Genomic DNA, 144,179 nt, shown 5'->3' on the forward strand with positions numbered 1-144,179 from the left:
TTCGAGCTGATAATTACAGTTTTAGAAATGTGTAGAATTTGTATGAATTCCGCGCAACGCTACACCAGGGCTATGCCCCAGCCGTCCTTAATTTAGTAGTGACAGACAAAACTTAGTCGAAAGAAGGTTGATAGTTGAAACCAACCATTACTAACGAATACTTTGATTAACCGTCACATTAAATTACTATCGGCTGGAAAGGCAAGCATGTTTTAGCATGACAGGGATTCGAACCTAGAATATACAGACTGCGAACCATGAAACCATAACCAGCAGGTCACAGGTGTAGGAAGTGAGTATTGTGGTGTATTAGATACATGTATTAGGTAAATATTGTCATATTAAACATTCATGATGGTGCATGTTATTATGTACAGTAACCGAGATTATTCCTAGTTAGTTATTTTTGTGATATACTAGATAGGTATGGGCTGAGTATTGTGATACATTAGACACATGCAGATGATGGACATATGATGTATTATACACGTATACAGGGTGGATAAAGTGATATTAAACTTTTAGAGATGAATAATACCAGATAGAGTATCTGTTAGATATGAATATGTTGTTGGGTACGTATGTGGTATTGAGTTTGTTATGATTATAATGTAAAAAAGCCAAAACTGGTTGAGGTTTAAGATAAATCCCATTTTACCTTCTAACCTTTTTTGAAATATTAAGTGTCTAAGCACAATATTCCAATAAGCATTTGCATGATTAGCAATAAAACATATGAAAGGACATTTTTTGTTTCAATTGAAAACGTTGTCAACATCTCTGGCGTATTTCTATTGTTAAACGTGGAGGAAATACTCTCTTCATGATTCTACAATAACTAATATCTTCTATTCTCATGGTGTTTAACATAAAATGTTATCTGAGATATTTTCTTTTTTGATGGGCTTGACATAGTTTGGTAGAAAGGAGAGAACGGCTTGCAATCTGCGAGTCAACGGGAACGAAACCTCTCATCAAATGTAGTTGCTTTTCAACTGTGGCTTCGTTATATGGTGACGGATAATCATACTATTCGTTGGTGAAGAGCTGTCAAAGCCTTGCCAGTGGGTGGTGTTCAGTAGCTGTCTTCCCTTTGGTCTATTACTTCAAAATTAGGGACACATAACACAGATACTCTCTGAATTGCTACGACAGAAAGAAAATCAGCGGAGCACCTCATCGTGATATGTATCAGTTACTTAAGATTCTCTCTTTACAGCTAAATATAAATGTAGTTGATATATGTGTAAGGGGTAAGGAATACTCTTCTTATAATCATTTATTTGATAATAAAAGTAATTTTCTATCGAGGTAAATAAGGATGTCCTATAAACTGAAAATATTACGAATAAAAGGCCGGAAAGCCATCATAAGAGAACACGTTATTAAAGAAGAAGTTTCTCAGTAGGTTACTTATTAAAGTTTTGTATCGAAGATATGAATATTTATTAGGTTTTATGTCCTGGAAAATATAATTATCTAATTTTTAAATTTATTTCTACGATTTTTATACTCAATAAAATGAAATATATTTTGGTTTTATAGTTTTATTTCTACAATCTAATTTAACATTACACGTATAAATATAAAACGTATACACTTCTTATTGTTTTGTACCTAATGTATACACTTGTCATAACAAATGCGTGTAATTTGTATAAGTAGGTATACCTAATTTTGGGGTTTCTTTCTACAACTAATTTTATTTTGCTTTATCAAGAAATTTTAACACTATCTTGTAGGCTTGGTATGGTCAGGTAGTAAGGACAGTTTACTGTCATACCAAGTATGCTTACCCTTTCACCAGTGTGGGAGTTATATAGTGACGATCAATTCCATCTATTTGTTCGTAAGAAAGATGGCGGTCGGTGGTAATGACTAGCTGTCTTCCCTCTAGTCTTACCCAGTTAAATTATGGATGGCTAGCACATATAACCCTTGTGTAGCTGTGCGCGAAATTAAAAAAAAAATAACAACAAAGAAACATTATCTCATGTCCTTCTTTTGAAGAAGAAAACCGTTTAATTTAAAACTCTGGCTTGAAGATTTATGGTAAAAATAACTGTACTATAATTCAAGTTTGATAATTATATTGTTTTATTCTGTGATTAACAAACATTTTGGAACTTGTTAAAATAAAACATTAATTTTAATGTTTTATACACACATCCACATACACACATAAAATTTCTAAGACATTTAATTTAAATTAAACTATCACTGATGGGAATCTTATTAGATTATTGAAGTGAATAGCATCGTTCTAATTCCAGAAAACAAAAAGATCCCGTTTTCCTATTACTATTAAATTCGTTTTGTTTTAAATGAGGAAAATAAAACAAGAAAACATGTTTTTATTTACTATTTTAATATCATAAAACCGAGGTTTGTTTTTTTTCTCGTATTTTTTCATCCCTTAATTGACAACAAATAATTTCAGAATATTAAATGTTGTGGGTTTCTATGTACCATGTTTAACTGAAAGGGCAGATAACTGATATTTGTGGTATTCATCCACTGCTTTATGTTGCATCCATAATACCCCTTGATGATTGTGTTTTTACGTTTCATTGTCTAAAATCTATGAAATCAAATTGGTATTTTTGAGACAGTTTCAAAGAAACCTCTTCTTGGGTTCTTCTTTAATATAAAACTTTGTTTACAATCAGATGGAATGTAATATACGTAAGTTAAATGTTATTCAAGTACAATGATATATATCAGCAGCCTTAATAGTACAAGTCAATTATTCCTGAAAACGAAAGTATTTAGATTATGTAAACTGTAAGAGCCAAATATATTTCTTCCAAAGGAAAACTAAATGGGTGAACTTTGTGACTGGATATTAACTAATAATTACCTGAATAACAATACTTCTTGCTTTTAATTTTAATATTAAAGTGTTTTCTAAACATAATGTTATATCTATACACATAATTTTATATTTGGTATCTGTATAAAGATAGAATCTCAGTAAAGAATGCGCCACAGGATTCTCAACTCGCCTACACAAATATTTGCTTATTAGCATATTTTTGTTACTTAAGAACCTTGAGGTGCATTTAAATTAAACACGTTTGGTTGATATATTGATTTGAAACAAGGTATTCAAATTATTACTTTGTAATATACAAATATATATATCTCATGTGAACTTATTCAATACATTTTAAATACTTTTCATTGTTTACGATGATGAACAATTTATTCTAAACTAACTGTCGTGGCTTTACGTGAAATAATCACTATATTCTCTAAATGTTTCTTAGGCACTGATATGATGATAAAATAAAATACATAAAATGTACGTCAAGTTGAGATAATGACTGGAAATTTTAAGAAAAAAGATTTTGTGAGCAATCGCAAATAAATAAAAAAGAAAACCTTTTCTTAAAATATTTCGAAAATTAACACGAAAAGATTCTTGTGAGTAAAATTTATTTTATTTTAAGTTTTGAAATATGTCTGGATAGCCTATATTATAATTATTCACCATCATGCTTTCACCAGCTTTATGGTATAGTTCCACTGTTACTGTTAAATTAAATTACACCCAGTAATATCTGTATAAATTATATAAATAGTTAAAACAATATCTGTAAAAGTAATTTACAGTGTCTTAATGTATTTCCAAGTATCGTATAATTTGTTGTCTTCTAACTTACCAGAGCTCACCGAATCTCTTGCTATATTTATATGTTAACATTATACTCAGCATTCTCTCTCTCTAGGTCTTTGGGTATATATATTTTTTATTCCCTGGAGGGTCAGGTACACTAGACCTCTTCTTCCTTCCATTACTTTGTGGGAATGGCCTGGTTAATACATTTAGAATGAATACGAAGTGGCTGAAGTAATAGCATAATTTTAAATCTGGTCCTCTTAAGAGCAATGTCCATTTATACTCTTCTTTCATTTTTTATTTATTTATTTTTCTTAAATAAGTCTAGAACGTAGGTGGCTTGTTTTATTTTAGCTCTATTCTATTATTATTATTTTAAATTTGATTTTATCTTAAAGATCTGATGTACAAGTTTAACGGGAGAAGTGTTTAGGTCTTTTTTGATCATATATGAAATATGTCTAGTACGCATAACAACTCATTTTTGGCCAATTTTATCAAAATATTTTATTGTACTATGGAGAAGTCTGTCTGGTATTGTTTGTGTATTTGAGTAATTGTGCATGAAATTTGAGGAAGTGGTTTTAGGTATTCCGTATGCTGATGTAATTAGTGTATTCGGTAATGTTTGAATTTGGTTTGTATTTGTTTTCACTTACATTTATCCATGCAGGAGCTGCATAGTCTATTACTGGTCTAGTATATTTTAATGATGTTTTCTGGTGTTGTTCCGTAGTTTTTATCAGTTAGACTCTAGCATGGCCTGGCATGGCCAAGTGCGTAAGTCGTGCGACTCGTAAACTATCTGCGCTAGCCGTTCTGAATTTAGCAGTGTAAGACTAGAGGGAAGGCAGCTAGTCATCACCGCCCACCCCAACTCTTGGGCTGCTATTTTACCAACGAATAGTGGGATTGACCGTCACATTATAACGCTCCCACTGCTTTATGGGCGATCGTCAACCCACCTGGCCAAGCCAGGCCTCAAGTTCATTTAGTTTGATTTTTTTTGGTGAGTAGTTGAGTATTGCAGTCTGTGTATTATTAGTGTTGGTGTTTATAATGTTGATGGCCCGGCTGGCCAAGCGTGTTAGGCGTGCGACTCGTAATCTGAAGGTCGCGGTTCGCATCCCCATCGCGCCAAACATGCACGCCTTCTCAGCCGTGGGCGTTATAATATGACGGTCAATCCCATATTCGTTGGTAAAAGAATGTAGTCCAAGAGTTTTGCAGTGGTTGTGATGACAAATTGCCTTCCCTCTAATCTTACTCTAAATAGAGGGACGCAACTTTAGCCTCGAGTAGCTTTCTGCGAAATTCAAAAAACAAACAAACTTTTTTAATGTTGACTGGGAAATGTGGTTTATATAATTCTCTATGTTTGTTACGTGGTTGTTTATTTTATTGTGGTAATAGTTGTTCATGTCCGAGTCATTGTGTGTTTTAAGTGTGTTTTGTAATTGATGTTTGAAGGCTTCTGCTTTTTCTTTTTTGGTTTGTGCTAAGGTCTTGTTATATTCCAGTGTTAGATATTTTCTTGTCGTGGGTTCATTTGTAAATCTTTTTGAAGTGTAGTCAGAACTTACTAGGGTCGGTTTGTTCACGCTTAGTTGGGAGCAGAAGTAGTCCCATTTTCTTGTTTTAGCTGTTTAATTTCTGCTCTAATTTTATATCTAATGTTGTTAATTTGTGTTTTATTTCTTGTTGCCATGAATAGTGTTCTTAATTGTGCCCGTTGTTTTAACATTGTTAATATTTGTTTGGTTGGTTTCCGTGCATTGTTTGTGGTTGTACATTGTTTTTTTTTACTGTGTCCGTAGCTGCTTTCAGAAGGCATTTAGCATTCCGTTTGTTTGTTTATTTTTTTGAATTTCGAGAAACTACGGGGAATATTGAATAATCTTCAATGAACACACCTTTTTTTTCTACATTTCTACACATTTTGTATTTGTCATTTCTCTCCTGGAGCCACACTACTGTTGGAAACAGTAAGGTTATCCGTAGACACAGCTTCATGTGGCGATTGAAGCCATTCACATTGATAAAGAATCAGCATGGGACTGATGCGAATTTACATTTTTCTAGGTGCTTCAAATATGTTAAGGAAAGATAGATAAGACACATAACATGAAGACTTTTACCTAATAGGATTCTTTAGACTTTTAAAAGAGTCCACGACATACAATTTACTCTGAGTCTATCAGCCCTGGTCACAAGCGGTAGTACGAAGCTAAAACTTAAATATCTTAAATACCAGATTGTTTTCAAACAACAGCAGAAATTTATTACCATCTATATTTCCAGACGTTCTAGATGTAGCTAATAACTAGTAAGTTTCTAAAAATTCGAACACAATGATAAGATAATGAAAATATGTTGCATTGCACTCGTTTCTTTAAAGAAGGAAATGTCTTATTCAATTCTTGGTGAATTTAATACACTGACATAACAGGCAGAACACTTAATTTACAGTCCGTGTTTCGAATTGAAGAGAAGAGATAGTTTAATCCAAACACATATTATTCCGGTAGTTACACAATCTCACTAATTGTCCTTAACGTTTAATACATTAGATGTCAACATCAGTAGTATCTTATCAATGAAAGTAGATAAGAACGTATAATAATATGTCAATATCTGTGATATTCAAAGATGAAGACGATTTGAACAATATAAAAGAATTCCTGGCGCCGAATTAGATGCAACAGTCACATTAATGGTTAGTCCTCTTTAGGACAGTGCCAAGTTTACAGACATCCAAACTAAAATTCTGTGTTCGATTCCTGCAGTGGAGATAGCAAATAGCCCAATATGGCTTTGCTCTAAGAGAAGTAAACATATTTTTTTTGTATGGTGTTAAGATAAAGACATTATTAGACCCATTATCAGGCAAATGCCACTAACGACACTATGAGGTAACTTACATTGTTTGAAGCAAATGCATTCAATTATTAATATCGTGTAAAGTTATGTAATGTTTAGAATTTTCCTTTCTTTGTTTGTTTCTTAAATTTCTGCAAAGATACAAGAGGGCTATCTGCGCTAGCCTTTCCTAATTTAGCAGTGTAAGACTAGAGAAAAGGCAGCTAGTCATCACCACCCACCGCCAGCTTTTGTGTTACTGTTTTACCAACAAATAGTGGGAGGGACCGTTACATTATACCGCACCCATGGCTGAAAGGGCTATCATATTTGGTGCGAAGGGGGATTGGAACCTGCTACCTTTAGATTACGAGGCGAACGCCTTAACCAACCTGCCTATGCGGGCTCCAAGTACAAAGGTACACAGTGGACAACCTATTCTTTGCCCAAAACGAGTATAGAAACCTGGATTTTAGCAGTGTGAGTCTGCATACATGCTAAATTTGACATTTTGTACGAACTTTTTCTGAATTAGTATAAACTAGTTTACTAAGACCTCTTTTACACTGGTCAAAGTATTTTGTTTCATGACATTAACCAGAAATGATATTTTCTTAAACTCACAACACTCAGGAAAATTAACTGAATTAATTAAAATTATTGGACCAGTACCTGAAGGTGTTTGTTGTGCGAATAATGTTTTATTGTTTAAAATCAGGTAAATATGGCACTGATACTGGGCTTAAAGAAATGCCCGTTAAAATACATCAGCATGTTAAATTTAAGTTAGTATTATAAATAATAAAAAAGATTTCCAACAATGGTGGTTTATGAAACGAATATAAAGTAGTGGCAATTGATATACTTCTTAAAAATGAAAAAATCTGTGATGACGAGAAACCCTCTTGAAATAAAAATGTTTCCTGAAGGCGAGTGGTATAGGTATTAAAATAAGGTGTAGTAGGTCATTCTCAGATTAACAAAAAACTACATAAGCGTTATCCGCCAAATATTTAGCAATGCAAGAACTAGAGGAAAGGCAGATAGTCTCCACCACCCACTAGTGACTCTGGGCTACTCTTCTATCAATAAAGAGTGGGATTGACATTTATAGTATAACGGTCCACGGTGTAAAGGTCGAGCATGTTTGGTGTGATGGGGATTCAAACCCATCATCCCTCAGATTACACGTCGAATTCCCTAACTAACTAGTTATGCCGGAGGGCAAAATAGATGGAAAAAGTGTTTTGTACGAAGAAAAGTATATATATATATATATGTAAGTTTCCTTTAAAATATAATTTTCTACTGTAATGAAATAATTTGGGTATATGCATTCGCTTTCTATTCATGTAATTTATATTTATTTTAACATAACAATTAAATAGCAGAGCCAAACTACGAACTGGCATACCACTTTCTTGGAGAAGCACTTCCCACTTCTAGGAGAAACCTCTCATGCCCTAAAAGAAGCCAGTCCCTTCCAAGGAGAAGCCTCTCAATAGGTCGAAAAGGCCCTTTGCTATGTACCACTAGTCCCATATCATATACATTACATTCTAGACTTTATTGTTCAATGACACATAGTTTGGATTTAAAATAACTGTTTTGAAATGCTATAGAATGGTTAGAGCACCTATTTAACAGGAAATGCCTAAATCTAAAGGGATCCTGTTCCTATCAAAGGTATTTTGTAGTATAAAAATTGTTCATTTCAAATAAAAGTCCTTATTACGGGAATTGAGTGTCACTGGTATTTTACAGATTCAGAATCTGAGTTCGATTGGCGTTAGTGACGTGAACGATGGAGCCCTAAAATGTTGAGACAGCTTATGATTTGTAGTCTCATGAGTAATTTTTACTCTGATGACAAAACTGGAAAGAGACGTTTCGATACACTTGGTTTTCCAAGTGCAGCTATCCTAATAATTGTTACTAAGTTATAGCTTCCGTCGTTTGTAGTATGCTAACTGTAGCAAACCAACAATATAAAATTGTCACTCTAGGTTGCGTTGGTTACCATTTATAAGCTTAGTGAGAGATGTTCTAGAAATTTCAGTTAAGTAAAAAATACCTGAAGATAGGAACGCTAGAAAATAAGGAAAATGGGTAGGAATTTCGCAATATTTATTTAACAATGTACGTTACATACATTTCTAAATATATATTTAACTAAAAAAAATCTATGTTAAAACAAGTAGATATTAGTCATCCCGTAACAACAACTAGAAAAGGATTTCTTAAAATGGGTTATTCTGTGAACTTATCAATGGCCTGAAAACTGTATAACATATTATAAATCGAATGATAGTTTGGGATTCACATAAATGTGTTAGTATTTTAAGCGAAATGTCTTGCTAAATAGTTTACATGAACAAATCAGTTATACCAGTTTTCATTCTTCTGAAATTCCTTCATAAACAAATACTTACTATGTGAATAAAAGCCTTTCAAATAACTCTACATATAAAATACTCTCCCGCTCTATTTAGCATAGTTTTTCATTTTTAGGAACTCTCATTAATAAAGGACACAATTCCCTGAAATCTGTACAAATAAGTAACAGTAATGAATTTATTATATATTGGATTAACAGTTAATACTTTAAACAACGAGATTTGTAAATACAACAACAATATTAAGTTAGTAGCTTTTGTTCTAAATGATTCTGAAATTACTATTTTAAAAGAGACAACTGTGTGAGTAAATAACATTTGAAAACATACATATACTATTGTATCGAGTTTTAGTGTCTAAATCAATCAATTAAGATTAACTCTTAAATATTAAATAAACATTCCTCTAAATATATCGCATACAACTGATTTGTTAGATGTAATATTTTATATAACACTAGGTTCAACTATTTGTCTAAAGAATAGAAAAATCTTCACATAAATATTTTCAGCCACATAATTCTCGAATTATATTTTATTTTCGATGATATCGTAGAACAGAAGTCAAACGATAAGAATCATAAAAGAAATAAAAAAACAAGTTTAAATATCAGCAAGTTTATAATGCATTGTATATTTTGACTTAGAGTTCATCAAGTTCTGACAAACCAGGACAAACCAATACATTCATAGCAATGTTTGTATATGAAATATAATGATAATACATGTAGATAGTTAGTAAATAGAAACAGTTAGTATCCAAAGAAAATTATTTTACTTTTCAATGTTTAATGTTAGGGTCTCATTAAATCTTAAACACCTCATTAAAGACAAGTCCTGATTAGTCAAAAAAATACATCTATATTCCAGTTTACATTATTCTACTATGTTACTATAGACGTCAGAGCATATGTCAATTATTCAATGAGACACTAACATATAGCATTTTACTTCATCAAATTGTTTTCATAAGACAGCTGATGAATATCTCTGTGTCACTATACTTTTAAATGGGTTAAAGAAATCTTTATCAAAGCAGTTGCAGATGAACAAACATTACGATACTTAAATATATATATAATGTATTGATTAAAACGTAAGTGAAGGCTGTGCTGATGCAATAGTTTTAAAACATCTGCAATTAACAAGTATTAAGAAAGTCACTTCTGATGTTCAAAACATCCGTAACTATTTCCCGTGCTGTTCCCGTCAAAATTTCTTGATATAAATGGTTGTGTAAGTTGTGTTTCAGTGAAAAATATAGTCACAAGTATCCCTATGAAAAGATAAAAACAATCAAACAGGCGTATGGGAATAAAATTAAAAATTATTTGTAATTACGCAATCGCGTAATATATGTTCATTAATTTATAAAATATTTCACTGTCATTTATATTACATGATAAATGTATGTTAATATCATGGTGAATATGTGGTGATAGCTCTAATCCATCAATTAAGTAACTGAAATTAATTTTCATTATTGCATTGTTCACGAGAAAACATTGCTGCTCTTAATGTAATTTTTACCAATACCTTTTGCTTTTTTAAGCTTTATCTGAAAGGACGAGTGCATTTTACTTAATAGCTGAACTTATTGGACCAGTTAGGAAACAAATATTATAAAGACTTCCTTGCTCTTGAATGTCTCAGATTGCGACTGTTTTAAGTATCATAAAAACACGGTAGGTTATTTGCATTGTGAATCAGACATTTATTTACTTTTTTTTTCTAAGAAAACAAATGATAAAAAAAAAAACCAACGCTGATGTTTAAAACACAGTAAAATAGAACACTGTTTGTTTCTAAACTAAAACAAAATCATTCTTACCTGTAAAAGAAACAGTCGCTGTGACACAAAATGTAGCAAACCATCCCATCGAAGAAATAATACGATAGATAAATAACGATCAGAAAATAAGGAAGCCGTCTGAAATACAAAGTCATGAATTATTAGTTTAAACTCGTTATGTTTACTTAATGTGTTGTAGAAATATATCAACTTTATTTCTGATAATTTCAAATCTAGAAGACAACGTGGTTTTTAGGGTAATTACACTTTCACAAAGAGATTTGGTCTTTAAAGAAAGTATGTATAGCTGAATAATTTCTTTATAGAAACATTTATTAAGTTTTGTTTTAGCAATAAAAAATTGATACAATGTTGTGTACTTACTGATGTAAAAATTACCATTCCGAAAATTTCAGAAGTGTATTTAAAACCAAAACTTCAGCAACAGAAGCCGGAATACAAACAAAAACCAAGGAAAATGTAAAAGAGAGCCCACAAATCCAGATCATGTACATAACTTTTTCTTCAAGAGATGTCGCCACCATAATGAACAGTAATACTGTCTTTATTCCCAGCAAGAGAAGACTCGTCAAGTAAAATATAATATATTATAACTTAAAGGGACTAAAGTTAAAAAAAACGAATTTAAAATACAAGAAACATAAAACAACACCTATAAAAAAAATAAAAATCATTATATTTAATCCAGAGACATGTCCTTGTTTTAAGTACACATTATTCGGTCGAGAGTTTGGATTAAGTGAATGTTTCTTACACTTTCATTTCCGTGAGAAAAACTGATCAAATCGACTGTTTAGGAAAGTAATCATAAAGTGTTCGTATAATTATTTTATTTGCGTTAAGCTAAACTATTTTAAACACTTTTACAAAATAATGTTTTTTTACAACAATATTTTCACTATTTTAGTATCTCTGAGTATTATTACACTGAAACATTTTCGCTTTATGTACAAAGCAAAGAATGGACTATGTTGTTATATGGCAGAACTCGGACAAAATTTTTATTTTTACAAACTCTCTATCTTACTGCTTAACCATAAAGATTTTATACATTTAACACAACAAATATTATTTTAATAATTTTAATAACAACATAAGTTCAATCACTTCTTTACACGATTTTACCTTGTAAAATATTTTGTCCTGAATTAAGCCCACAGTCACCCGGCTGAGAGCATGAACAGCTCCAGCTACAGAACCAACGACAGATAGAAATGTATCGTCTTCTATAAACTTCTGTCCATATGTCTGAAAAAGAATAAGAAAGTAATTTTGAAATGAAAAGCAAATTTATTTCATGACTCAGGTTAGTTTGTTTTAACACAGTCCTAGAGTTGTTATTTAGTTTTTAAATATTTAGTTTTAGAGCGTTAAGAGGATATATCTCCAGAGGTTCTATATATGTGGTTGAAACTAAATTATTTTTATAATTTGGTTGAAATTTAACATACGTCCACACAAATTTTACTATTCAGAATTAAAAGATTCCCAGCTCGCTTAACGAAAACTACCACAAGTAAATAAGTCTAACTTTTTCATATCATGTGATGAAGATTCACTTTGCAGTCTTAAGTTTCTTTAATAAACTGTTTAATTTAGACTCATCTAACCTGTTTAATTTGTTGTGGTAATTCTTTATATATGAGCAATCCAATCAGCAGAATGTCACCGGTAAAACTTGCCATTATCAGATACAGAGCAGGAACACTTTCTATAATTTCATCGTTATAAAAGTATCTGAAAGAATGTTGAACGTTTACCTGTTAATAAAAAACTAAAGTGACGTAAGGATTAATTTAATACTACAGTGATGAGATTGAACAACATCACTTCATTTAACGCGGACATATTTATGAGGTTAGAAACCAAGTTTCGACAATAGAGATAGTCCAAGGTGTAGCTTTATGTTTAACTATAAACAATAAAACCAACACACAAAACTAATAAATAAAACTCATGGTTAAATTATAGCTTCAATTCTTGATGTGATACAATATTTGTGTCTTTCGAACTCTTTGTTCCAGCCTGGTATCTAAAACGTCATTCACATTGTTTAAACAACTAGCATTTAATATTTCTAAGTTTCATGAATTTAATGAAAGAACAATCTATGACATATAACCCTTTGAAAATATTGCAAATATTTTAGAATAAAATTAATTAATAATGATTTCAAACAAAAATGTGAAGAATCTGGTATTTACGACTAGCTGGGGTACTCGTACACTGGACGGCATTTATGTATATTCATGATTAATGAAAGGTTGTCTTAGAACATGAAAACTTGTTTCCTTTATATATAATTTCAAGAAAACGCCCGTAAAACAAAAAAAAAGAAACCATAACTTTGCATATATCTCCTCATGGACCCAACAAACCTTCATGCCAAATATAATAAAGGTCCTACAAAGGAGCAAAGTAGTGGTTACAAAACCGAGCAAAACATTCATATGTCAACAACCTGCTAAGTATTTACGTGGACATGCAACAGACAAAACTATCATATTTATGATGGTGCCAGCGCTTTACATCCGTGTGAGATGTATTCATGACGTCATATTTGTACCCTGAGAATAAAAAAAAGTTCTACGTGATTAGAAACGGAGACGAAACGGGAAAAGTGTGACGTCTAAACTAAATCTACATGTACACAGAGTAAAATTTCGTAAAGTTGAGTATTGCACATCGCGCGGTAACTTTTTTTCAGTGTCATATAAGTAAGAGTTCCATTACAGCATGATTTTACAATATTTATAATTTTCTTTCAAAATGTTCTAAATATTTGGGACTTGTACAGTTGAAAAAATAACTATTAGAATAAAAGGATAAAGCATTTACATGATTTTGAGTAAAAAGGAAAATAGGGTAGTGGAAAACTGAAACTAGTTGACAGTGTTTTATCTGTAGAAGCGTCACGAAAGATTACAGAAATTTGTAACTCACCCATCAGAAGCAGGTTGGATATTATTAAGGTTTACAAAGAGCGTCAGCACACTATTCATAAAAAGAGGAGTTACAGATAACCCTGAAGCAACTATCCCTGTCACGAAGCTTTTCTTGTTGGGAAACAACTGTGGAAAACAATGTTAATTTATTTTCTGTCGTGTCTTTTGAAATAATCAAGTTAAATGTTATGTCACTTTGTAAGTTTAGAAACGTATTATATGAACTATATATTATCTGGTTATTAGTGGCAACGATATGTATTTGCATCAACAGACACATCCATTTTGTTATAAATTTACAGGATTATTCATAAGTGTATAAGAAAAGAAAGCGAAACCACGTCTACACAATAGTGATGGTACGAGCATACCATACGTCAAAATATGTTGGGGCACTAACCACTATCGCCACCTTGTTCTATATTTTAACCTCAATTGTCATATCTAACTTCAAAAATGATTTTTTTGCGAAATCAAGTTTCACCAACGTAGTGGCAGAGAACAAGCACTGAAGGCAGTCAAACGTCAGTAAATTCCATTGTGAATCAACCAAAATAAAGGTCATTCATGAAATGTATTCGTGATGTATTCACATAGTAATAATTATTAGAAATCAACTGGTTGTTTTAGTTGTTTTGAATTAAGCACAGGTGTATAAAATTGCCAAATTTATACAGCTACCAAAAGGTATCATAACCTGTTTTTTAGCTTTTAAGTCCTCAGACATAGTGTTCTGCCAGTGAGAGATAAACATCAATTAGATTAACAAGTAATATGTAGAAAAAGCAAGTTGGTAACACCACGATCCAAACGTATTTTAAAACATATTGCTTAGCAACAAAATTATAACTTTATACTGTTGTTAGTTTATGTACTTAAAGTAGAAAATAAAATGTATACAAAAAATTAAAAAAAAATCTTGATTTATTAATTTATAAGATTTCACTTATACATTTATAAACTTTCAAGGTATCCCCATCATGGCCCCCTTTCAACCCCTTCCTGACGTGGAGTGACACATTCCCAGCGGAATAATTACCGCTTCCCTTCTCATAAGTGTTTATAGAAGTATGTTGAATTCAAGAATTAATACAATTCGAAGACTTTACTTATCGTGTATTACTATTGTATGTTAGCTATGGACGTTGACATAGATATATAAATGTATATATTTACATGTATGTTGCTTTATAGCTATTGAAATAAAATAGTTAAATGATATTTTTTAAACAAATGAAATATGAAATTATTTGTTTTTAATATTTGTAATTGAGATATTTTCGAAACAACTGTGCTCACCTCAACAGCAGTTATCACTGGGTGGCCAAAACAACAGACAAGTCCCAAAGTATCAATCACTCCATAAGTGATCATGGTTGTTACGAGGCTGTGTTGTATACTCCAGTACGTTACTGCTATCCCAAAACCAACAGATGAAAATGTTTTTATTTAACTTGAATAAATACGACAGCACGAGAACTACGAGAATTACACACACATAACATTCACATTAACAAAAAGTATATATTACATATAGAGCTGTTTTTAAGATATAAACAAAGATTACCATCTCTCGCATTCCATTTTATTTGATATCTGCTCTACCAACACAGTATCATTATTTTGGATTTCTTTTTGTTCCTTTATATATTCAGTATATCTTACTTGTACACTTTTTGCGCCACCATTTCTAATCTTCCTACTTAATACCAACATATTTCATAATCATATATCGCAACGTCATCTTCGGAAATATCTCTTAAGACATTTAGTAGAATTACCTTAAACAAATAAAAACTCTTTTTTTTCCCGGATTTATTGATGTACTTTAGTTGACAGTTACGTGCTATTTCTGGTGCTCCTCTTGTGGTAAAATTGTTATGACTACAAATTAACTGGTATTTTCTGTTCAGATACTTAAAAAGTCCTCACAATACTTTTTCCTATATTGTTAATTTCCATTCTCCCAATATATTTTCATCTTCAATGTTTCATCTTCAGAGTTGAAAAAATATTACATTATCTTCAATCTACAACAGTAAAGTGTGTTGTTATATGTCGGTTTATTAGTATTATTTGACAGATAATTGTAATTTCAGTTCAGGTTATGATAAGAAGTTAATATGTTTCTTAAATAAATGTTTACTATACCTACGCTTACTTTCAAGCCTATTTTCAAATACTTTAATGTGTGTGTGTGTGTTTTTTTCATATAGCAAAGCCACAAATGTCTATCAACTTATCCCACTGAGGGAAATCGAACCTCTGATTCTAGCGTTTACACTTTAATTATCAACGTAAGCTCTGAAATGAAAGTATGATTAACTTATGAACATACTTAATGATCGAGTATATGAATAGCAAGACAACAACATCAATAATTCTCACTTCTTTCAGTAAATAACTTTTCTATCTATTGTTTCTATTCTTTATTATTATTATTACATATAAATATAAACATGCATCTTACCAAAAAATACAAGAACTAATAATAATGCTCCAGCGACGTTCAATGAGACAACCTGGTTTGCCTCTAAAGTAAAACAATGAACATGTAGAGATAAATGCATAGAAAATCCATCTAGTTTCTTCATATCTTGTGTTCTTCTTGACTCTGTTTTAGGTAAGAAGTTATGTAAGGAGTAATGTTTTTAAACGTTAGTACTGTACCGAGTGCCAGATAAATCAGGAAACATCCAGCAACTGTCACCAAGAGTCGAACTTCCATTCTGTTAATTTTCTGTACGAATGAAACCAGTACTCTATAGTTTTAACGAAATTAAGAAAATAGTTATCAATAGTTATTCACATCTATGTTATAGAGCATTTTACTAATCACACCATACAACTACAACTGTAAAACGTGTACTGATTATTTGGTCTTAAGTTGTGCACGGTTTACCTTATTTGCTTCAAATATTTTTTATTAGATCTACAGTTGAGATCGAAGATTGCGTAATCCTAATATAATATCGAATAATAAGGAACGTGCAATACACGATACATCTGGCTTATTTTAATAAGTGTAACTGTTTGGTGAATCAAAGCTTCAGAATAAATATAAAACCTGCATGTATAAAACTGGAATTAAAAAAATGGTATCTAACAAAAGGAAATCTGGAATATATCAAAGTCATTGTAAACCGTAGAAATTTTTAACTTCATGTGATTAGTAAAGTAAAAGTCTCTATGAAACGAGAGTAAAGAGTAAAATTTGTAATGTTTACACTGTAACTGTTCTGAATTATTTTCCGCTACTGCTTTGTTTGTTTTGGAATTTCGCACAAAGCTACTCGAGGGCTGTCTGTGCTAGCCGTCCCTAATTTAGCAGTGTAAGACTAGAGGAAAGGCAGCTAGTCATCACCACCCACCGCCAACTCTTGGGCTACTCTTTAATTAACGAATAGTGGGATTAAGCGTCACATTATAACGCCCCCACAGCTGTGAGGGCGAGCATATTTAGCGCGACGCGGGCGCGAACCCGCCACTCTCGGATTAAGAGTCGCACGCCTTACGCGCTTGGCCATGCCAGGCCTCCGCTACTTCTATAAATATAACAAGAATAGCTACTTACAGAGTCCAATTTTGTTTCTTCCATTTTTAAAAAAAAATATTTTGGACAAAAAGTAATAGTTATTTTAACCGTAACTGAAAATAGGATACACGAAGTCTAAGAAACGCTGTGACTTCACAGATGGGGAAATAACTTTTATCAAATTATTTTTATTCTTGTATGACAACTGTTCTATTTGGTGCTTGTGCACAACTCAATAAATATAGATGAACAGGTATAACAAGGTAAAACCTTGTGTTTTAGAACAGATGGCTTCAATCATTGATGTGAGTGTAATCTTTTTTTATTATTTTACAGTTATGGACATAAACAAGATAGAAATTATGTAAAAATTTGTATATGTATTGAGCTCGTTGGAAAATTACTCTTCTATCATAAAGGAAAGAATAATTTACATTCCGAGATGACGAAAAATCCCATTTGTAGAGAAAAATATATGTGTAAAAACGACAATTATGCATAGAGAAAACTCTATGAAGAGGAGCGAACAACGTTTCAACCTTCTTCGGTCATCGTCAGATTCACAAAGAAAAAAGGAGGAAACTGATCTGTATCTGACCACATGTTTGAAGGGGATTGTGTAATTCAGTGTAGAAATGTAGAGGATGTTCTTTGATGTGATTTTATTTATTAATATAGGTATAAAGGTGTTTCTTTGAGCTTTCTTCTTCCATGGAACAACTGAGCTTCAGGTTATACAGGGAGTCAAACAGCAGCTAGCAACATCTTCATGTTAGAGAGAGCATCCTTATTGACTGAAAGCCTTCGCTTGTGGAGATATGACTGGATCTTTTTGCAGGACAACTCTGCAATCCACAATACCCGCAGGACAAAAGGACTTTTTTATGGCGAATAATGTGATTTTTTTAGACCATCCAGCGTGTTCGCCCGAACTGAACCCCATTGAAAATGTTTGGGGGTGGAAGTCTATAGGAATGGATCTCAATTCCAAACGGTGCATGATCTTCGTGAAGCCGTCTTCACCACTTGGAAGAATATTCCAGCCAGATTTCTGCAAACTCTCATATCGACCATGCCAAAGCGAATGTTTGCGGTTATTCGCAATGAAGGCCGTAAAACTCACTACTAAGACCTCTTGTTGGACATTTCATACCCTGTTTAGGACTTCTTTTTGGTATGGTCTTAATCTTTTGACCAGCTAGTATTTAGGCTAATTTCATAGTGTTCACATTTTCCCTATTATTCATTTTTTTATTTTCCCTTTTCTTATTTTCATCTTTCGAAGCTCTACTCAAATAAATGGTTGAATACAACGCAAAATGCGTAATTTTTCTTTATGTTCATGGGGCTTTAAGATATTGGCCAGCAGTGCACATGACGTAAGAAAACAATACACATATACTGACGTAACAATTTTGAACACTAAATTATTTCTCTAAAATTACCTTTAAATATTTAATCTTTTTCTATTAAATAAAAATTCTGTTGTCTACACTAAACTTACCATCAATAATATTCCCAACTGTTGTTTTGTATGAATACTTGAAAGTACTATCTATTCAAAGTTAATAATGCTAGCATGAGAAGGAAAAGTGTGTTTCACATTCTTAATAGTTTGTGACAAGCGTTCTACTTCCCTGTTTTATAAAAGATTCACTTAACCATTGTTTTAGTTTGTTCTCTCCTTGTGGTTAGAGAAATTTGCTCATGTTCTTTTAAAATATTTCATTTGCAGCCAGTGGTTAATAAGAATCAGTGTTTTCTGATGAAAAGTACAACATATTTTGTGTAAAGAAAATTCTTGATTTGTTTTGATTTAGAATATTTCTGGTTCTTGTGGTTTCAATACTGCTGTACTTCGTTTGTTTATAAAATATCAACTTGAGCCCAATTTACTACTTATTGTGAATACACAATTACAGAATTAAGAAAACAGAAAGAAATGTAATATTTGATATAGTGATTCACGATTTTTAAATAATATTATTTGTTCACCAATACATCCATTACTATCTCAAGAAATTCATTAAAATGAAGCATAAACATTTTACTATTTCAACTTTAGTTTGGTTTGAATTTCGCACAAAGCTACTCGAGGGCTATCTGTGCTAGTCGTCCGTAATTTAGCAGTGTAAGACTAGAGGGAAGGCAGCTAGTCATCACCAGCTATCGCCAACTCTTTGCTTACTCTTTTACCAACGAATAGTGACCGTTACATTATAACGCCCCCACGACTGAAAGAGCAAGCATGTTTGGTGTGACAGGGATTCGAATCCGTGACCCTTAGATGACGAGTTTAGTGCCTTAACCACCTGGCCATACCGGGCCATGTCATCCATTAAACTTGTAGAATTATAAATTTAAAATCAAGTGTTCCATCCTTGTTCTGGTACAACAATAATCTGGTACAGCAGAACTTTTTACTTTAGCTGCATAATAAATAGACGAGCCATTGCTACACCTTTTTGAAGATTTTGTCAATTTTTTAAACATATTTAAACCTTCAAGTTGTATATTTTTTGATCACATTTGAACTTTTTCAAATAAGTTTCATTCACTCGCAAAGATATGATTCCGTTAACCAGCAAATGGTCTAAAATACCTAAAATAATGCTCATCTGTTTATAAAGGGTAATGTTCGTGCTGTTTATATAACTGTATATTGTCCCATTACTAAGTCATCACTACATTATTATTCCAGTTTACTAAATGTTAAATTTTGGAATATAGTTCCATACTGTTCTATTTCATTAATGTTGTATAACTAAGTCTGTTACTGCTCTGTTCATCGTATATGAAGAAAGGGCTGTGTTACTACATTGTCATTATGTAGCTCGAGAGCTGCGAAACGGACAATGACCCACTTTATATCGGATCCAGCTCGAGAAACAGGGATGGCTTCGTTTTCATGAAGAAAACGGCCTCTATTCTAAGAACATTTGAGCGACTTTGAAGCTTGAAAACGTCGCGACACATTTACCAGCTCCCAGATACCGGAGACATATAAGTGAACTGTTACGTGATTCCGATTTCACTCGGTAACGAAATCGGTGACAGGACAAAACGGACAGACCGTGGCCTGTTTTGCAGTTCATTATCGTCGGATATAGTACTGCAGTCACACTGTAAATGTCCAAGAAGTTACAGAAAAGATAAAATCACAAAAACGCGACTAAATACCAAACACTTCAAAAAGTACGACACCACTTTATCAACAAGTCAAGCGAAAATTATACTCACAAATAGAAAAAAAAAGCCCGAAGAAATTCGCAATCGACACGAACAGCCGTCAACCTCAATACCTCTAAAATTCTCAAGCAAAGAAACATCTGAATACAAGTTTTGGTACAAGAAAAACAAAATCAGGTAAAGCAAATTAAGACACCAATTTCTATTTCAGAAGACTAGCATTTATCTAACATTTAGGCTGTTTGATAAAATTAATTTTATTTTAAATATTTCTTTCTTTTTGTTTCTTTAACTCTACTTGTAGATATTTTATTTATGTATTTAAAATATACTTTAACATATAACTCACATAGTGAGTGCCCTGCCATCTAATTTACGAAATGTTAACTGCATTCAGTAAACAATATTATTAATTTTTCAAGTTTGCACTGTTAACTTAGAGAGTGGATGTTTGTTATAAATTTTTATTTTCAAAATAACTTTGAAAGCAGTATAAAAAAGTAATGTTTTTATATTTTAAATCATCATGTAAGTTCGTTTTTTCTTTCATAAAATTATTCTTTCTGAATTATTTAGGATAATAAATAACAGTTATTATTATGCACAATCTGCTTTACAAAACTGATTTGTAAAATAATAGTGATTTATGTATAAAGTAGAAATTTATTTAAAATGTAATACTGCAGAAACTTTAAGTTGTGTTTTATTGTCACTAACATTTGTTTTTAAAAATGTCACATTTTTGTTGGTTTGTTTGACATTTAACTACGTGTTGTTTATATAACTGTAGTGTCTCAATATCTAGTCTTTTCCTGCATGATTATTCTGGGATACTAAATGTTCACTTTTCGAGTATAGTACCATACTGTTATATTTTATTAACGTCGTGTAGCTAATTTCATTATTCATTCACAAAATTTCTTAGGTTTTTCTACTGGTGTGGTATTTTTTATATGTATCACATGTCATTTACATTTTATTTAAAGTATTTTGAAATTTATACATAATGTTTCAAATCTTTGATGTGTCTTTTCAGTAAATGAAAACAAAAAATAGTTCTAATTTATTTGTTTCGAAATATACAGACATAATTGTACTTGTATCGTGAATTATGTTTTTTAAGTTTCGTTTATTAATCACCAACCATATTTAAAATACCTCTAACCTTGTTACATGAACGAGAAATGGAAATAAGGGTTAGCAGTGCTTCACTTCTAACTCTTTCACAACAACTTTTAAAACACAAGTTTAAGTATAGTTATAGTTATATTATGGTTCCTAATATAACTGCTAAAGGATGAAACTCTTAAAATTGAAACAAATGATATAAAACTTGATTTGTTTTTTAATTTCGAGCAAAGATACACAAGGGCTATCTCTGCTAGCCGTCTCTAATTTAGCAGTGTAAGACTAGAGGGAAGGCAGCTAGTCAACACCACTCACTGCCAACTCTTGTGCTACTCTTTTACCAACGAATAGTGGGATTGACCGTCACCTTATAACGCCCCCACGACTGAAAATTCGAATATGTTTGGTGCGACGGGGATTCAAACCCGCAACCCTCAGATTACGAGTCGAAAGCCGGGCCGGTATAAAATACGCTAATAGCACTGAAAAACAATTTTTTTGAAAAGTTTTGCTTCCTGAAAAGTTTTTGGTGATTGTGACAGGTACCTGGTGGGTATGCACAAATATAGTTTTGGTTTTGCTTCATCACGAAGGAACTCTGAGAAATAGACAGTTAACTGTTTACCGACAATAACGTATTTAATTAAGTTTATGTTTCTAATACGCTATTAAGTTTAACATAATTATAAGTGTTTTGGTCCTGATTTTCTTTTGTATTCAATGTCTAGTGCATCACGTTGCAGTGTCCAACAGTAGTCAGCAAGCATTGATGGATTCCAGTTGCCCTGATATCGTTTTTCCATTGTAGCAATGTGCTGGTGAAACTGAAGATTTAGATGAAACGGCACGCGATGGGCAAATTTGAATGTGATTTTCGTGATCAGCAGCCAAAAATCTATAAGGAACACCCAACAGTGTTCAAGAAGCAAAATCTTTGTCGTGCAGTGCAATTGGATGAATAAAAAAAAACCTTTGAAAATGCTGAGGGTTTACTTAATAATCACTTCCTTCATAATTTACCTGTGTATAGTAATTAATAAACTGAAATAAACTAAAAATGAATATCTTTGAAATGAGCTTCATGTAAAATAACTTACTATTAGAGGAACCTAAAAAAACTGTTTCCTAAAGTTATTTACTCGATTTTGTTATCTTCAACACATATAAAAAATTGTCTTTGTCTAAAATAAGTCGGAATGTGGTAATTTTTTAAATATAAATCATGTTAATTAGATTTTATTTACGATATCCTTATCATGTTATTATTTGTATTTACGATATCCTTATCATGTTATTATTTGTAGTTACGATATCCTTATCATGTTATTATTAGCTAAAGAATTTTTACATATATAATATATATATATACATACATAAAGAGAGATAGAGACGAAATCATTATATAAAAAACAACAACAGTATTAATAGAAGATTTACTTCATTAAATCCAAAATGTGTTTGGAAAACTTCTGTTTCATGTAATTTTATTACTCACTGATCTACTCCTTATTGCTGTAACTAATTATCGTAAGCCCCTTTTTTAATTTATATTGTAGACATAATTACAGAATCATTTGGTGTTTGGTGCAGGAGCGAAACTCGTTAAAACAAACGACTCATATACGCTTAAACAGTTTATGAGGAAATATCTTTGTGTTTTTAAACTTTTGTCAGAATTAACTGTTTGTAGGTGAAGTCGATTTAGAGATATAACAAGTAGCGAACCAAAAGATATACTGGGTATATCATTTTATATAATTGTAAGAGATGCTTATAACATGTTCTCCTATTTGATTATGGAGATGATGTAACATTGATACAAGTACTATACCTCAGTAAAAATGTAGTCCGACATTTGGCGACACTTTGATGAACAAACACTGAAATGAGCTTTATACATCTATCTTTGATTTGTGCGAATGATAGAACTTATATTTCTATGTCAAAAGGATTACATCAATAGGTGTAGCCATCTGTACAATTTCCAATATCTATACTCTGGAAGAGTTCACTGCCGTTACAGAATAAATTTTTACGATATTTTACCTCCAGTATTGAAAATACTTCAATTCTTCAAAAAACTAACGTGTAAACCGTTTATCTTTTTATCGCGCTAAACCATTTTATAACCAACACAAAATGAAATAGCACAGATAACACAATTTAAAAATAATTTCAGACATTTAAACAAAATCGGACACCGAGAAAACATTTAAAGAAGAGGGTTATGACAGTATGTCCATCTTTAATATAGATAAAAAAATATATATATACATCTTTTATACTCTCTGAGATTAATAACGAGGGTCTTCTACGCATATCCTGAAATTTTCAGTATACATATAGAGATAATGTAAGATTAAAAGACGTTTAAACAAACCATTTATATAATACACCTTAAAACTCTATATGAGGACTTCTCTTGGCAATCCACCTCTCTATACCTGCAGACCAATCATATCTTTGCCAGCCCTGGAACACTGAATTTAATGTCAGTTGTTCCGCCGCTAAAAGTCCTATTAACCGTTTCTCTGTGCTAGGAGGCGTCGATCCAACCATATGACCCAAAGAAATAAAACATACCATCGAGTGCCAAATCCAGTCCAGTATATATAAACCATACATCGCATTTTCTCTAAACACACCAATCGAAGTATAGCGCTGACTCCATTTTACGAAACGGTTATTATTACCATATATATACCTCATCGTCGCTCCACCAAGCCCTAGATATTCCAAACCTCCAGACAGCCACGAAATAAGAAATCGATTGACGACTTTCCACAGCCAGCTAACCAACAAACTGCAAGCAAAATCATTCAAACCGAGGCGTATAACAAGATATCACAGGACACTCAAAACCACACTTCTGTAGATCACTTCGAGCGACGCCTCAACCACCACTTGTACTGAACTAACATCTCAAGCAACCCAAACCAGCATCTATCGGCGAAGGAAGTCCGTCCAGTCGAGCGACCAACGGGACGACGAACATCCACCACCCACAGTCCCGAGGAACAAGGCGGCGGACTTACCACCTTGCACTAACTCATGATATCGGGCAGTCGAATCATCTCCAACTAATACTATGTTCTCGACTACTACTTCACGGTATTTATTACCAACATGTCCACGGCCTTGTTTCTCGTTTACCAAAACCCCGAGACGTGACAAGGGAAAAACTCTCCTCATCTACAAAGATCTGCATGCAAGCCGTTTCTTCTTCTTTGTGCTGACTTAACAGGCACTAGCTGGCTTCATTGGCGTCGTTATAGATCCCAGCCACCCTGACAGACACTCAGTCCGATATTGGTCGTTGATTTTGTGATCTGGTATAAGTTATTCACAATCATGATGGATTGCCTGTCATCGACTCTTTTTCTCTGTTGTTTTTTTTTTCGGGTTGTATCATCAAAATACCAATTCAGGAGCGGGTTGAAGAGAAAGCTACTTTCTGGGCATCTCCGGTTAACTCTGTCGCCAAGCAACAGAGACAGAGGGATTCAAAGAGAAACAACTCTCAGTATTTTGGATTTTTAAACACTGGTCAAAATTTACTGATTGTAGGTTACGTACCTTAAGAGATACAGTAAGATAATAAATAGAAAATCGAAATATATTGGATATAACTCCTTATAAAATTATAAAGGTTGCTTGTAACATGATGAGCTTTTTGAGAATTGGAAGTAGGTAACCTTAATCGCACTACTTCTTAGTATAAACTAGACCGAGGTTTAGCGAAGATTTAATGCTGAAGAACTGACATGAACTTTTCGTTTCGACCTATTGTTATAGTGAACTATAGAAATTATTTTTGTTTTATATCAAAATTAGTATCAACAAGAAGTGTGACCGTCTTCACAATTCCAAACATCTTGACGTATACAGATTTTACTGTCTATACATAATAAATTTTCACGATTCTTTACCTCCAATATTGCAAATCCTTCAATTCTTCTGACCTGTTATTGTGTTTGAGCTTGAAAGTTCACTCGTAATCCAGCATGTACATGTGATTTTTGAAAATAAATGACTGGCTATTCTAGAAATTCTACACTCCTAAAATATTATTTTGCAGTGATTTACCTGTATCTCTTATTTACTTATAAGTATATGGTGTGAGTTTTGGTTTTCAGTGATTAATTATGAACAGTAGTAAGGTTTGTTGTTCAAGGTATTGTAATTAACATGACATTAAGAGTTTCTTCCCTTGATATAGTCATAAATATATGTTAAAAACGGAAGTCTGTATTATGGTACTGTTTCTCTACACATTTGTTGATCTGACAAGGAGAGTGTTGTTTGTTTTTCATACATAGTATCACCGTACGATGTTTCAGAATAGTTTACATTACCTTGGAATATTTTGTTTATGTTATGCTTGGTTAAATTTATAGCTACAGTGATCTTCAAACGTTCCGCAATGGACAGTAATCTAAAGTACTTTCTAACACATACTATCAACGTACAATAAGTATATGAAAAAAAGAAATTAAATACCATTTTGAACTGTGAAGGCCAAGCCATCAAGAAATAAAGTCTTTTCAGTAAATTGACAGCATACATTTGAAGAATAACGAATACTGTTTCCTGGTTGCAGTTCATATTTCGTAAACTAGATGACAGGGCATTCAAGATATGAAGCTGCTCAAATAATGTATTCTGAATGAATAAATAAAATATCTACGAGTAGACTTTAAGAAACAAAAAGTAAATAAAAAGAAATGTTTAATGTAGGATTCATTTTATCAAACAGCCTGAATTTTTAAACAAGTGCTGGCTGTTTGAAGTAGAAATTGGTGTCTGGATTTACTTTACTCCGTTTTTGTTTTTTCTTTTTGTACCAAACTTTATATTGAGATGTTCCTTTACTTCAGAATTTCAGTGTTGCCGATCCTGACAGCTGTGGGAAGCGATCACCTACAACAGCCGTCAGAAGATTATCTGCAACAAAGATCAGTAGGTCATCTACAACAGCCATCAAAAGATCATCTACAACAACCATCAGAAGATTATCTACAAGACTCCTTTCTTGTGCGCGCGGAATTTCGTAAGTTTTTCATTAACTTTTCGCTCATTCTGTATTATATTGCGGTTTTCTTTATTAGTACTAGTTCAGTAAACTTAAGAGTTGTAGGCGTGACATTCGCCACACGTTTCTATGCAACTTGTGGTGACCTCAGGCTCTTTACAATCGTCGATCATCGACTTAGGGTGTGAGTACCACTGTACTGAAGTGCCTCCAACGTTTCAGTAATGGACGATATTGGCAACTTTATTGTTATCAGCCACAGCGCATCAACGGTTGGGTAGTGGTCACTCCTGCACAATCAGTACAGCATTCACCTTTGTTCCATTCTCCCCAGCTGCCGATTGCTGTACCTCATCTGCGTTCTGAAGCACGCAAAGTGGTGTAGTGGTTATCTTAATCAGATACTTGTGGACTCAAGCAGTGTGAAATGTGTATTTAACCTTTCATTACACGATGTAGCTGTAAAGCAACACTCTCCTTTTTGGTGTACTCATGCAAAGCAATGGTACGCAGTTTCCAACTGCTTTCAGATTGATGTCATCGTTTTAAAGGCGAACAATTTTGACTCCAGGAGGGATCATTTTGGCTTTCCTATTCGTGCTTTCTGGTCTTTCAGTTCTTCCAATGCACGTGTGGTGGGGATTCTTTTCAACTTAAACTTCTCAGGAAGTATCGTTTTAACACATAGGAGGAATTGTTTCTGTTAAAACCCATTCATCAGCCCATATCTCTGTTAAACGTAGATTCAAAAATTGTGTCTAAAGTGATGTGTACGCGCTTGAGTACAGTTATGCACAATTTTGGTCTTAGAACTCACACATGTAAAGAACGGTGTCGAAGTATCCAACAAAATCTAATATTTACACTTGACCTCCTCCATTATATCACTGACTATAATATACTGGCAAGTTTTGTTTCACTTGATCAAAGTAAGGTCTGTGATTGATTCCACCATAACTTCTTGTGGTGCATTTTGGGGAGATATGGTTTTCCTCCAGTTTTCGTACATTATTTATGAACCTTCTATATCTCATCCTCCAGCAGCCTTCTAGTGAATGGCTACTTTATGACTCCTTTTAGCATAACTGAAGGGTGAAGTGAAAAGTTTATGTCAGTACTTGGACGTTACACCTTCGCTAAATCTCTGACTAGTTTTGTATTAAGGAATAATGCGGTTAATGTTATATGCTCCTCATTCTCGAAAAAAATAATGTTACAAGCAACAATTACATTAATATAAGGTGTTATACCGAAAAAATATTTTAATTTTCTACTTATTACCCAACATCATCTTTCAAGATTTTTAACCTAAAATCAGTAAATGTACACAAAAGTTAAAATCGTCAATTGAAGACCTCATATAATAATGTAGTGTATGTTATATATCAATGGTTTCTTTAAAAGTCTTTAAATCTTACACCAACCCATTATTTCTATTGAACATTTAATAATTTACCCATTATTCGTTACTAATTAATTGTTGTGTATTATTTCGAGAGATAATCTGTCCAATCTTAAGGAAACCATATAGACCTGTCTGTCATCCATTTTATTATTTTTTTACGAAGTTTTGCATTTGTCGATGTTTTTAGGATTTCGTTATTGATATCGGAGAATATGCAAGATTTATTTATATCTTTACCTGTATTAATCTATACGTAACGTGTCATATTAAACTATGCATATGTTTGTCCCCAGTCCGAGATTAGGAACACATATAAGAGAAGATGCTCAAAAAATTTATTTTTCTTCAGACCTCACGTGAAAGTTTTTAAGCTTGCCAGCCGAGAAAAAAAAGTACATACGTACACACACATAAAGCCAAAATACTGACAGGTTTATCGGTTTCAATATCTCTGTTTCAATTGGTTCAAATTGGAGATAACAGGCGGCGCTCAGAAAGGCTTTTTGTTTTCACCCCACACTGGATTTAAGAATGACATGGAGCGACCAGAGAGAAAAAAAAAACACGAAAAAATATATCTATCTATATATATATACATACATATGTACATACATATATATGAAATAAAACGAAATCATCCTGAGAATAATGATATTAGAGTCGAGATAGTGAGCAGGCAAAAAAGACGAAAAACAACATCGAGCAGCCGCCCTGAAAGACCCTAGGATCTATAAATCCGACGCCACAATTTTGGGGAAACGGGAGAACCCCACTTTCATTGAGTGTATAGTTGACTTGAGGAAGAAGGAAGGTCTGAGTCATACCTCCAACTGAAGTATGGGGCTATTTCACTGTAACATCTTGCAAATTTATTCAGAAAGAAGGGGTTAGTGGGAGGTGATGAATCCGCCTTCCTGTTCGGCTGGACTACAGGTAATGGAGGCTCGTTGATCTGATGGTCACACGTGCGTGAAGAATGAAGGTCTGGTTAATGGCGTAACTTTTATTTGAAACACGAGAGAGGAGAGAATCCTGGAAAAGATTCAGAAGTCTGATGCCATGGGTTAGTAGGAGGTGGAGAACACGCCTGGACTTCGGGTAGTGGAATACGAGCACTAGCGCATGAAGAGCATAGAAGTGATGCATAGGTTGTGCTCCCTGGGCGTTTTGTTCTTCTTCGGTTGTCTGGACTAATTTTGTCTTCTTGCAGTCTTAATTTGTACCTTCTGAGTGTTTGTAATGTTGAGGACAGTTTTATCTGATGCGTTTGTAGTCTTAGTTCGCAAGGTTTGTGTCTGGCATGAGGTTGTAGTGCCTGAAATCACAGCTGTGGTCTGGCAGAATTTGTCGTGTGTTTTCTTGGGATCGGTAAACCCAGATATGTTGATGGTAATGGAGGTTGAGGACGTCATTGTAAAGCTGGAAGAGGATGTTTGTCCTGATTGACTGCTGAATGTCGCCCATAGGATGCCTGTTTCTTCCGGAAGTGTTGTATGACTGCTGGTGGATGAAGCGGCGACGTGGTCGTTCGGCGCTGAAATTAAAAATATGGTAGAAACACCCGTTGCGCAAGATGCAGTCAGCATTGTGCTTTGAAGTTGTTATTATCTTGATGAAGTAGGTGAGCCTGTTGGTATGTTTAGAAAATATACGATGAACTGCATGCAGCTTGGTTTAATTCTGACTTTCAATAGCCTATTTAATTTCGTCGGGTTCGATGCTTGGGTGGAAGCCTCTAAGGAACACTGAGAAGAGGCTAACAGAACTTTTGGTGTGGGAACAACTGATGTTGAATATAATATTCCATGGTTGAAATAAGTATACGTAATCCACCGGTGTAGAGGGCTAGATAAAAATACCGCTTCGGCAGAGGATTCGAGTCCTAGGCTTGGGCGATGAACATGGCTATTTGAAGCGGACTGAGATTAGGCAGTAGGCCGTCGACGATTACCGGTTGGGTCCTGGCGTGTCATGTCTTGGCATCATAAACAGCAGTGATAACAGAGAGAACAGCACGTGTTACTTACTCGGCGACATACGCAGGAAATCAAAAATCAAAATAAAACGAATCACACACAGATAACAACAACAACAAAACTGACAGAAATTTCGGTTTGAAGTTCTATATCTCCAGAGGGGATAGAGATAATCGGGGGTGTTGAGAAAGATGAACTTTCTCTTTGCCCCGCTCATGAATATGGTATATTGGTGAAGCTACCCAAAAAAGAATTCTGTAAAAAAATTAAAATTATTGTAAAAAAAATAAACCACCTGGGATAGGAGGTACTGAACTCGCAAGAAAAAGGCAAGTTGACATAAGCAAAAAAAAAAAAAAACCGACCACGAGCACCCGGTTCAAGCGGATACCACAAAATCAACGGAATTTAATGACAAAGGGTCATTCATGGCGGCGTGGATCAATAAATGCGATGCCTGGTTTAATTAGGTGTGGGGGAAACAGGAGTACTCCGAGAAAACTCACTTTCACTAGCCATGCCAATTTAATTGAGAAGTGCCTGAGCTGACCGCAGAATCAAAGAACCGGATGATGAGAACTGTAAAAGAAAATAGGGTTAATACATATACCAGAATATAGGTGTGAGAGACATAATAAGGAGACTTATGGATGCGCCAAGTACTTGGTGTGACAGCTAATATTGGGAACTGTTTTGTGAGAGAATTTCTTACGTGGGCAGACCTGTAGTATTTAACAGCAAGTTCGCGAATCCTAATATTTATCTTGGGTAGTGCCTGCAGGGCATCAAGGTATGATGAGGGAGTGTATTTAGGTAATCGGGAGGCTAACCTGATCACCTTGTATTGTACGGATTCTAATTTGTTAGAGATATTATGTGACATGTTGCATGTGACAATAAAACGGTATTCAATAAGTGACCTGATGTATGCTTTATAAATCATAAGGATGGATTCCGGTGAACACGTAATATGAGTGCCTCCAATCCGCGTTAAGTACGCGATGCGTTGGTGGACTGCTTTACATATATTATTAAAGTGATCGGTGCAGACTAAAGACCTGTTGAAGGTAATACCAAGAAAGTTTACCGTTTTCGAGAATGTGAAGTTAGTGTTCAGTAATTTTAAGGCGAGTCTGTTTAGTTTGTTTACTTTTTTTCTTACGGCGACGAAAGAAAAATATGGCTTGAGTTTTATTAGGGTTCAATGCAACACGCCACAGATTGCACCATGTTGATAGGTTGTTAAGTGAGCATTGAACTCGGTCATCTGCGGCTGCCGGGTTGCTAGACGTGCTCCAGATTGACACGTCATCAGCATAATGGGACGCGTGTGTGTAATTATGTTAAGGGATGGGAATGTAGATAACATATAAAGTAATGGACTGATGGCAGAACCTTGCGGTACGCCGGCTTTTAGTGGAAAATAATGAGAGAGTGCATGATTCACCCGAACGCTGGCCTGTCTCTTGGATAGGAAACTTGAGGTTTACCTTATGATTGTGTGTGGGATTTTATGAGTCGAAGCATAAAGATTTCCACAACGTTGTCGGTGATGAACAAACAGCTCGAATTGAATCTCTGCGACGGTCGCTGAATCACCAGCAGAACGTTTTCTCAAAGCAGTCAGCAGATTTAGATGCAGCATGTGAGGTCAGTTACGATATTTCGTTGATGATAGCAAAATTTGGCCGACCGTTCACTGATGATGATTTTGTCAAGCAATGTGTGATTACTGCATCGGAAAAGTTGTGTAAGGAAGCAGTTCGCAAGCTACAGACGGTGGCCTAGAAATGTATGACAGTTTAACGAAGAATTTCACACCTCTCAGCAGACGTGACAAGACAGCTTACAAATAAAGCAGCCAACTTTGTTTAATTTTCTTTGGCAGCAGACGAATGGACTGACATCAGTTTAACAGCACAGCTACTAGTTTTTGTTCGTGGTGTGTCGTCATCGTTTGATATCACTGAGGAACTAATCGGCATGGGAACCATGAAGGGTCAGACAACTGGGTCTGTCGAGGAGGCAGTACGACTGTGTAGTAGTGTTTCATTGGATTTCACAAAACTGGTAAATGTGACAACTGATGGAGCACCAGCAATGACCGGAGAAAGTAGCGGGCTGGTAGCACTGTTGATGAAGCAGAACAGACAGTTGGTGAAGTTGTACTGTATTATTCACCAAAAGAACATGTGCAGTAAAGAACATAGTTTTCAGGCACTGATGGCATTAGTGACGAAAACCATTAATTTCATAAAATCACGAGGGCTTAATCAATGTCAGTTTTTAAGTCTTCTTGAAGAAATTGATTCAGACTATGGTGACCTTGTGTATCACTGTGAAGTACGCTGGCTGAGTCGAAGGAAGATGCTCAGAAGATTCTGGGAATTGATTGATGAGGTGACAGAATTTATCAGAAGCAAGAACAAAGACACAGAAGTGAGTTCCATGACTTTTCCAGCATGGCAAGCTCATTTTACCTTTCTGGTCGACATGATACAACACTTGAATGATCTGAATTTGAAGTTGCAAGGCAAATATCAGCTTGCCTCTCATCTTTCAGGACAAAGTTGCAGTTGCTCCGGCAGCAAGCAGGATCAGGCAACTTCGTTCACTTTCCCATTTTTCTGTCATAGCTACAGAGGAATCAGGACATTGACACACAAGTTTATGTTGGGAAGCTAGATAGATTGACTCAATCCTTCAACTCACGGTTTCATGACTTTGACCAATTCAGATTGTTAATGAAACATTTTGCTGATCCGTTCAGTGTGTTAGTGGATGACTTGTCAGCAGAATATCAGCTCAAACTTACTGTTCTCCAGACATCTGATGAACTGTGTGCTATTCACATATTACTTATCTTAAAAATGAATTAGATTAGCTACCCTATGCCCGCCATCAATACCCGATTAATGCATTGGCCACCCAAGTAACGAAATTGCAATTCGTGAATCTTGAATAGAAACAAAAGTTAGTTATTTGTATCATTATTCTAAAATATTACCAGAACTCCACTTTAATCCAGCACTGCAACCACGAGTATCAAAATCTGGTTTTTATCGTCTTAAGTCCACAGACTAACCGTTGATTTATGGAGAGTATACGTATTTTATAATTTATCATTCTTTATGACTATAAGATTTCAGAAAATAATCGCAGATATGGCGAAAACAAGGCTACCGTTGTAAACGTGGGAGTGTGAGCTTACAATTATTTGAAACCATAGATGAATGATTAGTAATCTTTCGCCGTGTTTAAATATTCATACCCGTGGTGGGCCGACAATAGATCGCCCATTGTGTCGGTTTCAGCTTAATAACACTAAAAACCAGGTATGACAATGCATTGTTGCGATCTGCAGATATTTTAAGAAAGTACAGAATAACAACTTTTTTTCTAAGATAAAACAGCAGAGCGAAATATCTGAAAATAGTTTAATTGCTTATTTGCTAAAAGAAGAAATTAATACACATAGAGTACTTGATAACACAAAACACGGGAATACATCAGGATATACCCTGACTGGGTTCTATCTATCTCTTTCGTTTTTGTTTCGTTTTCATAGTTGGTTTGATTTACACAAAGTTTCGTATTTTATACTTTGTTTTTTCTTTTCACTAGATTTTTATTATTAACATAGTCTTGTTTATTTATTTTCTTATTTTGATGATACACATGAAAAAATTAATTTCACAGACTGCTTTTTACATCAGAAACCTTTAAACGTATTAATTATTACCAGTGTTGACAAAAGGCCTCCTCAGCACCTGAGATGGCAGTTGTTATGTGATTAACATATAATATATTCTACTTTCCTTGAAACTATGAGTTTTATAATTTACATAACCCGAAAAGTATCTAAATGTTAATGACATTGAAATAATCAGTGTCGGTATACGGAAGCTCTTTCAACTGATTTCCTCGTTTTGTTAAACCGAAATCAAATTTCATTATTTGCACTTGCAATTTTAATTTTTCACTTAATCTTTTCTTCAGCTGTTATTATCTTTACTGCTATACAAACATTTATGTCTCAGAGATAAAGGTTGCCCAACGGCATGTTAACAAGTTTTGAACGTGTCTGTACAGGTGGATCAAATTCAAGCCTTTTCCATAAATCTCAAGTTTAAAATAATTTAATAAATTCTATATAATTTTTGAATTCACTCTTTTTACCTTTGTTAAGTTAAGTGTGTAAGAAATTGTTAATGAAGACACCAATAGACTTCAACGAGAGAACTTCTACATTTCGAAACTAAAAACATTACATCCTTATGAATTGAACCAATATTTTAATAAATCTACTGATTTGAATTTCAATAATGATTATTGTATTGTTAATTTTTCTTTACAATTATTTTTTCATAAAAATAAGAAAACTAGAGATAAAGGAAACAATAAATAAAAATGGGTTGATTTTTCAGAATTTTGTAGTAATTTGGATAATATTTTCATACCAGTACTATTGTACATTATTTAATTTTTAAAAAGATTTATCAAATTAATCTTTCCAAAATAAGAACATTAATGACTGTAATAAGTTTTTTTTTTGAAGATGATAGATATTATAAAATATCTCTTTAAAAGTGAATTGTTTATCAAGTTTCGAAAAAAAAATTTCCAATCAAACCTTTATATTTGGTAATTTATTTTAGACATAAAGTATTCAGTGATTTGCAGAATTCTAAAAATTATTGATCATTCTATAAAAAAGTAATATTTATTCTTGTAAAAACTTAAAGCCTACACTCAGTTATAAATGCGAAGTTCCAACTGGTCCACCACTATATAATGTAGAGTGATAGCTAATGTATCTCCACCGCAGTGTTGTTCTTACTTCCGCATTTATCTCTCAAACCTCGAATACCTTTTATATCCCACATTACAGCTGGTACCTTGAGATCCTTTCAATTTGTACAGTGTTTTTATTTTATTTTTGTATCGGCTTGTTTTTGGTTAAAAAAATTATTATTAAAGTTTTTAAACTAATTTAAATGTGGGTGAAGTTTAGTGAACTTACCTTGTGAGTGTGAACAGACTTAATTTATTTATACTTTACACAAACATATTATTGCTTGTATTTTGAAAATTTAAAAGATAAAATATTACATGAAATACAAAAAATTATGTTAATACTTAATACTTAGCAAATACAAATATAAAAGGGCCTGGTATGGCCAAGCGTGTTAAGGCGTGCGACTCGTACTCTGAGCGTCGCGCGTTCGCAACCCCCTCGCGCTAAATATGCTTACCCTTTCAGCCGTGGGGGCGTTATAATGTGACGGTCAATCCCACTATTTTTTAGTAAAAGGTTATCTGTAGTCGCCGTCCCTTATTTAGCAGTGTAAGACTAGAGGGAAGGGAGCTAGTCATCACCACCCACCGCTAAACAAGGGACGGCGACTACAGATTAACCCTCGTGTAGCTTTGTGCGAAATTTAAAAAAAATGTAAGAAAGAGATCATTGTTAACAAACCTCCCTGTGGTGTTGATGACGAAATTGTAATTAAAATGTGAATATTCAATATTGACATTCATAAAGTAATAATCACTATGTAATTATTAATTTGCAGCTATTTAATTAACTAACCTTCAAGTAATAATAAATTAACTATTAATTATTAAGTTGCGTACCATTTGCTTTCAGCTAATAAATGGTTAATTATACAATAATTATTAATTAGCATGTCATTTGTATATGCACATTTACATATGCGTTCCCACGGTGGACTCAGCAGATAGTCCAATGTGTGGGTTGCTGTAATAAAACATACATATGCTGTCTCACTTCCGCCTCTATAACACCGTGTCTCTCTGTGGCAGCGATAAGTCTATAGATTTACAACGATAAAATTAGGGTTCGATTTTCCTCAGTGGACACAGCAAACAGCTCGATGAGGCTTTGCTGTAAGAAACACACATACACCCTGTAATACAATGCTAACATAACTTAATGAGTCTGGCATAGCCAGGTGTTTAAGGTACACGACTCGTAATCTGAGGGTTGCGTGTTAGATTCCCGTCACACCAAACATGCTCGCACTTTCACCCATGGGAGCGTTATAGTGTAACGGTCAATCTTATTATTCGTTGGTAGAAGAGTAGCTCCACAGGAGACGATGGATGGTGATGACTAGCTGATTTCCCTCTGGTCTTACATTGCTAAATAAGAGAAGGCGAGTGCAGATAGCCCTTGTGTAGCTTTGCGCGAAATTCTAAACAAACAAACAAATGTAACATAATGTTTACGGTCAAATAGGGACTGATTGGTACACCTGAGCTGTTCCATCCTCTCAGCCAAACTAAAACTATTAAATAATGATAATAGGCAGTTTCAAACCAGCCCTTATCATTCATATCTCTACCAAGTTTTATTTTCATTTGGCTCAAATTAACTTTCTCCATAACATCCGAAGGTAACCCATTCCAAAGGCCAACCATCCTATTTGAAAACTAAAACTGTCATAGTTGAAGACGGTTTCTACCTTGCCTAAATCTATATTTGTGTCACTTAGTCTATAATTCTTACTGTAAAGTATTATGAATGTTGATGCATTAACATTATCAATTACTTTTACAATATTTAGCACTTCAGTTAGATCCCACTTAACGATTCTTTTGTCAAAAAAAAAAATTCTTAGCATCTTAATCTCTCCTCATATGACAACCTCTCCATTCCAATGTACCAGTTTAGTAACCCTACACTAAACTCTTTAGAACAATTCAATATTCTTCCAATGTATGTTAAGGTGAGCAAGGCGAAACACAGTGCTGCAAATGTGGTGTAACTAGTTACCTATACAATGAAAATAAAATCTCTTTGGACTGTATTCAATATTTTTCTCGATACAATCTAAAATGTTATTTTTCCGTACCTTTAGCAACAGCACACTCTTTTGATATTTTTAGAGACTGATCAACTATAACACCAATATCCTATTTTCATGACGCTGTTAATGGTATTCACTTATCTTGCATTTATTGTATTTGTAATTTATTTGCCCAACTGACTAAATAATCTAAATTCTTTTTTAAAGCAGACGCATCCTCTTCACAACCAGCAGCACTCAATATCTTAATATCATCAGCAACATTAAGTAATTTATTGTACATTCCTTTATGTATGTTATTAATGTAAATCAAAAGAGCAATGGTCGGTACGAAACTTGCAACTTCAATCCACTTTCACTGATCTCTATTTATAATAACTCTTCTGTTTTCTTCCATCAGGCCACTTTTCTATCGAATAAGTTAGCTGAAACACCATGCGTATAAAGATAAGTTTTCTATAAACCTTTTACGTGGCACTTTATAAAATGCTTTATAAAATTTCAGATAAATCAAATCTGTATTCTTAACGACATCTGCATATGCAGTACCTATGTCCATGTATTTAAAAGAAATTTCTGTCCTCAAAATGATTTTCATTTAACTATGTTTCAGTTATTTTTATTATACAAATGTTTTCTATTTCTCCTGTACTCTAGTAGTCTTCTATTTCATTTCTTATACTTATAGTGTTATCATAGTAACAGTTAAACTTATTATTATAACTATTTTTATTCTGATTCTCTATGCTAAACGTTCCTTCTCAACTCAGTTTTGTATCGTTCAGTTTGTCTTTGCCATCACCATTATCTTGTCCTAGTTTAAATCTTCCCTTACAGCTAAGTTACTTGCCGTTTAAAACATACCGGACCTTTTCCTATTTAAGTGTAAATCATCCATTTTAAAATCTTCCCTCCCACCACTGAACTGATCCCATAAGTCTAACTAGCTAACTTCCTTATCCTTAGATATTAATTTTGGCCGAGCGTTTATCCATGATGACGAACTCCATATTTTATCTTCAGAATTAAAACTTGTCAGTATGATTTTGTTAACTTCTTTAACTTATTAATTAGCTACTCTGATTTACCCTTCCCAATATGGTTAACTCATATGTACACAACAAAATTACATATTTGTCAGTTCCCTTCATTATATCTTTTCCTTATCAGTTACGTCTTCCACTTGTGCCCTAGGGTACTCTTTTCTCCCTATTTACTCCAAAGTCCATTCTATCCATGTGCTGTGTCAAGGGATCGCCTACAACTATAACATCTTTAAGTTCATAATCCATATCCCTGTGTATATCATCTGTTTTCCCTCTTCTAATATTTCGTCGTCTACATAAGAAAATTGCTGATATACGTTGCTCATTAGAATATAATCTTTAGAACTAAGTTTGCTATTTTATCTTTTTGTCAGTGTGACTAGTGTGAGACTATTATGCATGTCAGTGTGAATTCTGTAAGATCAATATGGATGTAAGCGTGACTGAAGAAACACTTATTGGTATCAGTGGGTAGAAAGAATATTATTAAAACGCCCATTTGAATGGAATCATATTGAAATTAAAATAACTCCGTCACAAAATAATCCATAAAAATAATATGTTACTAATGAACTTTATTGAAATATTGTAAAAGAAGACATATTAATAAAATATTGTAACGAAATGACATAGCCAACCTGTAAAATAACAAATAGCCATGATATAACTGAAGTAATAGCTATGATTGAAAACAATAATTGTAAATGATAAACTATTGGTATTAAGTAAGATAATACTCAGTGTCGTATTTGACATAGAAACATCTTTAATAACGTTATACTTTATTTATTATAATATTTTTCAAAAGATACATTTCACTAAACAACAGACCTTTGTTCTACACTAAAACACATTATCAATAGGTATAAAATATGTTTTTGTTAGTTCTCGCTTTCAATTTTGTTATTTATACATAGACACGAACCAACACCACTGAAAAAATACGGAACACACAACAACACGGACACAAGAAACTACAGCTGTAACAAATAAAATATAACGTATCTTAATTATTGTTTGTACTTGTGTTATAATATTTTTTTCATAATGTCCACAGTATTAGAAATTTGTCATTACGGTGAAATTTCCTTTTCTTTCTTCCACCATAGCTACATGAAAAAACGACAGTCGTTAATATGAACATAAAACTGACAGAACGAATGACAAAGTTCTCTCCGTTCCTTTTATATTTCTGATCTGTTGTCTTTGTTACATTGAATCAATAAGATTTTTTTTAGTTGACGTATGTTCCACAGTTTGCATTTTGGTAAGTACAAATAAGCTGTCTGTTGTTCTATTGATGGTTTATGCTTGGTGTATAACTTATAACAAATGTTGATAAGATAGATTTGTAAACATAGTTGGAATAAATATTCATCATATTTACAGAAAATGTATGGTATACATAATTCACGTAAAAATATTTGACTAGTTATTAAATGTATATTGACGCTTGCTATTTGACATTTTCATAGTCTAAAGTTCTTGTTATTACAATGCACGGTATACAGTCGTTATTGTTAATATCCACAATGTCCTCCCGTGACATAGCGGTATGTCTGTGGACTTAAAACTCTTGAAATTAAGTTTCCTCGTGGTAGGCAGAGCACAGATATTCCATTGTATAGTTGTGTGGTTTATTACAAAAACACAAGAAATATCTACAATGTCTTCACAGTGTACAAATCTAAGTGGAATGTAGTTCATACTGAGTCAGCTTAGCGTAAACAGATATCTTCAACGGAGAGACAACATTGAAATTATATCTGAAGTGCATGTCCATTTGAGTCGTCATCCAATACACACATGGCAATGCATACAGTCATGTGAAAACGTTAGGACACCCAATGAAAGCCTGTATATTTTTGTAACATTTTGGGATATATAAATATTTAATCTCAATTTTAACAATACTGAGAGATTATAGAAATATAACTAAACAATTAAAACTGAAGAAAATTCTTTTCAAGATCTTCTGTAAATGTAATTCTACACAAATGCATATTCTAATTGAAGAAAAGTTAGGACACCCTACCCCTAAACGCTAGTGTTACCACCTCTGGCTGAAATAACTGCAGTGAGACGCTTCTTGCAGCCATTTACCAGTCTCTGACATCGGTCTGAAGAAAGATTTCCCCACTCCTCAATGCAGAATTCTTTCAGCTGTGAGATGTTTGAGGGGTTTCTTGCAAGTCACTCCACAGCATGTCAATGGAATTAGGATCTGAGCTTTGACACGGCCATTCCAAGAATCTCCATTTACTGGTTTTCAGCCAGTCCGTGGTGGATTTACTGGTATGTTTCGGGTCACTATCGTGTTGCAGGGTCCAGTTCCGCTTCAGCTTTAATTTTCGTACAAATGGTCTCAAGTGATCCTCAAGCACCCTCTGATACACAGTAGAATTCATGGTGGATTCTATGATTGTGAGCTGTCCAGGTCCTGCTGCAGCAAAGCAGCCCCAAACCACGACACTTCCATCTCTTTGCTTCACATTTGGTATGAGGTTCTTTTCCTGGAATGCTGTATTTGGTTTACGCCAAACATGTCATCTGTTCTGGTGTCCAAATAATTCAATTTTATCCCAATACTCTTGGTCTTTGTCTACATTCTGTCTTGCAAACTTCAGTCTGGCCTTGATGTTTCTTAAGAGCGCAAAGGTTTCCATATTGCACAACTCCTATGCAAGTTAAACTTGTGCAGTCTCTTTCTGATTGTAGAGGCATGCACTTTCACATCAACAGTGGCCAGAGCCTACTGTAGGTCCCGTGATGACATGTTAGGGTGTTTGGAGACATCTTTTAGTATCTTGTGATCCGAAAATTTCAGCAGTGTATTTCGACCAAAAAACTTCAGCAAAAGCATCCGGAATACAGACAAAAACAAGAGGAAATGTAAAATGGAGCCCACAAATCCAGATCATGTACATAACTTTTCCTTCAAGAGTTGTCGCTGCCATAGTGAACAGTAATACTGTCTGTATTCCCAACAACAGAAGACTCGTTAACTAAAGATGAAATATATCATAACTTAAAGTGACTAAAGATAAAACAGGAATTTAAAATACAAGAAACATAAAACAACAGCTATAAAGAAGGATAAAAATCTTAATTTTTAATCCAGAGACATGTTCTTATTATAAGTACACATTATTCGGTCCAGAGTTTGAATTAAGTGCATGTTTCTTATCCTTATAATTTTGTGAGGAAAACGTATGTGAGAGTACTTATCAAATCGACTGTTTAGGTGAGTAATCTGAAAGTATTCGTATAATTATTTTCTTTGTGTAAATATAAACTGTTTTAAACATTTTTCAAAAAAGATTTTTTTCAACGTTATTTTCAATATTTTTTTATCTCTGAGTATTATTACACATATATTTTCGATTTATGTAGAAAGCAAAGAATGGACTATGTTGTTATGCGGCAGAGCACAGACACAAGTTTCATTATACTAAATTCTCTATCTTACTGGTTAACCATAAAGATTTTATACATTTAACACAACAAATATTATTTTAATAATTTTTAATCGCAACATAATTTCAATCACTTCCCTTTACACGTTTTTACCTTGTAAGATATTTAGTCCTCAATTAAGCCCACAGTCACCCGGCTGAGAGCATGAACACCTCCAGCTGCAGAACCAACGACAGATAGAAATGTATCGTCTTCTATAAACGTCTGTCCATATGTCTGAAAAACAGTAAGAAAGTAATTTACAAAAAAAAAAATCTTTCTCTCATCACTCCGGTTAGATTGTTTTAACACAGTCCTGGAGTTGTTACTAAGTTTGTAAATATAATTTCTGCTTATTTTATATAAGGCTAGAAAACTGCACTGAGTGGTTGCATGCTGAGTTTGTTTCATGTCGTACATCAAGACGGTTTATAATGAAAATATAATTAATATTTGTAAAGGTTAATTTTATTTACGGTAGTAAAAATTACAGATACTACTTACCTTGTAAAAAACATTCACAAACATATATGGATAATATGAGCACATACAAACTATTGACAAAAGATAAAATTCTTTCATTTTAAGAGCTTCTGTTGGAAACACTTGAAGTTCAGCTTCATTATTTCTGTACGGTTGTTGGTCGTCAGCGTTCGCATTGGCTGGAGTTTCTTTCAATGACGTAGATAGTTTATCATTATTTATTGTTTTTCTATAATCCAGAGTTTTTGTACTTGATTCTTTTATGTACGAATGCCTTGACGTTTTGCACATATATGTTAGTTTACTGGATACTGTTTCTTCCTGGATTAGAAATATGAAAATAGTTGCTCTGTATGTATAGAAACTGACAATACAATATAATGGAAAACAGAAGTTCCAAATTTTCTATTTTTTTTAAATTAACTGATTAAGCCTTCATTTTACTAAAAGTTGTTTTTCAAAACAACACTACATTTAGTTGGTATTAAACCTCTTTAGATGAAAATTTAATTCCACCAACGTTCTCTATATAACTATATACATCTGACCAAACAGCTTCGGTTCACGTAGGCAAAAATTTCTTCAGAAATACGTAGTAACACTATTGTTAACAGAAGATTCTTAAATACTGAAGAAGGAAGTAAAAATAGGTACTATTAAATTAAACAAACATACCTGGAATACGTAGAGTAATGGTACTTATTAATAATCTATAAAACTCTTACCCTCATTTCCAAAAAGTTCTTTTACTGCCATGTTTGGGTTTAATGAGGAGTTACTTATCTTACAAACAACTCACGTTTATAAATCATCTAGATTTGTATTAATTATGTGATCAACATGAAACACGAGCAGAAGTTTAACGGAGTATTTTAGAGCTTTAAGAAGATATATCTTCAGAGGTTTAATAAATCCGGTTGAAACTGAATTATTTTTTATAATTTGGTTGCAATTATCATACGTCCACAGAAACCTTACTATTCAGAATTAAAAGATTCCCAGCTCGCTTAACGAAAACATCCACTAGTAAATAAGTCGGACTTTTTCATATCATATAATGAAGATTTGCTTTTAAACCTAAAGTTCCTTTAATAAACTGTTTAATTAATACGCCTCTAACCTGTTTTAATTATTGTGGTAATTCTTTATACATGAGTAAACCAATCAGTAGAATGCCACCAGTGAAACTTGTCGTTATGAGAAACAAAGCAGGAACACTTTCTATAGTTTCATCGTTGTAAAAGTATCTGAAAGAATGTTGAACGTTTACTTGTTAATAAAAAATAAACTGACGTAAGAATTAATTTAATACTACAGTGATGAGATTGAACAGCATCACTCCACTTAACGCGGACTTATTTGTAAGATTAGAAACTAGGTTTCGACAATACAGATAGTCCAAGGTGTAGCTTTATGTTTAACTACAAACAATGAAATAAACACACAACTCTAATAAATAAAACTCATGGGTAAATTATAGCTTCAATCCTGATGTAATACAATATCTTTGTTTTTCGAATACCTTGCTTGGGCCTGGTATCTAAAATGTCATTCACATTGTTTAAACAACTAGCATTTAATATTTCTAAATTTCATGAACTTAATGAAAGAACAATCTATGACATATAACACTTTGAATATGTTAAAAATGTATTAGAAAAAATAATTAATAATGATTTCAAATAATAATGTGTAGGATCTGGTGGATTGTATACGGCTAGCTTGGGTACCCTTATCCTATACGACAGTAATGTAAATTCATGATTAATGAAAGGTTGTCTTCCAGCGTGAATAGTTGATTCCTTTATGTATATAATGTAAAAGACAAACATCTGAGAATGAAGAAAAATAAAGTTCTAGGTAATGAGAAACGGAGTCAAACGGGGATAATTGTGTTTGCTATTGCAAATCTATATGAACACATAGTAAATATTGTGCGAAGATGGGGTTTTGACATCGAGCAGTAATTATTTTTTCAGTGTCATATAAGTAAGAGTTCTATTATAGCATGATTTTCTTTCAAAATATTTTGAATATTTGTGACTTGTACAGTGAAAAAAATAACACTTAAAATAAAAAGGATGTAAGGATATTGATGATTTTGAGTAAAAAGTAAACTAGTAGTCTCTGTTTTATATATAGAAGCTTCACGAAAGTTTACAGAAATTTGTATCTTACCCATCAGAAGCAGGTTGGAGATTATTGGGGTTCACAAAGAATGTCTGCACATTATTAATAAAAATAGGAGTTACAGCTAACCCTGAAGAAACTATCCCTGTCACGAAGCCTTTATTGTTGGGAAACAACTGTGAAGAAAAAAATGTTAATTTATTTTGTGGCGTGTCTTTTGAAATAGTCAAGTTAAATGTTATATCACTTTGTAAGTTTAGAAACGTATTGTATGAACTATATATTATCTGGTTATTTATGGAAAGATATGTATTTGCATCACCAGAAAATTCATTTTATTATAGATTTACGTGATTATTCAAAAGTGCAAAAGAAAAGAAAGTGAAACCACGTCTACACAACAGTGATAGTTCCACGTAGAAGAGCATACCGCAGGTCAAAATATGTTGGGGCACTAACCAATATTACCACCCCGTTGTATATCCTTTTCTAAATTGTCATATCTAGCTTCAAAAATAATTTTTTTGCGAAATGAAGTTTCACCAACATAGAGGCAGAGAACAAGCACTGAAAGCAGTCAAACGTCAGTAAATTCCATTGTGAATAAAGCAAAATAAAGGTCATTCATAAAATATATTCGTGATGTATTTACACAATAGTAATTATTAGAAATCAGCTAGTTGTTGTTGTTGTTTGAATTAAGCACTAATCTACACAATTGGTTATTTGTGCTCCGCCACCAAATGGTATCAAAACCAGTTTGTTAGCTTGCAAGTCCGCAGACATACTGTTTTGCCAGTGAGAGATAAACATGAAATAGATTGAACAACTAATATGTAGAAAAAGCAAGTTGATAGTACCACGATCCAAAATGTCTCTCAAAATATGATGCTTAGCATCAGAATAATAACCTTCTACTGTTGTTAGTCTATGTACTTGAAGTAGAAAATGAAATATAGACATAAAAAATGGGGAAAAGATAACAGTTATACAGTTATAATGTTTCATGACGTCCCCATCATTGCCCCCTTTCAACCACGTCACTAAAATCGCAACGGACAGACAATATTATAACTATTGTATCTAGATAAATGCATTTTGGCTTTTTTGACATCTCCTAATATCAGAAATGAATCATGACGTGAAGAGATACATAGATAGCTTAGATTCCCAGCGGAATAATTTTCGATACCCTTCTATTAAAGAGTTTATACAAGTATGGTGAATTCAAGAATTAAAACAATTCAAAGACCTAACTTTTCTTGTATTACTGTTGTAGGTTAGCTGTGGACGTTAACATATATGGTACTTTATAGCTATTGAAATAAAAAGAGTTAAATGCTATTTTTAAACGAATGAAATATGAAATTATCTGTTTTTTAAATATTTCTAATTGAGATATTTTCGAAACAATTGTGCTCACCTCGACAGCAGTGACCACGGGGTGGTCAAAACAACAGACAAGGCCCAAAGTATCAATCACTCCATAAGTGATTATGGTTGTTACGAGGCTGTGTTGTATACTCCAGTACGTTATTGCTATCCCAAAACTAACAGACAAAAATGTTTTTATTTAACTTGAATTAGTACGCCATTACGGAAATTACGAGAGTCACACACATTACGTTCATATTAACAAAATATATATATCACATGTAGAGCTGTCTTTGAGATCTAAAACAAAAGATTACCATCTTTCCTTCTCTACTTTATCACATGAATATTTGCTCCTTTAATACAGTATCATTATTTTGGATTTCCTTTTGTTCCTTTATACATACAGTTTTTCTTTGTTGTCCACTGTTAGCGACACAATTTCTAATCTTCCTACTTATTACCAACATATTTCATAATAATATATCGCAAGGTCATCTTTATTTTCCTGCTCAGACTGTGAACTGTTGTCAACACAGTTAATAATGGAAATTTATTTATGGACATTTATTAGCATTACCTGAAAAAAACAAAATATTCTTTTTGCAGGATTGTGGTATCACTACAAATTAACTGGTATTTTATTTGTGTTTGCTGTTCAGAAAGTTACAAGTCCTCACAGAACTTCTTCCTATGTTGTTAATTTCCATACTCCCAATAAACTTTCTGTCTTGCATCGTGTTTTCAACTTCAGAGTTGAAGAAATATTAAATTATTAGCAATCCACTAAAGTAACGTGTTTTGTTACTAAGTCGGTTTATCAGTATTATTTGATAGATAATGATAATTTCAATTTACCTAATGATAACAAGTTAATATGTTTCTTAAATAAACGTTTACTTTAACCACGTTCACTTTCAAACCTATTTTCAAATACTTTAAATTTTCAGCATAAACTGAAACGAATGTAAAATCAACTTATGAACGTACTAATTGATCGAGTAAATGAATAGCAAAAAAAACCAAAAACAATAATTCTCACTTCTATCAGTAAAAAATTTTCTAGCTCTGCTTTAAGTAAACTCAATATTCACTGAATTTCTTAAATTTTGAGAAAACAAAAAATTGGAGAGAAAACTGTCATGGAATTGGGATACAAAATTTACAAATAATCCAAATTTCAGTTTAAAATAATGCCTGACTATGACTTGGTACTAGCAATGCAAAATAATATCAGTGCTGTTAATATTGTAATTCACTGTGCACTAAATAAAATATGAGTTAATATTTCAGTACGACTAAACTACAGATTTGAGCTGAATCATAAAAGGAACTTCAAGCGAACAGTAAACAAAATTATAGCAAAAAAAAGTAGAATTTGCCATCTCACAAAGTACATAAAATAAAAAGAAAGGAACGTAGAGCTTATATTCATTTACCAAAACACTAAAATAGATGAAAAGTGACGATTAATTTTCACTTCAAAAAACCCAAACAGCTTTTAGTAAACCCTATATTTCAGTAAAATGGTATCGTTTACTTTCAATCAAAATTCTAATGACGTTTGTATATTAATACAATATTTATTGAGGTTTGTTAATTACAGGTGTGTCGTGATTGTATATTATAACTATTTAGATACATGAATTAAACAAACCTGTTGCCATTGTTTCTATTCGTCATTATTATTATTACATATAAATATGAACATACATCTTACCAAAAAATACAAGAACCAATAATCATGCTCCAGCGACGTCCAATGAGACAACCTAGTTTGCCTCCAAAGTACAACAATGAACATGTAGAGATAAATGCATAGAAAATCCAGTTAGTTTCTTCATATGTTGTGTTCTTCTTGACTCTTTGTTTCAGGTAAGAAGTTATGTAAGGAGTAACGTTTTCAAACGTTAGTATTGTACCGAGTGCCAGATAAATCAGGAAACATCCAGCAACTGACACCAAGGATCGAACTTCCATTCTGCTAATTTTCTATACGAATAAAAAAATAGTTATCCATAGATATGCACATCTATGTTATAGAGCATTTTCCGAATCATACCATACAACTGCAACTGTAAAACGTGTACTCATTATTTGGTCTTAATTGTCTTCCCTTTACTTAAAGTAATTCTTCAGTATTATAACCCCACCAGTGGCACAGCGGTATGACTGAAGACTCACAGTGCTGAAAACCGGGTTTCGATACCCGTGGTGGGCAGAGCACAGATAGCTCAGTGTGTAGCTTTGTGCTTAATTCCAAATAACAATGTGTAACATAAATTTTATTCGTGTAGAGTATGTGTTATTGCTTATGTTCTAAAAATACAGAAAATGGCTGTTATTCTCTTCAAACTTTGGTTTTGAGATCTGAATAATGAAATTTAGAAATTTTCTATTTTCTATGTAAAAACGGGCAAACTTGCACATTTTCATTTGCATAAGGTCTGAATAAAACAACATATGAATCAAGATTTACATGTATTTAAACTAAAGGTATACAAAAACGAACAAGAATGTTTAAAAGTGTGTAGTTTTTTAGATTTTTTGAGATGTAAATCACTTTTAAATATCAGCCTCCAAATACAGTTTCCCATCATATTTTCGTTATACGCTCCAAGGTCACAAAAGCAAAGTTTGAAGAGAAAGATAGGTATTTACCATTTACTTAGGCATAAGCAATTGGGAAATAACACTTTCTGCTCAGGAACAAGGAAAAGTAAAAATTTTGATACAGAATGTAATCAGTCAATCAGTGTTATAGAGTTACACACATGAAAGGATTAATAAAAATGACGTCAAAAACATACTCTGTTAACGCAAAAAACACATAATATAAAAAGGAAGAAATACTTTAAAACTTCGTAAAAGCTATTGTATTTCCAACATCACTTAGTTTCAATGATATAAAAAACTTCTACCTTATCGAGTTTAGGTCTTGGTACATTGTTCAGAAGGCTAAGTATTCTATAATAAAATTTTCTTTATTCTTTTGTTGAAGAATAATTGTACTAACTATATTTCGTGGTTATTAAAGGCTGTAGAATTACAGGACATTATTTCGAATACTATAGCTTTCAATGTTCCCTATGGAAGTGGTAAATATTATATAGCGGCGTATTTAGGAGCTCATCTGATCCAGAAACAACATAAAACGCTAATTCATATATAATCAGAGGATCTAAGGACACTTTTGTTCGATAAGTTGTGTAAGGTTTACCTCATTTGCTTCACATAATTTTGTTAAAACTACTGTTGAGATCGAAGACTGCGTGATCGTGACATAATATGAAATAATAAGGAACGACTTATTTTAGTATGTGTAACTATTTAGTGAATCAAATGTTTAGAATAAATAGAAAACCAACATATATAAAACTGAAATTAGGAAAGTGGTATCTTACAAAAGTAAATCTGGAATATATTAAGTCATTGTAAAAAGTAGATATTTTTTACCTTGGTGTAATTAGTAAAGTAAAAGTCACTATGAAACGAGATTAAAGAGTAAAATTTGTAATGTTTATACTATAACTGTTCTGAATTACTTTCTACTACCACTATAAATATAACAAAAATAGTTACTTACAGAGTCCAATTTTGTTTCTTTCATTTAAAAAAATATATTTTGGACAAAAAGTAATAGTTATTTTAACCGTCACAGAAAATATGACACATGAAACCTTATAACGCTATGATTTTACAGAGAAGAACATAACTTTTAATCAAATTATTTTTGTTCTTGTATGATAACTGTTCTATTTGTGTGCATGCGCACAACTCAATAAATTTAGATGCATAGGTGTAACAAGGTAAAACCTTGTGTTTCAGAACAGATGGCTTCAAGCATTAGTGTAAGTGTAATCTTTTTTTATTGTTTTAAAGTTATGGACAAAAACAAGTCAGGAATGATGCAAGCATTTGTATATGTATTGATCTTGTTGGAAAATTACTTTTCTACCATATAGAAAACAATAATTCACATTCCGTCATGACGAGAAAACCCACTTGCAGTGAATAATATATATGTATAAACTCCTGGATCACAAATAAAGAAATTGGTAACTGATCGATAGCTGACCACATGTTTAAAGGGGTTGTGTAATTGAGTGTAGGAATGTAGAGGGTGTGCTTAGATTTTGGATTATATTTATTAATATAGGTATAAAGGTGTTTCTTTGTATTGGTTTATTTTGGGCTTCAGTTGTTGTATAAGTAAGGGTTTTTTAATTCTGCCGTTGCTTATGTTTGTTTTTTGAATTAGTAATTCGGTGTTTTTTACGGTTATGTTGTGTTTTTTTGATTTGCAGTGTAGGAAAACGCGTAAAGGTGACTTTTTCTATTCTTTGAATCTTCTACTTGTTCCTCCATATAGAAATCGTGGTAATTATCACACTGTATTTTATAAATAATGTTGGTGTGGTGTTTGTCAATGTAGGTTTTACAAAATATAGACCTTAGATTTGTGCCTGGTTTTTTGAATAAATTTGGTATCAACTGGAATGTCATATTTTGTTACTACTTTCTGCCAAATGTTGGTGATTTTCCTGCTGATGTCGGGAATATATGGTATGCACCAGTATATGTTTTGTTTTGTTTTTTACTCTTGGGATATATTTACGTTTTTAGTTAATTTTGCTTCTTATCTATATGTGTGCGTGTAATGTTTTGTGCGGTTTGTACTGATGTTGATGAAGTGTTGATATTTGTGGCAATTATTTCGATTTATCACTTTGCATCTCAAGAAGAGATACAAAGCAATCGATTGCGCTGGGAAGAGACCTCTCTGCTCTACTCGTGATGTATAATTTAACTGGGCTAGTGATTGATTATTAATAGCTAAATCGACAAGATTTAAAGTTGAAGAGTTTGTAATGCAATCTGGTGGCAAAGGTCCAATGGTGGTCCGCAAGAGGTAAAATATTGACTCTACAAAAAAAAAAAAACCAAAAGAGGATAGGGATCTGTATATCGAAAAATATCAGAATTTGCTGGGGAAGTGTACCCCGAGAAAACCCTTTTTTAAAAACACTTTCCTGGTTAAGGAACATAACTGACAATGCAACGTGATCGTATGTTTATAGGTGAGAATACTATATTTAGTTTTGGCCGGAATGATTTTTTTTTCGACCATAATATTGGTAATTTTATCAGATCTGAAGTTAACATTATACAACCAACAGTCATTTGTAAAACTTGGAAATATTTTAGACTAAAATAGGTTAGAAAATTATATATTTTCGTTCTCCTCTTCCCTCTCGAACAAACTCATGTTAATTGCTTTCGAACAATTCGAACTGAAATTCATCTGTTATTGAATACAAATACGAATAATTCATATTTTTATTAATATGGAAACGAACACCCATCGATGTATTCCTGATTATGAACATCAGTCTCTCAAATGTCTAGTTAGTGAGTCGGTAGCAGTTAGGTCTGACGGCTTTGTCTCCGATGCTAAATAAACTCAACAGAAACTGAATATGCTGGGACGCTAAGTTAGCGTTTGGCTAGTATAGATAAGATAGAAAAGTTTTTCTCATGAATCTTCCAATAATCTAGAGATAGTTGTTTTTGTCAGGAATGTAAGTACTGTAGAGGTAGGTGTTCATCTCTATCTTCTAAAGATGAGGCCGTTTGTGTCTTGGTGTAAACAAATAAACTAGATAGCTTTCCTTCTTTTCAAGAGGAAAACAGTCCTGTTTTGGTTCTATGGTTCCAGAACGAGATGTTAGAAAAAATTTAACGACGTCTTGCTGCGGAATATTTCCATTGAATTAATAGATCATAGTTCCAGTGAAAGACCAGTTGTGTTTAGACCTTGGATCCATAGTTCCAGCCAAGTGGAATGTCATTCATACTAAGTCTTCCAAACATAAACAGATATCTTCAACGTAGAGACAACATTGAAATTATATCTGGAGTGTATCTTGTCAATACGAGTCGTCACCCTATAAACACATGGCACTACATAATTGGAGGTAATAATGTTCTGACCCTGGCTGAAAATTAAAAGCTCTTCAAAAAGTGTTAGTGTTGTCACGAAATCTGCAAAAACAGTTAGATCACAAAAAGTACGTTTCGATGTACTCTTGCAGTATGTGTTCATGATATCATTCAGTGAATATAAATACTATGTAACTGTATTTGAATTACAAATACGATTACATTAATTTTCCCTACCAGAGTATATAAATATTATTACCGAATACCCCATCTCTGCTCAAAAGAGAAAATGTCTACAGGTTTTTCTCTTGCCAGTACTTATGATTCAATGGTTGTTTTGTCCTTTCAATGTAGTAATATCTTCCTGTTCACCAAGATTGGTTACTTCGTAGTAACATGTACCTAACTGTCTTAAGGGAACAATTAAACCTTTCTGTACATCAAAGTCGCTGCCAAGATATCTACTCTGCTATTGATTTTCCACAAAGAACATAGCCTAAGAAACTTACAATTTCTTTGATACCTCCACAACTTCTAATGTCAATAGTGTCAGTTTTAATTACCTGATCAGTGTCTGCAATACGACCCCATTGAAATATAAAATAATGTACCAACGAGTCATATTGAATAATCTTTAATGAAAACACCTTTTTTCTACACATTTCGTGTTTGTCATTTCTCTTCTTGGAGCCACTCCACTGTTGGAAACAGTAATGTTATCCTTAGACAAAGCTTCATGTGGCAATTGAAGCCATTCACATTAGTAAACGATCAATATGAGACTGACACAAATATATCACCTTTCAGGTGCTTCAAACATTTTAAGCAAAGATAGATAAGACAACATAATATTAAGGTCTTTACGTAATAAGATTTTTTTGACTAATAAAAGTCTCCACGACGTACATGTTATTCTGAGTCTATGAACGCTGGTAACAAGCGGTAGTTGGAAGCTAAATGTATTAAATACAAAACAATTTTCAAACACCAGCACAATTGTTTTACTATCTATCTTTCCAGACGTTGTAGATATAGCTAATAACTAGTAAATTTCTAAAAATTCGAATACAATAATAAGATAATGGATATATTTTGCTTTGCACTCGTTTCTCTAAAGATGGGAATGTCTTATTCAATTTTCGGTGAATTTAAATCACTGACATAACAGGCAGAACACTTAATTTACAGTCCCTGTTTCGAACTGAAGAAAAGAGATAGTTTAATCCAAACACATATTATTCAAATAGGTTCACAATCTCACTAATTGTCCTTTACGTTTAATACAACAATGTCAACATCAATAGTAACTCAACAATGAAAGTAGATAAGAACGTATAATAATATGTCAGCGACACAATAGCTGTGATATTCGGAGATGAAGACGTTTTGAACACTATCACAGAATTCCTGGCGCTGAATTAGATGCAACAGTCACATAAATGGTTGGTCTTCTTTAGGACAGCACAATGTTTACAGACTTCCAATACTAAAATCATGATTATGATTTCCTGCAGTGTAGAGAGCAAAGAGCCCAATATGGTTTTGCTCTAAGACAAGCGAACATTTTTTTGTATGGGGGTTAATATATAGACATTTTTAGACCCATTATCAGGTACAAGCCACTCAACTCAAAACCCGCAGGAATATTAACTGAATAATTATTGGACCAGTACCTGTAGTTGTTTGTTGTGCAAATAATGTTTTATTATTTATAATCTGGTAAATATGGCACTGATACTGACCATAAAAAAATGACGATTAAATACATCACTATGTTAAACTTCAGTTAGTATTATGAATATAAAGAAAGATTTGCAACATTATTGTTTATGAGATTAAGGAATCCATTTGAAAGGAATATAAGATAGTGACAGTTGATATAGTTGTTAAAAATGTAGTAATTCGTGATGACGAGAAACCTTCTTCTCAAGACGGTTGGTATAGATATTAAAATAATGTTCAGAATGGCATTTTGAACTTTTTAGATCATCATTAGGTTAACAAAAAACTAAATAAGCGTTAATCGTCAATAATTTAGCAATGTAAGAACTAGAGAGAAGGCAGCTAGTCACCACCACATACCGCCAAGAGTGTTTTGTAAGAAAAAAAGTAAATATATGTAAGTTTGCTTTAAAAACATAATTTTCTAATTGTAATTAAATAATGTTGGTATCTGCATTCGCTTTCTATTTAGGTAATTTATATTTATTTTTAACTTAACAGTTAAATAGCAGAGCCAAACTACGAACTAGCATGCCATTTCCATGGAAAAGCACGTCCCACTCCTAGGAGAAGCCTTTTATGCACTAGAAGAAGCCAGTCACTACCAAGGAGAAGCCTCTCAACCGCTAAAACAAACCCTTTGCCATGTACCCGAAGCTCCATATCATTAAAAATAACTATTTTAGAAATGCCATACAATGGTTTGTGCACCTGTTTAATCGGAAATGCCTAAATCTAAATTCATCCTGTTCCTGTCAAAGGTACTTTGTAGTATAGAAAATTGTTCATTTCAAATAAATAATCCTTTTTTATGGGAATTTAATGACACATATATTTCACATATTTGGAATTTGAGTTCGATTGGCGGCAGTGACGTGAACGATGCAATTCTAAAAAGGTTGAGACAGCTTATGATTTACAGTCTCATGAGTAAATTTTACCCTGAAGAGAAAACTGGTAACAGACGTTTCGATACACTTGGTTTTCCAAGTGCTGCTATTCTAATACGTTTTACTAAGTCATTGCTTCCGAAGTTTATAGTATGCTAACTGTAGCAACACAACAATATACAATTGTCACTCTGTTTTGCGTTGGTGATCTTTTATAAGCTTAATGGGAGCTGTTCTTGAAACTTTAGTTAAGTCAAAAACACCTGAAGATTCAAACGCTATTGCTTTCGTAAAACATACATTGTTGTCTCTTGTATTCGATAATCGTGTAAACATTTTGGGAAATATGTAGGAATTTCGCAAGATGTATTTAACAGTATACCTTACATGCATTTGTAAATATATATTTAACTAAAATAAATATCTATGTTAAAACAAGTAGATATTACTAAACCGTAGAAACAACTAGTGAAACATTTTTTAAAATGGGTTATTCTGTGAACTTACCAATGGCTTCAGACCAGTATAACACGATAAATCGAATGATATTTTGGGATGCATACTTAAGTGTTAGTATATTAAGCAGAATGTCTTGCTAACTAATTTATATGAATAAACTAGTTATATCAGTTTTTCATTCTTCTGAAATTCCTTCGTAAACAAACATTCAATATGTGAATAAATTCCTTTTAAAGAACCCTACGTATAATATACTCTCCCGTTCTAAGTAGCCTAGTTTTTCTGTTTTAGTAACAGAATACAATTTTCTGGAATCTGTATAAATAAGTAACGGCAGTGAATTTATTATATATTCGATAAACAGTTAATAAATTAAACAACGTGATTTGTAAATACAAGAACAAAGTAAGTTAGCAGCTTTTGTTCTGAATGATTCTGAAATTACAATATTAATATAGAAATCTGTGTGAGTAAATAACATTTGAAAATATATATATACTATTGTAACGAGCTTTAGTGTCTAAATCACTTAATTAAAATTAATTCTCAAATGTTGACTAAACATTCCTGAAAATATATTGTATATACAGTCATGTTAAAAAGTTAAGACACCCTATGAAAGCCTGTGTTTTTTTGTAACATTTTTGGATATATAGATATTTAATCTCAATTTTAACACTACTGAGAGATTATAGGAACATAACTAAACAATTAAACCTGAAGAAAACACTTTTCAAGATCTTGTGAAAATGTAATTCTACAAAAATGCATATTCTAACTGAGGAAATCGTTAGGTCACTTAAAATGGCTTAACTCACACACAGGTGTATCACACCAGGTGCACATGATTAGAAGATCGCTACTCAGCATTTTGAATGAGGCTTGCCCTATTTTAACCTCAGGCATTTAGTTTGGTGTGCTCCTGACTGTTGAAGTGAGAGTGAGCACCATGGTGAGAGCGAAAGAGCTGTATGAGGCCTTCAGAAAGAAAATTGTAGCAGCTTATGAGTCTGGTAAGGGATTTAAAAAGATCCCAAAAGATTTTGTAATCAGCCATTCCACTGTCCGGAAAATAGTCAACAAGTAGAGGGTTTTCGAAACAACTGCCAACATGCCCAGGTCTGGTCGTCGAAGCAAGTTCATCGCAAGATGCTAAAAGAGGTCTCCAAACACACTAACATATTGTAGAGGCATGCACTTTTACAATCAGAAAAAGACTGCACAAGTTTAACTTGCATGAGAGGTGTGCAAGGAGGAATCTTTTGTCTCTAAAAGAAACATCAAGGCCGGACAGAAATTTCCCAGAGTGAATGTAGACAAAGACCAGGACTTCTGGGATAATGTTCTTTGGGCAGAAGAGTCCAAAATTGAATTATTTGGACACCAGAACAGAGGACATGTTTGGCGTAAACCAAATTCAGCATTCCAGGAAAAGAGCCTCATACCAACTGTGAAGCATGGAGATGGAAGTGTCATGGTTTGGGGCTGCTTTGCTGCAGCAGGGCCTGGACAGCTCACCTGTGTGAGTTGAGCCATTTTAAGTGTGAATAATGTGGGGGATGACCTATCTTTTTCCTCAGTTAGAATATGCATTTTTGTAGAATCACATTAACAGAAATTCTTTAAAAGTCTTTTCTTCAGTTTTAATTGTTTAGTTATATTCCTATAATCACTCAGTATTGTTGAAATTGAAGTTAAATATCTATATATCCAAAAATGTTGCACAAATACACAGGCTTTCACAGGGTGTACTGACTTTATCACATGACTGTAACTGATATGTTAAATATACTTATTTATATAACACTATGTCCAACTATTTGTCTAAAGAATAGAAAATCTTTACACAAATATTTTTTTACCCAAAGAATTCTCGGATTGTATTTTGTTTTCGATGATATCGTAAGACAACAGTTGTTTTCTTTTAGATAATAATCACAAAAGAAATAAAAAAAACAAGTTTAATAATCAGCAAGTTTATAATGAATGGTATCTTTCGACTTATAGTTTACCAAGTTCTGACAAACCAGGATTTTATACAATTTTCTCTCAAAGACATGTTATAAATGCAGTGAAATAAATCCTTTTGAAACATTAGCTTTTAATACATTCATAGCAAAGTTTGTGTATGATATATAATGATAATGCATATAGATAGTTAGTAAATAGAAACAGCTGGTATCCAGAGAAAATAATTTTATTTTTCAATGTTTTATCTTATGATCTCATAAAATCTTAAACAATTTATAAAACACAAGCACTGATTAACCAAACAAATTAATCTATACTCCAGTTTACATTTTCCTACTATGTTACTGAAGACGTCACAGCATAGGTCAATTATTCAATGAGCCACATAGCATTTTACTTTATCAATTTATCATGAGACAGCTAATGAACATTTCTGTGTCACTATACTTTTAGATGGGTTGAAGAAATCTTTATCAGAGCAGCTACAGATGAACTAACATTACGATACTTTATAATATATTGATTAAAAACGTAGTGAAGGCTGTGTTGATGTTATAGTTTTAAAAACATTTGGAGATTAACAAGTATTAAGAGTATCACTTCTAATGTTTTAAAAATTCGTAACAAGTTTTCTCGCTGCTCCCGTCAAACTTTCTTAATATTAATCATTGTGTATGTTGTGTTTCAGGGAAAAATATAGTCACAAGTATCCCTATGAAAAGAGAAAAACAATCAAACAGGCGTATGGGAATAAAATTATAAAATATTTATCATTACGCAATCACATGATATATGTTCATTAATTTATAAAACATTTCACTGTAATTTATATTGTATTATATCAATCTCATAGCCAAAATGTGGTGATAGCTCTAATCCCTTAATTAAGTAACTGAAATTAATTTTCATTATTGCATTGTTCACAAGAAATCACTGCTGCGCTTAATCTAATTTTTACCAATACCTGTTTGCTCCTTTAAACTTCATCCGAAAGAACGAGTGTATTTTGCTTAATAGCGGAACTTATTAGACCTGTTTGAATACAAATAATATAAAGGCTTCCTTGCTGTTGAGTGTCTCAGGTTACGACTGTTTTAAATATCATAAAAACATGGTAGTTAATTTGCGTTGTGAATTAGACATTTATTTACTTTTATTTTTTTCCAAGGAAACGAATGATAAAAAATAAACACTTATCTTTAAAACACAGTAAAATAGAACACTTCTTCTTTCTAAATGAAAACAAAATCATTCTGATCTGTGAAAGGAACAGTCGCTGACACACAAAGTGCAGCAAACAATCCTAACGTAGAAATAATACGAAGGATAAACAAGAACCAGAAAAAGAAGGAAGCCGTCTGAAATAAAAAGTCATGAATTATTATTTAAAACTCGTTATGTTTACTTAATGTATTATAGAAATATGTAAACTTTATTTCTGATAATTTCAAATCCAAAAGATAACGTAGTTTTAAGGTAATTACACTTACACAAAGAGGATTGGTCTTTAAAAAAACTTGACTGTGTATAGTTTGATAATTTATTTATCGAAACATTTATTTAGTTATGTTTTAGGAATAAAAAAGTTGATATAATGTTGAATACTTACTGATGTAAACATTACCATTCCGAAAATTTCAGCAGTGTATTTCGATCCTAAAACTTCAATTACAGCAGCCGGAATACAGACAAAAGTAAGAGAAAATGTAAAATAAAGCCCAGAAATCCAGATCATGTACATAACTTTTCTTTCAAGAGATGTCACTATAATAGTGAACAGTAATACTGACTGTATTCGCAGTTAGAGAAGACTCGTTAACTAAAAATATAATATATTATTACATAAAGTGACTAAAGTTAAAAAACGAATTTAAAATACAAGAAACATAAAACAACAGCTGTAAAGAAGGATAACAGTCATTATGTTTGATCCAGAGATGTGTTCTTGTTGTAAGTACATATTATTCGGTCCAGAGTTTGGATTAAGTGCATGTTTCTTACCCTTTTAATTTTGTGAGAAAAACTGAGTACGTATGAAATCGACTGTTTAGGTGAATAAGCTGAAATTATTCGTATAATTACTTTCTTTGGGTTAAACTAAACTGTTTTAAATACTTTTATAAAACAGTGTATTTTTTTCGACATTATTTTCATTATTTCAGTAAGACTAGGGAAGGCACCTAAAAATCACCTCTCTTGGGCCACTATCTTACTAACGAATGGTGGGATTGACCCTCACTTTATAACGTCCACACGTTTAAAGGGCGAGCATGTTTGGTGCGACAAGGATTCAAACCCGCGATATTAAGGAATGCCTTAACATGCTTGGCCATGATTATTACACTGATATATTTTCGCTTTATGTGCAAAGCAAAGAATGGACTATGCTGTTATACGGCAGAGGTTAGACACAATTTTTATTATTATCCTCTGTTTTATTATATTCTCTGTCTTACTGCTTAACCATAAATATATTATACATTTGACACAACAAATATTATTTTAATCATATTTAATAACAACACAAGTTCAATCACTTTTTTTACACGTTTTTACCTTGTAAGATATTTTATACTGAATTACGCCCACAGTCACTCGGCTGAGAGCATGAACAACTCCAGCTACAGAACCAACAATAGATAAAAATATATCATCTTCTATAAGCGTCTGTCCATATCTCTGAAAAACAGTAAGAAAGTAATTTTGAAATGAAAAAAAAAATTATTTCATGACTCAGGCTAGATTATTTTAACACAGTCCTGGAGTTGTTACTTAGTTTCTAAATATAACTTTCGCTGATTTTATATAAGGTTAGAAAACTGCATTTAATGGTTGCATGCAGAGATTGTTCAATGTCGCATATCAAGACGGTTTATAATGCCAATAATATTAATATTTTTTAAAGGTTTAATCTCAGTTACGGTAGTTAAAAGGTACAAATACTACTTACCTTATAAAAAACATTCACAAACATATATGGGTAATATTAGCTAATACAAACTATTGACAAAAGATAAAATTCTTTCATTTTCAGAGCTCCTGTTGGTGACAAATAAAGATCAGCTTCATTATTTCTGTACGGTTGTTGGTTACTGTTGTTCTGTATGTATAGAAACTGCAAATACAATATAATGGAAAATAGAAGTACCAATTTTTTTAATTTCTTAAATTAGCTGATTCAGCCATACTGTTATTAAACGCTGTTTTCTTAAAAAAGACTTCATTTCGATAATATTAAACCAACCTTTCTATATATTAGCATAAACACCAGTCCTCACAGCTTCGGTTCATGTATACCAAATGTTTTTCAGAAATATGCAGAAACACTAAATTTTTTTAAACAACAGAATCTTAAATACTGAAGAAAGAAGAAGAAAACAGGCGCTACTCAATTAATGAAACATATCTGGAACACGTAGAGTAATGGTTGTTATTAATAATCTATAAAACCCTTACGCTCATTTTCAAAAATTATTGCAAGGAATAACGAAGCGTTTAAAAACGTGATGGAAATAAGCGAAGTTGTTTTACTGTCAAGTTTGCGTTTAATGAGAGTTACTTATGGTAAAAACAACTTATGTTTCAAAATCATCTAGATTTATATTAATTATGTGACTAACATGAAACACGAGCGGAAGTTGAACGGAGCATTTTAGAACGTTAAGAGAGTATATCTCCAGAGGTTTAATATATGTGGTTGAAACTGATTTTTTTTTTATAATTTGGTTGGATTTTAACATACGTCCATACAAACTTTACTATTCGGAATTAAAAGATTCTCATCTCGCTTTAAACAGCCATCTCACTAAACAGCCATTAGTAAATAAGTCGAACTTTTTCATATTATATGCTGAAGATTTGTTTTTAAACCTAAAGTACCTTAAACAAACTGTGTAATTCAAATTCCTTTAACCTGTTTTAATTTTTGTGGTAATTCTTTATGCATGAGTAACAATCAGTAGAATGTCACCAGTAAAACTTGCTGTTATCAGAAACAAAGTAGGAACACTTTTCATAATTTCATCGTTGTAAAAATATATTGAAAGAATGTTGAACGTTTACTTGTTAATAAAAAACTAGACTGACGTAAGAATTAACTTAATACTACAGTGCTGAGATTGAACAGCATCACTCCACTTAACGCGGACTTATTTATAAGAATAGAAACTAGGTTTTGACAATACAGGTAATCCAAGGTGTAGCTTTATGTTTCACTACAAACAATGAAAGCAACACACAAATCTAATAAATAAAACTCATGGGTAAATTATAGCTTTAATTCCTGATGTAATACAATATTTTTGTTTTTCGAATACCTTGCTCCGGCCTGGTATCTAAAATGTCATTCACATTGTTTAAACAACTAGCATTTAATATTTCTAAATTTCATGAATTTAATGAAAGAACAATCTATGACATATAACCCTCTGAAACTGTTGTAAATATATAAGAAAAAATAATTAATAATGATTTCAAACAATAATGTGCAGGTTCTGGTATATTGTATGCGACAATCTGGGGTACCCGTACACTAGACAACAGTTATGTAAATTCATGATTGATGAAAGGTTGTCTTAGAACATGAAAAAGGTGTTTCCTTTATACATAATTTTAAGAAAACGCCCGTAAAAACAGCAAAACACAAAATGTGAAACCGAAACTTTGCATATACTTTCTCATCACCCAATAAACATTAATGCCAAATTTGGTGAAAGTCCATAAAGAGGGGCAAAGTAGTGGTTACAAAACGAAGCAAAACTTTAATATGTCCACAACCTGCTAAGTATTTACGTGGTCATACAACAGACAGGACTATCATATTTATGCAGATGGTTCCAGCGCTTTACACCTCGTAAGTGTATTCATCACGTCATATTTGTACCTTGAGAATGAAGAAATATAAAGTAATACGTAAAGAGAAACGGAGACGAAACGGGAAAATTGTGACTTCTAAAGCAAATCTACATGTACACAAAATAACATTTCGCAATGTTTGGGTTTGCACATCGTGCGGTAGTTTTTTTTCAGTGTCATATAAGTAAGAGTTCTATTACAGCATGATTTTACAATCTTTATAATTTTCTTCCAAAATGTTCTAAATATTTGGGACTTGTACAGTGATAAAGATAACTTAAAATAAAAAGATGTAACGATTTTGGTGATTTTGAGTAAAAACAAAAAAAAAAGATAGCAGAAAACTGAAACAAGTAGACAATGTTTTATCTGTAGAAGCGTCATGAAAGTTTACAGAAACTTGTAACTTACCCATCAGAAGCAGGTTGTAGATTATTAGGGTTTACAAAGAATGTCAGCACACTATTCGTAAAAAGAGGAATTACAGATAACCCTTAAGCAACAATCCCTGTCACGAAGCTTTTCTTGTTGAGAAACAACTGTGAAAAAAAATGTTAATTTATTTTATGGCGTGTCTTCTGAAATAATCAAGTTAAACGTTATATCAATTTGTAAGTTTAGAAACGTATTATAAGAACTATATATTATCTGGTTATTAATGGCAACGATATGTATTTGCATCAACAGACACATCCATTTTGTTATAGCTTTACTGTATTATTCATAAGTGTATAAGAAAAGAAAGCGAAACCATGTCTACACATTAGTGATAGTTCCATGTAGGCGAGCACATCGCACGTCAAAATATGTTGGGAAACTACCCACTATCGCCACCCCGTTGTATATCTTAACCTCAATTGTCATATCTAGATTCAGAAATAATTTTTTGTCAAATCAAGTTTCATTAAGGTAGAGGCAGAAGACAAGCGCTGAAGGCAGTCTACCGTCAGTAAATTCCAATGTGAATCAACCAAAATAAAGGTCATTCATGAAATGTAACGTATTCACATAATGATAATTATTAGAAATCAACTAGTTGTTGTTGTTCTTTTGAATTGAGCACTAACCTACACAACTGGCTACTTGTGCTCAGCCAACAAAAGGTATCAAAACCTGTTTTTTAGCTTGAAAGTCCGCAGACATACTGTTCTGCCAGTGAAAGATAAACATGAAATAGATTGAACAACTAATATGTAGAAAAAGCAAGTTGGTACCACCACGATCCAAAATGTCTTTTAAAACATGTTGCTTAGCAACAGAATTATAACCTTATATTGTTGTTAGTCTATGTACTTGAAGTACAAAATGAAATATAGACATAAAAAAGGGAAAAATATTTTTTTTTTATTTATTAATTTATAAGATTACACTTATACAGTTATAAAGTTTCACGGCATCCCCATTATGCCCCTTTCAACCCCGTCATTAAAATCGCTTGGACAGACAATATTATAACTATTGTATCTGAGTTTAGATTCTCATAAGAGTTTAAACAAGTATGGTGAATTCAAGAATTAATACAATTCGAAGAATTAACTTATCGTGTATACTAATGTATGTTAGCTATGAACGTTAATACTGATATACAAATGTATATAATTACATGTATGGTGCTTTATAGCTATTGAAATAAAATAGTTAAATGATATTTTTTAAACAAATGGAATATGAAATTATCTTTTTTTTAAATATTTCTAATTGAGATATTTTCGAAACAACTGTGCTCATCTCGACAGCAGTGACCATGGGGTGGCCAAAACAACAGATAAATCCCAAAGTATTAATCACTCCATAAGTGATTATGGTTGTTACGAGGCTGTGTTGTACACTCCAGTACGTTCCTGCTATCTCAAAACTAACAGACAAAAATGTTTTTATTTAACTTGAATAAATACGACAGTACGACAACAACGAGAGTTACACACACATGACTTTCACATTAACAAAAAGTATATATTATATGTATAGCTGTCTTTGAGATCTAAAAAAAAAGACTACCATCTCTCCGATTCCATTTTATTGCTTTGATATTTGCTCTACTAACACAGTATCATTATTTTGGATTTCTTTTTGTTCCTTTATATATACAGTATATCTTGTTGTACACTTATAGCGCAACCATTTTTAATCTTTCTACTTAATACCAACATATTTCATAATCATATATCGCAACGTTTTTGTGCTCAAACTCTTAATTGTTCTCAATACATTTAATAATGCAAATATCTCTTAAGACATTTAGTAGCATTACCTGAAACAATAAATTATTTCTTTCTGCAGGATGTTTCATGTACTTTAGTAGACAGTAACGTGTTATTCCTGGTGCTCTTCTTGTGGTAAAACTGTTATCACTACAAATTAACTGGTATTTTATTTGTGTTTTCTGTTCAGAGAGTTACAAAGTTCTCACACTACTTCTTCCTATGTTGTTAATTTCCATACTCCCAATAAATTTCCTGTCTTGCATCGTGTTTTCATCTTCAGAGTTGAATAAATATTATATTATTAGCAATCCAATATTGTAACGTGTATTGTTACCAAGTCGGTTTATTAGTATTATTTGAGAGGTAATGCTAATTTCAATTTGTGTAATGATAACAAGTTAATATGTTTCTTGTATAAACGTTTACTATAACTACGTTCTCTTTGAACCCTATTTTAAAATATTTTAAATTTTTAATATAAGCTCTGAAACGAATGAGGATTAACCTATGAACGTACTAACTGATCGAGTTACGTAATAGAAAAACAGCAACAATAATTCTCACTTCTATCAGTAAATAACTTTTCTAACTCTGCATTAAGTAAACTCAATATTCACTGAATTTGTTAAATTTTAAAAAAATTAGAAATCGGAGAGAAAATTGTAATGGAATTGGGATACAAAATTTATAAATAATCCAAATTTCAGTTCATAAATAATGCATGTCCTGTTACCAGCAATATAACATAATATCAGTGCTATTAATTATTTTAATGAATTAAGAAATAGTGTTAATATAAGAATACGTGCATATTGAAAATGAAAATTCTAATGACATCTCTTTTTTAATACAAACTTTACTGAGTTTTGTTAATTACAAGTGCATTGTGATTGTATATTATAACTATTGACATCCATGAATTAAACAGAACAGTTGCCATTGTTTCTATTCGTTATTATTATTATTACATATAAATACAAACATACATCTTACCAAAAATCACAAGAACCAAAAATAATGCTCCATCGACGCCCCATGAGACAATCTAGTTTGCCTCAAATGTAAAACAATGAACATGTAGAGATAAATGCATAGAAAATCCAGCTAGTTTCTTCATATGTTGTGTTCTTCTTGACTCCTGTTTCAGGTAAGAAGTTATGTAAGGACTAATGTTTCCAAAACTACTTTTTGGATAAAAAAAATAACCAACCCATTTTAAATTACTTACAAAATTGTGAACAAATACATAATATTCAAACATTTCATTTTACTACATTCTACCCTACGATTCCATTAAAAGATTTAATCTTTGTTTTAAATTCATCAATAGAAAAGTTCTGTTATCTTGTTATTAAACAGCAGGAAAAAAGATTTAGCTCCAAAAACATAAAAGATATGTTAACTTTCTGTATCTACGATAATGATGTATTTTTAATAACAAGTTTTTAAAGAAGTAATAGACCCAATGGGAGCTAATTTTTCTACTTCTATAGCAAATCTATATCTTTAGTATTATGACAATAGATTTATTTAAAACTACACAAGTTCAAACATTTTGATTTTAACGTACAGATATATAGATGATTTAGTTAGTATAAATAATCCTGAAATAAATGTTATTAACAATATTTATCCAGTAGAATTAGAAACTGAAAATTCTTCAACATCTAACACCAAAGCACATTATTTAAATTTAGCAATTAAAATAATTGCTAAGGATATCAATGTATATATTTTTTATAAAAGAAAATATTTTGCTTGTATAATTTATGGTCTACCATGTTTTAATAGTAAGTTACAGCACTCTTCTGTTTTTAGCATTATAACTTTGCAATTACTCAGATATTGTAAAATTAGGAATAAATTACAATAATATATCAGTAATGTTGAAATACTGATACAAAAGTAAATAGTTACTTCATCTCGTAAAGAAACTTTAAATAAAATTATTAAACTGTTCTGTAAAAAATATAAGTATGTATTGAATAAATACGAAGAATCAAAAATTAAAGAAATTTTACTAAAATATATAATAACTATTTTTAGTTATGAATAAGGCAGTTTAATTGCGTGTCACGATTTTATGCAGATGTACACCTTACTGCACGTACAGGCTTGTTTAGAACATGATAGTCACAATAGACTTAACGGGTGATGGTTGGGAGTTATACTAGTTAATTTTGATAACTGGGTGGGACCTTTCATACTAGTATAATTCGTTTACTGGGCTACCAATTAGTGCTCTTTTTCCTCAATGGAGCTGGAATGCTAACTTCAAGAGGTAAATTTAATAAACTTACTCACCCCAAAATGACCTTATTTTCCTTATTCATATAAACTTTAACTCACTCTTTCTTCTTCTTTATTTCGGAGAGTAGTTGCCTTCCCACAACTGTCTGCAGGCAGTAAAGGATGACACAGATGAAAAACGTTGTGGGCTTGAGCACCCATATCTCGCTCTTTTAATTTCTATTTTTATATCTATTATTTCTATTGCTATTTCTGTACTTTATTTTTGAGAGTGGCGAATGGAAGTGAAGACTGAGAGATGGTGTATTCCAGCCGCAGTGAGGGTCCTTCTTCCCTAGTCACCTCCAAAACCTAGGGTACATTTTATATCCCACATTATAGCTTATACCCTGAAATACTTTCAGTTAGTGCAGCGTTTTTTTTAAATTAATTTTTGTTCATAACATATTAGTATAAAATGTACACACCAGTTCTAAGAAAAACACTCTTTTATTTTGAAAAAAATAAAATTTTACAAACCATCCCAATTTTGGTGTCAAGGGAGAAATGATAAATCTCTGTAATTTTTAGAAGAAAATATATAAGCTTATTAAACTTTCTAAATAAAATGTTAAATTTTTATAAATATTTAATACAATTAAAGCCACTCAAGATTAATAATAAAAGCAAAACTATAAATATCACGTATTTATTAAATAAAAATTTAACAAAAGATTAGTGTTAACAACACTCCCTGTGGTGTTGATGACATAATCCTAATTGAAATATGAATATTCGATATTACATTTACAAAGTAATAATCAATATGTATTTATTAATTTGCACATAATTTATACCCCATTATTTAATTAACTAACCTTAAAGTAATAATAAATTAAATATTAATTATTAAGTTGCGTACCATTTGCATCTAATTTATTAATCAGCCTTCAGTAATAAATGATTAATTAGCATATCATTTGTACATGCACATTTATATTAGCGTTCCAATGCGTGGCTTAGCTACAAGAAAACATACATGAATATGGTGTCACATTTCTTCCTCTATAACACCGTCCTTCTCTGTGTCAGCGGTAAATCTACAGATTTACAAAGATAAAATTACCAAATAGCTCGATGCGGCTTTGCAATATGTAAGACACACACACCCTGTAATATCATGCAAACATAACATAATAAGTCTGGCATAGCCAGGTGGTTAAAGTACTCTCCTCGAAGGTTAGATACCCGACACACCAAACATGCTTGCCTTTTCAGCTGTGGAGGCGTTATAGTGTAACGGTCAATCGCATTACTCGTTGGTAAAAGAGTGTCTCAAGAGTTGGCGATTGAAGGTGATGACTAGCTGATTTCCCACTGGTTCTACACTGCTAGATTAGGGACGACTATCGAAGATAACCCTTGTGTAGCTTTGCGCGAAATTCTAAACAAACAAACAAACACAACATAATGTTTAGGGTCAAAAAGGGACTCAATAGTTCACCTGAGCTGTTCCATCCTCTCAGCCAAGCTAAAACTATTAAATAATGATAATAAGCAGTTTAAAACCAGCCCTTATCATTCATATCTCTACCAAGTTTTATTTTCAACTCGCTCAAATTTACTGCCACCATGACATCCAAAGGCAGCCCATTCCATTGGCCAACCATTCTATTTGAAAAATGAAATTGTATCAGTTGAAGACGGTTTCTACCTCGCTTAACACTACATTTGTGTCACGGTTGCTCCCTTGCGTAAATCTACAATTGTGTAACCTAGTCTGTAATTCTTACTGTTACGTATGAAGAATGTTGATGCACTAACATTATCAATTACTTTTACAATATTTAGCACTTCAATTAGATCTCCTCTAACTATTTTTTTGTCAAAAGAAAACAATTATAAGCATCTTAATCTCTTCTCATATGATAACCCCTTAGGTACCAGTTTTGTAACCCTCCACTGAACCTTTTACAACAATTCAATATTTTTCCTTGGGTAAAGAGCGCAAGACTGAACACAATGCTTCAAATGTGAAGTAACTAGTTACCTATACAATGAAAATAAAACCTTTTTAGACTTGTATTCAATATTTCTGTCGATATAATCTGAATTGTTATTTGTCACTACCTTCAGCAACAACAAACTCTTTTGATGGTTTTAGAGAATGATCAACTCTAACATTCATGACGCTGTTAATGTTATTCACTTATCTAGCATTTATTACATTTAAAATTGATTTGTAATTTATTTGCCTAATTGGCTAAATAATCTAAATTCTTTTTTAAAGCAGACTCATCCTCTTCACAACCAGCAGCACTCAAGACTTTAATAACATCAGCAACTTTACGTAAATAATTGTCCATTCCTACATATATGTTATTGATGTAAATCAAAAAAGCAATGTTTCTAATAAACCTGAGGTACAAAACTTGCAGCATTAATCCACTTTCATTGATCTCAATTTATAATAACCCTTCTGTTTTCTTCCATGAGACCACTCTTCTATCGAATAAGTTAACTTATACACCACTCCTATAAAGATAACTTTCTATATAAGTCTTTTACGTGGCACTTTATCAAATGGTATAAAAAATTTCAGTAGACCATATCTATACTCTTACTCACATCTGCATATTCGGTAACTGTGTCCATGTATTTCAAAGAAATTTCTGCCCTCAAAACTATTTTCATTCAACTATGTTTCAGTTATTCCTATTATGTAAAAGTTTTCTATTTCTTCTGTACTCTAGTCTTCTATTTCATTTCTTATACTTAGAGCGTTATCAGAGTAACAGTTGAGCTTATTATCATAACTATTCTTATTCTGATTCTCTATGCTAAACGTTCCTCCTCATATCAGTTTTGTTTCGTTCAGTTTGTCTCTGCCATCACCACTATCCTGCCATAATTTAAATCTTCCCTTAGAGTTGAGTTACTAGCCGTTGAAAACACGCCGGACCTTTTCCTACTTATCTGTAAACCATCCATTCTGAAACGTTCCCTCCTAACACTGAACTCTTACCACAAGTCCAACCAGCTAATCTGCTTATTCATAGATATTAATTTCAGCCTAGCATTTAGCCCTGATGACGTACTTCAGATTTTATCTTCACAATTAATTCTTGTCAGTGTTCCAGACACAGTTAATTTATAGCATTTATCTTTAAATGCTTTTATTAACGTCTTACACTTATTAATTAGCTCCTCTGATTTATCCTTTCCTAAACGGTTAACTCATACGTACACAACAAAACTACATATTTGTTAATCCCCTTCTTTATAAATTTTCCTCTGTCAGTTACGTTTTCCACTAGTGCACTTGAGCAACTCTTTTCTCCCAATTTACACCACAAACTACTCTATTCGTATACTGTTTTCAAGGAATCGCCTGCAACTGTAACATCTTTAAGTTCATAATCTATATCCTTGTGTATTCTATATGTTTTCCCTGCCCCTAATATTTTTTCATCTACATAAACAAACTGCTGAAATCCGTTGCTCATAAGAATAGGATCTTTAGAATTAACATCGCTTTTTTATCCCCAATACGACCCATCCTAACTTGTGTGACTATTGTGAAACTTGTGAATATCAGTGTGAACGATGTGGGTCTTTATGGATATCACTGTGACTGGTCTTAGTCTATTATGGATGTCAATGATATATTACTAATGAACTTTATTGTAAAAGAAGACATGTTAATAAAGTACTGTAACTGAATGACATTGCCAACCTGTAAAATAACAAATAGCTGTGATATAATTGAAGTAATAGTTATGATTGAAAACAATTAGTGTTAATGATAAAATAGATTAAGTAAGTTAATATTCAGTGTCATATTTGACATTGATACATCTTTAATAACGTTACATTTTATTTAATACAATATTTTTCAACACATTAACGATGTTTTACTCCTGATATTATATTCAAGTATAAAACAGGAAAACACGTTCAAAATATTGTACTTAAAAAGATAAATTTCCCTAAACAACAGATCTTTATTCTGTACCAAAAATTATCAATTGGTATCGAAATATGTTTTTGTTAGTTTTCGTTTTCATTGTCGTTATTTATGCATAGACACGAACCTACACCACTGACAATATACATTACACGAACACAAGAAACTAGAGCTGTAACAAATGAAACGAGGCGTATCTTAATTATTGTTTATACATGTGTTACAATAATTATTTCATAGTGTCTACAGTATTAGAAATCTGTTAATACGGTGAAATTTCCTTTTTTTTCTTCAACCATAAATACATGAAAAGCGACAGTCGTTAATATGAACATAAAACTGACAGAACAAACGACAGTTTTCCCCATTTCTTTTATATTTCTGATCTGTTGTCTTTGTTACAGTGAATCAAAAAGATTCTTTATAGTTGACGTATGTTCCACAGTATACATTTTAGTAAGTACAAATCAGCTGTCTGTTGTTCTATTGATGGTTTATGCTTGGTCTGTAACTTATAAGAAATGTTGATTAGATAGATTTCTAAACATGGTTGGAATAAATATTCATAATATTTACAGAAAATGTATGGTATACATTATTCACGTAAGAAATATTTGACTAGATATTAAATCTATATTCACGCTTGCCATTTGAATTTTCGCAGTATAAAGTTCTTGTTATTAAACTCCACGGAATACAGTTGTTATTGTTAATATCCACAATGTTCTTCCCTGGCATAGCGGTATGTCTGTGGACTTACAACGCTTGAAACCAAGTATCTATACCCGTGGTAGGCAGAACACAGATATCGCATTGTGTGGCTTTGTGCTTTATCACAAAAAAATAAGAAATGTCTACAATGTTTTCACAGTGTACAGAACTTCTGTTCATGTCTACGGTGTTTATATAGTGAACAGTTCATGTTGTTAATTAATGTCCAAGGTGTTTACACTATTTACAGTTCTGTTCTTACTATACGCAATGTTTTCACAGTGTGCACTTCTGCTGTTAATGTCAACAGTGTTTTCAAAATGAACATTTATGTTGTAACTATCCTCAATAGTTTCACGGTTTAGAGTTCTTGTTGTTAATAATTAATATTTTCACAGTTGATTCATCTACAAAGACATAATGGACGATTTCACTCAAATTTAGTCCCAATGACAACCACATTACTTCCACAGTGTACAATTATGTTGTTAATATTCACAACATTTTCTCAGATTGTTGTCAGTTACCGGCTAGTTTAATAAAACACTTCTCACGAATTCACTTAGTCTCCGTCATAACCACCTTCTTCAGGTTATCTGGCCAGAAGTTGTTTGTCAAAGTTTTGGTTTCAGTGTTAAACGTTATTTCTAGTTGCTACGACACCTTTAAAAACGTATTAAAATTAGAATTATTTACTTCAAGTAAAATGCTACAATATTTCTATCTGATTATGTGACATGATATGAAGCAGGAGACAGAGATCGTTTGCTTCTACAAAATCAGTGTATTGATAAATTACATGATAAGAAGAAATAGAGTGATCAAAAACCTGAATAATATTTTACCTTTGTTATTTTATGCCTTTAGTACCAACACATAAGATTAATAAAATAAGGTTTAAACGACAGAACCTATTTCTAAAGGGGATTGTTGAGCTGAAAGTACTAACCTAAAACTGTTTTTATAAAGGCTTCGAACGTAAATATTTAGCCATACCTAGTTCAAGACAAAAACTTCTATTTTTTCAATTGTTTTTTTGCGATTGACATCCAATGAGTATTTGAAGAAATGTATTATTAATTAATGTAAAAGAAAATAACAAGAAGTAAAAGTTAATCAGGGCAAGAATTGGGGTAACAAAAGGAGAATACGAAAAGAGAACAAAATGAAGAAAAGAAAACGTTGAAAAATTTGTTTTAAAGATCAGAAATTAAAAATGGTAGTTTGTCAACCGATAACGTGATAAAAGTGTAAAAAATACGCTTAAATGTTATTCAACTAGTTTTTCCAAAAGAAAAAGAACGAAAATATTACTAAGAACGTGCAAATCTCTTGCATTTATTGTTTTACAAATTAATTTTTTATTAGGATACTTTTCTTTGAATAAAAACAAATATCTTTTTCAAGGTCTGAGGTCATGAGTTAGAGACGTTTGTCAAAGCTCATTCAATTATTTGTAAAGATAAAAAATCACGCAAGTTTCAATATGCCTTGGTATGAACGCCTTTTAAATGTTGACGAAGCAGTGTTACAACTTGTAAATGTCGTGAGATATGAGTATTGGACTTGTTCTATTTTTAAACACTACATTCTTTGTATAGTCCTTGAGGAATTTTCGAGAATTAGAAAACTGTACAAAAATAGTAGTCCAACCACACTATGATCGCTATATCCATTAAGAAAGACATGTTTCATTCAATTTAGAGCTTCTCCAGTGAACTGAGATGCAATAAAAACAATAGTGGTTAAACTATTTTTACAAACCCTTTGGTACAACAGCAGTTGTATTGGGATGATTAGCGATGGACATGGCGAATACAATGTGGTTGGAATACAACTGTTATACACTGTTCTAATTCATGGAAATCCCTGTTGGACAAGATAGAGAATGTAGCATTTAGATGTGTAAGAAGCCGTATAATAATGTCTTACGACAAGTATAATTAAAAATTTACTATGTTTCACATCAGAATGAGGCCCATGAAACAAGAGGGACTTATTACGAATATATTCTGAGAAGCTCATCTGTGATATTGATATTTGTGTTTTTTTAACACAGTGGTAAAATATGTTATACGAGCTGATTATTACAGTATTAGAATTGTGTAGAATTTTTATGAATTCCGCGCAACGCTACACCAGGGCTAGGTGCCCTAGCCGTCCGTAATTTAGTAGTGATATACTAAACTTACCGAAAGAAGGTTGATGATTGAAACCAACCATTACTAACGAGTACTTTGAGTAACCGTCACATTAAATTGGCCCCACGGCTGGAAAGGCAAGCATGTTTGGCATGACAGGGATTTGAACCTATAGTCTACAGATTGCGAATCATGAAACCCTAACCAGCAGGTCGCAGGTGTAGGAAATGAGTATTGTGGTGTATTAGATATGTGTATAACGTGAATATTGCCACATTAAACACTCATGATGGTGAATGTTATTATGTACAGTAACTGAGATTATTCCTAGTTAATTATTTTTGTGATATATTAGATAGGTATGAGGTGAGAATTGTGATGCATTAGACACATACAGAGGATGGACATATGATATATTATACACGTATATTAATACGTATACGTATTATCTTTTTGATGGATCTGACATAGTATGGTAGAAAGAGAGATCGACTTGCGATCTACGAGTCAATGGGAACGAAACCTTTCATCAGGTGTAGTTGCTTTTTCAACTGTGGCTTCGTTATATGGTGACAGTTAATCATACTATTCGTTTGTGAAGAGCAGTCCAAGCCTTGCCAGTGAGTGGTGTTGAGTAGCTGTCTTCCCTTCAGTCTATCACTTTAAAATTAGTAACAGATAACACAAACACTCTCTGAATTGCTACGATAAAAAGAAAATGAGTGGAACACTATATCACGATATGTATTAGTTACTTAAGACTTTCTGTTTAGAGCTAAATATAAAAGTAGCTGATATATGTGTAAGGGGTAAGGGTTACGCTTCATGTGATATGATTTATTTGATTATAAAAAGTAATTTTCTATCGAGGTAAATAATGATGGGCTATAAACTGAAAATGTGTCAAAAAGGCCGGAAAGCCATCATAAGAGAACAAGTTATTAAAGAAGAAGTTTCTCAGTAGGTAACTTATTGAAGTTTAGTATCGAAGATATGAATATTTATTAAGTTTTATGACCTGGAAAATATAATTATCTAATTTTTAAATTTATTTGGACGATTTTTATACCAAATTAATCAAAACATATTTTATACTTTTATTTTTACACCAATTTAACATAACACGTATAAATATTAAAACGTATACACTTCTTATTGTTTTGTACCAAATGTATACACTTGTCATAACAAATACGTGTAATTTGTATAAGTAGGTATACCTAATTTTGGTTTTTCTTCCTACAGCTAATTTTATTTTGCTTTATCAAGAAATTTTAACACTATCTTGTAGGCTTGGTAAGGTCAGGTAGTTAGGGCAGTTTACTGTCATACCAAGTATGCTCACCCTTTCACCAGTGTGGGAGTTATATAGTGACGATAAATTCCATCTATTTGTTCGTAAGAAAGATGGCGGTCGGTGGTAATAACTAGCTATCTTCTCTCTAGTCTTACCCTGTTAAATTAGGGATGGCTAGCACATATAACCCTTGTGTAGCTGTGCGCAAAGTTAAAAAAAATAACAACAAAGAAACATTATCTCATGTCCTTCGTTTGAAGAAGAAAACCGTATAATTTAGAACTCTGGCTTGAAGATTTATGGTAAAAATAACTGTACTATAATTCAGGTTTGATAATTATATTGTTTTATTCTGTGGTTAACAAACATCTTGGAACTTGTTAAAATAAAACACTAAAATTTTTACACACACATAAAATCTTCTAAGACATATATTTTAAATTAAACTATCACTGATGGGAATCTAATTAGATTATTGAAATGAATACCATCGTCCTTATTCCAGAAAACCAAAAGATCCAGTTTATTTGCTACAATGAAATTCGTTTTGTTTTAAATGAGGAAAATGGAACAAGAAAACATGTTTTTATTTTCTAATTTTAATATCATAAAACCGAGGTTTGTTTTTTTCTCGTATTTTTTCATCCTTCAATTGAACAACAAATGATTTCGGAATCTTAAGTGTTGTGGGTAGTGAAAGGGCAGATAATTGATATTTGTGGGATTCATTTACTGATTTATGTTGCATCCATAATACCTCTTGATGATTGTGTTTTTACGTTTCGTTGTCTAAAATCCATAAAATCAAATTGGTATTTTTGAGACAGTTTTCAAAGAAACCTCTTCTTGGGTTCTTCTTTAATATAAAACTTTGTTTACAATCAGATGGAATTTAATATATTAAAATGTTATTCAAGCTCAATGATATACATCAGCAGCCTTCATAGTACAAGTCAATTATTCCTGAAAACGAAAGTATTTAGATTATGTAAACTGTAAGAGTCAAATATATTTCTTCCTAAGGAAAACTAAAAGGGTTAATTTTGTGACTGGATATTAACTAATAATTACCTGAATAACAATACTTCTTGCTTTCAATTTTAATATTAATGTGTTTTCTATCAATAATGTTATATGTATACATATTAATTTTATATTTGGTGTCTATATAAAGATAGAATCTCAGTAAAGAAGGCGCCACATTATTCTCAACCCACCTACACAAATATTTACTTATTAGCATATTTTTGTTACTTAAGAACTTTGAGGTGCATTTAAATTAAACACGTTTGGTTCATATATTGACTTGAAAAAAATTATTCAAAATATTGCTTTGTAATATAAAAATATACACATCTCATGTAAACTTATTCAATACATTTTAAATACTTTTCATTGTTTACGATGATGAACAATATATTCTAAACTAACTGTCGTGGCTTTACGAGAAATAATCACTATATTCTCTAAATGTTTCTTAGGCACTTGTATGATGATAAAATAAAATACGTAAAATGTAGCATAAGTTGAGATAATGACTGGAAATCATAAGAAAAAAGATTTTGTAATCAATCGGAAATAAATAAAGAAAAAAAACCTTTAATTAAAATATTTTGAAAATTAACACGAAAAGATTCTTGTGATTAAAGTGTATTTTATTTTTAGTTTCGAAATATGTCTGGATGGCCTATATTATAATTATTCACCAACATGCTTTCACCAGTTTGTGGTATGGTTCCACCCTTACTGTTGAATTAAATTAAACCCAGTAACATCAGGATAAATTATATAAATAGTTAAAACAATATCTGTAAAAGTAATTTACAGTGTCTTAATGTATTTCCAAGTAACGTATAATTTGTTGTCTTCTAACTTACCTGAGCTAACCGTATCTCTTGCTATATTTATATGTTAACATTATACTCAGCATTCTCTCTCTCTAGTTCTTTGGGTATATATATTTTTATACCCTGGACGGTCAGATACACTAGACCTCTTTTTCCTTCCATTACTTTGTGGGAATGGCCTGGTTAATACTTTTAGAATGAATACGAAGTGGCTGAAGTAATAGCATAACTTTAAATCTGGTCCTTTTAAGAGCAATGACCATTTATACACTTCTTTCATTTTTTATTTATTTATTTATTTTTCTTAAATAAGTCTAGAACGTAGGTGGCTTGTTTTATTTTAGCTCTATTCTATTATTATTATTTTAAATTTGATTTTATCTTAAAGATCTGATGCACCAGTTTAACGGGGAGAAGTGTTTAGGTCTTTTTTGATCATATATGAAATATGTCTAGTTCGCATAACAACTCGTTTTTTGGCCAATTTTTATCAAAATATTTTATTGTACTATGGAGAAGTCTGTCTGGTATTGTTTGTGTATTTGAGTAATTGTGCATGACCTTTGAGGAAATGGTTTCAGGTTCTCCGTATGCTAATGTCATTAGTGTATTCTGTAATGTTTGGAGTTTGGTTTGTATTGGTTTTTCACTTACATTGATCCGTGCAAGAGCTGCACAGTCTATTACTGGTCTAATTTATGTTTTGTATATTTTAATGATGTTTTCTGGTGTTGTTCTGTAGTTTTTACCAGTTAGACTCCTAGCATAGTTTATTCTTCGCTAAATTTTAGTTTCTATGTTATTTACATGTTTTATCCAGGTAAGTTTAGAATCATATGTTAACCCAAAAAATTTTGCACATGTAACAGTTTGGAGAAGCTTTCCGTTCAAATATATCTGAGGTTGAACTTTTTGATGTTTCGTTCATTTTGAAAATATTACTAGTTGTGTCTTCGCTGTGTTTATTTTAATTCTGTATTTTTGGCAGTATTCACATAATCTATTTAGTTGTGGTAATCTGTTTAGTTGTTAGTGGCTGCTATTTCTGGTGTAAGGGCACTTTTCTAAATTGCTACATCATCAGCGAACTGTGACGCGTGTCCGTGGTTTGGATCATTAAGTGGCATATTATTTACATACATGATGAAGAGAACGGGACTAACCACCCCTCCTTGAGGGACACCAGCTTCTGGAGTGAAGAACTCCGAGAAAGTTCCCTCTTCCTTTATTCTACATTTTCTATTTTTCAAAAAGTTAGATAACCAGCGAATAATTCCACGCGGTAGTCCCATTTCATACATACGGAACCGAACACCGTTGTGCCATACAATGTCGAATGCTTTCTCGATATCGAGGAAGCAGGTGACAGTGCATTCTTTTTTATTAAAGCTATATATTATAGTTTCAGTTAATCTAATTAAATGATCTGTTGTTTGTCTATACTTTCTAAATCCGTTTTGTTCTTCTGGAAATTTTGAATTAATCTCCAAAAATGTGGAGAGTCTATCGCGTATTATTCTTTCAAGAATTTTGCCTACACAGCTGGTCAGGCTGATCGGTCGATAACTGTTTGGTTTATTGGCTGGTTTTCCTTCTTTGTGGAACATTAAAATATTAGCTTGCTTCCAAGGAACTGGGATGTATACAGAGTACAGAGGTCAATTAAATATGGCTAATAGGTGGTCAAATAATTTTGGAGTGCCTTTTTTGAGAAGAATTATCTGCATTCCATCATTTTCCGGTGCTTTCTTTATGAATTTCTGATTGCTTGTTCAAGTTCATTTAGTTTTTTTTTTTTTTAATTTCGCACAAAGCTACTCGAGGGCTATCTGCGCTAGCCGTCCTGAATATAGCAGTGTAAGACAAGAGGGAAGGCAGCTAGTCATCACCAACCACCGCCAACTCTTGGGCTACTCTTTTACCAACGAATAGTAAGATTGACCGCCACATTATAACGCTCCCACTGCTTTATGGTCGAGCATGTTTGGTGCGACCGAGATTCGAACCCGCGACCCTCAGATACGATTCGATCGCCTTAACCCACCTGGCCAAGCCAGGTCTCAAGTTCATTTAGTTTGATTTTTTGGTGAGTAGTTGGGTATTGCAGTCATGTGTATTATTAGTGTTGGTGTTTATAATGTTGATGGCGGGCATGGCCAAGCGTGTTAAGGCGTGCGATTCGTAATCTGAGGGTCGCTGGTTCGCATCCCCATCGCGCCAAACATGCTCGCCTTCTCAGCCGTGGGGCGTTATAATATGACGGTCAATCCCATTATTCGTTGGTAAAGAATGTAGTCCAAGAGTTTGCGGTGGGTGGTGATGACTAGTTGCCTTCCCTCTAATCTTACACTGCTAAATTAGGGACGGCTAGCACAGATAGCCCTCGAGTAGCTTTCTGCGAAATTCAAAAAAACAAACAAACTTATGATCTTGACTGGGAAATGTGGTTTATATAATTCTATGTTTTATGCTACGTGGTCGTTTATTTTATTGTAGTAATAGTTGTTCATGTCCGAGTCATTGTGTGTTTAAAAGGTTTTTTTGTAATTGATGTTTGAAGGCTTCTGCTTTTTCTTTGTTGGTTTGTGCTAAGGTCTTGTTATGTTCCAGTGTTAGATATTTTCTTGTCGTGGGTTCATTTGTAAATCTTTTTAAGTGTAGCCAAAACTTACTAGGGTCGGTTTGTTCGCTTAGTTGGGAGCAGAAGTCGTCCCTTTTGTCTTGTTTTAGCTGTTTAATTTCTGCTCTAATTTTGTATCTAATTTTGTTAATTTGTGTTTTTATTTCTTGTTGCCATGAATAGTGTTCTTAATTGTGTCCGTTGTTTTAACATTGTTAATATTTGTTTGGTTGGTTTCCGTGCAATGTTTGTGGTTGTATATTGATGTTTTTTTTTAACTGTGTCCGTAGCTGCTTTTAGAAGGCATTTAGCATTCCGTTTGTTTGTTTATTTTTTTGAATTTCGCGAGAAACTACACGGGGACTATTGAATAATCTTCAATGAACACACCTTTTTTTTTTCTACATTTCTACACGTTTTGTATTTGTCATTTCTCTTCTGGGAGCCACACTACTGTTGGAAACAGTAAGGTTATCCGTAGACACAGCTTCATGTGGCGATTGAAGCCATTCACATTGATAAACAATCAACATGGGACTTATACGAATTTACATTTTTCTAGGTGCTTCAAATATGTTATGGTAAGATAGATAAGACACATAATATTAAGACTTTTACCAAATGGGATTCCTTAGACTTTTAAAAGAGTCCACGACATACAATTTACTCTGAGTCTATCAGCCCTGGTCACAAGCGGTAGTACGAAGCTAAAACTTAAATATCTTAAATACCAGATTGTTTTCAAACAACAGCAGAAATTTATTACTATCTATATTTCCTGACGTTCTTGATGTAACTAATAACTAGTAAGTTTCTAAAAATTCGAACACAATGATAAGATAATGAAAATATGTTGCATTGCACTCGTTTCTCTAAAGAAGGAAATGTCTTATTGAATTCTTGGTGAATTTAATACACTGACATAACAGGCAGAACACTTAATTTACAGTCCGTGTTTCGAATTGAAGAGAAGAGAAAGTTTAATCCAAACACATATTATTCCAGTAGTTACACAATCTCACTAATTGTCCTTAACATTTAATACATTAGATGTCAACATCAATAGTATCTTGTCAATGAAAGTAGATAAGAACGTATAATAATATGTCAACCACACAATATCTGTGATATTCAAAGATGAAGACGATTTGAAAAATATAAAAGAATTCCTGGCGCAACAGTCAAATTAGATGCAACAGTCACATTAATGGTTGGTCCTCTTTAGGACAGTGCCAAGTTTACAGACATCCAAAACTAAAATTCTATGTTCGATTCTCCGCAGTGGAGATAGCAAATAGCCCAATATGGCTTTGCTCTAAGAGAATTAAACATTTTTTTTTGTATGGTGTTAAGATAAAGACATTATTAGACCCATTATCAGGCAAATGCCACTAACGATACTATGAGGTAACTTACATTGTTTGGAGCAAATGCATTCAATTATTAATAATGTGTAAAGTTATGTAATATTTAGAATTTTCCTTTCTTTGTTTGTTTTTTAAATTTCTCGCAAAGATACAAGAGGGCTATATGCGCTAGCCGTTCCTAATTTAGTAGTGTAAGACTAGAGGGAAGGCAGCTAGTCATGAACACCCACCGCCAGCTTTTGTGTTACTTTTTTACCAACAAATAGTGGGAGGGACCGTTACATTATACCGCACCCATGGCTGAAAGGGCTATCATTTTTCGTGCGAAGGGGATTGGAACCTGCTTCCTTCAGATTACAAGGCGAACGCCTTAACCAACCTGCCTATGCGGGCTCCAAGTACAAAGGTACGGAGTAGACAACCTATTCTTTGTCCAAAACGAGTATTGAAACCTGGATTTTAGCAGTGTGAGTCTGCATACATGCTAAATTTGACATTTTTATACGAACTTCTTCTGAATTAGTATAAACTAGTTTACTAAGACCTCTTTTACACTGGTGTAAGTATTTTGTTTCATGACATTACCCAGAGAATGATATTTTCTTAAACTCACAACCCTCAGGAAATTTAACTGAATTAATTAAAATTATTGGACCAGTACCTGTAGGTGTTTGTTGTGCGAATAATGTTTTAGTGTTTAAAATCAGGTAAATATGGCACTGATACTGGGTTTAAAGAAATGACAGTTAAAATACATCAGCATGTTAAATTTCAGTTAGTATTATAAATAATAAAAAAGATTTCCAACAATGGTGGTTTATGAAACGAATATAAAGTAGTGGCAATTGATATACTTCTTAAAAATGAAAAAAATCTGTGATGACGAGAAACCCTCTTGAAATAAAAATGTTTCCTGAAGGCGAGTGGTATAGATATTAAAATAAGGTACAGTAGGTCATCCTCATATTAACAAAAAAACTACATAAGCGTTATCCGTCAAAAATTTAGCAATGCAAGAACTAGAAGAAAGGGAGGTAGTCTCCATCACCCACCAGTAACTCTGGGCTACTCTTCTACCAATAAATAGTGGGATTGACATTTATAGTATAACGGTCCACGGCTTAAAGGTCGAGCATGTTTGGTGTGATGGGGATTCAAACCCATCACCCTCAGATTACACGTCGAATTCCCTAACCAACTAGCCATGCCGGAGGGCAAAATAGATGGAAAAAGTGTTATGTACGAAGAAAAGTATATATATATATATATATGTAAGTTTCCTTTAAAAACATAATTTTCTACTGCAATGAAATAATTTGGGTATATGCATTCGCTTTCTATTCATGTAATTTATATTTAATTTTAACATAACAGTTAAATGGCAGAGCCAAAATACGAACTGGCATGCCTCTTTCATGGAGAAGCACTTCCCACTCCTAGGAAAACCTCTCATGCCCTAAAAGAAGCCAGTCACTTCCAAGAAGAAGTCTCTCAACAGGTCGAAAAGGCCCTTTGCTATGTATCACTAGCCCAATATCATATACATTACATTCTAGACTTTATTGTTCAATGACACATAGTTTGGATTTAAGATAACTGTTTTTGAATTGCCATAGAATGGTTTGAGCACCTGTTTAGTAAGAAATTCCTAAATTTAAAGACATCCTGTTCCTACCAAAGGTATTTTGTAGTATAAAAAATTGTTCATTTCAAATAAAAGCCCTTATTACGGGAATTGAATGTCACTGGTATTTTACAGATTCAGAATCTGAGTTCGATTGGCGGCAGTGACGTGAACGATGGAGTCCTAAAAATGTTGAGACAGCTTATGATTTGTAGTCTCATGAGTAATTTTTACTCTGAAGACAAATCTGGCAAGAGACGTTTCGATACACTTGGTTTTCCAAGTGCAGCTATCCTAATAATTGTTACTAAGTTATAGCTTCCGACGTTTGTAGTATGCTAACTGTAGCAAACCAACAATATAAAATTATCACTCTAGGTTGCGTTGGTTATCATTTATAAGCTTAGTGAGAGATGTTCTAGAAATTTCAGTTAAGTAAAAAATACCTGAAGATAGGAACGCTAGAAAATAAGGAAAATAGGTGGGAATTTCGCTATATTTATTTTAAAATGTACGTTACTTACATTTCTAAATATATATTTAACTAAAATAAAAATCCATGTTAAAACAAGTAGATATTACTCATCCCGTAACAACAACTAGAAAAGGATTTCTTAAAATGGGTTATTTTGTGAGCTTACCAATGGCCTGAAAACTGTATGACATATTATAAATCGAATGATAGTTTGGGATTCACATAAATGTGTTAGTATTTTAAGCGAAATGTTTTGCTAAATAGATTACATCAATAAATCAGTTATACAAGTTTTCATTGTTCTGAAATTCTTTCGCAAACAAATACATACTATGTGAATAAAAAGCCTTTCAAATAACTCTGCATATAATATACTCTCCCGCTCTATTTAGCCTAGTTTTTCATTTTTAGGAACTCTCACTAATAAAGAACACAATTCCCTGAAATCTGTACAAATAAGTAACAGTAGTGAATTTATTATATATTGGATTAACAGTTAATACTTTAAACAACGAGATTCGTAAATACAACAACAATATTAAGTTAGTAGCTTTTGTTCTAAATGATTCTGAAATTACTATATTAATAGAGACAACTGTGTGAGTAAATATCATTTGAAAATATACATATATTGTTGTATCAAGCTTTAGTGTCTAATCACTTAATTAAAATTAACTCTTAAATATTAACTAAACATTCCTCAAAGTGCATAACTCATATGCTAGATATAATAATTTATATAACACTATGTTCAACTATTTGTCTAAAGAATAGCAAATATTCACTTAAATATTTTCAACCCACAGAATTCTCGGATTATATTTTGTTTTCGATGATATCGTAAAACAAAAGTCGTTTCCTTTGAGACAATAATCAGAAAAGAAATAAAAAAACAAGTTTAAACATCAGCAAGTTTATAATGCATGGTATCTTTTGATTTAGAGTGTAACAAATTCTGACAAACCAGAATTATCTACAATTTTATCGAAAAAGACATGTTACAAATACAGTGAAATAAAAACTTTTGAAACATTAGCTTTCAATACATTCATATCAATGTTTGTATATGATATATAATGATAATACATGTAGATACTTTGTAAAAAAGAAACAGCTGGCATCCAAAGAAAATTATTTTATTTTTCAATGTTTCATCTCAGGGTCTCATCAAATCGTAAACACCTTAGTAAACTCAATCCCTGATTAACCAAACTAATACATCTGTACTCCAGTATACATTATTCTACTATGTTATCGAAGACGTCATACCATATGTCAATTATTCAATGAGCCACTAACATATAGCATTTTACTTTATCAATTTGTTTCAGTAAGACAGCTAATGAATATCTCTGTGTTACTATACTTTGAGATGGGTGAAAAAAATTCTTATCAAAGCAACTACAGATGAAGAAACATTACGATATTTTATTATGTAATGATTAAACATGAAGTGAAGGCTGTATTGATGTAACATTTTTAAAAACATCTGCAGATTAACAAGTATTAATAAAGTTATTTCTAATGTTCATGTTCAAAAGACCCATAAATAGTTCCCTCGCTGTTCCTGTCAAAATTTCTTGATATTATTGGTTGTGTGCGTTGTGTATCATAGAAAAATATAGTCACAAGTATCCCTATAAAAAGACAAACAGTCTGATGGGAATAAATTTATAAATTATTTATCATTACCCGATAACGTAATATTGGTTAATTAATTTATATTACGTTTTTAATGTACATCAAACTATATCAATCTCATAACAAAAAATGCTTATGTGGTGATAGCGCTAATCCCATAAATAGGTAAATAAAATTAATTTTGATAATTTCGTTGTTCTCAAGAAAACACTGCTACGCTTTATCTAATTTTTTAACAATACCTTTATGCTCCCTTTAGCTTGATCCGAAAAGACGAGTGTGTAATAATACATCGATTACACATGATGCATTTCGCTTAATCGCGGAACGTATAAGACCAGATGGGTTTCAAATAATATAAATGATTTTCTTGCTGTTGAATGTCTCGGATTGCGACAGTTTTAAGTATCACAAAAACATATTTTTGCAAATACTTAATTTGCGTTGTAGACATTTGTCTACTTTTATTTTTTTCCAAGGAAACGAATCATAAAAAAACAAATGCTTATATTTAAAATCCAGTAAAATAGAACACTTCTAGTTTATTAACTAAAACAAAATCATTCTGACTTGTGAAAGAAACAGTTGCTGTCACACAAAATGTCGCAAACCATCCCAACGAAGAAATAATACGATGGATAAATAAAGACCAGAGAAAGAAGGAAGCCGTCTGAAATAGAAAGCCATGAATTGTCAGTTAAAACTCGATAAGCTTACTTTATGAATTGTAAAAATATATCAACTTTACTTCTGATAAATTCAAATCTAGAAGATAACGTGGTTTTAAGGTAATTACACTTTCACAAAGAGGATTGGTCTTTAAAAAAACCTTGACAAAAAACAGTTCAATAAGCTATTTACAGAAACATTTATTTAGATTTGTTTTAGTAATAAAAAATTGGTATAATGTTGTGTACTTACTGATGTAAAAATTACGATTCCGAAAATTTCAGAAGTGAATTTCGATCCAAAAACTTAAAAAACGGCAGCCCGAACACAGATTAAAGCAAAAGAAAATAGACCAGAGCCCACAAATCAAGATTATGTGCATAATGTTTCCTTTAAGAGATTTTGCTACCATAGTAAAAAGTAACAATGACTTTATTCGCAGCAAGAGAAGACTGGTTAAATAAAAATATAATATATTATAAGTTAAAGTGACTAAAGCTAAAAAACAAATTTAAAATACAATAAAACATAAAACAACATCTATAAAGAAGGTTAAAAATTATTATGTTTAATCCAGATATATGTTCTTATTATAAGTGCACATTTTCGTTCCAGAATTTGGATTAGGTACATGTTTCTTATCCTTCTATTTTGGTGACAAAAACAGAACTTATCAAATAGACTAATTTGGTGAGCAATCTGAAAGTGTTCGTATAATTATTTTCTTTGCGTTAAACTACAGTGTTTTAAACTCTTTTTATAAACAGATTTTTTTTCAACATTATTTTCACTATTTCAGTATCGCTGAGTATTATTACACTGATATATTTTCTCTTTATGTACAAAGGATAAGAATACCGTGTAATTATACGGCAGAGCTCAGACAAAAAGTTTTATTATTTTGAACTCTCTATCTTACTACTTAACCATAAAGATTTTATACATTTAACATAACAAATATTATATTATTAATTTTTAATAACAACATAAGTTCAATCACTGCACTTTACAAAGATATTTTGTCCTGAATTAAGCCCACAGTCACCCGGCTGAGAGCATGAACAGCTCCAGCTACAGAACCAACGATAAATAGAAACGTGTCGTCTTCTATAAACGTCCGTCTGCATGTCTGAAAAACAGTAAGAAAGTAAATTTGAAATAAAAAAACTTTATTTCATCACTCCGGTTAGATTGTTTTAACACAGTCCTGGAGTTGTTACTTAGTTTCTAAATGTAACTTGTGCTTATTTTATATAAAGTTAGAAATCTGCACTCTATGGTTTCTTGTAGAGTTTGTTCCATGTCGCACATCTAGACGGTTTATAATAAAAATAAAATTAATATTTTGTAAAGGGTAATCTTAGTTACGGTAGTTAAACGTTACAGATACTACTTACCTTGTAAATAACATTAACAAACACTTTTTGGTAATATTAGCACGTACAAACTATTGAAAAAGATAAAATTCTTTCACTTTCAGAGATTCTGTTGGTAACACACGTAGTTCAGCTTCTTCATTTCTGTACGGTTGTTGGTCATCAGCGTTCGCCTTGGCTGGAGTATTTTCCAATGATCTAGAGAGTTTTCCATTATTTTTTGTTGTTCGACTGTCCAGAGTTTTTGACGAAATCCTTGACGTTTTGCACATATGTGTTAGTTCACTGGATTCGGTTTCTTCCTGGATTAGAAATATGAATATAGTTGTTCTGTATGTATAGAAACTGACAATACAATGTAATAGAAAATAGAAGCGCCAACTTTTCTCATTTTTTTAACTAGGTGATTAAACCATCAGTTCATTAAATGCTGTTTTTTTTTAATTACAATTGGTTAATATTTAACCTTGGCTGAGCCTTTTTAGATGAATATTTAATTCCACCAATGTTTCTATATATTACTATAAACACCTGTCGTCATAGCTTCGGTTCTCACATGCCATACTTTTTTCAGAAATATGCAGTAACAGTATATTTTTTATAGAAGGTTTTTAAATACTGAAGAAGGAAGAAGAAAATAGATACTATCAAACAAACAAATCTGGAACACGTAGAGTAATGGTACTTATTGATAATCTATAAAACTCTTACCCTCATTTCCAAAAAGTTCTTTTATTGCCAAGTTTGGGTTTAATGAGGAGATACTTATCTTACAAACAACTGATGTTTATAAATCATCCAGATTTGTATTAATTATGTGATCAACGTGAAACACGAGCAGAAGTTGAAATGAGCATTTTAGAGCGTTAAGAGGATATATCTCCAGAGGTTCAATATATTTGGTTGCAAATTAATTATTTTCATAATTTGGTTGGAATTTAACATACGTCCACACAAACCTTACTATTCAGAATGAAAAGATTCCCAGCTCGCTTTACGAAAACTGCCACAAGTAAATAAGTCTAACTTTTTCATATAATATGAATAAGATTTACTTTGCATTCTAAAGTTCCTTTAATAAACTATTTCATTCAGACTGCTCTAACCTGTTTTAATTCTTGTGGTAATTCTTTATACATGAGTCACCAATCACTAGAATGCCACCAGTGAAACTTGCAGTTATCAGAAACAAAGCAGGAACACTTTCTATAATTTCATCTTTGTAAAAATATCTGAAAGAATGTTGAACGTTTACTTGTTAATAAAAAACTAAAGCGATGTAAGAATTAATTTAATACTACAGTGATGAGATTAAACAGCATCACTCCACTTAACACGGACTTATTTATATAGTTAGAAACCAGATTTCAACAATACAGATAATCCAAGGTGTAGCTTTATGTTTAACTACAAACAATGAAATCAACATACACAACTTATAAATAAAACTCATGTGTAAATTATAGCTTCAATTCCAGCATGGTATCTAAAATGTCATTCACCTAGTTGAACCAACTAACATTTAATATTTCTAAATTTCATGAACTTAATGAATTGGAGTTTGCACATCGCGCAGTAAACTTTTTCAGTGTCATATAAGTAAAAGTTATATTATTGCACGATTTTACAATCCTTATAATTTTCTCCAAGAAAAAGCCTCTTATGCCCTTGAAGAAGCAAACCACTTCCAAGGAGAAGACTCTCAACCGCTCAAACAAACCCTTTACCATGTACCCGAAGCTCCATGTCATATACATTACATTCTAGATTTTATTGTTTAGTGTCATATAGTTTTAATTTAAAATAACTGTTTTCGAAATACTATAGAGAGGTTTGAGTACCTGTTTAATCGGAAATGCCTAAATCTAAATTCATCCTGATCCTGTCAAAGGTATTTTGTAGAAAATAGTTCATTTCAAATAAAGAACCCTTATTATGGAAGATGAATGTCACATGTATTTGACAGATTCAGAATCTGAGTTATATTGCCGGCACTGACGTGAACGATGCAGTCCTAAAAAGTTTTAGAAAGCTTATGATTTGTAGTCTCATGAGTAATTTTTACCCTGAAGAGAAAACTGGCAAGAGACATTTCTATACACTTGGTTTTCCAAGTGCAGCTAATGCACTTAATAATGCATCCTAATGAGCGTTACTAAGTTATAGCTTCCGAAGGCTCCCCCTTTAGTGCAGCGGTTAATCTACGGATTTATAACGCGAACATCAGGGGTTCGATTTCTCTCGGTGGGCTCAGCAGATAGCCCAAGGTGGCTTTGCTATAAGAAAAAACGCAAAACGCCTTAAGCTTAATTATATCTTTTAAGCTCCCCAGTAGCTCAGCGGGTGTGTCTGCGGCCTTACAACGCTAAAATGCGGGTTTTTCTGCGTTTGGAAATAGGTGGGAATTTCGCAATATATATTTAACAATGTACTTTACATGCATTTCTATATATATATTTAACTAAAATAAACATCTATGTTAAAACAAGTTGATATTACTAAACTGTAACAACAACTGGAGAAACATTTTTTTAAAATGAGTTATTCTGCGAGTTTATCAATGGCCTGTAACCGGTATAACACAATACATCGAATGATAGTTTGGAATTTATATTTATGTGTTAGCATTTTAAGCAGAATGTCTTGCTAAATAATTTGTATGAATAAAGTAGATATACCGGTTTTTCGTACTTCTGAAATTCATTCGTAAACAAATACTTACTGTGTGAATAAAAGGCCTTTCAAATAACTCAACATATAATATACTCTCCCGCTCTGTGTCACCTAGTCTTTCATTTTTAGGAAACCTCACTAATAAAGGAAACAATTCCCTGAAATCTCTATAATAAGTAACAGTAGTGAATTTATTATATAATAAATAATTTAAACAACATGATTTGTAAATACTACACAAAAGTAAGTTAGTAGCTTTTGTTCTAAATGATTCTGAGATAACTATATTAATATAGAAATGTGTGTGAGTAAATAACATTTGAAAATATACATACACTATTGTATCGAGCTTTAGTGTCTAAATCACTTAATTAAAATTGACTCTTAAAAATTAACTAAATATTCCTCAAAATACATAACTCATATGTTAGATATAATAATTTATATAACACTATGTTCAACTATTTGTCTAAAGAATAGAAAATATTCAATTAATATTTTTACCGACATTATTCTCGGATTATATTTTGTTTTCGATCATATCGTAGAAAAGAAGTCGTTTCCCTTCACATAATAATCAGAAAAGAAATTAAAAAACAAGTTTAAACGTCAGCAACGTTATAATGCATGGTTACTTTCAACTTAGAGTTTATCAAATTCTGACAAACCAGGATTTTTTACAATTTTCTCTGAAAGACATGTTATAAATTCAGTGAAATAAACCCTTTTGAAACATTTGCTTTCAACACATTCATAGTAAAGTTTGTGTATGATATATAATGATAATACATATAGATAGTTAGTAAATAAAAACAGCTGGTATCCAAAGAAAATTATTTTATTTTTCAATGTTTCATCTTATGATCTCATGAAATCTTAAACACCTTATCAAACACAAGCCCTGATTAACCAAATAAATACATCTATACTCCAGTTTACATTATTCTATTATGTTTCTGAAGACGTCAGAGCATATGTCAATTATTCAATGAGACACTAACATATAGCATTTTACTTCATCAAATTGTTTTCATAAGACAGCTAATGAATATCTCTGTGTCACTATACTTTTAAATGGGTTAAAGAAATCTTTATCAAAGCAGTTACAGATGAACAAACATTACGATACTTAAATATATATATAATGTATTGATTAAAAACAAAGTGAAGGCTGTGCTGATGTATAGTTTTAAAACATTTCCAATTAACAAGTATTAAGAAAGTCACTTCTGATGTTCAAAACATCCGTAACTAGTTCCCGTGCTGTTCCCGTCAAAATTTTTTGATATAAATGGTTGTGTAAGTAGTTGTGTTTTAGTGAAAAATATAGTCACAAAGTATCCCTATGAAAAGATAAAAACAATCAAACAGGCGTATGGGAATAAAATTATAAATTATTTGTCATTACGCAATCACATAATATATGTTCATTAATTTATAAAATATTTCACTGTCATTTATATTACATGATAAATGTATGTCAATATCATGGTGAATATGTGGTGATAGCTCTAATCCATCAATTAAGTAACTGAAATTAATTTTCATTATTGCATTGTTCACAAGAAAACATTGCTACGCTTAATGTAATATTTACCAATACCTTTTTGCTTTTTTAAGCTTTATCTGAAAGGACGAGTGCATTTTACTTAATAGCTGAACTTATTGGACCAGTTAGGAAACAAATATTATAAAGACTTCCTTGCTCTTGAATGTCTGAGATTGCGACTGTTTTAAGTATCATAAAAACACGGTAAGTAATTTGCATTTTGAATCAGACATTTATTTACTTTTTTTTATAAGTAAACAAATGATAAAAAACAAACGCTGATCTTTAAAACACAGTAAAATAGAACACTGTTTGTTTCTAAACTAAAACAAAATCATTCTTACCTGTGAAAGAAACAGTCGCTGTGACACAAACTGTAGCAAACCATCCCATCGAAGAAATAATATGATGGATAAATAAGGATCAGAGAAATAAGGATCAGAGAAATAAGGAAGCCGTCTGAAACACAAAGTCATGAATTATTAGTTTAAACTCGATATGTTTACTTAATGTGTTGTAGAAATATATCAACTTTATTTCTTATAATTTCAAATCTAGAAGATAACGTGGTTTTTAGGGTAATTACACTTTCACAAAGAGGGTTGGTCTTTAAAGAAAGTATGTATAGTTGAATAATTTATTTATAGAAACATTTAGTTAGTTTTGTTTCAGCAATAACAAATTGATACAATGTTGTGTACTTACTGATGTAAAAATTACCATTCCGAAAATTTCAGAAGTGTATTTAAAACCAAAAACTTCAGCAACAGAAGCCGGAATACAGACAAAAGCCAAGGAAAATGTAAAAGAAAGCCCACAAATCCAGATCATGTACATAACTTTTCCTTCAAGAGATGTCACCACCATAATGAACAGTAATACTGTCTTTATTCCCAGCAAGAGAAACTCATCAAGTAAAATATAATATATTATAACTTAAAGGGACTAAAGTTAAAAAAACGAATTTAAAATAAAAGAAGCATAAAATAACACCTATAAATAAAAATAAAAATCATTATATTTAATCCAGAGACATGTCCTTGTTATAAGTACACATTATTCGGTCCAGAGTTTGGATTAAGTGAATGTTCTTACACTTTCATTTCCGTGAGAAAAACTGATCAAATCGACTGTTTAGGAAAGTAATCTTAAAGTGTTCGTATAATTATTTTATTTGCGTTAAGCTAAACTATTTTAAACACTTTTTCAAAAAAATGTTTTTTTTTCAACATTATATTCACTATTTCAGTATCTCTGAGTATTATTACACTGAAACATTTTCGCTTTATGTACAAAGCAAAGAATGGACTATGTTGTTATACGGCAGAACTAAGACAAAATTTTTATTTTTACAAACTCTTTATCTTACTGCTTAACCATAAAGACTTTACACATTTAACACAACAAATATTATTTTAATAATTTTTAATAACAACATAAGTTCAATCACTTCCCTTTACACGATTTTACCTTGTAAGATATTTTGTCCTGAATTAAGCCCACAGTCACCCGGCTGAGAGCATGAACAGCTCCAACTACAGAACCAACGACAAATAGAAATGTATTGTCTTCTATAAACTTCTGTCCATATGTCTGAAAAAAGAATGAGAAAGTAATTTTGAAATGAAAAGCAAATTTATTTCATGACTCAGGTTAGTTTGTTTTAACACAGTCCTAGAGTTGTTATTTAGTTTCTAAATATAACTTCTGCTCATTTTATATGAGTTTAGAAAACTGCACTCAATGGTTGTTTGCAGAGTTTGTTCCATGTCGCACATCAAGATGGTTTATAATGACAATAAAATTAATATTATTTAAAGGTTATTCTTAGTTACGGTAGTTAAAACTTACAGATACTACTTACCATATAAAAAACATTATCTAATATATACGGGTAATACGAGCTGATACAAACTATTGCCAAAAGATAAAATTCCTTCATTTTAAGACCTTCTGTTGGTAACATTTGAAGTTCAGCTTCATTATTTCTGTACCGTTGTCGGTCATCAGCATCCGCTTTGGTTGGAGTTTCTTCCTGTGATGTAGAAAGTTTTTCATTATTTATTATTGTTCTACAGTCCAGAGTTTTTGTACTTGATTCTTTAATATACGAATGCCTTGACGTTTTGCAAATATATGTTACTTCACTGGATACTGTTTCTTCCTGGATTTGAAACATGAATATAGTTGTTCTGTATTTATACAAACTGACAATACAATATAATGAAAAAGAGTAGTACCAACTTTTCTAAATTTTTAAATTAGCTGATTAAGCCATCATTTTATTAAAGGTTGTTTTTTTAAAAAAACACTACATTTCGTTAATATTAAACACTAGCTGAGCCACTTTAGATGAAAATTTAATTCCACCAACGTTTCACTATATTGTTATAAACATCTGTCCTCACAGCTTCGGTTCACGTATGCCAAAATGTTTTCAGAAATACGCAGCAACACTAATTATTTTTTTAAACAACAGAATTTTAAATACTGAAGAAGGAATAAGAAAACAGGTACCACTTAATTAATGATCCATATCAGGAACATGAAGAATAATGGCACTTATAAATAATCCACGAAACGCTTACGCTCATTGTCAAAAAAGTATAGCTTTAAATAATGAAGAGTGTAAAAACGTGATGGAAATAAGCAAAATTGTTTTATTGCCGTGTTTGGGTTTAATGACTAGTTATCTATCTTACAAACAACTCATGTTTATAAATCTTCCAGATTTGTATTAATTATGTGACCAACGTGAAGCACGATCAGAAGTTGAATGGAGCATTTTAGAGCGTTAAGAGGATATATCTCCAGAGGTTCTATATATGTGGTTGAAACTAAATTATTTTTATAATTTGGTTAGATTTTAACATACGTCCACCCAAATTTTACTATTCAGAATTAAAAGATTCCCAGCTCGCTTAACGAAAACTACCACAAGTAAATAAGTCTAACTTTTTCATATCATGTGATGAAGATTCACTTTGTAGTCTTAAGTTTCTTTAATAAACTGTTTAATTAATACGCCTCTAACCTGTTTTAATTCTTGTGGTAATTCTTTATACATGAGTAAACCAATCAGTAGAATGCCACCAGTGAAACTTGTCGTTATGAGAAACAAAGCAGGAACACTTTCTATAGTTTCATCGTTGTAAAAGTATCTGAAAGAATGTTGAACGTTTACTTGTTAATAAAAAACTAAACTGACGTAAGGATTAATTTAATACTACAGTGATGAGATTGAACAACATCACTCCATTTAACGCGGACGTATTTATGAGGTTAGAAACCAAGTTTCGACAATAGAGATAGTCCAAGGTGTAGCTTTATGTTTAACTATAAACAATAAAACCAACACACAAAACTAATAAATAAAACTCATGGTTAAATTATAGCTTCAATTCTTGATGTGATCCAATATTTGTGTCTTTCGAACTCTTTGTTCCAGCCTGGTATCTAAAACGTCATTCACCTTGTAACAACAACTACCATTTAATATCGCTACATTTCATGAATTTAATGAAAGAACAATCTATGACATATAACCCTTTGAAAATATTGCAAATATTTTAGAATAAAATTAATTAATAATGATTTCAAACAAAAATGTGAAGAATCTGGTATATTATATACGACTAGCTGGGTAACTCGTACACTGGACGGCATTTATGTATATTCATGATTAATGAAAGGTTGTCTTAGAACATGAAAACCTGTTTCCTTTATATATAATTTCAAAAAAACGCCCGTAAAACAAAAAAAAAGAAACCATAACTTTGCATATATCTCCTCATGGACCCAACAAACCTTCATGCCAAATATAATAAAAGTCCTACAAAGGAGGAAAGTAGTGGTTACAAAACCGAGCAAAACATTCATATGTCCACAACCTGCTTAGTATTTACGTGGACATGCAACAGATAGAACTTTCATATTTATGCAGATGGTGCCAGCGCTTTACATCCGTGTGAGATGTATTCATGACGTCATATTTGTACCCTGAGAATAAAGAAAAGTTCTACGTGAAGAGAAACGGAAACGAAACGGGAAAAGTGTGACGTTTAAACTAAATCTACATGTACACACAGTAAAATTTCGTAATGTTGTGGTTTGCACATCGCGCGGTAACATTTTTTCAGTGGCATATAAGTTAGAGTTCCATTACAGCATGATTTTACAATATTTATAATTTTCTTTCAAAATGTTCTAAATATTTGGGACTTGTACAGTGAAAAAAATAATTGTTAAAATAAAAGGATAAAGCATTTTCATGATTTTGAGTAAAAAGGAAAATAGGGTAGTAGAAAACTGAAACTAGTAAACAGTGTTTTATCTGTAGAAGCGTCACGAAAGTTTACAGAAATTTGTAACTTACCCATCAGAAGCAGGTTGGATATTATTAGGGTTTACAAGGAGTGTCAGCACACTATTCATAAAAAGAGGAGTTACAGATAACCCTGAAGCAACTATCCCTGTCACGAAGCCTTTCTTGTTGGGAAACAACTGTGGAAAACAATGTTTATTTTGTGTCGTGTCTTTTGAAATAATCAAGTTAAATGTTATATCACTTTGTAAGTTAAGAAACGTATTATATGAACTATATATTATCTGGTCATTATTGGCAACGATATGTATTTACATCAACAGACACATCCATTTTGTTATAGATTTACGGGATTATTTAGAAGTGTATAAGAAAAGAAAGTGAAACCATGTTTACACATTAGTGATAGTTCCATTAGGAGAGCACACCGAACTTCAAAATATTTTGGGGACTAACCACTATTACCACCCCGATGTATATCCTAACCTCAAATATCATATCTAAATTCAAAAATTTTTTTTTTTGCAAAATCAAGTTTCACCAACGTAGAAGCAGAGAACAAGCACTGAATACAGTCAAACGTTAGTAAATTCCATTGCGAATCAACCAAAAAAGGATCATTCATGAAATGTATTCGTGACGTATTCACATCATCAGTTAGTTGTTTTTGTTCTTTTGAATTAAGCACTAATCTTCAGAATTGTGCTCAGCAACCAAAGGGTATCGAAAGCAGTTTTTTAGCTTGTAAGTTCGCAGACATATTGTTCTGCAAGTGAGAGTTAAACATCAAATAGATTAACAACTAATATGTATTAAAAGGAAGTTGGTTACACAACGTTTCAAAATGTCTTTTAAAACATGTTGCTTAGCAACAGAATTAAACCTTCTATTGTTGTTAGTCTATGTACTTGAAATTCAAAATGAAATATAGACATAAAAAAGAAGGAAAATATTTCCTGATTTATTAATTTATAAGATTACACTAATACACTTATAAAGTTTCACGACATCGCCATCATTGCTCCCTTTCAACCACGTCACTGAAATCGCAATGAACAGACAATATGATAATGTATCTAGATAAATGCATTTTGGCTTTTATAACATCTCCGATTTTCAGAAATGAATCGTGACGTGGAGTGACACATACAGAGTTTAGATTTTCGGCGGAATAATTACCGATACCCTTATCATAAGAGTTTATACAAGTATGGTGAACTCAATAATTAAACAAATCGAAGACTTAACTTATCGTGTATTACTATTGTATGTTAATATTGATATATAAATGGATATACTTACATGTATGTTGCTTTATAGCTATTGAAATAAAATAGTTCAATCATATTTTTTAAACGACTGGAATATAAAATTATCTTTTTTTTTTAAATATTTCTAATTGAGATATTTTCGAAACAGCTGTGCTCGCCTCGACAGCAGTGATCACTCGGTGGCCAAAACAACAGACAAGTCCCAAAGTATCAATCACTCCATAAGTGATCATGGTTGTCACGAGGCTGTGTTGTATACTCCAGTACGTTACTGCTATCCCAAAACCAACAGATGAAAATGTTTTTATTTAACTTGAATAAATACGACAGTACGAGAACTACGAGAATTACACACACATAACATTCACATTAACAAAAAGTATATATTATATGTAAAGCTGTTTTTAAGATATAAAAAAAGATTACCATCTCTCGTATTCCATTTTATTACTTTGATATTTGCTCTTCCAACACAGTATCATTATTTTGATTTTACTTCTGTTCCTTTTTCTATACAGTTTTTCTTTCTTGTACACATACAGCGTTACAATTTTTAATTTTCTTACTTAATACCAACATATTTCATAATCATATATCGCAACGTCATCTTCGGAAATATCTCTTAAGACATTTAGTAGAATTACCTTAAACAAATAAAAACTCTTTTTTTTCCGGATTTATTGATGTACTTTAGTTGACAGTTACGTGCTATTTCTGGTGCTCCTCTTGTGGTAAAATTGTTATGACTACAAATTAACTGGTATTTTCTGTTCAGATACTTAAAAAGTCCTCACAATACTTTTTCCTATATTGTTAATCTCCATTCTCCCAATATATTGTCATCTTCAATGTTTTCATCTTCAGAGTTGAAAAAATATTACATTATCATCAATCTACAACAGTAAAGTGTTTTGTTATATGTCGGTTTATTAGTATTATTTGACAGATAATGGTAATTTCAGTTCAGGTTATGATAAGAAGTTAATATGTTTCTTAAATAAATGTTTACTATACCTACGCTCACTTTCAACCCTATTTTCAAATACTTTAATGTGTGTGTGTGTGTTTTTCATATAGCAAAGCCACAAAGGGCTATCTGCTCAGCCCACCGAGGGGAATCGAACCCCTGATTTTAGCGTTAATACTTTAATTTTTCAACGTAAGCTCTGAAATGAAAGTAGGATTAACTTATGAACATACTTAATGATCGAGTACATGAATAGGAAAACAACAACAACAATAATTCTCACTTCTTTCAGTAAATAACTTTTTTATCTATTGTTTCTATTCTTTATTATTATTATTACATATAAATATAAACATGCATCTTACCAAAAAATACAAGAACCAATAATAATGCTCCAGCGACGTCCAATGAGACAACCTGGTTTGCCTCTAAAGTAAAACAATGAACATGTAGAGATAAATGCATAGAAAATCCAGCTAGTTTCTTCATATGTTGTGTTCTTCTTGACTCTGTTTTAGGTAAGAAGTTACGTAAGGAGTAATGTTTCCAAACGTTAGTACTGTACCGAGTTCCAGATAAACCAGGAAACATCCAGCAACTGTCACCAAGGGTCGAACTTCCATTCTGTTAATTTTCTGTACGAATGAAACCAGTACTTTATAGTTTTAACGAAATTAAGAAAATAGTTATCAATAGTTATTCACATCTATGTTAAAGGTACTTTCTTTTCACCCCACACTGGATTTAGGAATGAGATGGAGCAACCAGAGAGAAAAAAAAACACGAAAAAATATATATATATATATATATACATACATATGTACATACATATATATGAAATAAAACGAAATCATCCTGAGAATAATGATATTAGAGTCGAGATAGTGAGCAGGCAAAAAAGACGAAAAATCAACATCGAGCAGCCGCCCTAAAAGACCCTAGGATCTATAAATACGACGCCACAATTTTGGGGAAACGGGAGAACCCCACTTTCATTGACTGTATAGTTGACTTGAGGAAGAAGGAAGGTCTGAGTCATACTTCCAACTGAAGTATTGGGCTATTTCACTGTAACTTCTTACAAATTTAATCAGCGAGAAGGGGTTAGTGGGAGGTGATGAGTCCGCCTTCCTGTTCGGCTGGACTGCAGGTAATGGAGGCTCGTTGATCTGATGGTCACACGTGCGTGAAGAATGAAGGTCTGGTTAATGGCGTAACTTTTATTTGAACCACAAGAGAGAAGAGAATCCTGGAAAAGATTCAGAAGTCTGATGCCATGGGTTAGTAGGAGGTGGAGAGTACGCCTGGACTTCGGGTAGTGGAATACGAGCACTAGCGCATGAAGAGCATAGAAGTGATGCATAGGTTGTGCTCCCTGGGCGTTTTGTTCTTCTTCGGTTGTCTGGACTAATTTTGTCTTCTTGCAGTCTTAATTTGTACCTTCTGAGTGTTTGTAATCTTGAGGACAGTTTGATCTGATGCGTTTGTAGTCTTTGTTCGCAAGGTTTGTGTCTGGCTTGAGGTTGTAGTGCCTGAAATTACAGCTGTGGTCTGGCAGAATTTGTCGTGTGTTTTCTTGGGATCGGTAAGTCCAGATATGTTGATGGTAATGGAGGTTGAGGGCGTCAATGTAAAGCTGGAAGAGGATGTTTGTCCTGATTGACTGCTAAATGTCGCCCATAGGTTGCCTATTTCTTCCGGAAGTGTTGTATGACTGCTGGTGGATGAAGCGGCTACGTGGTCGTTTGGCGCTGAAATGAAAAATATGGTAGAAACACCCGTTGCACAAGATGCAGTCAGCATTGTGCTTTGAAGTTGTTATCATCTTGATGAAGTAGGTGAGCCGGTTGGTATGTTTAGAAAATATACGATGAACTGCATGCAGCTTGATTTAATTCTGACTTTCAATAGTCTATTTAATTTCGTCGGTTTCGATGCTTGGGTGGACGCCTCTAAGGAACACTGAGAAGAGGCTAACAGAACTTTTGGTAGGGGAACAACTGATGTTGAATATAATATTCCATGGTTGAACTAAATATACGTAATCCACCGGTGTAGAGGGCTAGATAAAAATACCGCTTCGGCAGAGGATTCGAGTCCTTGGCTTGGGCGATGAACATGGCTGTTTGAAGCGGCCTGAGATTAGGCAGTAGGCCGTCGGCGATTACCGGTGGGGTCCTGGCGTGTCATGTCTTGGTATTATAAACAGCAATGATATCAGAGAGAACAGCACTTGTTACTTACTCGGCGACATACGCAGGAAATCAAAAATCAAAGTAAAATGAATCACACACACATAACAACAACAAAACTGACAGAAATTTCGGTTTGAAGTTCTCTATCTCCAGAGGGGATAGAGATAATCGGGGGTGCTGAGAAAGATGAACTTTCTCTTCGCCCCGCTCATGAATATGGGATATTGGTGAAGCCACCCGAAAAAAGAAATATTCTGTAAAAAAAATAAACCACCTGGGATAGGAGATACTGAATTCGCGAGAAAAAGTCAAGCCGACACAAGCAAAAAAAACCGACCACGAGCACCCGGTTCAAGCGGATACCACAAAATCAAAGGCATTTAATGACAAAGGGTCATTCATGGCGGCGTGGATCAATAAATCCGATGTCTTGTTTAATTAGGTGTGGGGAAACGGGAGTACCCCGAGAAAATTCACTTTCACTTCCCATGCCAATTTAATTGAGAAGTGCCTGAGCTGACCGCAGAATCAAAGAACTGGAGATGAGAACTGAAAAAGAAAATAGGGTTAATACATATACCAGAATTTAGGTGTGAGAGACATAATAAGGAGTCTTATGGATGTGCCAAGTACTTGATGTGACAACTAATATTGGGAACTGTTTTGTGAGAGAATTTCTTTACGTGGGCAGACCTGTAGTATTTAACAGCAAGTTTGCGAATCCTAATATTTATTTTGGGTAGTGCCTGCAAGGCATCAAGGTATGATGAGGGAGTGTATTTAGGTAATCGGTAGGCTAACCTGATCACCCCGTATTATACGGATACTAATTTGTTAGAGATATTATGTGACATGTTGCATGTGACAACAAAACGGTATTTAATAAGTGACCTGATGTATGCTTTATAAATCATAAGGATGGATTCCGGTGAACACCTAATATGAGTGCCTCTAATCCGCGTTAAGTACGCGATGCGTTGGTGGACTGCTTTACATATATTATTAAAGTGATCGGTGCAGACTAAAGACCTGTTGAAGGTAATACCAAGAAAGTTTACCGTTTTCGAGAATGTGAAGTTAGTGTTCAGTAATTTTAAGGTGAGACTGTTTTTTTACTTTTTATCTAACGGCGACGAAAGAAAACTATGTTTTATTAGGGTTCAATGCAACACGCCACAGATTGCACCATGTTGATATGTTGTTAAGTGAGGATTGAACTCGGTCAGCTGCGGCTGCCGGGTCGCTAGACGTGCTCCAGATTGACACGTCATAAGCATATTGGGACGCGTGTGTGTAATTATGTTTAGGGGTGGGAATGTAGATGACATATAAAGTAATGGACTGATGGCAGATCCTTGCGGTACGCCGGCTTTTAGTGGAAAATAATGAGAGAGTGCATGATTCACCCGAACGCTGGCCTGTCTCTTAGATAGGAAACTTAAGGTCCACCTTATGATTGTGTGTTGGATTTTAAAATTGAATAGTAGTCCGTTGTGCCAGACACTATCAAATGCTTTTTTGACATCCAAAAACGCTGCAACTGTCATGTGTTTACGATTGAAGGCTTGAAACACAGTTTCTGTAAGTCGAACTAAATGATCGCTAATTTGTCTTTTGTGTCTGGCAGCATTTTAAATATCGTTAATAATGTTATTAGATTCTAAAAAATACAGGGGTCGTCTAGCGATTATTTTTTCCAACAATTTGCATGTAGAATTCAGTAGGCTTATGGGTCTATAACTGGCGGGATTCTGTAAATCAGTACTTGGTTTGGGAATAACAATTATAATTGTAGATATCCAATGTTTAGGGAAATATCCCGTTGTCATTGATAAATTGTAAAGCAGTGATGCACAAAGTCCGGCCCACGACGAGTCGCCGAGTGGCGAGTGGCGCTTCTTTGAGTGGATATGTGGGTATTGATGTTAAATACCCAGGAGGGTCAGGTGCATTAGACCTCTTCCTCCATCCCTAACGTTGATGGCGTCAATCGTTCAGGGTTTGTTAATTGTTATAGCTTTGGGCCAGAGTATGATACCGTACTCAGGCCCGTTTCAGGGCACTGTCCATGCATGGACACGACAAGAATTTTTTATTGCTTTTTGTATTTATTTTTTATATTTTTTGTATATTTTTATTTTTTATTTTTTGGAATATTTTACTTTCCTCCATTGAGAAAATACTACTACTACTACTACTAGTAATAATAAAATAAAATAAAAAGAAAAGAAAATTAGGGAACAATAATAGAAAACTAGGATTAAGTGTGCAGTGCATGGTGGCCAGTTTGTTTGATTTTCCTTAAATATATGTTAAAAGGTGAGAGGTATTTAGGACTACTTTCATCATGCACGTAATATCTGTTGAGATCACACATTAAGTCATTCTTATGCCAATTCTTATTAAAATACTTTAAAGAATTATGCAAGAGTCTTTCAGATATTGTTTCTATTTTCGCATACTTGTGCATGAATGTCGATGAAGTGCTACGTGGTACTTTATACGCCGAAGTTAAAACTAAATTTTGTTTTCTTTATAGTTTCTGTATTGTTTGGGTGCTATGTTAATCCAGGCAGGAGATGTACATTCTATTATGGGTCTGATGTATGTTTTGTAGATTTTAATTATGTGTCTGGTGATGTTCCTTGGTTTTTACCTGAAATACTTCTTGCATAATTTGCTCTTTTCCAGATTTGTATGAATATATTTTTTGTATGCTGTAATAACGTTAATTTTGTATCATAAGTTAAACGAAGAAATTTAGCAGAAGTAGCAGTCAGTAAAATTGATCCATTCATGTATAGCTTGGGTGGATCTTTTTTCAGTTTATTGAGTCTGCTGAATAATATAACTCGGGTTTTTGGAATATTGGTTTTTATTCTATATTTCTGGCAGTATTCTTTGATGTTATTTAGAACTGTTTGGAGGTTTATTGCTGCAATTGAAGGAGTGGGGCACTTTTCCAGACTGATACATAGTCAGCAAATTGTGATGCAAAACATAACTTTAGGTCCGATAGAGGCATATTACTCACATACATGATAAATAATATAGAGATAACTACTAATCCCTTCGGGACTCCTGCTTGGGGTGAAAAGGACCCTGAGTGGGCCCCATTCACATCTACTTTGCACATTCTGTTTACCAGAAAGTTGGACAGCCAGCGAATAATTCCCTGGGGTAAAGCCACTTCCTGTAATCTATGACGTAAACTATTATGCCACACTGATTAGATACTGGATGGTTTCATATTTGTGTCGAGCTATAAAGAAAATTTAATAAGCAAATCTCGTTAATGCATAGGCATTTAATCATAGGCAATGACGTAATATTTCCGTAATTACGAAATCTCACGCCTTCCAATTGTTCTTCGAGATTTACTTACGAGCCCTATTTTGATATTATTTCGTAACAAAAATGGCAGCTAATCGTAAAAGAAATGTTGACGACGAAATTCAGCGATTTAATGATGAATGGACTGGGCAATACTGTTTTCTTCAACAACAGAAGAATGTGATTTATCTGCTGTGTCATTCGACAGTAGCAGTTGACGACGAATTCCGGCAGTTTTATGATGATTGGACTGCAAAATACTGTTTTGTTCAACAACAGAAGAACGTAATTTGTCTGCTGTGTCATTCGACTAAGTTATGTAGCAGTTAACAACAAAAACCGGCAGTTTCATGATAATTGGAGTGCGCAATACTGTTTTGTTTAACAACAGAAGAACGTGATTTGTCTGCAGTGTCATTCGACAGTAGGAGTGGTAAAGGTATCCAATATAAAGCTTCATTATGAGTCGAAGCATAAAGATTTCCACAACGTTGTCGGTGATGAACGAACAGCTCGAACTGAATCTCTGCGACGGTCGCTGAATCACCAGCAGAACGTTTTCTCAAAGCAGACAGTAGATTTAGGTGCAGCATGTGAGATCAGTTACGATATTTCGGTAATGATAGCAAAATCTGGCCGACCGTTCCCTGATGATGATTTTGTCAACCAATGTGTGATTACTGCATCGGAAAAGTTGTGTACGGAAGCAGTTCGCAAGCTACAGACGGTGGCTTAGAATCGTATGACAGTTCAACGAAGAATTTCACACCTCTCAGCAGACGTGACAAGGCAGCTTACAAATAAAGCAGCCAACTTTGTTTACTTTTCTTTGGCAGCAGACGAATCGACTGACATCAGTTTAACAGCACAGCTACTAGTTTTTGTTCGTGGTGTGTCGTCATCGTTTGATATCACAGAGAAACTAATCGGCATGGGCCCATGAAGGGTGAGACAACTGGGTCTGTCGAGGAGATAGTAAGACTGTGTAGTAGTGTTTCATTGGATTTCACAAAACTGGAAAATGTGACAACTGATGAAGCACCAGCCATAACCGGAGAAAGTAGCGGGCTAGTAGCACTGTTAATGAAGCAGAACAGACAGTTTGTGAAGTTGCACTATATTATTCACCAAGACAACATGTGCTGTAAAGAACTTGGTTTTCAGGCACTGATGGCATTAGTGACGAAAACCATTAATTTCATCAAATCACGAGGGCTTAATCACTGTCAGTTTTTAAGTCTTCTTGAAGAAATTGATTCAGACTATGGTGACCTTGTGTATCACTGTGAAGTACGCTAGCTGAGTCGAAGGAAGATGCTCAGAAGATTCTGGGAATTGATTGATGAGGTGACAGAATTTATCAGAAGCAAGAACAAAGACACAGAAGTGAGTTCCATGACTTATCCAGCATGGCAAGCTGATTTGACCTTTCTGGTCGACATGATACAACACTTGAATGATCTGAATTTGAAGTTGCAAGGCAAAAATCAGCTTGCCTCTCTACTTGCAAATTACGTCTCAGCTTCCAGGACAAAGTTACAGTTCTTCCGGCAGCAAGCAGCATCAGGCAACTTCGTGCAATCTCCCACTTTTCAGTCATAGCTACAGAAGAATCAGGACATTGACACACAAGTATATGTTGGGAAGCTAGATAGATTGATTCAATCCTTCAACTCACGGTTTCATGACTTTGACCAATTCAGATTGTTGATGAAACATTTTGCTGATTCGTTCAGTGTGTTAGTGGATGACTTGTCAGCAGAATATCAGCTCAAACTTACTGTTCTCCAGGCATCTGATGAACTGTGTGCTATTTACCGGGAAAACAGTTTGCTTGACTCCTACAAAACGTTGCCTGATACATTTGCTAATCTGAAAGAGAATGCACTTGTCCTCACCAGAATATTTGGCAGCAAGTACTGTTGCAAACAGGCTTTTTTGCATATGAAACAAAACAAAAACAACACTCGCAATTAGCTGATTGATGATCATCTGGAAGCAGTCTTGCGTCTTTCAAGGTCAAACATCAAGCCGGACATTTTTAAGCTCGTAGATGACGTGCAGCACCGTCCATCGCACTGACTTTGTGACAGTTGATGTATCATAACATTTCTTAGAATAATGTGCAAACACTTTGATGTAACCGTTATTTGTGTGTTCTTAAATGTGATGTTCATCTTGTGTGAAACAACTGTGGGACGATTTTAATCTTCACTTTTTTGTGGCCCCTAACGGTTACGAGAAGTCTGTTTGGGGCCTCTGACTCAAAATGTTTGTGCACAACTATTGCAAAAGATAGTGAGGTAGCGAATATATAAGTCTGAGAGGTTTTTAGGATAATATTTCTTAATTTATTATCACCGGAGGCAGTATTCTTAACTTTTAAGATATGATTTATAAGTTCGGCGCAAGATATGGTTCAGGATATGTCATCGTGAGTGTAAACTGTGTACTAGTCAGATGAGTACACGAAATTAGGTTGAAAAATATCTTGGTTATTGGCAATAAAGTTATAAACTACGTGAAAATGATTATTGTCAATTGGGAATTATTGTCAAGATGGGAAGTTTGGTATCTGAAAGGTGTGTTCAAGGTATTGCGCAAAAAGGTTAGCTTTGTCAGAATCTGTTATGGCTGTTGAACCGCTGTATTTGATAACTGAGTTAACTTGAATTTTGGAGTCGTTACAAATTGATTTGAATATTTTCTGCTGGATCATTTATCCTTTCTTAAATTGCAATAGAGAATTTGTTTTCCAATTAACTTCTTGTTATCTCTTAATAAATGATTAGTAACACACATAACGCCGAGTGAATTCTTCACATACTGTATTAGTGTGAATTACATGAATGGTCTTATTAAAATTATTCTACTTCTGCTTTAAACAATATCTAAATAGGTAATTTACGTTTACGGGTTTTCAACCATACTAATTTATTATTGTGTATTGTTTAAGTATAAAAGTTGTCCAACTTTCTAAGAAACAAACATGCAGCCCAGGTTGTTATCCATTTTATCACTTTTCACGTAACTGTTCTTGTTTCAATATTTTGCAGCTCTGCTTACTGACATCGAAGGAAATGTAAGAATCAGATATCTATTGATGTATATCTAAATATACGTACACTGTCATATTCCTTTCACATATTACTTGTCTTAAAAATGAATTAGATTAGTTACCCTATGCCCGCCATCAGTACCCGATTAATGCATTGGCCACCCAAGTAACGAAATTGCGTTACTAACAAAGTTAGTTATTTGTATCATTTTTCTAAAATATTACCAGAACTCCACTTTAATCCAGCACTGCAACCACGAGTATCAAAATCTGGTTTTTATCGTCTTAAGTCCACAGACTAACCGTTGATTTATGGGGAGTATACGTATTTTATATTTTATCTTTCTTTATGACTATAAAATTTCAGAAAAAAATCGAAGATATGGCGAAAACAAGGCTACCGTTGTAAATGTAGGAGTGTGAGCTTACAATTATTTGAAACCATAGATGAATGATTAATAATCTTTCGCCGTGTTTAAATATTCATACCCGTGGTGGGCCGACAATAGATCGCCCATTGTGTCGGTTTCAGCTTAATAACACTAAAAAACCAGGTATGACAATGCATTGTTGCGATCTGCAGATATTTTAAGAAAGTACAGAATAACAACTTTTTTTCTAAGATAAAACAGCAGAGCGAAATATCTGAAAATAGTTGAATTGTTTATTTGCTAAAAGAAGAAATTAGTACACATAGAGTACTTGATAACACAAAACACGGGAATACATCAGGATATACCCTGACTGGGTTCTATCTATCTCTTTCGTTTTTGTTTCGTTTTCATAGTTGGTTTGATTTACAGAAAGTTTCGTCTAATGTATTTTATACTTTGTTTTTTCTTTTCACTAGATTTTTATTATTAACATAGTCTTGTTTATTTATTTTATTATTTTGATGATACACATGAAAAAATTAATTTCACAGACTGCTTTACATCAGAAACCTTTAAACGTATTAATTATTACGTGTTGACAAAAGGCCTCCTCAGCACCTGAGATGGCAGTTGTTATGTGATTAACATATAATATATTCTACTTTCCTTGAAACTATGAGTTTTATAATTTACATAACCCGAAAAGTATCTAAATGTTAATGACATTGAAATAATCAGTGTCGGTATACGGAAGCTCTTTCAACTGATTTCCTCGTTTTGTTAAACCGAAATCAAATTTTATTATTTGCACTTGCAATTTTAATTTTTCACTTAATCTTTTCTTTAGCTGTTATTATCTTTACTGCTATACAAACATTTATGTCTCAGAGATAAAGGTTGCCCAACGGCATGTTAACTGGTCCACCACTATATAATGTAGAAGATAAGTATGTAAGAAATTGTTAATGAAGACACCAATAGACTTCAACGAGAGAACTTCTACATTTCGAAACTAAAAACATTACATCCTTGTGAATTGAACCAATATTTTAATAACTCTACTGATTTGAATTTCAATAATGATAGCTAATGTATCTCCACCGCAGTGTTGTTCTTACTTCCGCATTTATCTCCCAAACCTAGAATACCTTTTATATCCCACATCACAGCTGGTACCTTGAAATCCTTTCAATTAGTACAGTGTTTTCATTTTATTTTATTTTCGTATCGGCTTGTTTTGGTTATAAAAAATATTATTAAAGTTTTTCAACTAATTTAAATGTGGGTGAAGTTTAGTGAACTTACCTTGTGAGTGTGAACAGACTTAATTTATTTATACTTTACACAAACATATTATTGCTTGTATTTTGAAAATTTAAAAGATAAAAATATTACATGAAATACTAAAAAATTTTGTAAATACGCAACAGCTACACAATGTAATAAGAATAATATTCTAAAATCTATTGAAAATAATGCTGATGAATATATTTTAAAACATAACTATATTATATTTTATCCATCTAGATGGTTTATGTAAAGTAAGTTGTATTTACTTGAAAAGTTAAATTTAAACTATCTCGTACAAAATTAAAGAAATACCATATAGATATATTGATTCATCAGTTAAAAAATAAGCTTCAAGAAATGCTAGAAAATGTTATAAATACCATTGATAAGGCTAATTGTAATATTAGTATCATTTATAAACGGTTTTAAACATTATGACAAAAGAAATCAACAGTACAAAAATTTAAACTATCAACCAACTTAAACATTCAGAAATTAAGAATCACATTAAAGTTTATAAAAATCTTTATTCTAAACAAAATTATTATATAGATTTATCTTTTATTTATGCTATTCCGAAACTCAAAATTTACAATTAAATTTAGATTTATTTTTAATTCAATAAAAACAATTATTAAACAAACGGCCATTTCATTAAATGTTTGTTTGTTTTTCTGAATTTCGCACATAGCTACTCGAGGGCTATCTGCGATAGTCGTCTCTAATTTAGAAATGTAAGACTAGATGGAAGGCAAGTAGTCATCATCACCCACCGCCAACTATTCGGCTACTCTGTTACCAACGAATATATCCCACATTATAGCTGGTACCTTGAGATCCTTTCAATTAGTACAACGTTTTTATTTTATTTTTGTTTCGGCTTGTTTTTGGTTATAAAAATTATTATTAAAGTTTTTAAACTAATTTAAATGTGGGTGAAGTTTATAACTTACCTTGTGAGTGTGAACAGACTTAATTTATTTATACTTTACACAAACATACTATTGCTTGTATTTTGAAAATTTAAAAGATAAAATATTACATGAAATACTAAAAAATTATGTAAATACTTAATACTTAGTAAATACAAATGTAAAAGGGCCTGTTATGGCCAAGCGTGTTATGGCGTGCGACTCGTACTCTGAGGGTCGCGCGTTCGGAACCCTCTCGCGCTAACTATGCTGCCCTTTCAGCCGTGGGGGCGTTATAATGTGACGGTCAATCCCACTATTCGTTAGTAAAAGAGTAGCTAAAGAGTAGCGGTGGGTGGTGATGACTAGCTGCCTTCCCTGTAGTCTTACACTGGTAAATAAGGGACGGCGACTACAGATAACCCTCGTGTAGCTTTGTGCGAAATTTAAAAAAAAATGTAAAAAAAAGATCAGTGTTAACAACGCTCCCTGCGGTGTTGATGACGTAATTGTAATAAAAATGTGTATATTCAATATTAACATTCATAATGTAATAATCACTATGTATTTATTAATTTGCACATTATTTAATTAATTGACCTTTAAGTAATAATAAATTAAATATTAATTATTAAGTTGCGTACCATTTGCCTTCAGCTAATAAATGGTTAATTATACAATAATTATTAATTATCATATCATTTGTATATGCACATTTACATATGCGTTCTCCACGGTGGACTCAGCAGATAGTCCAATGTTTGGGTTTGCTATAACAAAACATACATATGCTGTCTCACTTCCGCCTCTATAACACCGTCCCTCTCTGTGGCAGCGATAAGTCTATAGATTTACAACGATAAAATTAGGGTTCGATTCTCCTCAGTGGACACAGCAAACAGCTCGATGAGGCTTTGCTGTAAGAAACACACATACACCCTGTAATACAATGCTAACATAACTTAATGAGTCTGGCATAGCCAGGTGTTTAAGGTACACGACTCGTAATCTGAGGGTTGCGTGTTAGATCCCCGTGACACCAAACATGCTCGCACTTTCAGCCATGGGAGCGTTATAGTGTAACGGTCAATCTTATTATTCTTTGGTAGAAGAGTAGCTCCATAGGAGACGATGGATGGTGATAACTAGCTGATTTCCCTCTGGTCTTACTTTGCTAAATTAGAGAAGGCTAGTGCAGATAGCCCTTGTGTAGCTTTGCGCGAAATTCTAAACAAACAAACAAACGTAACATAATGTTTAGGGTCAAATAGGGACTGATTGGTTCACCTGAGCTGTTCCATCCTCTCAGCCAAACTAAAACTATTAAATAATGATAATAGGCAGTTTTAAACCAGCCCTTATCATTCATATCTCTACCAAGTTTTATTTTCATTTGGGAGGCCTGGCATGGCCTAGCGCGTTAAGGCGTGCGCTTCGTAATATGAGGGTCGCGGGTTCGCGCCCGAGTCGCGTCAAACATGCTCGCCCTCCCATCCGTGGGGTCGTTATAATGTGACGGTCAATCCCACTTTTCGTTGGTAAAAGAGTAGCCCAAGAGTTGGCGGTGGGTGGTGATGACTAGCTGCCTTCCCTCTAGTCTTACACTGCTAAATTAGGGACGGCTTGCAAGCCCTCGAGTAGCTTTGTGCGAAATTCCAAAAATAAACAAACAATTTTCATTTGGCTCCAATTAACTACCTCCATAACATCCGAAGGTAACCCATTCCAAAGGCAAACCATCCTATTTGAAAAATAAAATTGTCATAGTTGAAGACGGTTTCTACCTTGCCTAAATCTATATTTGTGTCACTTAGTCTATAATTCTTACTGTTAAGTATTTAGAATGTTGATGCATTAACATTATCAATTACTTTTAGAATATTTAGCACATCAGTTAGATCCCCCTTAACTATTCTTTTGTCAAAAGAAAACAATTATTAGCATCTTAATCTCTCCTCATATGACAACCCCTCCATTCCAATGTACCAGTTTAGTAGCCCTACACTAAACTCTTTAGAACAATTCAATATTCTTCCTAAGTTAAGGAGAGCAAGACGAAACACAATGCTGCAAATGTGGTGTAACTAGTTATCTATACAATGAAAATAAAACTTCTTTAGACTTGGATTCAATATTTCTGTCGATATAATCTAAAATTTTTTTTTTCCCTACCTCTAGCAATAACACACTCTTTTGATATTTTTAGAGACTGATCAACTACAACACCAATATCCTATTTTCATGACGCTCTTAATGGTATTCACTTATCTTGCATTTATTGCATTTGTAATTTATTTGCGCAACTGACTAAATAATCTAAATTCTTTTTTAAAGCAGACGTATCCTCTTCACAACCAACAGCACTCAATATCTTAATATCATCAGCAACATTAAGTAATTTATTGTACATTCCTTTATGTATGTTATTAATGTAAATCAAAAGAGCAATGGTCGGTACGAAACTTGAAACTTCAATCCACTTTCACTGATCTCTATTTATAATAACTCTTCTGTTTTCTTCCATCAGGCCACTTTTCTATCGAATAAGTTAACTGAAACACCATGCGTATAAAGATAAGTTTTCGTATAAACCTTTTACGTGGCACTTTATAAAATGGTTTATAAAATTTCAGATAAATCAAATCTAAATTCTTAACGACATCTGCATATGCAGTACCTATGCCCATGTATTTAAAAGAAATTTCTGTTCTCAAAATGATTTTCATTCAACTATGTTTCAGTTAGTCCTATTATACAAAAGTTTTCGATTTCTCCTGTACTCTAGTCTTCTATTTCATTTCTTATTTTTATAGTGTTATCATAGTAACAGTTAAGCTTATTATTATAACTATTTTTATTCTGATTCACTCTTCTAAACGTTCCTTCTCAACTCAGTTTTGTATCGTTCAGTTTGTCTCTGCCATCACCATTATCTTGTCCTAGTTTAAATCTTCCCTTACAGCTAAGTTACTTGCCGTTTAAAACATACCGGACCTTTTCCTATTTAAGTGTAAATCATCCATTTTAAAATCTTCCCTCCCACCACTGAACTGATCCCATAAGTCTAACTAGCTAACTTGCTTATCCTTAGATATTAATTTTGGCCGAGCGTTTAGCCCTGATGACGAACTCCATATTTTATCCTCAGAATTAATACCTGTCAGTATTTCAAACACAAAATATTTATGGTATTTATCTTGAAATGATTTTGTTAACTTCTTATACTTATTTATTAGCTACTATGATTTACCCTGCCCAATATGGTAAACTCATATGTATACAACAAAATTACATATTTGTCAGTTTTCTTCATTATATCTTTTCCTCATCAGTTACGTCTTCCACTTGTACCCTAGGGTACTCTTTTCTCTCTATTTACTCCAAAGACTATTCTATCCATGTACTGTGTCAAGGGATCGCCTACAACTATAACATCTTTAAGTTCATAATCCATATCCTTGTGTATTTCATCTGTTTTCCCTCTTCTAATATTTCGTCGTCTACATAAGAAAATTGCTGATATACGTTGCTCATTAGAATAGAATCTTTAGAACTAAGTTTGCTATTTTATCCCTAATGCAACCCATCTTAACTGGTGTGACTAAGGTGAGACTTGTGAATGTCAGTGTGAGCGATGGGGTCTATTATGGGTGTAAAGGTCTGGCACAAGACTGTTATGCTTGTCAGTGTGACTAGTGTGAGACTATTATGGATGTCAGTGTGAGTTCTGCAAGATCAATATGGATGTAAGCGTGACTGGAGAAACACTTATTGGTATCAGTGAGTAGAAAGAATATTAATGAAACACCCATTTCAATGGAATCATATTGAAGTGAAAATAACCCCGTAACAAAATAATGCATAAAAATGATATGTTACTAACGAATTTTATTGAAATATTGTAAAAGAAGACATATTAATAAAATATTGTAACGGAATGACATAGCCAACCTGTAAAATAACAAATAGCTATGATATAACTGAAGTAATAGCTATGATTGAAAACAATAATTGTTAATGATAAACTATTGGTATTAAGTAAGTTAATACTCAGTGTCGTATTTGACATAGAAACATCTTTAATAACGTTATACTTTATTTATTATAATATTTTTCAAAAGACTAACAGTGTTTCTCTCCAAATGTTATATTCAAGTATAAAACAGGAAAACACGTTCAAAATATTTTACGTGAAAAGATACATTTTACTAAACAACAGACGTTTGTTCTACACTAAAACACATTATAAATAGGTATAAAATATGTTTTTGTTAGTTCTCGCTTTCAATTTCGTTATTTATACATGGACACGAACCACACCACTGAAAAAATATGGAACACACAACAACACGGACACAAGAAACTACAGCTGTAACAAATAAAATGTGACGTATCTTAATTATTGTTTGTACGTGTGTTATAATAATTTTTTCATAATGTCCACAGTATTAGAAATTTGTCATTACGGTGAAATTTCCTTTTCTTTCTTCCACCATAACTATATGAAAAACGACAGTCGTTAATATGAACATAAAACTGACAGAACGAATGACAAAGTTCTCTCCGTTCCTTTTATATTTCTGATCTGTTGTCTTTGTTACATTGAATCAATAAGATTTTTTTTAGTTGACGTATGTTCCACAGTTTACATTTTGGTAAGTACAAATAAGCTGTCTGTTGTTCTATTGATGGTTTATGCTTGGTGTATAACTTATAACAAATGTTGATAAGATAGATTTGTAAACATAGTTGGAATAAATATTCATCATATTTACAGAAAATGTATGGTATACATAATTCACGTAAAAATATTTGACTAGTTATTAAATGTATATTGACGCTTGCTATTTGACATTTTCATAGTCTAAAGTTCTTGTTATTACAATGCACGGTATACAGTCGTTATTGTTAATATCCACAATGTCCTCCCGTGACATAGCGGTATGTCTGTGGACTTAAAACTCTTGAAATTAAGTTTCCTCGTGGTAGGCAGAGCACAGATATTCCATTGTATAGTTGTGTGGTTTATTACAAAAACACAAGAAATATCTACAATGTCTTCACAGTGTACAAATCTAAGTGGAATGTAGTTCATACTGAGTCAGCTTGGCGTAAACAGATATCTTCAACGGAGAGACAACATTGAAATTATATCTGAAGTGCATGTCCATTTGAGTCGTCATCCAATACACACATGGCAATGCATACAGTCATGTGAAAACGTTAGGACACCCAATGAAAGCCTGTATATTTTTGTAACATTTTGGATATATAAATATTTAATCTCAATTTTAACAATACTGAGAGATTATAGGAATATAACTAAACAATTAAAACTGAAGAAAATTCTTTTCAAGATCTTCTGGAAATGTAATTCTACACAAATGCATATTCTAATTGAAGAAAAGTTAGGACACCCTACCCCTAAACGCTAGTGTTACCACCTCTGGCTGAAATAACTGCAGTGAGACGCTTCTTGTAGCCATTTACCAGTCTCTGACATTGGTCTGAAGAAAGATTTCCCCACTCCTCAATGCAGAATTCTTTCAGCTGTGAGATGTTTGAGGGGTTTCTTGCATATACAGCCCGTTTCAAGTCACTCCACAGCATGTCAATGGAATTAGGATCTGAGCTTTGACACGGCCATTCCAAGAATCTCCATTTACTGGTTTTCAGCCAGTCCGTGGTGGATTTACTGGTATGTTTCGGGTCACTATCGTGTTGCAGGGTCCAGTTCCGCTTCAGCTTTAATTTTCGTACAAATGGTCTCAAGTGATCCTCAAGCACCCTCTGATACACAGTAGAATTCATGGTGAATTCTATGATTGTGAGCTGTCCAGGTCCTGCTGCAGCAAAGCAGCCCCAAACCATGACACTTCCATCTCCTTGCTTCACAGTTTGTATGAGGTTCTTTTCCTGGAATGCTGTATTTGGTTTACGCCAAACATGTCATCTGTTCTGGTGTTCAAATAATTCAATTTTATTCCAATACTCCTGGTCTTTGTCTACATTCTGTTTTGCAAACTTCAGTCTGGCCTTGATGTTTTTTAAGAGAGCAAAGGTTTCCACATTGCACAACTCCTATGCAAGTTAAACTTGTGCAGTCTCTTTCTGATTGTAGAGGCATGCACTTTCACATCAACAGTGGCCAGAGCCTACTGTAGGTCCCGTGATGACATGTTAGGGTGTTTGGAGACATCTTTTAGTATCTTGCGGTCTGCTCTCGGGATGAACTTGCTTGGACGACCAGACCTAGGCATGTAGACAGTTTTGAAAGCCCTCCACTTCTTGACTATTTTCCGGACAGTGGAATGGCTGATTTCGAAAGCTTTTGGGATGTTTTTAAATCTATTACCAGACTCATAAGCTGCTACAATTTTCTTTCCGAAGGCCTCAGACAACTCTTTTGCTCTCACCATGGTGCTCACTCTCATTTCAACAGTCAGGAGCACACCAAACTAAATGTCTGAGGTTAAAATAGGGCAAGCCTCAATCCAAATGCTGATTAACGATCTTCTAATCATGTGCACCTGGTGTGATACACCTGTGTGTGAGTTAAGCCATTTTAAGTGAGAATGAATGTGGGGTGTCCTAACTTTTTTCTCATTAAGAATATGCATTTTTGTAGAATTGCACTTACACAAAATCTTGAAGAGTCTTTTCGTCAGTTTTAATTGTTTAGTTATATGCTGATTATGAGCATGAAGAAATGACGATTAAAATACATCACAATGTTAAATTTCAGTTAGTATTATGAATAATTAGAAAGATTTGCAACATTATTGTTTTTGATATTAAGGAATCCATTTGAAGCGAATATAAGGTAGTGACAGTTGATATAGCTATTAATAATATAGTTTTTCATGAGGACGAGAAACTTTCTTGAAGTAAAAATGTATCCTGAAGACGGCTGGTATAGGTATTAAAATCAAGTACAGGATAACGTTTTCACCTTCTTAGGTCAAAGCTACATAAGCGTAATCGGTCAATAATTTAGCAATGTAAGAACTAGAGGAAAGGCAGCTGGTCACCACCATCTACAGCCAAATCTAGGGCTACTCTTCTACCAACTTATCGTGGGATTGACCTACATACTTCAATGGTTTACAGCTTAAATTTCGAGCATGTTTGGTGTGACGGCGATTCGAACCTACGACCCTCATATTACATGTCGACTGCACTAACCAACTAGCCATGCCGTGCCGCTAAATAGACGGAGAAAGTGTTTTGTGGGAAGATAAGTGTATATATGTAAGTTTCCTTAAAAACTGTAATTAAATAATTTGGGTATATGCATCCGCTTTCTGTTCGTGTAACTTGTATTTATTTTTAATTTAAAAGTTAAATAGCAACGCCAAAAAACCAACTGGCATGCCACTTCCATGGATCAGCACGACCCACTCCTAGGAAAAGCTTTTTGTGCCCTAGAAGAAGCCAGTCAGTTCCATGGATAAGTCTCTCAACCTCTCGAACAGGCCCTTTGCCATGTACCAGAAACCCCATATCATATACATTACATTCTAGACTTTATTGTTTAGTGTCCATAGTTTTCATTTAAAATAACTGTTTTTGAAATGCCATAGAATGATTTTAGTACCTGTTTAATAGGAAATGCCTGAATCTAAAGGCATTCTGTTCCTATCAAAGGTATTTTGTAATATATAAAATTGTTCATTACAAATAAAAGCCCTTATTATCGGAATTGAATCACTGGTATTTGACAGATTCAGAATCTGAGTTCGATTGGCGGCAGTGACGTGAACGATACAGTACAAAAATGTTGAGCCAGCTTATGCTCAGTAGTCTCATGAGTAATTTTACCCTGAAGAGAGAACTGGAAAAAGACGTTTCCATACACTTGGTTTTCCAAGTGCAGTTATCCTAATAATCGTTACTAAGTTATAGCTTCCGAAGTTTGTCGTATGCTAACTGTAGCAAACCAACAATATAACATTGTCACTCTGTGATGCGTTGGTTATCTTATGACCTTTATGGGAGTTGTTCTAGGGAATTTCAGTTAGGTGAAAAATACCTGAAGATACAAACGTTAGTGCTTTTTTAAAACATAAATTAGTGTCTCTTGTACTCGATAATCTACACATTTTGGGAAAGAGGTAGGAATTTCGCAATATATTTTTGACAATGTACCTTACATGCATTTCTAAATAACTTTTGTACTCGAACTTGACTTGAGGAAGAAGAAAGGTCTGAGTCATACTTCCAACTGAAGTATGGGGCTATTTCACTGTAACATCTTGCAAATTTAATCAGAAAGAAGGAGTTAGTGGGAGGTGATGAGTCCGCCTTCCTGTTCGGCTGGACTGCAGGTAATGGAGGCTCGTTGATCTGATGGTCACACCTGCGTGAAGAATGAAGGTCTGGTTAATGTCGTAACTTTTATTTGAACCACGAGAGAGGATTGAATCCTGGAGAAGATTCAGAAGTCTGATGCCATGGGTTAGTAGGAGGTGGAGAGTACGCCTGGACTTCGGGTAGTGGAATACGAGCACTAGCGCATGAAGAGCATAGAAGTGATGCATAGTTTTCGCTCCCTGGGCGTTTTGTTCTTCTTCGGTTGTCTGGACTAATTTTGTCTTCTTGCAGTCTTAATTTGTACCTTCTGAGTGTTTGTAATCTTGAAGACAGTTTGATCTGATGCGTTTGTAGTCTTTGTTCGCAAGGTTTGTGTCTGGCTTGAGGTTGTAGTGCCTGAAATTACAGCTGTGGTCTGGCAGAATTTGTCGTGTGTTTTCTTGGGATCGGTAAGCCCAGATATGTTGATGGTAATGAGGTTGAGGGCGTCAATGTAAAGCTGGAAGAGGATGTTTGTCCTGATTGACTGCTAAATGTCGCCCATAGGTTGCCTATTTCTTCCGGAAGTGTTGTATGACTGCTGGTGGATGAAGCGGCGACGTGGTCGTTCGGCGCTGAAATGAAAATATGGTAGAAACACCCGTTGTGCAAGATGCAGTCAGCATTATGCTTTGAAGTTGTTATCATCTTGATGAAGTAGGTGAGCCCCTTGGTATGTTTAGAAAATATACGATGAACTGCATGTAGCTTGGTTTGGGCCTGGTTTTCAATAGCCTATTTGATTTATTCGGGTTCGATGCTTGGGTGGACGCCTCTAAAGAACACAGAGAAGAGACTAACAGAACTTTTGGTGGGGGAACAACTGATGTTGAATATAATATTCTATGGTTGAAATAAGTATACGTAATCCACCGATGTAGAGGGCTGGATAAAAATACCGCTTCGGCAGAGGATTCGAGTCCTTGGCTTGGGCGATGAACATGGCTATTTGAAGCGGCCTGAGATTAGGCAGTAGGCCGTCGACGATTACAGGTGGGGTCATGGCGTGTCATGTCTTGGCATCATAAACAGCAATGATAACAGAGAGAACAGCACTTGTTACTTACTCGGCGACATACGCAGGAAATCAAAAATCAAAATAAAATGAATCACACACAGATAACAACAACAACAAAACTGACAGAATTTTTCGTTTGAAGTTCTCTATCTCCAGAGGGGAGAGAGATAATCAGGGGTGCTGAGAAAGATGAACTTTCTCTTCGCCCCGCTCATGAATATGGGATATTGGTGAAGCCACCCGAAAAAAGAAATATTCTGTAAAAAACATTAAAATTATTATAAAAAAAAGTAAACCACCTGGGATAGGAGATACTGAACTCGCGAGAAAAAGGTAAGCCGACAAAAGCAAAAGAAACCGACCACGAGCACCCGGTTATGCCAGTTTTTCATTATTCTGAACTTCCTTCGTAAACAAATACTCACTGTGTGAATAAAATTTCTTTTAAATAACCCTACATATAATATACTATCCTGCTCTATGTTGCCTAGTCTTTCTGTTTTAGTAACCATCATTAATAAAGGACACAATTTTCTGCAATCTGTATAAATAAGTTATAGTAACGAATTTATTATATAATTGATAAACAGTTAATAATTTAAACAACGTGATTTGTAATAACTACAGAAAAGTAAGTTAGCAGCTTTTTTTCTAAAATCTAAATGATTTGAAATTACTATATTGGTATATAGTAGTATATAGTTATTGGTATAAGTGTGAGCAAATAACATTTGAAAATATACATATATTGTTGTATCGAGTTTTAGTGTCTAAATCATTTATTTAAAATTAACTCTTAAATATTAATTAAACATTCGTCAAAATACATCGTATATAACTGATATGTTAAAAATAATAATTTATAAAACACTATGTTCAACTATTTGTTTAAAGAATAGAAAATCTTTACATAAATATTTTTACCCACAAAATTCTCGGATTATATTTTCTTTTCGAAAATATCGTAGAGCAGAAGTCGTTTCTTTGAGATAATAATCACAAAAGAAATAAAAACAAGTTTGATCATCAGCAAGTTTTTAATGCATGTATACTTTTTGTCTTAGAGTTTATTCAGTTTTGACAAACCAGGATTTTCTGCAAATTTTCTAAAAGACATGTTATAAATAAAGGGAAATAAACACCTTTGAAACATAAGCTTTCAAAACATTCATAGCACTGTTTTTATATAATATATAATGATAATACTTGTATATACTTAGAAAAGAGAAACAGTTGGTATCCAGAAAAAAATATTTTATTTTTCAATGTTTTATCCTATGATCTCATCAAATTATAAACACATTACTAAACAAAAGCCCTGATTAACTGTACAAATACATCTGTACTCCAGTTTACATTATTTTACTGTGTTACTGAAGACGTCAAAGTATATGTCAATTATCAATGAGCCATTAACATAAGACAGCTAATGAATATCTCTGTGTTACTATACTTTTAGGTGGGTCAAAGGAATCTTTATCAAAGCAGCTACAGATGAACAAACATTACTATACTTTATTATATATTGATTACAAAGGAATTGAAGGCTATGTTGATGTTACAGTTTTAAAAAGCATGTACAAATTAACAAGTATTAAGAAAAAATTAAGCTCAAAAGATTCTTAACTAGTACTCTCGCATTGTCTCTCAAAATTTCTTGATATTAATGGTTGTGTACGTTGTATTTCAGGGAAAAATATTGTCACAAGTATCCCTATGAAAAGGAGAAACAAACATACAGGTATATGATAATAAAAGTATAAATTATTTATCATAAGGCAATCACATAATATATGTTCATTAATTTATAAAATATTTCACTGTAATTTATATTACATGATAAATGTATATCAATCTCATAGCCAATATGTGGAAAGTAACATATATTAATTTTCATAATTGCATTGTTAAAAAAAAACACTACTACGCTTAATCTAATCTATTAAAAATAACTTTTTGCTCCCTTACGCTTTATCCAAAAAGACGAGTGTATAATAATTCATCCATTCCCCATGATGCATTTCACTTAATAGCGGAACTTGTTAGACCAGGTGGAATACAAATAATATAAAGGTTTTCCTTGCTCTTGTGTGAAGCCCGGCATGGCCAAGCGTGTTAAGGCGTGCGACTCATAATCTGATGGTCGCGGGTTCGCATTCCCGTCGCGCCAAACGTGCTCGCCCTTTCATCCGTGGGGGCGTTATAATGTGACGCTCAATCCCACTATTCATTGGTAAAAGAGTAGCCCAAGGGTTGGCGGTATGTGGTGATGACTAGCTTCCTTCCCTCTAGTCTTACACTACTAAATTAGGGACGGCTAGCACAGATATCTCTCGAGTAGCTTTGTGTGGAATTCAAAAACAAACACAAACTGCTCTTAAGTGTTTCAGATTGAGACTGTTTTATTTTTCAACAAAATATGGTACTTAATTTGCGTTATGAATCAGGCATTTATTTAGTTTTATTTTTTTTTCAAGGAAACGAATGATAAAAAAGCAAACGCTGATCTTTAAAACACAGTAAAATAGAACACTTCTTGTTTCTAAACTAAAACGAAATCATCCTGACCTGTAAAAGAAACAGTCGCTGTCACACAAAATGTAGCAAACCATCCCAACGAAGAAATAATACGATGGATAAATAAGGACCAGAGAAAGAAGGAAGCCGTCTGAAATAAAAAGTCATGAATTATTAGTTAAAACTCGATATGTTCACCTAATGTATTGTAGAAATATATCAACATTATTTCTTATAATTTCAAATGTAGAAGATAACGTGGTTTTAAGGTAATTACACTTTCAGAAAGAGGGTTGGTCTTCAAAAAACTTGACTATATATAGTTCAATAACTTCTTTATAGAAATATTTATTTAGTTTTGTTTTGTAAAAAAAATTGATATGATGTTGAATACTTACTGATGTAAACATTACCATTCCGAAAATTTCAGCAGTGTATTTCGATCCAAAAACTTCAGCAACAGCAGCCGGAATACAGACAAAAACAAGAGGAAATGTAAAATGGAGCCCACAAATCCAGATCATGTACATAACTTTTCCTTCAAGAGTTGTCGCTACCATAGTGAACAGTAATACTGTCTGTACTCCCAGCAACAGAAGACTCGTTAACTAAAGATGAAATATATCATAACTTAAAGTGATTAAAGATAAAACAGGAATTTAAAATACAAGAAACATAAAACAACAGCTGTAAAGAAGGATAAAAATCTTAATTTTTAATCCAGAGACATGTTCTTATTATAAGTACACATTATTCGGTCCAGAGTTTGAATTAAGTGCATGTTTCTTATCCTTTTAATTTTGTGAGGAAAACGTATGTGAGAGTACTTATCAAAACGACTGTTAAGGTGAGTAATCTGAAAGTATTCGTATAATTATTTTCTTTGTGTTAATGTAAACTGTTTTAAACATTTTCCAAAAAATATTTTTTTTCAACGTTATTTTCAATATTTTTTTATCTCTGAGTATTATTACACTGATATATTTTCGATTTATGTAGAAAGCAAAGAATGGACTATGTTGTTATGCGGCAGAGCACAGACACAAGTTTCATTATTCTAAACTCTCTATCTTACTGGTTAACCATAAAGATTTTATACATTTAACACAACAAATATTATCTTAATAATTTTTAATCGCAAAATAATTTCAATCACTTCACTTTACACGTTTTTACCTTGTAAGATATTTGGTCCTGAATTAAGCCCACAGTCACCCGGCTGAGAGCATGAACAGCTCCAGCTACAGAACCAACGATAGATAGAAATGTATCGTCTTCTATAAACGTCTGTCCATATGTCTGAAAAACAGTAAGAAAGTAATTTACAAATGAAAAATCTTTCTCTCATCACTCCGGTTAGATTGTTTTAACACAGTCCTGAAGTTGTTACTTAGTTTCTAAATATAATTTCTGCTTATTTTATATAAGGTTAGAAAACTGCACTCAGTGGTTGCATGCTGAGTTTGTTTCATGTCGCACATCAAGACGGTTTATAATGAAAATATAATTAATATTTGTAAAGGTTAATTTTATTTACGGTAGTAAAAATTACAGATACTACTTACCTTGTAAAAAACATTCACAAACATATATGGATAATATGAGCACATACAAACTATTGACAAAAGATAAAATTCTTTCATTTTAAGAGCTTCTGTTGGTAACACTTGAAGTTCAGCTTCATTATTTCTGTACGGTTGTTGGTCGTCAGCGTTCGCATTGGCTGGAGTTTCTTTCAATGACGTAGATAGTTTATCATTATTTATTGTTTTTCTATAATCCAGAGTTTTTGTACTTGATTCTTTTATGTACGAATGCCTTGACGTTTTGCACATATGTGTTAGTTTACTGGATACTGTTTCTTCCTGGATTAGAAATGTGAAAACAGTTGCTCTGTATGTATAGAAACTGACAATACAATATAATGGAAAACAGAAGTTCCAAATTTTCTATATTTTTTAAATTAACTGATTAAGCCTTCATTTTACTAAAAGTTGTTTTTCAAAACAACACTACATTTCGTTGGTATTAAAACTCTTTAGATGAAAATTGAATTCCACCAACGTTCTCTATATTACTATATACATCTGACAAAACAGCTTCGGTTCACGTAGGCAAAATTTCTTCAGAAATACGTAGTAATACTATTGTTAACAGAAGATTCTTAAATACTGAAGAAGGAAGTAAAAATAGGTACTATTAAATTAAACAAACATATCTGGAACACGTAGAGTAATGGTACTTATTAATAATCTATAAAACTCTTACCCTCATTTCCAAAAAGTTCTTTTACTGCCATGTTTGGGTTTAATGAGGAGTTACTTATCTTACAAACAACTCACGTTTATAAATCATCTAGATTTGTATTAATTATGTGATCAACATGAAACACGAGCAGAAGTTAAACGGAGCATTTTAGAGCTTTAAGAAAATATATCTTCCAGAGGTTTAATACATCTGGTTGAAACTGAATTATTTTTAATAATTTGGTTGCAATTTAACATACGTCCACAGAAACCTTACTATTCAGAATTAAAAGATTCCCAGCTCGCTTAACGAAAACATCCACTAGTAAATAAGTCGGACTTTTTCATATCATATAATGAAGATTTGCTTTTAAACCTAAAGTTCCTTTAATAAACTGTTTAATTAATACGCCTCTAACCTGTTTTAATTCTTGTGGTAATTCTTTATACATGAGTAAGCCAATCAGTAGAATGCCACCAGTAAAACATGCCGTTATCAGAAACAAAGCAGGAACATTTTCTATAATTTCATCGTTGTAAAAGTATCTGAAAGAATGTTGAACGTTTACTTGTTAATAAAAAATAAACTGACGTAAGAATTAATTTAATACTACAGTGATGAGATTGAACAGCATCACTCCACTTAACGCGGACTTATTTGTAAGATTAGAAACTAGGTTTCGACAATACAGATAGTCTAAGGTGTAGCTTTATGTTTAACTACAAACAATGAAATCAACACACAAATATAATAAATAAAACTCATGGGTAAATTATAGCTTCAATTCCTGATGTAATACAATATTTTTGTTTTTCGAATACCTTGTTTCGGCCTGGTATCTAAAATGTCATTCACATTGTTTAAACAACTAAGATTTAATATTTCTAAATTTCATGAATTTAATGAAAGAACAATCTATGACATACAACCCTTTTAATATGTTGTAAATATATTAGAAAAATAATTAATAATGATTTCAAATAATAATGTGTAAGATCTGGTGGATTGTATACGGCTAGCTGGGGTACCCTTACCCTAGACGGCAGTTATGTAAATTCATGATTAATGAAAGGTTGTCTTCCAACGTGAATAGTTGTTTCCTTTACGTATATAACTTAAAAGACAAACACCTGAGAATGAAGAAAAATAAAGTTCTAGGCAATGAGAAACGGAGTCAAACGGGGATAATTGTGTCTGCTATTGCAAATCTGTATGAACACATAGTAAAGATTTTGCGAAGATGGGGTTTTGACATCGCGAAGTAATTAGTTTTTCAGTGTCATATAAGTAAAAGTTCTATTATAGCATGATTTTCTTTCAAAATATTTTGAATATTTGTGACTTGTACAGTGAAAAAAATAACTGTTAAAATAAAAATGATGTAAGGATATTGATGATTTTGAGTAAAAAGTAAATTAGTGGTTTACTAAAACTAGTAGTCTCTGTTTTATATATAGAAGCTTCAAGAAAGTTTACAGAAATTTGTAACTTACCCATCAGAAGCAGGTTGGAGATTATTGGGGTTTACAAAGAATGTCTGCACACTATTAATAAAAATAGGAGTTACAGCTAACCCTGAAGAAACTATCCCTGTCACGAAGCCTTTATTGTTGGGAAACAACTGTGAAGAAAAAAATGTTAATTTATTTAGTGGCGTATCATTTGAAATAGTCAAGTTAAATGTTATATCATTTTATAAGTTTAGAAACGTATTGTATGAACTATATATTATCTGGTTATTAATGTAAAGATATGTATTTGCATAACCAGAAAATACATTTTAGTATAGATTTACGGGATTATTCAAAAGTGCAAAAGAAAAGAAAGTGAAACCACGTCTACACAACAGTGATAGTTCCACGTAGAAGAGCATACCGCAGGTCAAAATATGTTGGGGCACTTACCAATATCGCCACCCCGTTTTATATCCTTTTCTGAATTGTCATATCCAACTTCAAAAATAATTTTTTTGCGAAATCAAGTTTCACCAACATAGAGGCAGAGAACAAGTACTTAAGGCAGTCTAACGTCAGTAAATTCCATTGTGAATCAACCAAAATAAAGGGCATTCATAAAATATATTCGTGACGTATTTACACAATAGTAATTTTTAGAAATCAGCTAGTTGTTGTTGTTGTTGTTTGAATTAAGCACTAATCTACACAATTGGTTATTTGTGCTCAGCCACCAAATGGTATCAAAACCAGTTTGTTAGCTTGCAAGTCCGCAGACATACTGTTTTGCCAGTGAGAGATAAACATGAAATAGATTGAACAACTAATATGTAGAAAAAGCAAGTTGATAGTACCACGATCCAAAATGTCTCTCAAAATATGATGCTTAGCAACAGAATTATAACCTTCTATTATTGTTAGTCTATGTACTTTAAGTAGAAAATGAAATATAGACATAAAAAATGGGGAAAATATTTCTTGATTTATTAATTTATAAGATAACACTTATACAGTTATAATGTTTCACGACGTCCCCATCATTGCCCCCTTTCAACCCCGTCACTAAAATCGCAACGGACAGACAATATTATAACTATTGTGTCTGGATAAATGCATTTTGGCTTTTATAACATCTCATATTTTTAGAAATGAATTGTGACGTGGAGTGATACATACAAAGCTTAGATTCCCAGCGGAATAATTTTCTATACCCTTCTCAAAAGAGTTTATACAAGTATGGTGAATTCAAGAATTAAAACAATTCGAAGACCTAACTTTTCTTGTATTACTGTTGTAGGTTAGCTATGGACGTTAACATATATGGTACTTTATAGCTATTGAAATAAAAAGAGTTAAATGCTATTTTTAAACGAATGAAATGTGAAATTATCTGTTTTTTAAATATTTCTAATTGAGATATTTTCGAAACAATTGTGCTCACCTCGACAGCAGTGACCACGGGGTGGCCCAAACAACAGACAAGGCCAAAAGTATCAATCACTCCATAAGTGATTATGGTTGTTACGAGGCTGTGTTGTATACTCCAGTACGTTATTGCTATCCCAACACTAACAGACAAAAATGTTTTTATTTAACTTGAATAAGTACGCCATTACGAAAATTACGAGAGTTACACACATTACGTTCATATTAACAAAATATATATATTACATGTAGAGCTGTCTTTGAGATATAAAACAAAAGATTACCATCTCTCCTTCTCTACTTTATCACTTGAATATTTGCTCTTTTAATACAGTATCATTATTTTGGATTTCCTTCTGTTTCTTTATACATACAGTTTTTCTTTGTTGTCCACTTTCAGTGCCACCATTTCTAATCTTCCTACTTATTACCAACATATTTCCTAATCATATATCGCAATGTCATCTTTGTTTTCCTGCTCAGACTGTGAACTGTTGTCAACACAGTTAATAATGGAAATATCTATTAAGACATTTATTAGCATTACCTGAAACAAACAAAATCTTTTTGCAGGATTGTGGTATCACTACAAATTAACTAGTATTTTATTTGTGTTTGCTGTTCAAAAAGTTACAAGTCCTCACAGAACTTCTTCCTATGTTGTTAATTTCCATACTCCCAATAAACTTTCTGTCTTGCATCGTGTTTTCAACTTCAGAGTTGAAGATATGTTAAATTATTAGCAATCCACTATAGTAACGTGTTTTGTTACTAAGTCGGTTTATCAGTATTATTTGATAGATAATGATAATTTCAATTTACGTAATGATAACAAGGTAATATGTTTCTTAAATAAACGTTTACTATATCCACGTTCACTTTCAAACCTATTTTCAAATACTTGAAATTTTCAGCATAAATTGAAACGAATGTAGGATTAACTTACGAACGTACTAATTGATCGAGTAAATGAATGGCAAAAAAACCAACAACAATAATTCTCACTTCTATTAGTAAAAAAACTTTTCTAGCTCTGCTTTAAGTAAACTCAATATTCACTGAATTTCTTAAATTTTGAGAAAACAAGAAATTGGATAGAAAACTCTCATGGAATTGGGATACAAAATTTATAAATAATCCAAATTTCAGTTAAAAATAATGCCTGACTATGACTTGCTACTAGCAATGTAAAATAATTTCAGTGCTGTTAATTATTTTAATGAATTAAGAATAAAACGTGCATATTGAAATTCATTGTGCACTAAATAAAATATGAGTTAATATTTCAGTACGACTAAACTACATATTTCAACTGAATGATAAAAGGAACTTCAAGCGAACAGTAAACAAAATTATAGCAAAATAAAAGTAGAATTTGCCATCTTACAAAGTACATAAAATAAAAAGAAAGGAACGTAGATCTTATATTCATTTACCAGAACACTAAAATAGATGAAAAGTGACGGCTAATTTTCACTTCATAAAACCCAAACAGCTTTTAGTAAACCCTCTATTTTAGTAAAAAGGTGTCGTTTACTTTAATTCAAATTTATAATGACGTCTGTATATTGATACAATATTTATTGAGTTTTGTTAATTACAGGTGTGTTGTGATTGTATATTATAACTATTTACATACATGAATTAAACAGACCTGTTGCCATTGTTTCTATTCGTTATTATTATTATTACATATAAATATGAACATACATCTTACCAAAAAATACAAGAACCAATAATCATGCTCCAGCGACGTCCAATGAGACAACCTAGTTTGCCTCCAAAGTACAACAATGAACATGTAGAGATAAATGCATAGAAAATCCAGCTAGTTTCTTCATATGTTGTGTTCTTCTTGACTCTTTGTTTCAGGTAAGAAGTTATGTAAGGAGTAACGTTTCCAAATGTTAGTATTGTACCGAGTGCCAGATAAATCAGGAAACATCCAGCAACTGACACCAAGGATCGAACTTCCATTCTTCTAATTTTCTATACGAATAAAAAAATAGTTATCCATAGATATGCACATCTATGTTATAGAGCATTTACCTAATCATACTATACAACTGCAACTGTAAAACGTGCACTCATTATTTGGTCTTAATTGTCTTCCCTTTACTTAAAGTAATTCTTCAGTATTATAACCCCTCCAGTGGCACAGCGGTATCACTGAAGACTCACAGTGCTGAAAACCGGGTTTCGATACCCGTGGTGGCCAGAGCACAGATAGCCCAGTGTGTAGCTTTGTGCTTAATTCCAAATAACAACGTGTAACATAAATTATATTCGTGGATAGTATGTGTTATTTCTAAATTGCTTATGTTCTAAAAATACAGAAAATGGCTGTTATTCTCTTCAAACTTTGGTTTTGTGACCTGAATAATGAAATTTAGAAATTTTCTAGTTTCTATGTAAAAACGGGCAAACTTGCACATTTTCATTTACATAAGGTCTGAATAAAACAACATATGAATTAAGATTTACATGTATTTAAACTAAAGGTATACAAAAACGAACAAGAATGTTTAAAAGTGTGTAGTTTTGAGATTTTTTGAGATGTAAATCACTTTTACGTATCAGCCTCCAAATACAGTTTCCCATCATGTTTTTGTTATACGCTCCAAGGTCACAAAAGCAAAGTTTGAAGAGAAAGATAGGTATTTACCATTTACTTAGGCATAAGCAATTGGGAAATAACACTTTCTGCCCAGGAACAAGAAAAAGTAAAAATTTTGTTACAGAATGTAATCAGTCATTCAGTGTTATAGAATTACACACATGAAAGGATTAATAAAAATGACGTCAAAAACATACTCTGTTAACGCAAAAAACACATAATATAAAAAGGAAGAAATACTTTAAAACTTAGTAAAAGCTATTGTATTTCCAACATCAGTTAGTTTCAATGATATAAAAAACTTCTACCTTATCGAGTTTAGGTCTTGGTATATTGTTCACAAGGCTAAGTATTCTATAATAAAATTTTCTTTATTCTTTTGTTGAAGAATAGTTGTACTAAGTGTATTTCGTAGTTGTTAAAGGCTGTAGAATTACAGGACATTATTTCGAATACTATAGCTTTCAATGTTCCCTATGGAAGTGGTATATATTATATAGCGGCGTATTTAGGAGCTCATCTGATCCAGAAATAGCATAAAACGCTAATTCATATATAATCAGAGGATCTAAGACACTTTTGTTTCGATAAGTTGTGTAAGGTTTACTTCATTTGCTTCACATAATTTTGTTAGAACTACTGTTGAGATCGAAGATTGCGTGATCGTGACATAATATAAAATAATAAGGAACGACTTATTTTAGTATGTGTAACTATTTAGTGAATCAAAGGTTTGGAATAAATAGAAAACCAACATATATAAAACTGAAATGAGGAAAGTGGTATCTTACAAAAGTAAATCTGGAATATATTAAGTCATTGTAATAAGTAGATATTTTTTAACTTTGTGTAATTAGTAAAGTAAAAGTCACTATGAAACGAGATTAAAGAGTAAAATTTGTAATGTTTATACTGTAACTGTTCTGAATTACTTTCCGCTACCGCTATAAATATAACAAAAATAGCTACTTACAGAGTCCAATTTTGTTTCTTCCATTTTAAAAAATATATTTTGGACAAAAAGTAATAGTTATTTTAACCGTCACAGAAAATATGATACATGGAACCTTATAACGAAACCTTTACAGAGAAGAACATAACTTTTAATCAAATTATTTTTATTCTTGTATGACAACTGTTCTATTTGTGTGCATGCGCACAACTCAATAAATTTAGATGCATAAGTGTAATTGGTAAAACCTTGTGTTTTAGAACAGATGGCTTCAAGCATTAGTGTAAGTGTAATCTTTTTTTATTGTTTTAAAGTTATGGACAAAAACAAGTCAGAAGTGATGTAAGGATTTGTATATGTATTGATCTTGTTGGAAAATTACTTTTCTACCATATAGAAAACAATAATTCACATTCCGTGATGACGAGAAAACCCACTTGCAGTGGAATATATATATGTATATACTCCTGGATCACAAATAAAGAAAGAGGTAACTGATATAGGTATAAAGGTGTTTCTTTGTATTGGTTTATTTTGGGCTTCAGTTGTTGTATAAGTAAGGTTTTTTTAATTTTGCCGTTGTTTATGTTTGTTTTTTATTTATTAATTCGGTGTTTTTTACGGTTATGTTGTGTTTATTTGATTTGCAGTGTTGGAAAACGCGTGAAGGTGACTTTTTCTATTCTTTAAATCTTCTACTTGTTTCTCCATATAGAAGTCGTGGCAGTTATCATACTGTATTTTATAAATAATGTTAGTGTGGTGTTTGTCAATGTAGGTTTTACAAAATATAGACCTTAGATTTGTGCCTGGTTTTTGAATAAATTTGGTATCAACTGGAATGTCATATTTTGTTACTAGTTTCTGCCAAATGTTGGTTATTATCCTGCTGATGTCGGGAATATATGGTATGCAGCAGTATATGGTTTTGTGATTTTTTTTATTCTCTGGATATATTTACTTTTGTTAGTTAATTTTGCTTCTTGTCTATGTGTGTGCGCGTAATGTTTTCTGCGGTTTGTATTGATGTTGATGAAGTATTGATATTCGTGGCAATTATTTCGATTTATCACTTTGCATCTCAAGAAGAGATAGAAAGCAATCGATTGCGCTCAGAAGAGACCTATCTGCCCTACTCGTGATGTATAATTTAACTGGGCTAGTGATTGATTATTAATAGCTAAACCGACAAGATTTAAAGTTGACGAGTTTGTAATGCAATCTGGTGGCAAAGGTCCAATGGTGGTCCGCGAGAGGTAAAATATTGACTCTGCAAAAAAAACAAAAAACAAAAGAGGATAGGGATCTGTAGATCGAAGAATATCAGAATTTGCTAGGGAAGTGTACCCCGAGAAAACCTTTTTTTAAAAACCCTTTCCTGGTTAAGGAACATAACTAACAATGCAACGTGATCGTATGTTTATAGGTGAGAATACTATATTTAATTTTGGCCGGAATGATTTTTTTTCGACCATAATATAGGTAGTTTTATCAGATCTGAGGTTAATATTATACAACCAACAGTCATTTATAAAACTTGGAAATATTTTAGACTAAAATAGGTTAGAAAATTATATATTTTCGTTCTCCTCTTCCCTCTCGAACAAACTCATGTTAATTGCTTTCGAACAATTCGAACTGAAATTCATCTGTTATTGAATACAAATACGAATAATTCATATTTTTATTAATATGGAAACGAACACTCATCGATGTATTCCTGATTATGAACATCAGTCTCTCAAATGTCTAGTTAGTGAGTCGGTAGCAGTTAGGTCTGACGGCTTTGTCTCCGATGCTAAATAAACTCAACAGAAACAGAATATGCTGGAACGCTAAGGTAGCGTTTGGCTAGTATAGATAAGATAGAAAAGTTTTTCTCATGAATCTTCCAATAATCTAGAGATAGTTGCTTTTGTCAGGAATGTAAATACTGTAGAGAAAGGTGTTCATCTCTATCTTCTGAAGATGAGGCCGTTAGTGTCTTGGAGTAAACAAATAAACTAAATAGCTTTCTTTACTTTCAAGAGGGAAACAGTCCTGTTTTGGTTCTATGGTTCCAGAACGAGGTGTTAGAGAAAATTTAACGACGTCTTGCTGCGGTAGCATTCCATTGAATTAATAGATCATAGTTCCAGTGAAAGACCAGTTGTGTTTAGACCTTGGATCCATAGTTCCAGCCAAGTGGAATGTACATCATACTAAGTCTTCCAAACATAAACAGATATCTTCAACGTAGAGACAACATTAAAATTATATCTGGAGTGTATTTTGTCAATCCGAGTCGTCAGCCTATAAACACGTGGCACTACATAATTGGAGGTAACAATGTTCTTACTCTAGCTGAAAACTAAAAGCTCTTCAAAAAGTGCTAGTTTTGTCACGAAATCTGCAAAAATAGTTAGATCACAAAAAGTACGTTTCGATGTTCTCTTGCAGTATCAAGTGTTCATGAAATCATTCAGTGAATATAAATACTATATAACTGTATTTGAATTACAAATACGATTACATTAATTTTCTCTACCACAGTATATAAATATTATTACCGAATACCCCATCTCTGCTCAAAAGAGAAAATGTCTACAGGTTTTTCTCTTGCCAATACTTATGATTCAATGGTTGTTTTGTCGTTTCAATGTAGTAATATCTTCCTGTTCACCAAGATTGGTTACTTCGTAGTGACATGTACCTAACTGTCTTAAGGGAACAATTAAACCTTTCTGTACATCAAAGTCGCTGCCAAGATATCTACTCTGCTATTGATTTTCCACAAAGAACATAGCCTAAGAAACTTACAATTTCTTTGATACCTCCACAACTTCTAATGTCAATAGTGTCAGTTTTAATTACCTGATCAGTGTCTGCGATACGACCCCATTGAAACATAAAATAATGTACCAACGAGTCATATTGAATAATCTTTAATGAACACACCTTTTTTCTACACATTTCGTGTTTGTCATTTCTCTTCTTGGAGCCACTCCACTATTAGAAACAGTAATGTTATCCTTAGACAAAGCTTCATGTGGCAATTGAAGCCATTCACATTAGTAAACGATCAATATGAGACTGACACAAATATATCACCTTTCAGGTGCTTCAAACATTTTAAGCAAAGATAGATAAGACAACATAATATTAAGGTCTTTACGTAATAAGAATTTTTTGACTAATAAAAGTCTCCACGACGTACAGGTTATTCTGAGTCTATGAACGCTGGTAACAAGCGGTAGTTGGAAGCTAAATGTATTAAATACAAGACAATTTTCAAACACCAGCACAATTGTTTTACTATCTATCTTTCCAGACGTTGTAGATATAGCTAATAACTAGTAAATTTCTAAAAATTCGAATACAATAATAAGATAATGGATATATTTTGCATTGCACTCGTTTCTCTAAAGATGGGAATGTCTTATTCAATTTTCGGTGAATTTAAATCACTGACATAACAGGCAGAACACTTAATTTACAGTCCCTGTTTCGAACTGAAGAAAAGAGATAGTTTAATCCAAACACATATTATTCCAATAGGTACACAATCTCACTAATTGTCCTTTACGTTTAATACAACAATGTCAACATCAATAGTAACTTAACAATGAAAGTAGATAAGAACGTATAATAATATGTCAGCCACACAATATCTGTGATATTCGGAGATGAAGACGTTTTGAACACTATCACAGAATTCCTGGCGCCGAATTAGATGCAACAGTCACATAAATGGTTGGTCTTCTTTAGGACAGCACAATGTTTACAGACTTCCAATACTAAAATCATGATTTTGATTTCCTGCAGTGTAGAGAGCAAAGAGCCCAACATGGCTTTGCTCTAAGACAAGCAAACATTTTTTTGTATGGGGGTTAATATATAGACATTATTAGACCCATTATCAGGTACAAGCCACTCAACTCAAAACCCTCAGGAATATTAACTGAATAATTATTGGACCAGTACCTGTAAGTTGTTTGTTGTGCAAATAATGTTTTATTATTTATAATCAGGTAAATATGGCACTGATACTGACCATTAAAAAATGACGATTAAAATACATCACTATGTTAAACTTCAGTTAGTATTATGAATAATAAGAAAGATTTGCAACATTATTGTTTATGAAATTAAGGAATCCATTTCAAAGGAATATAAGATAGTGACAGTTGATATAGTTATTGAAAATGTAGTAATTCGTGATGACGAGAAACCCTCTCCTCAAGACGGTTGGTATAGATATTAAAATGAAGTTCAGAATGACATTTTGACCTTTTTAGATCATCATTAGGTTAACAAAAAACTAAATAAGCGTTAATCGTCAATAATTTAGCAATGTAAGAACTAGACGGAAGGCAGCTTGTCACCACCACCTACCGCCAAGAGTGTTTTGTAAGAATAAAAGTAAATATATGTAAGTTTGCTTTAAAAACATAATTTTCTAATTGTAATTAAATAATTTCGGTATCTGCATTCGCTTTCTATTTTGGTAATTTATATTTATTTTTAACTTAACAGTTAAATAGCAGAGTCAAACTACGAACTAGCATGCCATTTCCATGGAAAAGCACGTCCCACTCCTAGGAGAAGCCTTTTATGCACTAGAAGAAGCCAGTCACTACCAAGGAGAAGCCTCTCAACCGCTAAAACAGACTCTTTGCCATGTACTCGAAGATTCATATCATATACATTACATTCTAGACTTTATTGTTTTGTGTCATATAGTTTTAATTTAAAATAACTATTTTAGAAATGCCATAAAATGGTTTGAGCACCTGTTTAATCGGAAATGCCTAAATCTAAATTCATCCTGTTCCTGTCAAAGGTATTTTGTAGTATATAAAATTGTTCATTTCAAATAAATAAACCTTTATTATGGGAATTTAATGACACATATATTTCACATATTTGGAATTTGAGTTCGATTGGCGGCAGTGACGTGAACGATGCAATTCTAAAAGGTTGAGACAGCTTATGATTTACAGTCTCATGAGTAAATTTTACCCTGAAGAGAAAACTGGTAACAGACGTTTCGATACACTTGGTTTTCCAAGTGCTGCTATTCTAATACGTTTTACTAAGTTATTGCTTCCGAAGTTTATAGTATGCTAACTGTAGCAACACAACAATATACAATTGTCACTCTGTTTTGCGTTGGTTATCTTTTATAAGCTTAATGGGAGCTGTTTTAGAAATTTTAGTTAAGTCAAAAACACCTGAAGATTCAAACGCTAGTGCTTTCGTAAAACATACATTGTTGTCTCTTGTATTCGATAATCGTCTAAAAATTTTGGGAAATATGTAGGAATTTCGCAATATGTATTTAACAGTATACCTTACATGCATTTGTAAATATATATTTAACTAAAATAAATATCTATGTTAAAACAAGTAGATATTACTAAACCGTAGAAACAACTAGTGAAACATTTTTTAAAATGGGTTATTCTGTGAACTAACCAATGGTTTCAGACCAGTATAACACGATAAATCGAATGATATTTTGGGATTCATACTTATGTGTTAGTATTTTAAGCAGAATGTCTTGCTAACTAATTTACATGAATAAACTAGTTATATCAGTTGTTCATTCTTCTGAAATTCCTTCGTAAACAAACATTCAATATGTGAATAAATTCCTTTTAAAGAACCCTACGTATAATATACTCTCCCGTTCTATGTAGCCTAGTTTTTCTGTTTTAGTAACAGAATACAATTTTCTAGAATCTGTATAAATAAGTAACGGCAGTGAATTTATTATATATTGGATAAACAGTTAATAAATTAAACAACTTGATTTGTAAATACAACAACAAAGTAAGTTAGTAGCTTTTGTTCTGAATGATTCTGAAATTACAATATTAATCTAGAAATCTGTGTGAGTAAATAACATTTGAAAATATATATATACTATTGTAACGAGCTTTAGTGTCTAAATCACTTAATTAAAATTAACTCTTAAATGTTGAGTAAACATTCCTGAAAATACATTGTATATACAGTCATGTTTAAAAGTTAAGACACCCTATGAAAGCCTGTGTATTTTTGTAACATTTTTGGATATATAGATATTTAATATCAATTTTAACAGTACTGAGAGATTATAGGAACATAACTAAACAATTAAATTTGAAGAAAACACTTTTCAAGATCTTGTAAAAATGTAATTCTACAAAAATGCATATTCGAACTGAGGAAAACGTTAGGTCACTTTCACAATTATTCTAACTTAAAATGGCTTAACTCACACCAGGTGCACATAATTAGAAGATCGCTACTCAGCATTTTGAATGAAACTTGCCCTATTTTAACCTCAGGCATTTAGTTTGGTGTGCTCCTGACTGTTGAAATGAGAGTGAGCACCATGGTGAGAGCGAAAGAGCTGTCTGAGGCCTTCAGAAAGAAAATTGTAGCAGCTTATGAGTCTGGTAAGGGATTTAAAAAGATCCCAAAAGATTTTGTAATCAGCCATTCCACTGTCCGGAAAATAGTCAACAAGTAGAAGGTTTTCGAAACAACTGCCAACATGCCCAGGTCTGGTCGTCCAAGCAAGTTCATCGCAAGATGCTAAAAGAGGTCTCCAAACACACTAACATATTGTAGAGGCATGCACTTTTACAATCAGAAAAAGATTGCACAAGTTTAACTTGCATGAGACGTGTGCAAGGAGGAATCTTTTGTCTCTAAAAGAAACATCAAGGCCGGACAGAAATTTGCCAGAGTGAATGTAGACAAAGACCAGGACTTCTGGAATAATGTTCTTTGGACAGAAGAGTCCAAAATTGAATTATTTGGACACCAGAACAGAGGACATGTTTGGCGTAAACCAAATTCAGCATTCCAGGAAAAGAGCCTCAAACCAACTGTGAAGCATGGAGATGGAAGTGTCATGGTTTGGGGCTGCTTTGCTGCAGCAGGGCCAGGACAGCTCACCTGTGTGAGTTGAGCCATTTTAAGTGTGAATAATGTGGGAGTGACCTATCTTTTTCCTCAGTTAGAATATGCATTTTTTGTAGAATCACATTAACAGAAATTCTTTAAAAGTCTTTTCTTCAATTTTAATTGTTTAGTTATATACCTATAATCTCTCAGTATTGTTGAAATTGAAGTTAAATATCTCTATATCCAAAAGTGTTGCACAAATACACAGGCTTTCACAGGGTGTCCTAACTTTTTCACATGACTGTAACTGATATGTTAAATATACTTATTTATATAACACTATATCCAACTATTTGTCTGAAGAATAGAAAATCTTTACACAAATATTTTTTTACCCACAGAATTCTCGGATTGTATTTTGTTTTCGATGATATCGTAAGATGGAAGTTGTTTCCTTTCAGATAATAATCACAAAAGAAATAAAAAAAACAAGTTTAATAATCAGCAAGTTTATAATGAATGGTATCTTTGGACTTATAGTTTACCAAGTTCTGACAAACCAGGATTTTATACAATTTTCTCTCAAAGACATGTTATAAATGCAGTGAAATAAATCGTTTTGAAACATTAGCTTTTAATACATTCATAGCAATGTTTGTGTATGATATATAATGATAATGCATATAGATAGTTAGTAAATAGAAACAGCTAGTATCCAGAGAAAATAATTTTATTTTTCAATGTTTTATCTTATGATCTCATCAAAACTTAAACAACTTATAAAACACAAGCACTGATTAACCAAACAAATTAATCTATACTCCAGTTTACATTTTCCTACTATGTTACTGAAGACGTCACAGCATAGGTCAATTATTCAATGAACCATATAGCATTTTACTTTATCAATTTATCATAAGACAGCTAATGAACATTTCTGTGCTACTATACTTTTAGATGGGTTAAAGAAATCTTTATCAGAGCAGCTACAGATGAACTAACATTACGATACTTTATAATATATTGATTAAAAACGAAGTGAAGGCTGTGTTGATGTTATAGTTTTAAAAACATTTGGAGATTAACAAGTATTAAGAGTGTCACTTCTAATGTTTTAAAAATTCGTAACAAGTTCCCTCGCTGCTCCCGTCAAACTTTCTTAATATTAATCATTGTGTATGTTGTGTTTCAGGGAAAAATATAGTCACAAGTATCCCTATGAAAAGAGAAAAACAATCAAACAGGCGTATGGGAATAAAATTATAAAATATTTATCATTACGCAATCACATGATATATGTTCATTAATTTATAAAACATTTCACTGTAATTTATATTGTATTATATCAATCTCATAGCCAAAATGTGGTGATAGCTCTAATCCCTTAATTAAGTAACTGAAATTAATTTTCATTATTGCATTGTTCACAAGAAAACACTGCTGCGCTTAATCTAATTTTTTACCAATACCTGTTTGCTCCTTTAAACTTCATCCGAAAGAACGAGTGTATTTTGCTTAATAGCGGAACTTATTAGACCAGTTTGAATACAAATAATATAAAGGCTTCCTTGCTGTTGAGTGTCTCAGGTTACGACTGTTTTAAATATCATAAAAACATGGTAGTTAATTTGCGTTGTGAATTAGACATTTATTTACTTTTATTTTTTTCCAAGGAAACGAATGATAAAAAATAAACACTTATCTTTAAAACACAGTAAAATAGAACACTTCTTCTTTCTAAATTAAAACAAAATCATTCTGATCTGTGAAAGAAACAGTCGCTGACACACAAAATGTAGCAAACCATCCTAACGTAGAAATAATACGATGGATAAATAAAGACCAGAGAAAGAAGGAAGCCGTCTGAAATAAAAAACCATGAATTATTAGTTAAAACTCGTTATGTTTACTTATTGTATTGTAGAAATATATAAACTTTATTTCTGATAATTTCAAATCCAAAAGATAACGTAGTTTTAAGGTAATTACACTTTCACAAAGAGGATTGGTCTTTAAAAAACTTGACTCTGTATAGTTTGATAATTTATTTATCGAAACATTTATTTAGTTTTGTTTTAGGAATAAAAAAGTTGATATAATGTTGAATACTTACTGATGTAAACATTACCATTCCGAAAATTTCAGCAGTGTATTTCGATCCTAAAACTTCAATTACAGCAGCCGGAATACAGACAAAAGTAAGAGAAAATGTAAAATGAAGCCCAGAAATCCAGATCATGTACATAACTTTTCCTTCAAGAGATGTCACTACAATAGTGAACAGTAATACTGACTGTATTCGCAGTTAGAGAAGACTCGTTAACTAAAAATATAATATATTATAACATAAACTGACTAAAGTTAAAAAACGAATTTAAAATACAAGAAACATAAAACAACAGCTGTAAAGAAGGATAACAGTCATTATGTTTAATCCAGAGATGTGTTCTTATTATAAGTACACATTATTCGGTCCAGAGTTTGGATTAAGTGCATGTTTCTTACCCTTTTAATTTTGTGAGAAAAACTGAGTACGTATGAAATCGACTGTTTAGGTGAATAAGCTGAAATTATTCGTATAATTACTTTCTTTGGGTTAAACTAAACTGTTTTAAATACTTTTATAAAACAGTGTATTTTTTTCGACATTATTTTTATTATTTCAGTGAGACTAGGAAAGGCAACTAAACATCACCACTCTTGGGCCACTATCTTACTAACGAATAGTGGGATTGACCGTAACTTTATAACGTCCACACGGTTTAAAGGGCGAGCATGTTTGGTGCGACAAGGATTCGAACCCGCGACCTTAAGGAACGCCTTAACATGCTTGGCCCTGATTATTACACTGATATATTTTCGCTTTATGTGCAAAGCAAAGAATGGACTATGTTGTTATACGGCAGAGGTCAGACACAATTTTTATTATTATCCTCTGTTTTATTATATTCTCTGTCTTACTGCTTAACCATAAATATATTATACATTTGACACAACAAATATTATTTTAATCATATTTAATAACAACACAAGTTCAATCACTTTTTTTACACGTTTTTACCTTGTAAGATATTTTATACTGAATTACGCCCACAGTCACTCGGCTGAGAGCATGAACAACTCCAGCTACAGAACCAACAATAGATAGAAATATATCATCTTCTATAAATGTCTGTCCATATCTCTGAAAAACAGTAAGAAAGTAATTTTGAAATGAAAAAAAAAAAATTATTTCATGACTCAGGCTAGATTATTTTAACACAGTCCTGGAGTTGTTACTTAGTTTCTAAATATAACTTTCGCTGATTTTATATAAGGTTAGAAAACTGCACTCAATGGTTGCATGCAAAGATTGTTCCATGTCGCATATCAAGACGGTTTATAATGCCAATAATATTAATATTTTTAAAGGTTTAATCTCAGTTACGGTAGTTAAAAGGTACAAATACTACTTACCTTATAAAAAACATTCACAAACATATATGGGTAATATTAGCTAATACAAACTATTGACAAAAGATAAAATTCTTTCATTTTAAGAGCTCCTGTTGGTGACAAATGAAGATCAGCTTCATTATTTCTGTACGGTTATTGGTCGTCAGCGTTCGCATTGGCTGGAGTTTCTTCCAATGATGTAGATAGTTATTAATTATTTTTTGTTGTTCGACTGTCCAGAGTTTTTGACGAAATTCTTGACGTTTTGCACATAAGTGTTAGTTCAGTGGATACTGTTTCTTCCTGGATTAGAAATATAAATACTGTTGTTCTGTATGTATAGAAACTGCAAATACAATATAATGGAAAATAGAAGTACCAATTTTTTTAATTTCTTAAATTAGCTGATTCAGCCATACTTTTATTAAACGCTGTTTTCTTAAAAAAGACTTCATTTCGATAATATTAAACCAACGTTTCTATATATTAGCATAAACACCAGTCCTCACAGCTTCGGTTCATGTATACCAAAATTTTTTCAGAAATATGCAGAAACACTAATTTTTTTTAAACAACAGAATCTTAAATACTGAAGAAAGAAGAAGAAAACAGGCACTACTCAATTAATGAAACATATCTGGAACACGTAGAGTAATGGTTGTTATTAATAATCTATAAAACCCTTACGCTCATTTTCAAAAAGTATTGCTAGGAATAACGAAGCGTTTAAAACGTGAGGAAAATAACCGAAGTTATTTTACTGTCATGTTTGGGTTTAATGAGGAGTTACGTATGGTATAAACAACTTATGTTTAAAATCATCTAGATTTATATTAATTGTGTGACCAACATGAAACACGAGCGGAAGTTGAACGGAGCATTTTAGAACGTTAAGAGGGTATATCTCCAGAGGTTTAATATATGTGGTTGCAACTGAATTTTTTTTATAATTTGGTTGGATTTTAACATACGTCCATACAAACTTTACTATTCGGAATTAAAAGATTCCCATCTCGCTTAACAGAAACAGCCATTAGTAAATAAGTCGAACTTTTTCATATCATATGCTGAAGATTTGTTTTTAAACCTAAAGTACCTTTAACAAACTGTTTAATGCAAATTCCTCAAACCTGTTTTAATTTTTGTGGTAATTCTTTATGCATATGTAACAATCAGTAGAATGTCACCAGTAAAACTTGCTATTATCAGAAACAAAGTAGGAACACTTTTCATAATTTCATCGTTGTAAAAATATTTGAAAGAATGTTGAACGTTTACTTGTTAATAAAAAACTAGACTGACGTAAGAATTAACTTAATACTACAGTGCTGAGATTGAACAGCATCACTCTACTTAACGCGGACTTATTTATAAGAATAGAAACTAGGTTTTGACAATACAGGTAATCCAAGGTGTAGCTTTATGTTTCACTACAAACAATGAAATCAACACACAAATCTAATAAATAAAACTCATGGGTAAATTATAGCTTTAATTCCTGATGTAATACAATATTTTTGTTTTTCGAATACCTTGCTCCGGCCTGGTATCTAAAATGTCATTCACATTGTTTAAACAACTAGCATTTAATATTTCTAAATTTCATGAATTTAATGAAAGAACAATCTATGACATATAACCCTTTGAATATGTTGTAAATATATAAGAAAAAATAATTAATAATGATTTCAAACAATAATGTGCAGGTTCTGGTATATTGTATGCGACAATCTGGGGTACCCGTACACTAGACAACAGTTATGTAAATTCATGATTGATGAAAGGTTGTCTTAGAACATGAAAAAGGTGTTTCCTTTATACATAATTTTAAGAAAACGCCCGTAAAAACAGCAAAACACAAAATGTGAAACCGTAACTTTGCATATACTTCCTCATGACCAACAAACATTAATGCCAAATTTGGTGAAAGTCCATTAAGAGGGGCAAAGTAGTGGTTACAAAACGAAGCAAAACTTTAATATGTCCACAACCTGCTAAGTATTTACGTGGGTATACAACAGACAGTACTATCATATTTATGCAGATGGTGCCAGCGCTTTACACCTCGTAAGTGTATTCATCACGTCATATTTGTACCTTGAGAATGAAGAAATATAAAGTAATACGTAAAGAGAAACGGAGACGAAACGGGAAAATTGTGACTTCTAAAGCAAATCTACATGTACACACAATAAAATTTCGCAATGTTTGGGTTTGCACATCGTGCGGTAATTTTTTTTCAGTGTCATATAAGTAAGAGTTCCATTATAGCATGATTTTACAATCTTTATAATTTTCTTCCAAAATGTTCTAAATATTTGGGACTTGTACAGTGATAAAGATAACTTAAAATAAAAAGATGTAAGGATTTTGATGATTTTGAGTAAAAGGTAAAAAAAAATAGCAGAAAACTGAAACAAGTAGACAGTGTTTTATCTGTAGAAGCGTCACGAAAGTTTACAGAAACTTGTAACTTACCCATCAGAAGCAGGTTGTAGATTATTAGGGTTTACAAAGAATGTCAGCACACTATTTGTAAAATGAGGAATTACAGATAACCCTGAAGCAACTATCCCTGTCACGAAGCCTTTCTTGTTGGGAAACAACTGCAAAAAAACAATGTTAATTTATTTTGTGTCGTGTCTTTTGAAATAATCAAGTTAAATGTTATATCATTTTGTAAGTTAATAAACGTATTGTATGAACTATATATTATCTGGTCATTAATGGGAACGATCTGTATTTGCATCAACAGACACATCCATTTTGTTATAGATTTACGGGATTATTCAGAAGTGTTTAAGAAAAGAAAGCAAAACCACGTCTACACATTAGTGATAATTCCATTAGTAGAGCACACCGCACGCCAAAATATGTTGGGGCACTAACCACTATTGCCACCCCTTTGTATATCCTAACCTCAATTCTCATATCTAAATTCAAAATATTTTTTTTTGCAAAATCAAGTTTCACCAACGTAGAAGCAGAGAACAAGCACTGAATACAGTCAAACGTTAGTAAATTCCATTGCGAATCAACCAAAAAAAGATCATTCATGAAATGTATTCGTGACGTATTCACATAATCTGTTGAATTAAGCACTAACCTACAGAATTGTGCTCAGCCACCAAAGGGTATCGAAAGCATATTTTTAGCTTGTATGTCCGCAGACATACTGTTCTGCCAGTGAGAGTTAAACATCAAATAGATTAACAACTAATATGTAGAAAAAGTAGGTAACACCACGTTTCAAAATGTCTTTTAAAACATGTTGCTTAGCAACAGAATTAAACCTTCTATTGTTGTTAGTCTATGTACTTGAAATTCAAAATGAAATATAGATATAAAAAAGGGGGAAAATATTTCTTGATTTATTAATTTATAAGATTACACTTATAAAGTTTCACGATATCCCCATCATGGCCTCCTTTCATTCTGTCACTGAAATCGCACTCATCAGACAATATTATAATTATTGTATCTAGATAAATGCATCTTGGCTTTTATAACATGTCTTATTTTCAGAAATAAATCGTGACGTGACGTGACACATACAGAGTTTAGATTCACAGAGGAATTATTACCGATACCTTTCTCATAAGAGTTTATTCAAGTATGGTGAACTCAATAATTAAACAAATCGAAGACTTAACTTATCGTTTATTACTATTGTATGTTAGCTATGAACGTTAATATTGATATATAAATGTATATACGTATACGTATGTTGCTTTATAGCTATTGAAATAAAATAGTTAAATGATATTTCTTAAACTACTGGAATATGAAATTATCTGTTGTTTTAAATATTTCTAATTGAGATATTTTCGAAACTGTGCTCACCTCGACAGGTGTGATCACTATGTGGCCAAAACAACAGACAAGACCCAAAGTATTATAATGGTTGTTACGAGGCTGTGTTGTATACTCCAGTACGTTACTGCTATTCCAAAAGTAACAGAAAATAATGTTTTTATTTAACTTGAATATATACGACAGTACGAGAACTACGAGAGTCACACACACATATCATTCACATTAACACAAAGTATATATTATATGTAAAGCTGTTTTTAAGATATAAAAAAAGATTACCATCTCTCGTATTCCGTTTTATTACTTTGATATTTGCTCTTCCAACACAGTATTATTATTTTGATTTTCCTTCTGTTCCTTTATCTATACAGTTTTGCTTTGTTGTACACTTACAGCGTTACAATTTCTAACCTTTTCACTCAATACCAACATATTTCATAATCATATATTGCAACGCCATGTTTGTTTTTCTGCTCAAACTGCGAACTTTTGTCAATATATTTAATAATGTAAATATCTCTTAAGACATTTAGTATTTTCAAATACTTTAATTTTACAACGTATGCTTTGATATGAATGTAGGATTAACTTATGAACATACTAAATGATCGAGTAAATGAACAGCAAAACAACAACAACGATAATTCTCACTTCTTTCAGTAAATAACTTTTCTATCTATTGTTTCTATTCGTTATTATTATTATTACATATAAATAGAAACATACATCTTACCAAAAAATATAAGAACCAATAATAATGCTCCACCGACGTCCAATGAGACAACCGAGTTTGTCTCCAAAGTACAATAATGAATATCTAGAGATAAATGCAAAGAAAATCCAGTTAGTTTCTTCATATGTTGTGTTCTTCTTGACTCTTTGTTTCAGGTAAGAAGTTATGTAAGGAGTAATGTTTCCAAACGTTAGTACTGTACCGAGTGCCAAATAAATCAGGAAACATCCAGCAACTGACACCGAGGGTCGAACTTTCATTCTATTTATTTTCTGTACGAATGAAACTAGTACTTTATAGTTTTAACGAAATTAAGAAAATAGTTATGAATAGTTATGCACATCTATGCTATAGAGCATTTAACTAATCACACCATACAACTGCAACTGTAAAAAGTGTATTGATTATTTGGTCTTAAGTTGTGCAAGGTTTACCTCTTTTGCTTCATATAATTTTCTTAGAACTACAGTTGAGATCGAAGATTGCGTGATTCTAACATAATATCGAATAATAAGGAACGTACAATACATGACACATCTGGCTTATTTTAATAAGTGTAACTGTTTAGTGAATCAAAGCCTCAGAATAAATAGTTTGTTTTGGAATTTCGCACAAAGCTGCTCGAGGGCTATCTGTGCTAGCCGTCCCTAATTTAGCAGTGTAAGACTAGAGGGAAGGCAGCTAGTCATCACCACCCACCGCCAATTCTTGAGCTACTCTTTTACCAACGAATATTGGGATTGACTGTCACATTATCACGCCCCCACGGCTGAAAGGGCGAGCATGTTCGGCGCGACGGGAATGCGAATCCACGACCCTCAGATTACGAGTCGCACGCCTTAACACGCTTGGCCATGCCGGGCCTCAGAATAAATAGAAATCCAGTATAACCTTCACACACATAGCTGGAATTAAAAAAGTGGTATCTAACAAAAGGAAATCTGGAATATAAAAGTCACTATAAAACGAGAGTAAAGAGTAAAATTTTTAATGTTTATACTGTAACTGTTCTGAATTACTTTCCACTACTGTTACAAATATCACAGGAATAGCTACTTTCGGAGTCCAATTTTGTTTCTTCCATTTTTAAAAAAAAATATTTTGGACAAGAAGTAATAGTTATTTTAACCGTAACTGAAAATATGATACATGAAGTCTAAGAAACGCTATGACTTCACAGAGCGGGAAATAACTTTTATTAAATTATTTTTATTCTTGTATGACAACTGTTCTATTTGTGTGCATGCGCACAATTCAATAAATATAGATGCATAGGTATAACGAGATTAAACCTTGTGTTTTAGAACAGAAGGCTTCAATCATTAATGTAAGTGTAATTTTTTATTATTATTTTACAGTTATGGACACAAACAAGACAGGAATAATGTAAGAATTTGCAGATGTATTGAGCTTGTTGGAAAATTACTTTTCTGTCATGAAGAAAAGAATAATTTACATTCCGAGATGACGAGAAATCCCATTTGTAAAGAAAAATATACATGTAAAAACGACAGGTATGGATATAGAAAGCTCTATGTAGAGGAGCGAACAACGTTTCAA

The sequence above is a fragment of the Tachypleus tridentatus genome, chromosome 7 (genome assembly GCF_004210375.1).
Source record: "Tachypleus tridentatus isolate NWPU-2018 chromosome 7, ASM421037v1, whole genome shotgun sequence".
In the NCBI taxonomy this organism is placed as follows: domain Eukaryota; kingdom Metazoa; phylum Arthropoda; class Merostomata; order Xiphosura; family Limulidae; genus Tachypleus; species Tachypleus tridentatus.